Raw genomic sequence first — 144,179 nt, 5'->3', positions numbered from 1 at the left:
ACCTTGCCAGGCACTGAGGTCAGGCTGATGGGCCTGAAGTTTCCTGGGTCCTCCTCACAGCCCCTTTTGTGGATTGGTGTGACATTTGCCAGCTTCCAATCATCTGGGACCTCCCCAGTGAGCCAGGACTGTTGGTAAATGATGGAGAGCGACTTGGCTCTTCTGCCAGCTCCCTCATCACCCTAGAATGGATCCCATCTGGTCCCATAGACTTGTAAGGATCCAAGTGGCTCAGCAGGTTGCTAACTGTCTCCTGCTGGATTACAGGCAGGCTACTTGGCTTCCTGTCTCGGTCTACCAGTTCCAGAGGCCAGTTGTCTTGAGGATAACCTGTCTTACTGTTGAAAACTGAGGAAAAGAAGGTGTTAAATACCTCAACCTTATCCTCATCTTTGGTGACTATGTTCCCCCCCCAGGTCCAACAAATAATGGAGGTTTTCCTTGCCCCTCCTTTTGCTACTGATGTATTTGTAGACATGTCTCCAGGATGAAGGACCACCGCCTCCCTGAGATCGTGCTCTATGGTGAACTTACCACCAGCTGCCGCATGAGAGGAGCCCCGAAGAGAAGATACAAGGACTCCCTGAAACAACATCTCAGCCTTGGCTGTACTGATCATCATCATTGGTCTACTCTGGCCTCCAGTAGGGAGGTCTGGAGACACACCATCTATAACTCTGGTGCTTCTTTTGAGAACACACACAGGATCACTCTTGAGGAGAAAAGACAGAAAGAATCGTGTCTTGTCAATACCACCCAAGGAGTCTTCCCCCTGTGCCTTTTGCAACTGATTTTGTCTATCTCACATTGGCCTCTTTAGCCACCAGTGTGCTTGTAACAAATGTGGGTAGTGTTCTTCCCAAATCTTCATTCGCGAATCCTAGCCATGATGATGATGATTTGTAGAAGCGCTTCTTGTTATCCCTAACAGAACTGGCTAGATTGAGTTACCTTCCAGATCCCTGGTAACATCCCCTCTTTAACATGCTATTTTTATTCCTGTTATTTCATGGATTAATATCACTATAAATAAATTCCCAAAATTTACTTTAGGCTGATTCCAAAGACACTGTCAACATTAAAGATGCCAAAACCATAGATGTTCTACACATTTACATTGAGAAATGTATATGCTTTGGGAAACATTATCATTAAAACAAAATCCCTAGACACAGTGTGCTGGGCAGGCACTGGAGTCCTCAGTCAGCAAAGCCAATATCTGAAATGGAGTTAATATGCTGTAAAGTGGTACTTAATAACAAAGCAATAGGTCCACAAATGCTCAGAGTAGATAAGGAAAATTAGGAAAGCACTCAGCCAAGCTGCTTGGGGCTGTTTCTTCCTCTTTCCTTTTCCTTCAATGTTGCCTTTTACTTAGCATTCAAAATTTCTAGTTTTGCACAGAAATAAAAACTGGAGGGGGAGGTGGGGGGAGATCCCTCTCAAGTCACCAGAATAAACACCCTTCTTAATAGGAATATTTTGTTGTAAAATGTTTTAGTGTACATGGATCAATTTAAATCTGGTTCCTGGCAACTCCATATTCTACTCCCTAATGGTTTCTCCCATGCTGATCACTAAAGCATCATCTAAAAGCTGAGAGGCATAAACTAATTAACAAAGCTAACAAACAGCCAGAATGGAAAACTGCACACAACAGCTGAACAAAGATGTGTGGTCTTTTACTCCTTTTGCCTGCATTAATATCCCCAGTTTTGTTCTTTCTCAAATGTTCACATGGAGATACACCCATACATAGTTATACATACGTATATAAAAAGCATATACACGCATATGCATATATATAGAGATGCCACCACAGTTACTGAATATAGATATAGATATAGATATATGGATATAAAAATTAAAATACTGTTTTCTTCAGGGTTTTCTTTAAGCTTCTTTTTACTTAAAATGTGTCTTCTCTGTGCAGGGTGGCTGGATGCATTCCAAAATTCACTTTTATTCCTGATTACATGTGACATTTTTTTAAAGGACACTTCTGAAATAATAATTGTGAACTGCAAATGTGAGTAGGCTGGAGCCCCCAGAAGGTGTAGCAGAGTGAGCAGGCACTCTGCAGCACATGGCATTCTCCAGGCTCCCTTCGCAGTGTGCCCATTTCAAACCTTGTCAACCGTGCAGGACTGCATTAGTATCTCAGGCAACAGTAGTTTAGGAGAGCTGCAGATTCAGACTCTGAGACTATGCAGTAGGCGAGAACGTAACCTCTTCAGGAGTCATGATGAAATAAACCTGGAAGTATACTAGTTGGGATTACTTGGCATTAATATACACATAAAGATAAGGCGTAATTTTAAACTCTTCACAGTTGTCTTGAGGCCAAACAGTGAAACTTATCCACTTTTAATCACTTTTAGATTTGCTTCCTTACAAAAACCATAGACAGAATCAATAAAAAGAGTAACAAGTGAGGGATTCAAATTCTCCTCTGTATGTACACACACACACACGTATATATCTGTCCTAAGCGATCTGTGGTTGGGCCTCAGGTAAAGGAAAGTAAATCCAGGATTTAATAATCAACTTCTTCATGTAAACACTACAAATTTTATTTTTAAATCTTGAAAACAATACTTCTCTCTTATAAAGGCATCATCCAAAAGTGAGGCAGCCCACAAAAATTTCCCTACCTCAGAAGCTTGCATAAATAAATGACAGCTTCTTGTAGAAGGATGATATGAAGCTGTTCTACAGCAGTCACAGCTCAAAGGTCACTTCAAATGCTGGAAGTGACCTTGACACCAAAATTATCAAGATAAGGGCATAGTCTTCTGTTTGTGAAATATAGGAATTAATGGATTCTTTTTTATATATATTTCGTAAGAAAAGAGTGAAATTTTTTCTCTTGTCAAATTTATTTCTGCCTCCCTTTGCATATAATATTAGTTTGCTCACTGAAAAGACTGCATGTGATCAACCATATTATCTAGGTAACTTTAATGGTATTTCTGCATAGCCTGGTCAATGACTGACTCTGAATTACTGAACAAAATTCAGTAAATTTTTAAGGTCAGTTCAATTGAGAGCAAAACTTAGATATTTATTTGTCTGTAAGAGTATGTTTCAGCCCTTTTGAAAAAGTTGTACATAAACCTAGTTTTATGAAACATTCTAAAATAGGATTTTTTTTATTTAAGATCTAGTTTTTGTCTTTCATCACCGCAAAAGCAAAATAGAGTTAAATTTGAACAAAGACCAAGCTTGGACAGCAGTAGTCATAAAACCATCTGCACCAAAGGAGGTATTAGTTTCACCCCAGCTTGCCCTGTTGTTTTCCTCGTTTTATTTTTTTTCCCACTCATTTCCCCAGCTAGCTGACCTGACTGGTAGAAGAAAACATGACTTCATATATTGTCATCTTTGGGTTTTACAACAGTTTCTTACATAAACAGTGTTCAATTCCCAAATAATTGCAATGCTCTTGTGGAACACAGGCAGTTTGTATGCATCAATGCAGAGCAGTGAACAGAATCCTAAGCTAATGGCCACCTACAAGTTGGCTGAATGTAACAGCCTCATGGGAGCAAATGTTATTTGGTACCTGTTAGATAATGCATTAAGACATGATTCCAGTTAATAAAGGGCATTCAGATGCCACACAAGGGACACTGAACACCTGTACCTGTGAAATGCTCTCCCATAAAGCAGTACTCAAAGGTTTTTTTAAACATGAAACCCTGGTGCAGGAAGAATATTATTAATACTGAAGGCAGAGGAATAAGTAAAGCTTTATAAAGAAATTTCTTGCAAGGTCTACAACAGAGTTTCAGAGCCAGGGCAGGGGCAATTCTGTGATTCACCCATGGGTCACAGCACCATTATTTTGTTGCACTTCACTTTATGCCCTATAGGCAAAAGTTGTCTCAATTTATCTTCTATTTGTGCAGAACAAGCTGGATGACAGCTTTCACTGGCAGAGAGAGTCCTCATGGTTTCTGAGCACAGGAAAAGAAAGCTACTTGTCTCCAAAAATATCTTGAAAACACCAGACGTTTGAGCAGGAGATGCCATAAACAAGGACCTTGTCTACTTGGAGAGGCCACCTGAAGCAGCTCATCATAGATATGTTCTGGATGGCAGACAGAGGTACCCCTCTTCATAAAAAGTCTTTTTTCTTTTTTTCCTTTTGAAAAAGTGTTTCTAACAAGTCCTTTACTGTGACTCTTAATAAAAGACCACTTTTTTGTCTTTCTTACCAATAAATATGGTTCTGTCATGCGACACACATGACCTTTTTTGACTCTTAAAAATAATGAACCTGGAATTGAGAAATATGTTGAAAATATTTTTAGAGATGAGCCAGTTGGCAGAACACAACCATCAGAAAATATCTCAAAAAATATTTCACCTACCCACACAGACTCTCTGGGAGATTGTTCTGGGAAAGATGTTACACACTGCTCCACAGCTATTTCTGCTTGGTGATAAAAGTAGAATAGTGGTGTTCAACAGACCTTGTGGAAAGATATGTAGAGGGGGAAAAAACCCAAAAACTAAAGCGAGCTGGGTGTTTTTGTAACCATTACAACATGGTGTCTTGATTTGAGACAACTTGGAGCAGCTGAGACCTCTGACAGAAGTCTCCTCCCTTGGATTCAATACCCCCCTGGTTTCTCCAATACCAGGAGATACCAAATACACTCAGATGTAAGTGAAAAAATAACTCTTCACAAAGGAGAAATTCTAATAACATTACTGATAAAATTGGGTTAAACCAACCAGTGAGGAGAAACTTTCCAAGCCCCCCCACCAGTCCAAACCGAGATGGCAGAGGTCTTCTCTTCCCCCACATGGAAAAAACCACACGTGGCCACAGGACAGAGACAAGATGGACAGCCTTCCACGTGCTTTGCCTTGCCCATGTCTGGAAAGCTAGGCAGGAATGGTTGGAGAGCCAGCACTGGCAGGAAATGGCAGATAGTTGGGATTCAATACTGGCAGGTGCTTGCATGGCACTGAAGTGAGGCTGCAGGACTGGTACAGACAGTCAGAGCAGGGCTGTGGACCCCCCAGGAGACTGGAATGACCTGCAAGACCCCCGTTGGATCAGTGATGAGACTTGGTTGTTACAATTTCGATGTTCCTTGGTCGAAGTGGTGGTTTTACTGCTGTCAAAGTGTCAAAGTCCAGATCAGTTGAGGTGTTAATGGAAGCCCCGGTGGTGAGTGAAGCCCTGAAACTCAGTTATGTAGAGTCGGGTTCAGGTGGAAACCTCCAGTACCTCCCCTGAGATGGGGAGGTTTACACTGGATGATATAACACTGAGTCACGGTATACTTCGGGAGTCTTTTACACCTTCTAAAATCACAGAATCACACAGAATCACGTAATCAACTAGGTTGGAAAAGACCTCTGAGGTCGTTGAGTCCAACCTTTGACCTAACACCACCTTACTAGACCGCAGCACTAAGTGCCACATCCAGTCTCTTCTTAAATTCCTCCCGGGACTATGACTCCACCGTCTCCCTGGGCAGCCCATTCCATTGCCCAATCACTCTCTCTGTAAAGAACTTCTTCCTAATGTCCAACCTAAACCTCCCCTGGCACAGCTTAAGTCTGTATCTGCTTGTCCTACTGCTGGTTGCCTGGGAGAAGAGACTGACCCCCCCCTGGCTACAACATCCTTTCATGAGGTCTTCCCTGAGCCTCTTCTTCTCTAGGCTAAACAACCCCATCTCCTTCAGCCTCTCCTCATAGGACTTGTGCTCCAGTCTCTTCACCAGCCTTGTTGCTCTTCTCTGGACCTGCTTCAGCACCTCAATATCCTTCCTGAACTGAGGGGCCCAGAACTGGCCACAGTACTCGAGGTGCGACCTCACTAGTGCTGAGTACACTTCCTTAGTCCTGCTGGCCACACTATCTTGATACAAACCAGGATGTCACTGGCCTTCTGGGCCACCTAGGCACACACTGGCTCATGTTCAGCCCACTGTCAATCAGTACCCCCAGATTCCTTTCTACCTGGCTGCTGTTCAACCACTTCGTCCCCAAAATCACATCCCCAGATGCTGCAGCTGTCTCTTACATTAGTGCATCTGAGTCCATTACAGCCCATTATGGCTCATCAACAAGAGATCATCAGTCTAGGTGTGAATGTCCCGGGGAGTTATCACAGGGAGTCATCTGTGTCAGGAAAGAGAAACACTACCCCACCTCACGGGGTTTGCCTCTTTCCTTATCTTGTTTAACACTCACCTTGTAGCCTGAGGTGTCAGATGTGCCTTCAGCCCCTGGCCTAGGTGGCCACTCTGCACATTGTTAGCCAAGCACAGTGCTGGCTCAGCCATGAGCACCAACAGTCCAGTCTCTCACAGCACCTGGGCGGTCACTGCAGGTGGTCACAAGTTTGAGTCATTAATCATCAGCAGTTCAGTCTCTTTAAAGAAAGTAAAACACCAAAAGCCAAAAAAGGCATATTTGGAGAAAAGGGAAGAGAAATGGTGGATACCAGAATTTTTGTGTAACCCAGGACACATATGTCTTGTACAAAGGTAGACAGGCATGATGGAGTGACCTCAGAACAATTCTCCTTGCTCTGACTTTTACAAAATTTAGCAGTTTATTTCACCAATCTGACGTAGCTCATGAATGCAAAGATGTTGTTTAACATCTAAATTTAATATAAAATAAGATGTGATAATGTTGCTGATCACATTTGAAAAATGCATCTATCTTGGGTGCCTCTTTTTTTGTTTTCTCCAGCTTGGCTGGGGCACTGCCCTTATAGCTGAAGAAATGAGCAAGCTCTGTGGTGTCCTCACCAGTCTGTCTTTGAGATCTGAGAGGCAAACAGATCTGGCATTCAGGATATAAAGACAGGAGACAGCATCAAAAATAAAGGCCAAACTGTGAGAGTACAGTTCTTGCAAAAATCTTGTTGTAGGCTCAGAATGGTCACTATCACAAAATTGATAGTCAGATTTTCCCCCCAGAGATGTACACCTGCATGAGGAGTCTCTGGACTAGAGAAGGTGGTTGGGCTTACAAGTAGTGGCTTTCCTGCAGATGAAATTATTAATGAGTTCAGCAGAGACTTCCCTCATACTTCAGGCCAATACTATATTTCAGATATATTGTGATAAGTTTTCAGATGCTGACTCTTTTAAACCATGAAATACCAATCCCTTGTTTTTCAGTGTTAACATGTTTTCTCTAATATAATCAAGAACAAAACTAATATATGAGGTGATAAAGAAAAATAAAAGCAGATAAAACCTAAAAATTTCTCTAATTTTTTCAATATTTTTGCTAAAATAATACACAGTATTCTCATTCATTATGTTGAATGCACTTTCCATTACAGGGCTCTCCTTCTAGTTGCTAAAATTTTGTCTTTACCTGCTTAGGGTGAAATTTCCTATGAAATTTCTAAAGTTTAGTTTCAGCTCTAGAATAACCAGTCTTTTTTCTGAGAAGAGGATAACAGTAAAAGATCAATTGTTTTGTCCATGCTGAAATAAAATAAATAAATAAAATAACAGAATCCATTAGTGTGCTCAAAGACTGACATAAATGTACTGCAAAAAGAGCTGAATTCAAGTTCCCCAGGCAACCACCACTTTGACATTTTCTAACCCAGTTTCCCACTTACTTTTCCCTTAGTGCCACCATGAGACAGCAAAGCACAAAACACGTTTTGCATAAGGTATTTTTTCTTATGGTTTTCCTGAAGCAGTAGTTTATTTTTAAGTGATTGGAGGCTTGAGGGCTTGGTTTACTCACTGCTGGAGTCCTGGTTTTGGATTTGAAGACTAAATAGACTTCTAGTGCACAGTAAATCCACAGGCAAAGGCCAATTTGAAATTCATAGTTCCACCTAGGAAGGCAGTACACACAGTGTCGTGGGCAGGCTGTATCAACAGCTTCAGTTAGCATAAGGGCAGTTTTATTGGGCTTTTTTTTAATGGGTATATTGTCCCACAGCAGTGTGGGAAGGAAATGGAAGAATTCAGATTGCTATTTCTTGTTCATTACCTCTAAGGACAAAGAAAATAGCATAGAAAATCTCACATAACTACAAGCCTCAGAAATTAACCTAGTGTATATGAAGAGTACAGAGAAGAAGTGAGTTTGGTGCGATGAGGAGAAAGAATCTGTTGTTTGCAAATAAGTTTGACTTGTTCTCAGGAAAATGTGACATAAGAAAAGTGAAGGTCTTTGCACTTAACAGATGTAATCAACTTCTCAGTCCTGCGTCAGTGATAGGATTTGATCGAAGGCAATTCAGAGTAGCAGACAGATAAGGCTAGAGAAACCTTTAACCTGAATCTCTAGGTAAGCTGGATACTGGAGGCAGAGTCATACAACAGAGTGTCCTCTTAGTCACACTACTTGAATGAAACGGCCTTTATTTACTGAGCAGAGACCTTACCTGAGAAAGCATTCATCATCACTTGGTCAAGCAAATTGCTCACATGAGAGGGGGAACTGGGGTCTTAATTTTTAATTCTGCCACCCACTCATCCCTAGAGAAAAGGGGGTCAGGCCCTGAGAATTGGCTTCATAAATTGGAATCACCATGGAAGGATCTGGCCGTGGAGTGGCACCACCATTTGGCAGCACAGGTGCTGTTTGTAGCGGGGAGGCGCTGGCAGCTCCTTGGCATGCTCCTCATACTACAAGTCTGTGCATGTGCACTGGACTGTCTTTACAACTGGAGCAAGATGCTAAATCTGTCATTGTCTGTCTCTGACTTGCCTCCAACTGCTGTCTGCTGGCAAATGCTGACACACAATGCCTGAATGGGGGCTCTGTGAAGTGTGCACTTGCTATGGTCCACTCCCCCCATCTCATGTTTCAGGACTGATGAGATTTGGAACAGTCTTTCGGGAGCTATAGGTGTTAGATGAGATGATAAGTCTCATCAAGCACAGCTGGGAAATCTCCCTTTTAGGATCCATATAAGAATTATCAATCAAAATCTGTTCCAACTATCACAAAGACAGTTTGTTCGTGCTCCCCCACACAAAAATATACATATTTCCCGCTGCCTTTAGGGGTCTCCTAAGAATTGTACAAATAGGAGAAAACTTTTCACAGTGGGCTTATTGTGACTGATGTGCTACTGAAGTGTAACAGATTGAAACTGCATGGCATGTTGTGCCATAATGTCTGTATATGGATTATTCCCTGTTTCAGCAGCTATCAAATGTGGGTTTATCTTCTTTTTTTTTTTTTAGTAATTTTTGCTGAATGAAAATAATACAGTCCCTCTGAAGCTTCTGAGGCTTATAAAAAAGGTACTTCATCTTTTCATTTGTGTTCACACACTTGGGGTTCCTACAGTTTGCGCTCAATCAGTAAAACTGAATGGAAATAAAAATGAAAAATGAAAGATGCAAAGCTTAGAGATTTATTTTTATCTTGAGAACCTTCAGGAAGGAAGATTTTTCAGTCTCTAATCTTAATGATACAGCAGTTAGAAGCAGTGATTTTCTCTCTGAGCTATACATATTAATTAAGCTGTATTGTATAGTTTTAGTTGAACTAGTCCTTATTACTACCACCGCTGTGAATGTCCCCTTAAAAAAAAAATACAGATTCTAGTTGCAAAAGAATGCTTGATTTAAACAAGGTAATGAGAAGAGTCAGAAGTCTCTGGGAATAGCTGATTTTATAGTCTATTAAGAGCAAAATCTTTTATAGCAAAGATCTATGTGTTATATAAAATTAGTGTTTCGAAAGAAAGGATTCCTTTTAGATGATTTTGTGTGGGCATTCTGAATGCTCAAAAACAGCCACAGACTCACTACATAACAGCTACAGATATACAGCAAAACACAGTACAACATATCTGCATTTATTGTCCAGATTTTTTAGGTTGCCAAATAGTTTGCAAACAGTAATCAGTACATCTCTGAAACACCTCAGTACACTGAGATGACTGGTACTGCCTTTCTCCTTTTACTGTAATAACAAGGTCAAAATGTTCCACTTTGTGTGAATGCTCAATATAGGAGGACTGAAACCTCATTTCAGAAGGCACTTAGTGTTCTATAGAGCTTCATTTTGAAAGCACAGCTCAGGGATCCTCTTGCAATTTAAAGGTCTCTGTCAAGCACAAGGAACAGGTACCAATCATTTGTGAAAAATGTAATCTAGGTCCCCATGGTAAAGGCTGAATTAGCCACATCCCTGTTGCAGTGCTTCCTGTGAGAAGCTCCTTTCCCTTCCCTTTCCTCATCGTACAGCCTGTCCAGACTCTGCAGCAGAGGACATATGGCTCCTGTATTAAACAAATTTTTTAGCTACCTACTCTCTGTACACGGGCTTATCTTAACTAAAGCATTCATTTATAGTCCTACCTGCAGCTTATAATTTTTCAGCTTTTCAACTTCTGATGTGGTCTGAACAAGAGTGCAACCTAAACATCCTTTGTGTCACATGCCACTGCTTACTGCATTTTGACAGCCTGATCTTAATCCTTGTATTGAAGCACCAAAAATACACACCTGAAGAAAACATCACTTTGACAGACACACATCTGTAACTGTACCAATAGGTGATTGGTACATTGTCCATGACTCCTCTCATTCTTCTGTTATGAGCACCTTCCCCCCTCCTTCTGTCATCGTACCACTTGGCTCCACAGTGCAGCTGGATCACCTTCCTACCCTGAAGATTTCAAAATAACCATGCATTTTCATTTCACCCGTTATCCTGATCTTTTCATATTTACTACCACATACTGGCAATAAGAGGACATCAATCTTAAACTAATTTTTTTCCAAATTCTTAAAGAGCATTTGGGTTGAACTAGAAGCAGTGATATGAGGAATCACTCCACACCTCCTTAGTACAAATTCTCTTCACCCACAAAGAGGAATGTAAAAGTATTCATATAGACATTACAGGAAAGACAAGAATAAGAAAGAAGGTCTTTTATTGTTCCCATATTCAACACAGAGCTTTCCATCTTAACACCCTAAAGCAAAAGTCAGAGCCTGAATACAGTATTGTGCTTTAAGTTACTGCAAGAAAGCAGAGCATCTGATAAAAAGAAGCATCCAAAATGTCAGCAGGCAGTGGGCCACTTTGGTGCAATACCCAAAGTTATAACTATGGATGCAACCACCATTTCTTTGAAATACCTGATAGCATTTCAAAGAAATTTTCAGTATTCCTACTATTTTCCCTATAAGGGACATCTACCGCACATGCTGCCATTTTACTTATTTTGCCCTCATTGGTGTGGTGTGGTGGAACACTTCAGTAGCACTAAACCAGGAATGCTCACTGTTTTTATGAGAATTTGTAACATAGACTTTTTATTTGGGCCAATTGTTTTCTTTCTAGCTTACAGTACTGATGGGAGTTCTCTTCTCTCATGTTCCAAAGGGATAGGTCCTTCATTTCATACATGCCTGAAGCTGTGTTTACTACTGGGAAATATGCTTCCTACAAGAACAATCTTGTAGGAATGGAACAATGACAAATCAATCATTCCAGAGATTGGAAATGGATGTCGAAAGCAGAGCTGTGTAAAATTATTAATTCCAAGATAGAGCAGATAAAATCAGCCTCCAATTTATTTAGGAAGTCTTTATATCTCTGAGTCTGCACCACAATTTGAGTTCAAGCCTCCGTAGGGTTGCTGGAGCAATACCTCCATACATATCAAAAGAGCCTCAAAGTGATTTCCTCTCCTGGCATTTTTTCCTCTAAGAATGTATACGTTTTTCATTCTGATTTCAAACAAGTTTCCAACTGCATTCCAGGAAAATTAGTTGTTTATTAATGAAAGCATTGCCTTGTGATTTCTGCGCCAAGTAATGTATTATAAAGTGATACAGACCATAGACATAAGATCAGTAGCACCCACCCAACATCTGTGGAGTAACTGCGCCCAAGATAAAAATGGGGTCAGTTCATGACAGTGATGCAAAAGTGAAAGCCCATAATACAAACCAGTTACCAAAGAATAAGAAATCTTATCTCTGATTGCTATGGTGTTCAGAGCTCTTTGTTACTTCTGCTTTTCTTGTTCTTGGTGAATATGCGATTATACAAGTAGAATTCCATTTAGAAAGAGAATTATGTATAATTTTTTTCACACTAGTACCTCAATCACAATGAATCTAACTCTTCATCTACAAAATTCCAATCTTTCCTCAAGATCTATAGATATTCAATAAAAAGATAAAAGTGGAATTAGTAAGACACTAGCCAGTGTGAAGCCCTGCTCACATTACCTAGATCATTTGCTTTCCAGTTGTCCAAATCTCATTTCTCTGTTTTGGTTTCTACCATTTCAGTTACGCAAGCACACATTTTAAACACTCTGAAGAGTGCCTACCACACTAAATGCTGAAATACTGAACACCATGAATAAGCATATAGTACCTCTTGACACCAGTGTCACTCAATGCACTTGCTAAATTACTCTTAGCTTGCAAAGCAAGCAAGCGAAAAAAATCAACTCTAAAATGTCTGCAGTTAAACTAGTAATGTGGGCCCCCCACTATTTCCTATGCATTTTCAACATACACCTCCTATATCTTAAAAAAAACAATTACTTTCATCATTGAAGCAATTTAGAAAAGGTATTTGCAAAACAGTAGGACTGCAAGAAGAAATATTACACTTATTGTTAACATGAAGAAATTTACATTAGCTGATTAGCTATATTGATGGCTTCAAAACTCGTAGGATTCTATTATTGACCGTCTGAACCTTGAATTTCTGATGACTTAAAATTTACACAAGCATTTAATTTTCCTGCCTACCATTGGTAGTAATGAGTAAGCTGTAGCTAGCATAGAGCTAACAAATTAGATAATTCAGGAAAGTTACAAATTTTTCTTACATTTCAAGATAATAAATATAATAAATGCAAATTCTTGTTTAGTGTTTTACCATTTTAGTCAAAGCAGGAGAGCAATTTTCTTTACTCCTTTTTTAATAGGTAATGGGAAGGTTATTTTGAAAGCTCTGCTTTTACTGAAATCAGTGCGCAGCATCTTCACTATTTAGTCATTGCTGATTAAGTTAACTCTGCCTAAAGTATGAGTCATTCACCACTATAGAATTTTTTGTGCTCATGTGTTCCTTCAAGCAGAATAGAAAGAAGAAATTGTCCACAATACCTTTAGCAATTATGTGCAAGACATTAAACTACAATCAAGCAGAAGGAATTGACAGCAATGCTCAGAAACAAATACATTTTATAGCATGTCCCTCAGGCTGGCTTGTAACCTGTGTGCTCTTGACTCCATACAAGAGGATTTTGAACAATACTAGTAACAATGAAAGAAGAGTATGTTTTGTGAGAACCCCAAGGAACTATTACACCCAGTTCTTCTAATTTTTGGAGTATTGATAGTATCTTCTGTTATTTTTGTAAGAACAGATAAGTTAATAGCATAAGGTGTTCTTTCTGTTTCAGGTATCGATGACAGTTTCAATATACACCCTACTCCCTTTATATGACAGACCATTAAATTGACAGATCCTGTATAGAGTCTAATAATTAGGGGTGCTAAAGTTTAAACTGTGTCTGACTAAACTACATTTTCTAAACAGTCTTTCAGTATTGAGCAAGAACAGCAGGACAGGGAGTACTGGAAGAAAAACACCATTTCCTTAGACATCTTCCCCCAGTGACTCATCCCTCTCCCTCAAAGAAGACACAAATTCCCATTACTTCCTACTTTGTCTGATTTTAGGTCCCAGACATTTGCTTTTTCTTCTGGTTCATTCCAGAAAGTTGTTGTTCCGTCTTATTAAATTACTTTCCTTGATGATCTAGATGTATTAAGATAAAGGCCTCTCACACCAACACATTTCATATTACACAGTTCACCAGGTGGATTTTTGTTCTATTGTTCCTTATTCCTTAATTTCTTTTTCAAAACAACTACAGAACTGTGTACAATACACATTATTATATAACTGGACATACACTTCCCATTTTCTCCTGTTTGAGCTTACTTATTTCAGAAAAGCATCTACAGATGTTTTAGGGATGGAATCATCCACTGATAGTTTCTTCTCATTTCTTGTTGGCTGCGACATCCAGATTTATTTTGAAACAAGTTCAGCTTGGTTTTTCATTCCTCTTTTTCCTTTGGAATACAGAAATTATCTGTATTTAGACCAAATATGCTGGAATAATACAAAGTAGGGTCACTATAGCCAATTTTTACTCTTCTTACAGTCTTTCTAATCTTATAGTCTTATAATTTTTAACAACCATAAGTTTATTTATTTGCAGGTAATAAAATCCATAATGCTTCCATCAGTCTAGTGCATAATCCAATAAATCAACTAGAAATACCACTATTCAAGGTGATTTTATGAGATATCCAATATCTGACTTTGAATTTATTTAATACACACTTGATTTACTGATATTATTTTAGTGTTCTTTTAAAAATGGAATATCATTGGAATGAACACCTTCAGATAGTTATTTTGCAGCTACCTTGAGGAACCAAAACTATAATCTGACTGAACAAGACCTGTTTTTCAGAGAAAAATGTGAAACTTTTTGCATTACAGTTTTGTTTAATCAAATCCGATATCAGACCCTTCTGTTACAGCGCCTAAGGCTAAGCTTAGTTTAACAAGTTACTCATGCTATGTTTGTCTACTTCAGATATCTCTCAGAAGTGTTATAATCTTCCACATTTATTAAATATTAATGTTAGCATGAAAGACATTTTAACCAGTGGTATTAGACTGTGCAAATTGTTCAGGCTTTCTGTCTAAAGTGTTTATCTTTAAACATTGTTAATTATTATTCTCCTCAGTGAATGAGAAGGCAGTATGTCATCCTCACGGGATAGTGGCAAATCATCTAATTTATTTTCAGATACAGGGGAGAAATGGTTATGAATACTTGCCTCTTCCCTGCATCATCTTTTTAGGACCTCCATCTGTAAATGGACTTTACCATTCTTTCTCTATTTTATACAAGAAATTTTAAATATTTTACTGCTCTTGTCCTTCTTAGCACACTGATTCTAGACTCCACTAAGAATGTTCTATACCATCCTAATTTTTAAAGTTTTGTAGTAATTCATATTTTCCCTTTTTTTTAAACATTGTTTCGATTGTTTCAATTGAAAACTTTATTTCTCCACTAAGACAGAAGGCCTTCACTGAAACTGTGCTCTTCCTCAAACACATTATTGCAGGTTTTTTATTTCCCCTTAAAATGTAAGATCCAAATTTTTATTCACATTTTCCATCAGAGTTTTATTTATAGTTGTATTTATCTTTGCTGAATAAAGTTTTTTATGACTTAAAGTAAATATTTGACTGCTTGGCATCTTCCCTTTTCCTTATAATAAAAGCAAACAGATAATAATTGCTGATTTATAAACTATCGACCAAATTCCAACCCAGTCATAACATTATCTTAATCCATCAATATAGAGCTCTAAATGTGACAAACACATCCATGTAATATCATTAGAGGTAGAAAAACATCATCTGTAATTGTTAGAGACTTCAATGACTTTATACAATGACTGCTTGCACATTTCCTCCAAATTGAAATTTCATAGTAGCAAAAGAAGTCTCATTTTTATGTATTCAAAACAGTACTCTTTTCCTTTTTTCTGATTCAACAATTCTTAAGTCCAGCATTCCAGAATTTAGACCATAATATTCGAGGATCATTATTACAACTCTGTATTTTTATTGGTACATTGATCACATAAAATCAAGCAATGGTATTTCATCAGAACACCATGTCCCTTAAGTATCTCTAAACTACACTGAGTGTCCTAAGTAGAATTAGGCAACAAATTTGTCTGGCTTGTAATGTCTCAGTACTAACAAATTGCTCCAATCAGATATTAGAAAAAAATTTCTCACCAGTTGGATTTACAGCTTCCTCTTGTCTGTTATTATTGGTTTTTTATTTCTATTTTTTACATTGACTTTTTTCATTAATTGCAATTAGTTAAAATTGATTAAAAATTTATGGACAATATTTTTTTAATGAATTGAAATCTTTTTCATTCCACAAATTGGTTTGCCATCTAGTTCATGTTAGACTTGCCACCCTAGCACTCTTTCTTCTAACTAGAGCACCAGGGCTGTTTTAGGTAGTTTCCAGACACAAAACAATATCTATAAAATGCAGGCCATAACCCCAAATGTTCAAGAACACTTGTCAGATTAAATATCTAAACTCTTCACTATTTCCTACCTCCTCTCTATCTCAGAGAAGAAAATTGACCACTTTTTCCTGTGCTTTCCTTTGTAATTTCAAAACTATCTACAGACAGTAGTGTTCAACTGTCATCTAATTTATTCCCATTTACATAATCAATTGAAGACTCCATAATCTGGCCTAATTGTGCAAGTATAATTTAAGCCTTTCCTTGAAGAGAAATTCATATTCCTACTGCAATTATGTCTTCTTCTGAATTTTCAGTATTTTTAACAACAAATCATCAGGCATCTCAATAAGTTTGTTGTTTTATCAAGTATTTATTTTTCTCAAAGATATGGTGTATTTACCAGAATAAATATTCCTAGCCAAGCTGAGCAAGTTATTATTGCCATTCTTCTCTAGCCAGAAATCTCTCACCTATTTATTTAATCTTAACTATTTACAGTCATGTTAATACAATTTTGTTTCTTTCAAGCCGCCCATGGTAATCTCTCCTTAACCTTTGTTTTCTTGAATATTGCATAGCATTGGAATCTGAATTTCCAAAATAAACACGTTTTCCTGCAGCTTATGGCACAACTTGCTCTTTGCAAACCAGAGCTCTGGTCTGTCTGTGTTTCAGAACAAAGAACATCATAAAAACTTTAGGACACCCACTAGGAGCACATTAAGAGACATTTGCACGATCAGAACAGGATGAGGGAATTCAAAGGAACCTTTCTTCCCGGTGGCAAGCATCAATCAGAAAGCAAGTTTCTGCTAGAAAAGACTTCAGTTAAACAGGTTCTCTGCAAACAAAGAATTAGTAGGAAAATGTCTTCGAGATAAAGTATGAGATACCAGGTTATATACCATACAGATATCAAACACAAAGAAATAGTCCTGACCAATACCTGCTATTTAGTAGTTCACTAAAACTACTGTGAACACTTGTAAGAAAGAACAGCTATCAGTTGGGCCTGCCTTTGTTTTCCAGGGGACTATGGTGTCCAGAGCATAGCACCTTTCATCTGGACAAACAATAAGGTTGCAGGAATGGTGTCTCTGACATCAGTGAAATTCTGCCAGCTAAAAACATACTAGAACAGACAATTTGGCTCTTCTTCTTGAAAATACTCTTTTTAAGAGCAGTGAATCATTATCCTGTGCTGATTCTCAGTTTCCCAAATCCATTGGACTAATATTTATAGAAGTATGATTTGAAAATAAAACTCCCAAAAATATTACCTTCTCTAAAGCTTATTAAAAAAAAAAAAAAAAAGAAAAAGGAAAAAGAAAAAATAAAAAAAAAGGACAAAAAAGGCACAGAAAGGATACATGGGAGTACCAATATTTTGAGGTCTTTCAATTTATCTAAAACATATGGGTACCACACATCTGTAGTTATCTCTCTGCTGGATGCCTGAACCAAATATTTTCTAAATGGAGAAGGCAGTAAACATATTTCCACCTTTAAATGTGAATTTTGGGCTTCCGCATTCATTCCTTTCAAATTATTCATTTCTTAATCTTTTTGTTTTTCACCCCATAAGAGATTCAAACCTCGACATTCATTGCAGTGGCAAAACATGTTTTTAAGAGATGCCACCACAGGAAATAAAATCCTGCATATTGGGCTTCCTTTACCACAACCTGGGATCTTTCACACATGTGCAAAGTGGATGTGAAGTACTGTAATCCTCAACCAGATAGAGTGGCCACACAACTGAAAACAGACACAAGCTTGCAGCCTTTGAAAGAAGAGAACCTAGGTACCGCTGAAACTCTGCAATGGAAAGAAATATTCTTCCTCTCTGGAAGATCTCCACCCTTGGGACCATGCTGATGTTACTGCTGATCAGTGACACCCATTCTGACAACTTTAGCCTGCCAGCAGTGTTATGGTCCTCTGCCATAAAACACAGGCACACATAAAATTCTATATATCTCTAAAAAATGTTGAAAGTAGGCCATAGGTGAAATAAAATATACAAATTTTAAAAAAGATCTTTCTTTTTAGGTTGGGATGCCATGTATGTGTGTCTATAGCACTCTAATATGCACTCATGATGAAAAGACTTTTGCCTCATCCAAGATTTGAAGCAGGTAATTTCTGTGGTTCTTTATGCAAAAAAGAGTATGAAATACTTGATAAACCTCAATATGACAACAGCTGCTCTGTTTTTCTCAGAGGAATTGGTGGGCTATTAGCCAGGGAATACTGGAGCCTGTAGGTTCTTTTAGTTTACTTTGCAACTGTGACCTATGAGTTTTTAGTTTTATGTGTGTACATCCATCTCTCACAAGTCAACTTCAATTGTGAAATAGTTTTCCTCTGTGTATATGTAGATAATGAATTCTTCCTGTTGCAAAGTGACCTCTAGAGTCTGAGAACTAGTTTCATTTCAATTTGTGTCAATGAAATACTTGACAAATTGCTCTATTTAGAGTCACGTACATCCTGGATTTCAGTACTGAGCATTGCTACCGCTCTGACAAAGACAAATCAGGCTGTAAGGTTTGCCCTGCCATGGCTGCAATTACAGATGTGAGTTCAGAGTGTAGTCTCTGAACAAAGCAGGGTGCATCACAGTGACACTATTTACTTTCACAAACATAGCAGGCATCAAGCAACTTAAAGATTTTAGAAAAATTTTTAAACAGAACATGAGAAGTGTTTAAGGAAAACAAAACCACCTAACTAGGTAAGTGTATACAGATTTTCTAGGTAAGTGAATACAGAGGGGTTCTTTTCTTCTTTTTTTTTTTTCTTTAAATAAATACTAGTTAGATGCACCGTCAGCTCAGTTTAGCATTGAGGCTATTGATTTAAGACTCTTCACAGCATAAAGAGCATTTCTGGAGAGAAGCCATCTCTTGGCTTCTTTTCTGACTCTGCAGGATTCTCCTGAAGGAATCATAACACAATCTTCTTTATTAACCAAAAAAAAACCAAGGAAAATTTTGTCATGTTGATCTAAAGGCAAAGCCTTCATCACAAAGATGATGAAATCATGTGCTTATGGTTTGCCCTTCCATATGCTGCAGTGATACAAGCCAATGTTTCCTGGAGCATCTGACACTTGTTCTTTTTCTCCTTGCTCCTAAATTATTTCAGCTTCACCTGTTCTTTTCTCAAATTAGCCTCAAATCATTTTTCATTTCTAGACTTATGCCAATGATAATAACTGTGCCAACTGGTACCTAGGCCTGAGATCAGTGGGCCACTCACTTCTGAAATTGTATTCTTAATTTCTTTGAATGCAATCAAAGGTTTACAAACTTTTCCCAAGAATTCAAAAAGAATGGATTTTTTCCTGAGCAATATGCATACAAGTGTCCAAACTTACACTATCATGTATCTCAGGAATAAAGAAGTATATAATGTAAGCTGCGAGGAACTAAGCAATCAAATAAAAACACAGAAAATTGTGATTAGATTAATTAGAAATGGTCTGACTCCAAAATCCTCAGTAAGACTGAACTTAGAAAGTTGTTAATGCTGTCAAGTCCACATGCAAGTGAAAACTGGAATATTTCACTGAAAACCTTTTCTCTTTTTAACCTTGTTTATCATGTTAAGTTCTTACTGACTCTAAAACCATCTATAAACTTTACCTTGACAATATCAATTTAGGACTTATACCCAAATTATTATTTAAAATTACAGTTAAGGTTCATGTTTTATAACAATTAAATTCCTTTTTCAGTAAGAAAGAAGGCAGATACATAGTTTGCATGCTTCAAACTGAAAGGTAGAAAATAAATCTTTTATTTACTCTTCTAATATTTGTGAAGACCAGAGCATTCAGCATTTACAACATAGCTGTACTTAGTCCACTTGTGTTTTTATATTTTCAATTATATTTACTGGGAAAGTTAAAAAAAATATTTTTTTAAGTGTCTACTCTTTCTTCTCGAGATCTGTTTTCCCCACACATGGTTGTTATTTCAATTTGCAAAACACTTCTCTCCTGATCTGATCTTCAGTAATAGGAGATGGTGAGTTCTAAACCTTTCATCAATGGCTTTTAATTTAGTTCTCCTCAGTCCTTACTTACAGTTCTCATTGAACACATCTTAAAACCTGGAATAAGTCTTATTGACTGAAGGTTACAAAAATAATTCAATTTCCATCTATCATTTATGATGCAACATGACTAATAGACCAGCCACGATTCAAAGCATGTGTGACTTTAAGACAGTTCCTTATGCAAAGTCCTTAACCAGCTCCTACAAATAATTGTGAGTAGACAAGATGAATAAGAATCCCTTTTTTATTAATCCCAAGCTTTAATTTTGTAAGAGAACTGATTATTAGAATTTTTCATATGCTTCATTTTAGGGGCCAGCTAAGCTATTAGTAAAATAGGACCCCTACAGGCTCTGAAAAACTGAGAAAACCTGGTGGTGAAATCCATGTCTTTTTCTTCTAAAAGAAATGTTAGAAAAAATGCATAGCAAAACTTCAATATATTCCAACCCACCTTCTACAAGGACATTCTGAAAAATATGAGTATCGTTACAAGTAATACTGCTGGTATTACTCTGTAGGGAAAAAAATCCCCTCAAACTCCACAGAATCATGTTTTCTGCAAGCACAAGTGTTCAGCCTCCTCGTATATAGCTACAGTAAATCAAAGCAGGCTTTTATGCAGATTGTGTTAGAAAGGGAAAGAGAACTAAATTTGATGTCATGCTTACTTTTGTATTTTTAACTGCGGTTTGGACTGAAGATTTTTTAAATGATATTGAAGTAAAATTAAGAAAAGTCAAAAAGTCATATGCAGGATCACTAATGAAACACAGCCTAGATAATGTACACCATGTCTTGCTCAATGGGAAGTAATTACTATAACATTAGCTTTGCAGTGTTTAAACAACCATTTCATTATATTTTTTCCACACTGATTAAATTTTCTCAGCATTTATAATGCATCATTACATCTGCTTTGTGCACAGATAACGCACAGCATAGCTGCTTATTAAAATTTCACTGTTCTCCTTCATAATTATAAATAAATCTAATTTGAATGATTTGCACAAAGTTTTAAAAAGAATTGTTAGTTCTTTATTAACACCATATCTTAGGTGTGAAGTGACTAGACTTGCCACTTGCCAAAAGCAGGGGTTTTTTCAGTTTCAAGGCCTCAGAGAACTACACATGCCAGAGATAAATAATAGTGAGCTCTAGTCATGAATACTGGTGTACTACAATGGCCCACAGCCAAGCACGGTATGAGCATATGACCTTACTTCCATTCTCCTTGTTGCTATGGCATTTTGTCTCATGGGTGCAGTAACAGAAAAATATTAAAATGTTGGTCTTCTGGTTCATAATAATCTTCATGGATACCAAAAATACTTCAGAGAACAACTAAGAGAACAACCTGTTGAAACTGTCTCAAAGAGAATTTTATATTCTCTCCAGCAAAAAGCTACATTTACTATTAAACCAAGTGTTACACTGGCTGAAATTTTTGAGTCTTTTCTGCTGCTTTAAACTAAGACATGAAAAATCCTAGCTTATTTCTTTAAACCATTGTGAAGCAGATAAATATATTTAATTATTGACCTTGATTTCATCATTAAATGAAAGATCTTACAAAAAAAACAGAAATTCATTTCTCTTGATCATTTATGATTTTATTTCTTTTTATCTTTCCCATATGTCTTACTTTATATGTATGAATGTATCTTCTATTTGGACAACACACTTTGCTGCCGGAGATGACAGATCTGGGAGTTCTGAGGACCCTGGCTCCCAAATACACAGTTGCTGATTATTGGGAATGTGAAGCTTCCTTCCAACTCACAAAGCATCCTGAATTCTGTGGGGAAACCAAATCCTTTGTGACCAGGATGAAAGTACTTTCTGTCTGACATCAGAATAAAAAATCCATTTTCTTTTATCTCTCCAGTAGGAAGTTATAAATCTTGACAAACAAGAAGACTCAGTCAAAGCCAAGCTCTAGTTTCAGTAACATTGGTACAAATCAAAAGAATCTTCTCTTACTTTTAGGGTGTCAGTAGTATCCAAGATGGGGATTTGCCCTGACATGTTTAATATTTCTATTATTTTAATTAGAATAAACGCAAAGATGGAGTGCTGAAAAAGTGTTAAATTGACTAGTTTTCTAATACCAACTCTTTAATTATTTTACCTCTGTAGTCATCCAAAACTATCACATAATTACTGTCACATGCTTCTAAAAATTTCAGGTCAAGATACTGTATTATAGAATCCAAATTCTGAATGATATTGTCAGTATAGCCATACAAACAGGCGGTCACTCCCAAAGAATTATCTTATGTCACAAAACAGTGAATTGGACAAGTGAGGAAAATATATTTGAGACTTATTTAAAAGAGAATTATGAGTCTTTCTGCTGTGCCTTTTGCAACCAGACATGCCTGTCTCGTATCGGCCTTTTTAGCCACCAGTGCCCTTGTGACAAACGTGGGTAGAGACCTTTCCCAAATCTTTGTTCCCGAAGCCCAGCCATGGTGATGTGCAAATCAGTTATGGTTAATGATGAACATTTGCACTGGGCAATATCTTATTTCTTTCCCAAAAGCATGATGATTTTGGTTTGTGGTTTGTTTGGTTTTTTTTTTAAAGTCACCACAGCCTTCTGTGTCCAAGCTGATCTGTGCTGGACAAACTTGTTTCTGCTTGCTCTACAGGCACTTCACAACAGAGAAAGGTAAGTTATCTTCTATTCTTGCTATAGACACAGATATTTTCTCTTAGGAGAACTTAAAGATTTTATCTGCTGAGTAAAACATAATTCATCCCCTGTCTTCTCCTCAAAGAGAACATGTTTGTCTGAAAATTTATCTTTGATAGGAATTAAACAACACCAACATTTTATTAGACATACTCAGTCTATACTAACTAGATAGTAATAGCAGATTTATACTAGACATGAAAGTCCAGCATCAGTTTCAGTTTTATGGGCACGCTGCTAATAATTACTCCTCAGTAATATTTATGTCACAAAGATTGCTCCTCCATCCTCACCTATCTCTCTCTGAAGGCAGAAGTTCCCAAAGTCCTTCTCCTGTATTTATACATAACTATTTCAAAAGAAAGTACTGGCCTGTGAGCCAGTGCTTCCTCTTTCCTCCTCTTAGGGTCACACTATTTGAGGTTTGCCAAATAAGACAAATAATAAAAAAAAAATCAGAAGTCTATAAAGGAACAGCATTTCAACAGCTTAACACAACAGAATAAAACTGGGAAAAGGTAAGAAAAAGACCAGAGAATAATAGAACCATTCTGTAGTCCCACAATGACGTAAACTTTTAAGATCCATTCATTAGAAATAATTACAAGTCTCTCTCTTGAAGAGGAGAACAGCCTTCTTCAGAAAGCTTTACTCCCTGCTACCTTCAGCTGCCAGAAAATCAGAGGTAGAAAGTAAACCACAGGACTTTCATCTTTCAGATCATGAGGCCAGATCCTTCAGAGGTGAACAGCATAGCTCTCCAGACAATACTATCCTCTCTTTTTCTATAAACAAAAGGAGTAATAGTGCCCCAGGGCTCATTTAAACTCTTCAATTGAGGTAATTATTATAGTTTTCACTTTTTATTTCATTTTATTTCATTTCAGAAATAAAACCATTTTATTTCATTTCAGAACACCCACCCATCACATCAAAGAGATTAACAGGTGCTTTTCCACGCAGACTGATCCTATGACCTTCAGCAGGGCAGCAGAGGCAGGGGTGTATTTGTCTCCAAACAAGGATACATGTTCACTGTACTGCAGGTTCTTGCTTGAAACCCATCGGATTTGTAGATGAGCACTCTTTTTTTCCATTGGTAACACTAACACCTACTGCTCTCAGTAAAGCTAGGAAGTCCATACCAGTGACCAGTTCTTCTTTCTTTCTCACTTCTTTTTTTTAAATCCTCACAGAGCAAGCGGAGAGGAATAGGCAAATGACTTGGATGAAAGCTGCCTAAATAAGAAGGAAACAAAACTACAATATGAAGACATCAGTCAATAAATTAAACAGCTCTTAAATCAAACTCAATGAAAGAGATTAGGAATACGTAAATGTAGCTTTTTGGATGCTCGATTATTTTCTAACACAATTTTGGATGAAAATCATCTCTGATCAACTGCAACCAGTGTTTTACTGAAAGAATGACTAAAGGATAGTGCCTTTATTGTTCTGATCCATATCCTGAGCTGGGAAAATCTTTGCAAGATATATATATATATATATATATATATGTATATATATGTATATGTGTGTATATATATATACATATATATATATATATAATTCAGACTAAATAATTATATTCTCCCTACCTCACTACCCTTAACAGTAAAACTAAGTCAGTTACTTTTCCTGATCACGCTTTGGCCTAACTAGCTGCTAAAGATCCTTAACAGCTGGTGTATTGTATTATTTTTTATTCATTTGCAGATATCCTGCAGTTGCTACATTGACCTGCAAAACTTCAGTGATAAAAAGCAAATTGTAGATGACTGTATGGACAAATCAACAAATTCAATCTGTAAATTTGAGGCTAAATAGTAGGACATAAAGAAGGACAACAGTTGGAATGGACAAGAGCTGAAATACATAGAGTTTTATTTAAGATGCAGAGTTGATAAATCTCATAACCACCTCGGTTAAGAATTAAAAGTAGTAGAAGTTCAGTTAAAGATAAGTCTCAGTGTATTTAGCTCTGCTTTTTCTCACATACCGGTTATGTACACATTAAAGTCTTCTGATAAAGTCCTTCCTTAAAAGCAATTGCATCCACTAATCATAAAAACATCCCAAGGCCTCCTGAGCCTTTTGCCATTACAAACAAAATTCCTATTCTGTTCTACTACTCCTAGAGTGACTATTTATCACTTGCTAGCTGCCAAAAAAAAAAAAAAGCAAACCACACAACCAAACCAAAACAACAAAAAAACCTTTCTCCTCCTTTTCTACATTTGTCAATATTAGACTCCAGATATTTGACTATAAGAGATCCCTTTGCACACTATGGCCTCCTCAATAAAGGTTGCTAGCTAGATGACAGAAATAGGGACAGATTAAAGTAATAAAAGAGAGCATCTTTAGCACAAAGTTGTCTGAAAAGCTTGCCTGAAAAAAACTCTCTAGGGTAACAGTGCCTTTAGGATATACAAACCAGGAAAAAAGTACCTGATAATGACCTAATGCGTTCTCCATTAAAATGTAATTCTAATTAAATCATTACTTTGGTGCTGGAACAAAACTTTTCTTTAATGCATATAATATGGTGATATCTGATGCTAAAATTCAATGATTATCCTTATGGAAAAAAAAATTTCAGATGCAATTTATCCTATTCATTCCCTTGTGGATATAAAGTAGAACAGCATTCAACTGAAATTTATCTCCACATATCTGTTTTAGTACAAAAATACTTCTCCTTTTCCACCTATTTTCCTCATGGTTTTCATCTCGTATAATCATAACATTATTGTAATTTCTGCAACTTAAGGTAGGCCAAGAAGCTTAAACCATTTGTGCAAGAATATGAACTTTGTTTAACTGAGTAGGAGTTCAGTAGTATTTGACCCATTGGTGCTCAGAACCTTATTAAAGAGTTCAAGGGCTTTACTATGAGGATAACTGCACACTGGAACAAGTTGCCAGGAGAAGTTGTGGAGTCTCCCTCACTTGAGATGTCCAACAACCTTCTGGACACAGAACCTGTGCCATATGTTCTGGGGTGAACCTGCTTGAGCAGGTAGGTTGGGCCAGATGACCTGTTGTGGTCCATTCCAACCTGACCCATCCTGTGGTTTTGTGAAGGATGTGGGTGACCTATGCTTGATCTATCTATGGAAAGATATCTTTTGTCATTCCAAACATTTTCACTCTGCTGAAAAAAAAAAGAGTCAACAGTAATCACTCTTTGGTGTATTGAGGATAGAGACAGCTATCCTACAGAAGGGAAGTGGCCAGCTGTGGTAGCCTAGGCACCAATATAATGAGTATTGCCATGCTCATGGAGGGACATCCTCTGCTCCTTCTGTTTCCCTTTCCAGTCTGGAAGCAGCAGGAGTGTTCCCATGTGCTCTGCTCCCATCTCCTCTGTGGCCATGGCCCAGCCAGGTGCAACCCCTTTAATGCTTTGGGCATTAAAATTCAGCTCTGATTCAGCTTCAAAAAAACTAATTTCTGAGTCAAGCTTAATCAAGAAAACTGAAGATTTAATGAAATAAAAACTTGGGCTAGCCAACAGGAGACTAAGGCCAGATAAGGCTGCCTCATAGAGGATCAGGAGGTGCTGTTCTACAAAGACCTCATCTCTACTTGAAGCCTGTTCTTTGGAGTTAGGCTAGAAAATAATTCAAAAAAAATAATAAAGGAGGGGAAAAGAGTAAAATGAATGTTTTATTATTGTTCTGTTCTCCTAAGGAGAACAGAAATAAAAATAGAATTTGGGGCAGAGACAGCAGCACATTCTGGCAGCGAGCATACTCATTTCTTTCTGAAAGATAATACTATCTGTCAAGATCTAGCCCATAAAGGGTTTCATACGCTTCTATTCCACTTCCTCACATTCATGCTGAAAAGGTCAGAAATTGTTTTTCTAGGGACTCAGAGTCAGAAATCATTCTTTCTATCCAGGTTGCAGTAAGAATGAAAAAGGTTATCAAGCCTAAAAAGACAATGAAGAAAGGGTGGTATAAAGGGGAAACATTAAAAGAAATGTGGGTGAAACCTGAAAAGAAATGTGAGTAGAGGCAGTATTCACAATGCAAATTAGACACAACCTACCAAAGAACTTCAATAGGGGCAGGAAAAATTATTTCAGTATAATGAGCTGCATTCATAGCATTTCCCACAGGTAGGTGTCAAGAAATAAACAAAATTTTGCTCTGATACACCATTTTAAATATTACCACTCCAGGAGCAAGAGCCTGTGAAAATGTCCAGACAAATTTCAGGTAGTTCTGCTAAAAAAGCAATGCTACCCATGGGACAGAACTTGTATCACAATCAGCAAAGTATTCTGTCAATTAGGATTCTTCCATGCCCAGGCTCTCTCAAGTCTCTGCAGGACAAAGCAGTAATCACTGGCTTGGGCTAAGCTTGGGTGTGTGTGCTTGGTTGCAACTTAGTGCAGGCAACTTAGTCTGCAGGCATTCTGGAACATATACTAACTTCAGATGTAAGTAACACTGAACATCAGTCTTTTAGAGCTCACAAGGTGGCATCCCCAGCACTACCACAGTGCAAATACTAAGTAATAGCAGGTGGACACAAAATTCAGAATTTTGTGACACACATTTGGTACCATAGATTTTGGTGAGGATCCTTCATATCTGTTTGATATCACTTTCTTTCCCTGTGGGAAAAGGATGGTTGTATTCCTACAGTATCTCTAACCAGGAAATTACAATCATTTAGTGTTGAGCTGCTCAGAATTCCTGTATTTTAAGTAAAGACATAAAGCAGCCAGAGTTGCCTAGTAGTACAGCCATTAATAGTACTATTACTAAAAGAGAATCCTCAGGTACTTGGAAACTGCTTGGATTGGATGTTGTCTTAGATCAAAAAGACTGATACTGGAAAAACCCTTTTTCAAATAGAAAGTAACTCAATCGCTCAATTAAATTGAGCTCTATTGCCTCATTCCTGAAGTTGGACTGGAATTCACTGGAGCTTCACTGGAACAGACTAAAGTCAGGACTAAATGCTATTCAATTTCATACATTCCTCAAAATACTTGCATAAATCACTGAAGTTTTTATGTTGTGGCTTCTCCATGTTTTTAAATAAAAGAATGGTATGCAATCTTCTCTACCTGTCAGAAGCACTGAGCAAGCATATCCACGAGCATTTCAAACTCAGTTACATTCCTTTTCTATCCTTTGTACTGTCTTTAAAAGTATAGATCCTAAACCATATTTGTTAGCAAGAATGGACTGAAACCAGAATTCAAAAACATTTCAATAAAAATACCAATGGCCATATAGAATATGATAGAGTAATTTTATTACTTCCACTTATCACATTTTCAGCTTCATCTATATTTACAGAAGTTCCAGGTGTACATTCTTCTTTGAAGCCTTAGAGTATGGAGTAAGCATGAGGTTTTTTGATTGGTACTCTTTCCACAGTTAGGGCATTTGTTTTCAACAGCACATGTTACAATTTATATTCATTTCCCTTCTTCTTTCTCAATCTCATGGGAGGAGAAAAAATGCTACCTGAAATTTTAAATCTGACCACTCTGACAGCTGGTCTCAGACAGGTTTCGCAATCAAACAGAAACTACAATTTTTTCTGATTAGTGAATAAGTATAACATTATTTTTCACATTCCTTAAAGCAATGACACTCTTTATTTTAAAGGACTTTAAACTGTATGGGGGACCTGGGGGTCCTGGTCGATGGCAAGTTGAATATGAGTCAGCAGTGCCAGGACAGCCAGGGGGACCAACCATGTCCTGGGGGGCATCAGGCAAAGTCAGTGCCAGGGAGGGAATTGTCCTGCTCTGCTCTGCACTGAGGCATCCTCACCTAGAATATTGTGGTCACTGTAATATAAGAAGGATATAAAGATATTAGGAAGTGTCCAAAGGAGAGCTGTGATGATGGTGAAGGGTTTTGAGGGGAAGCCTTATGAGAAGCTGCTGAGGTCACTTGGTCTGTTCAGCCTGGAGAAAGGAGACTGAGGGGAGATCTTATTGTAGTCTACAATTCTTCACAAGGGGCAGGCACTGGTCTCTTCTCTCTAGTGACTAGTGGTAGAACACAAGGGAATGGCCCGAAGTTGTGTCAGGAGAGGCTTAGATTAGATATCAGGAAAAGATTCTTCCCCCAGAGGGTGGCTGGGCACTGGAACACACTCCCCAGAGAAGTGGTCACAGCACCAAGCCTGACAGAGTTCAAGAACTGTTTGGACAACACTCATGGGCACATGCTGTGATTTTTGGGGCTGTCCTGTGTAGAGCCAGGAGCTGGACTCAACAATCCTATGATTCTATTCTTTGGTGTGTTATATGGGAAAAAAATGAAAAGCTCAGAACAAACTACTACCAGTGTTTTAAAATCCAATATAAATTCTAATTTTGTCCAAGGGCTTGATTTTCTTTCCTACATAACATGATCTAGAGAGTATAACATTTTATCCTATTGAAATCTTTTTTTTTCTGGAGATTTTTTTACAGTCTTGTATACCTCTGTGGATTTCTCTAAAGATAATTTGTTGAGTACTTAAAGCTTAGCTGAGACATATATTTGCAGGATTAGAATCTTAAAATCCAAAATTTGAGGATACATTCTCTCTGAACAGAACTGAATGAAAAAGGAAGAAAAAAACAAAGAAAACTAAGGAAAAAAATAAATTAAAAGAATAGCAGAGTTGTTTACTCTTGGTTTTTTTAAATAGACTGTTTGAATCCAGTCTTGCCACCATGTTAGAAGTTCACATATCAACTTGCTTTACCTGTTTTTGTGTCTTTAATACAGCACCTTCCTGACCATCTGTGCTGGTTTAAAAGCTAACCAGCAGGGGGAATGAACCCAACTCAAAGGAGAGATTATAAGTCAGAATAACAATTTATTAAAATAATACAGTAAGTACAATAATACAAACAAACAATTGGTCTCAACCCACAAAAACCCAAATGTGTAACCCAGTACCCTGGGGCCTGAACAAAGTGGTGTTCCTTGGGCCCTGTTTGAGTCCAAAGTAAAGGGAGAGGGGAAGAACCTGCTGGTGGGAGAGCTGCTGCAGTCTGGCCAGAACTGGTGATCGCAGTCCAGTGGTGGTCTAAGTCTGGTTGAGAGCGATGAGATGCAGCCGTCCTCTGGATCCCACGAGTGGGTTGAAAAATGTTCCAAAACTCCAAGATTATATATCCTCCAGTTCAGGCAGGAATGCTTGGTACTCTCCTCAGGGCGGGGAGTTCACAAAGGGTGTGAGGACAGAAACATCTTCCTATCTCACAGGCCTCTTAACACCTAGTTTATAGCCTGAGGAGTCAGGCTCTATGGGCAGAAGGTGCGAATAGTCTATTGACAACAATAGTCTAGTTTCTGGGAAATGACATGGGAGGCTATAGAATACAGTTTTGGGTTACACCCACCATGCTCTATGGGCAGAGGGTGCGAATAGTCTATTGACAACAATAGTCTAGTTTCTGGGAAATGACATGGAAGGCTATAGAATACAGTTTTGGGTTACACCCACCATGATGAACTGATCTCAGCTGTCCTAACTAGGACACCATCCCCACCCCTCTTTGCTGGACTCAGCAGTGTTTCTGTCCTCAGTCCAGATCAGCATCTACCAGAAGCGAAGAACTCATTTAATTATAATAAAAGGTGGAGAAAAGGGGCAAGAAACAACCTCACTGTAAGATAAACTAGAGTGGAGGTTCTCAAAAAGTTTGGGGATTTCAACTAGATGTAGCCTTCTAGACTTCTGGTACATATCTATCACTGCCTATTGAAGTGATGATCGAAGTGTTGATGATTGCTCTAGAATTAATTGCTCTATATGCATAACTTAAACAGGGCAGAACCTCAAACTATCAAGAATCTCAGTATTGCCACAATTCAAATAATGTCACAAGCTATGGCAGGTCTCTATGGAAATTATTTGCTTCTCAAGGAGATAGCTCTGTTTATGAGCTGCAAAACGTTTGAATCTGAGGTCTGCTATTCAAATCTGCTACTTCTGGCAAGACTTTTGAAAGTTACCTCAGGGGGCAGTTCTAGACAAGTAGAGGAATTGTCCATAAAGTTTGCAAGAAGTCATTCTTTAAACATTCTTTAAACATATCCTAGGCCATATTTGATCATTTGGTAGATTTTCAGTAATGCACAACTCCTCCTCTGTGGCACTTGCTTCATAAAGCTAGAAATTTGTCAGGGCTCCATGGATTTTTTTTTTCACTTGATCTTCTCTTGCAATTTGGGACTGGGGAGTCTCAGGTATTTTGGGCAGCAGAACACAGACTCATTGGGGGTCTCCTTTTCACATTGATGGCATAGTACATAAACAAAACAAAAGTAGGTTTGCTCAATTTTATATTCATTTAGAGAACGCAACATAGAAGGAACTAACAATAACTGGGAATTCCCTTCAGTAAGCAATGAGTCAGTCACAGGTGACTCAACAGTGATCAATATGAGCAAATATCAGACTGTGCACCTCAAGGTACCCGACTCCATATGTTAGAGTGTCTTATTTCCCAAAAGTGCAAGTCTCAGCAGTAAGCAGGGACAGGCCCCAGCTCAGGAACCATCTTGTTGGTCAGGAGAAGCCTTAAAAAACCTCTGAGACAATTTAAGTGATTTGAAGCCAGTGAGTAAAGGGTGTTTTTTATCTACACAAATGTCAAAATCAAAGCTTTAGGAACATAAACAATGAGAATTTCTTCCCTGTTTACATCCCAGATTTCACAGCCATGTGATGAAGCACCTGCTATGAAATAAAATCCTGTCCTGGACAGGTTCCAGGCTCTAAAACAGGTGCTAATGACAGTAACTGAGTCACAGTGGAAATCTTAAGTCCTGCAGTGTAGCCATAAAACAGAAAATGAGGGGGAAAAAAGACATAAAATACACTAAGAAAGTATACAATTTATCAGAACTTTACCAACTTTATCAGAAAAACTACTTAAAACAGGTTCAAATAGCAACACTTAGGTCACTGACACTATATACAACTCTTGTTCTATTAGAAATTAGAGGTTAAAGTGAGGTGGTTGATTAAGCATCTTATTCTTCCTTATTCCAGTATCACAAACACTGGATCATGGCATTCTCCTGTCTCATCACAATCTGCCTTTAGGTTACAATTTTTCTTTTCTTATATCTGTCAGTGAAATACCTGAAAGTTTTGGGAGGGAGTGTAAAATCCACCAATCAGTGCCAGGAATGTAACAGGTGAACACATGAACTCAAACAGACACATTATTAGTTTTTCTGTAAATGAATTAATGCAGAAAGATTTTGCGTGTCTCTCTGTGTGTGCATGTGATTTTTCAAGGGTAAAAAGCAGAATGCTGAACCAGTACGGCAATTCACCCAGGTACCCAGGTCTTCACCCTGTACCTCCTGTCGATCAAAATTAACAGAAGTTTTGTCACTGACTTCAAGGATATGTAGGTATACTGTACTATCTGAAGCTTCACAGATGCATGCAAGGTATGCCACGGGGAAGTATCAGAAAACAAATTTAATAAGTCAGCACAACCCTCAAGTAAAATAGCTGCTCAATTATCAAATAAGTTTCAAAGCACCCTTAAAAAATCCTGATTTTGGAACAGTCTTCTTAAATTGTTCATTCCTCCCTCAGCAACCACATTCATAACTCTGCATCATCCATAAGGCTGAGGCTGATAAATATACTGAAAAGGTCATGTCATGCAGCAGTTGCTAAAGGGATACTACAAAAGGCCACAAGTAATAAGTCACACAGGAAAAATTTACTCACAAATCTTAAAACCCTTGCAGAAAGGCAAAATTGTTTGCAGGAACAGTGGATGTCCCTGTCTAGCTAATATTTTCAGTACCTTCCTTTTTCAAGTGTTCTACTCTGACATACCACTTGGTACATTAAAACTATAGAAGGAAAGAGAATGAGACTTTGCACAGTGTTATATAGGTCCATCTTAGCATGGTAATTACCTGGTTTTTCCAAATATAAGATGTGCATAAGGTATCAGTGACACAATTTCCTGTGACTCTCACAATATTCTCAGCATATAGGATATCACAAACAGCATGACTTCTGTTTTGTCAACAGTTTTAATTTACCTATTTACTATTTCACTGCAATCCTATTGCAGCACATGTAATGTCACAAAAACAACTGAAACTGTTTTTCTTCTCTGTTATTTCCCCTTATCTACTAAAAAATAAAAACAGAAATAGACCTGTGTCATGTAAGGGTTAACTCCAGAAATGAGTGCAATAAATGCTCTCAAAGCATTCTCTTGTCTCTTGCAACAAGGTATGGATATTGGAAACTCATCTAAGATACAGACTGTCTTTTTGCCATAGAAATCATATTTAGAAACAAAGTATATGGAACATCAGCTTACCTCACAAGAAAAAATGATGTGAATATTTGCTTTGGCAAAACTCACAGGGAAATGATTACTGATTTGTCGAAAATTTTTAAAGATAAAATAAGGTTTAGCTCGTCAAAAAAAAGTTAACTAAACTTCAACAGCAAGTAACCTAGGAAATCAAGTTTCTTTATTAGTATTTTTTGCTGTTGTGGCAGCTACGCAGTGGCACATAGCATTTAAAATTATAACCAGTAGTTGAGCTAAAAGAAATCTTCTCATAAAGAGCAGCTTTACCAGAAATATATTCTGCTCTATAAATTTTCAAATGCAAATGACACAAGATATGAGTATCTGGCTACAATAGTGCCCCCAGGTGACGCCCTTGTTTCACTTAGTTTTTTGTGTGCACTGAAAGGGACCGTGTCAGGAGGTTTAGGAGCAGTGCTTTGGAGCTGCAGTTCATCCTCTGGGAAGTCTGTGATACATGTACAATTTCCATCTGAGCCCCAGAAAAGAGTAGACTACAGGGCATGTAGGATTCGTCTAGATTTGTCTCCTAACCAGTACTTGAACAGGTCTTGATTGCAAAAAAATCAGCTTCTGTGTAAAGCACAGCTGATGGATGCTGCACTGAAGTTTCATCCTGCTGGGACATCAGGCATTCTGAACTAGGATAAGGGACAAGGAGGGTGGTTTTGGAGGAGACTTTTCTGGGTTTTTTTTCCCATTAGACTGGAGAGTGGAGGAAAAAGGGGATGAGCTTAGTGGAGAGGATACTTCAAAGAAAGATATACTGACAGTGAGTTTCATGAATTTGCTACACAGGTGCCGTTCTGTAGACCTTCAACAAATATTTCACATAAAAGCATTTAATCTGATACCAATATTTGCCAAGTAGAAACATACTTTACAAAAGTGTGCTGAGAAGCCAATGGGAATTTGCAAGTGAGCTAGATAAACCAGGCCACCAGGCTGAAAAACCATTCAGTAATTGAACAGTAATTTCTTCGACCTTATTCTGAGATCTTGCATTAACTGGAGAAGAGCCAGACATCTCTTTTAGCCCAAAGAAAAGTTTAATCTAGGGCTGGAGTAATATACAATGTTCCTGGCTCCACCGCTTAAAGCCAAATATGTCCACTCTTGAGCAGCGCTATCAGGAAGTAGTGCAGAAGACATAATCCCTCAGTTTCCCCACAAATCTACCCTTGAAGGTAGATTTGAATTCATATAGTATAGTGGTCTCCCAAACCTGACCTAACTATATACCTGAAGTCTAGGGAGGCCAACATGCATGTCATACATCCATGCTGTCTCTCCTGAACTGGCCTCAGGAGTCTCACTTAAATTCCATTTACATTGCTGATGGCTCAGGTGTAACCAGCATGTATCTTTCACTGTAAGACAAATGGAAATCAGGTGGGATTTAATGACTACTATTCTCCCAAATATAGACATTGTTCTCTAAAAATCATCTATAAAGAACCATGAAACTTCAATAGAAGTTCTTCTTTCAAACCACCTGTTCTGGACCACGGGTAAGTCCCAGTTAATTCCTATAGGTATCTCTAAGGACACTCACAAATAACTGAAGTCAAGACAAGCACACCCTGCTCATAACTGATGAAGAAACTTAGTGTGAAGACCACATTTACTGTGCATCCACCTCTTTGTTAGAGAACTTAAATACTCCTGTTGTCACTTCCAAGGCTATCAAAAGATGCCTGATTGAATACTACAGCTCTCCAAGTGTGCATTGCTATTGTTGCATCCATTTCAGTGGACTTATTATTCTGTACAATGAGATAGCACGGGTGTGTCAGTGGTATGCAAGTATATCAGAAAGAGGTCTTACTCCAACATATAAAAGATTTAAACACATCTTCAGGTCTATGTGCAAGTGCAGGCCTTGAAGCTGCAAGTGCTCAGAACCTTACAGGACACAAGTCCTTTACCCTAGAAGCAGTGTGATATCCTCCAGACTGGTGGAGAAGTACAGATTCGACTTCAAACAGCAGAATTTGGGTTTGTTTGGTTTGGTGTTTGGGTTTTGGTTGGGTTTTGTTTGGTTGGTTTGTTTTTGGTTTGTTCAGTTGGTTGGTTTTGGTCAGTTTGAGTTTAATACAGAATACAATTGTATTTTCACTTGCTGCAACACCTGCCTTTTTGAAAATTGTACAGTTGAAGGGTTGGCTGCTCCAAACATTTAATCAAAACTATGAATCCCCAGGAGTTGAGTTTTGATTTCTCTTTACTCGTTAACTTCTAAATTTAATAAACGTTTCAAGTCTATTTATTTATGTATAGACTAGATTGTTAGTCATGTGGAAGCTGTGTTCACTCCACTTAAACCCAACTGGCAACATTAAAATTGTTGTCATGAGGAACATTATATTCTGACTTCCTATCGTGCTATAAGTGCAACAAATTTGGACATTAGCCTCTGGGAAGAACTCAAACCAAAACGTACCAAAGAAACCAAAACCATGCTCCCTACCTTTCAAAGCTCAAAATTTATCTAGAGATTTTCAAGTCAGTCTAAAAAGAAAAGGCACAGCCATGAAATGGCAAACAAGCACCTTTTTTCCAAGCTTTGAATTCTGAATACCACTGCACAGCAATACTCAGAATTAATGCAAAGGCTGAGAGGGGTGCTTGAGGTGGTAGCATAAAAGCACACATTCATTACCACTTTTCTGGTTAGCACAGTGTTAATGAAGTACAGCCTTTTCCCTTGCAGAGAGGCAGGGTCTGCACTGGTTACAGGCTGGTTTTTGCTCTAAGTGCTGGTTTTTGCTCTAACTGCAAAGGAGTACTTCAGCTGCCACCTTCTGGATAATCAAGCCTACTGCACTGCACCAGAATTCTTTCCCATCTGCCTTCCTCAGTCTTGTAAATACAGATGAAACAAGTTCTCCTTTAAGTGTACACTTACCCTAATCCAAACAAGTATTTTATTTCCTGTATCTTTCAACAGCAGACTGACAAACAACACTGTATTTTCATCCTTGGTCTCAAGTTTGACTGTAAGAGACCAGAAAAACTAGGAACTTGGATATAACACAGAAGGAGAGTGGTGGGTCCAGTGGAGGATGGAACAGCTATTGCAGCCCCCCAATAAGATGGCAGTACTGAACTAGGGGGATCTCTGTTATACTAAGATCTCCCAAGACCTGCCAAGTCTAGCCTTCACAGGGAAAATAAAAGGAGAAATCCTTGATGATTTTATCAACGTGATAAAGTAAAACTGGTCATTAAATTAACAGCTTAAATACAGGTTTGTGGTAAGGAGGAGAAGGATATTTACATATGTATTTTTTCATTTGATTGCTATCGTGACACCAGCTTCCAGGTAAGCCAGTGTAGGTTAGTCATGAGTGATACCCTAACAATGGCAAGAATGAAGTAAAAGTCTTTGGATGACCAGTGCATTACATCAAAGAAGATGGAGCCTTTGAAATTCTGCATCTTGTTTACATGGGGCTATGACACTAAAGTAGAAGGAAAAGAAGAGGATTTTTAGCTTCTTTGAATAAGAATTTGTAAGGAGGATACATCTATCTATCTATCTGCAATGCCCAAATTGAACTGCAATGCCCAAATTGAACTACAGAGAAAATGCTTATGACAAATACGGGTGTTTCACACTGGTGACTCACTAAAATGAAGAAGTGTAGGATTCTACTTAGAAAACTGAAATAAATAGAAAAAACCACATCCTGGACCTCTTAGATATTATGTCTCAAGGCACCCTTGCACTAAAAAAGTCAACAGAAACCGAGATGATGACAACAGATCTCCCTACTCATCAGTCCCATTCGACTCTGTTGGACAAGGCCTGGGTCATAGTTGAACATTTGACCTAAAGTGTCATACTTAGTTAAAAACAGGCTCATAAAGTGTGGAAAATCACAGGTACAACTCCCCATATAACTGCAGCCATCAGTACTATCTAGTATCTCCTCAATATGAGTCTTCAGCAGCTTGGGGTATTCTGACACTGTGAAACAAACATATCACACTCTCAGGAAATGCAAGTAGCTCAGACAAGGCCATGGCTGCATCCTCTATTCGAAACCTCTGTTCATGGATGAGAAGGCCAGAGAAGCAGAGCAGCAGACTTAATCCCTGGACTTATAAAGAAGCAGCACTATTTCATTTTACCATAACGTATCACATTTACTTGCAGCCGAGCAAGACAACACTTACATAAAAACAGCACACTACAACAAAAATTGCTTGTACATTTGAAGTTTCCCTTTTACTCTCATAATCTCCCTGCAAATTTTCAGTTGTTGTGGGTTTTTCTCTTTTCTGAATTATGACTTGTCCAGTGCTCTGCATCAGTGTTTGTCTCTATGTAAAAGAGGCTGCGGATTTCTGGCCTAAAAGTGTAAAGATTGTTAAAATACTAACATTCTCTCCTTAAATTCCTAGTAACTTAGACAAAAAGGTGAGGAAATCAGAATCAACAATTAACATCAAATGGGGAAATCAATGAATCAACATGTTAAGAATCAGTAAAGTGGGTTTAGGAGATTTATCTGAGAAAATCTAATCGCTTACACTAACAGCACATGCTCTGAGGTTTATAACACTAAATATCAGCTGTTGATTTTCATCCAGTATTTTTTCCCCACTAGACCTCATTCATAGATTCCTTTCTCCCAGTCCCAATGTCAGTCTCCCAAGAACCTCCTGACTCTCCAATTCCAGCTGAGCTCTTCCCCTAGCCAGTGCCACCTTTGCACCATGATCTAATAAAAGCATTCTTGTTTATCAGCAAGTTCAAAGTAATTTTTAAAGACGGCATTACGCTCTTTTGGCCTCTGCCATGCATTGTGTAGGTTTATACATAAGCCACAGTCATTTCCAAAACACTCTGAAGCTATTCTTGATGACATGAACTGTATAAATCGTCGTGGCCAGTCTTCGCGAGTGAAGATTTGGGAAAGGTCATTACCCCTCGAGCCTGCGCAGTGGATTTTTTAGGTGAGACACAGTGTGCGCTGAACTGAGCCCACCCTTTAATCCTGAGATTCATCTGCCGGGGCCGAGCGAGCTCGGACAGTGGCAGCGAGGTCCTCAGGACGTAGGTTTGTTTAGAGTGCCCTTCTCTTAGATGGATGGCCTTACAGGGCTGACGAGCTCCATCTGCCCGCGGGAGTTCCCTGACCGGGAATCGAATCCAGGCCACGGTGGTGAGAGCGCCGCATCCTAACCACTAAACCACCAGGGGGCCCTAACTGTATAAATAATGTAATATTTATTTACAATCTGTACCGATGCTGTACCCAGATCTCACACAACGTTTCATAAGTTTAGGGAGTTGTGACAAGGTTCTTATCAATTGTAATTACTATTTGTTAAAAATTAAACAAAACAAAATAAAACAACAAACTGGTTCCCCTCAAATAATTTAATCAGTTTTTGATCAAATCTTGGAAATACAGGAAAAGCTGAACTAACCCCATTACCCACCTCTCTCTCTGCTTCACTCTGTGTTTCAGTCACTTGTCACTAAGAAGAAGCATAGTTTAAAGGGAAAAAGCTTTCCCTTCTGTCTGGGAACAAAGGGCTTCTTGAAACAGAATGCTTTTTCATTTGGGGGCTGACCTTGCTTTCATTTCCTTTCACTCTTAATCTGCACATCACTACAGCAATGTTACTATGGCAGGGAGATAAATATCATCTGGCTATTGCAGGAAATAACACCCAAGAAAGTACAAGCAATTTATACACAACTATTAGGACATGAACTTTTCAAGGATTTCCTTCTCTCCACTAGCTGCAGGAGGGATTTACAGTATCTTTCATTGCTGATCTTACCACCATCTCCTCCGCTCACAGAGAACTGTGGAATGCTTGCTCCCTTTTAGCACTCTTAACAATGCACAAATTTGACACAAAAGGACAATATTTTACTGTAGTTTCCCAAGGGCATCAATTAGTTTCCTTTCATCTACACTTCCTTAGCAGGCAGGAGTGATGCTTGGTCACACTGAAGAAGACATATCGCCATTAGGGCTCGCAAATACACAAACAGCACTGCTCTGAAGAAAACAATGCAAGGAATAAACATGAGCTTGTGCTCAAGGAAATGCAGTGTAAGACAGTTGCTGGGTTAAATATGTACACAGATTATTCTTCTGCTTCATCATCCAGATCTACAAGTAATACAGCTCAGAACTGATGTTTCATCACCTTGAGGAATTCACAGCTATGCAACATCAGTCAGAGCCAGATCAAAGATCCACTGCTAGAGGCAATAACTTTTTGGTCTCAGCTTGCCTTGTTTCAGAAATGCTGTTTCTCTGCAAAAGCTGGACTACTGAACTAGAAAATTCATCAAGCTGTTTCTTTCAATTAGTCATCATGACATGCAGAATGGGTTTTAATGCTTCTCAGCATTCTATACATGTTAGTACTGCTTTCTGAAGATCATTTTGAGGCAGCAAGGCTGGAGGGAGGATCAGGTAGGTCACTGTCATTAAAAACACTTTCACTGAATTTTGGCAAAGTGAAACTGCTGATTGTCCATTAGCACACTCATCTTTCCATACATTCAAGACTGCTTCACAACTAGACCTTGAAGCATCCATTGCCTTTGTTTTTGTAATTCTTGCTGAAAACAGAGTTAGGCAAAACACACTTATTTAGTATTCTCATTCACAATCTTTACTAGGATGAATACATGTCAGTTTTATTCCTGACTGATATGATGTCAGTAGGGGTTATGAATGCATACATATACTGTTTCAAAAACAAGGAAGCTTTGGGATACAAACAAATTACATTGCAAATCAACCTGAAAAAAAGTCAAACTAGAACTTCTGCACACAAAATAATTCAGAATACTAATACTTGAATGAAGCTCATGATTGGACAGCTCACTAGGATATAGAGCAAGGAAGTAAAAAATTATGTTTGGGTTGCCCATTTCATAACAGGGCAAAGAAGGAACAGTCGTTTGCTAGTAAAGTGAAAGCACTAAGACTTCTGATACTTAACTAGACAATTAAAAAATAAAAAATAGGCTTTAGGCTAAGCAGTATCAGCATAAGAGGCTAGAGGACGAATCTGAGGACAAATTGAATTTTGGAAAAACTCTTAAAAGACTATCATGTACATCAGCCTAGCCAAGGTGAAGTAAGGAGAAAAGAAAGTAAGTGGATGCAAACATCTGAAAGGAAGAAACATCAAAGGAAGAAGAATCAATTGCTGAAATAGAAAGCTATGTTGAACAAAGAGATGAAATTAAAATAAGGCCATTTAATACGGTTATTACAAAAAATAGCTTGTGCTAAAAAACATCAGGATATGGGATATATCATGAACAGAACTGAAACTTCATAACTATTTAGAGGAAGAAAAAAAGAAATTTTTTCTTTTAAGAATTCTGCAGCAGAAATGTGATGTTATAGAAAGTACTGAACAACAGTGATCCTATAGCACTTTAGTTGCCATGTCCTGCCAAAGCAGGACTGCCCATGTGTTGAAAAACTGCAAACATTCAAGTGCTGCATTGGTAATAAGACTAAACAGACATTTTTCTAATAACATTGGAGCCTTTTCAGGCCATTGTAATCATTGACACACTTTTCCACTTCATATATAAAACACTGGGAAATACAACATGAGAGTATTTATGCAACCTTGGAGAGTAAAAGTTTGGGCAGTTTTTTCTGTTTCAGCCCCTACAATGATACCCCAAAGGAAGAGAGTGTCCCAACATCCACAACAGGACCCTTTGGAATATACCACCACATCACACAAGGCAAACTAGTGTATCCTACATGCTTAAACAGAGCCATTTCCCAGGAGATGTCACTCCCCTGCAGCACTGTGGCAGCACAGGGACTGTACCAGAAGATACTTTTGAGAGTTTTAAATGATCCATAGCTAGTTATGTTATTCGTTTCATTATTATTAAAACAGTGACAGTCTGACAAAAACTGCATATTTGCAGACAGATCTGCAGAACTAAGTGGCATAAAGCCTGTAGTCTGGCTGTACACACAATTAAAAGGAACAGGCTACAGAGACAGATGCAGTCCTCCCTGACCTTAACAGTGTTGATGTTTACATATGAACCTTCCCACTCCACTGCAGATAAAGAATGACAGACAATATTACAAATTAGTGAAGGTCAACAGAGCAGGAGGCAGCAGTTAGTCAATTACAAAAGCAAATCTTCTGCTGAAGTACCAAGTCCTGTGTTTTCTCAGTGTAATCAACTGTCTCAGTCATGAGGTCTAATAAAATTGACCTGTTTTTCCTTTGTCTAATTGACTGATGCTTAGAATTGCATGAACTTTAGGTGTGCTAGAATTTAAGTCTTAATATCATGCAGCAAAAGACAGACATCTAATTAGTCTGTCTTCAGGTCTAATGGCTGATCCTGTGATGTGCAGTTCTATCCAACCATGAATAAATCTTTGCTTTGAAGGTGTTTACAAGACAAAAAAAATTGTTTACGAGCTATGTATGAACTCTACTGGGTGCTAGTAAAGTTGCTATAGCAAAACAGTTCTTGTGTGAAGAACAAGGATTGAATTATAGACAGAAAAAAAAAACAACACCAAAAAAACCCCAAATCCTAACACTTTACTTAGACAAAATGTGTTCTTCCTTTCGGAGATGAAGAAAATCATCACGTTAGTTTCCTTGAAATAGCAAGGTGTAAAAATTTTCCTGATTCATTCCCCAGAATAAGTAATTCAAAATCCTAAATAGCCTTACAGCTCTGGTTTTCCCCCATTATCTCTGTGGATTATCTACATAACTATTCAGACCCTTTAAAAAGCTATATATTGCTTAAAGATCTTAAAGGGTTGGGGTTTTTTCCACATATTTCCTAAATATTTTTAGCTTAACTTAAAATAGCCTTCAGAGGAAATGTCTCTTGCTCCCTAGTCATAAGTAGCTGCAACTGCTGTTGCTGCTTCTCCTTTAGCCACTTGTGTGTGTTCCTTAGCTTAGACACCACTGCTGAGCTTTAACTGAAACAAAGTTCGACACTGGTTGCAAGCACTATTTGACAGCTGGATTTTCTAAGGAATCTAGCACACCCAAATCCCACTGCAAGTGTTAGTGTCTAGCAAAATCTTAACCCAAACCAGAACATACTTCACTGTGTTTTGGCCATGTCTCAGCGAAAAAGTAGTTGGACATGAAAGGCCGAGTAGGTTTACTTTTACTTGGGGCTCTATGACTCTCTTTTCCTCCAAATAGACTCATTGAGATTAGAAATTCAAAAGTAGCTGTTAAACTCCACTATTACATCATTTTCAGTATGAGAGGAATAATTAAAAATAATGATTTTTAAAAAAGAGAGGAAAAAATTGAAACAAACTCCAAAATTGTACTTTCTGTGTACAACTCCCTGTGCATTCACAACAACCATCAGGGAGTTTCTGCTTTGGACAAAACAATTGCCTAGGGTTTCCAATTATAAATTCTGCTTGAAAATATATTAAGAATAAAGTTCCTCCAACAGGCCCTGAAAAGGGATTTTTCTAACACCAGAAAGTATAGACCAAGAGGTAGAAAAGAACTCAAAGCAAAATTTTAGCCTTCATTTATGTACAGTTTAGTGACAAAGTACATATATTCTCTGTCTCTCTCTAATCACACACAATATTTTACACAAACACAAAATTGTTTACACATTTTTACATGCGCAAATACAGCATACAATTTAGAAATTCAACTTCTAAATTAATTCAGTTTCCCACTGTTCTATTAGTACTCTCTCTCTCTCTAAACCTCTAACACATTTTTTCAATAGTTCCTTTCTTTTCCCTGGGAAATTTACTAGCTATTTTCCTTCCCTCCCAGCTGCACATTTACTGATGTCTCACTAACACATTTCCCTTGAACTGATTTTGCTTCTCAACCATCTCTATGTTCCCCAGTGTCATACTGCTATTTCTGGACTAAACAATGCATTCTATCACCACACAAGAGTCATTCCCTAAGAGGCAAATCAATTTATTTGCTATTTCTCATTCTTTTTAGCAAGGGGCTCTTATTTGAAAAATCAAAATTTGTTTTCAACATTCCTAAGAGCAGCACACCTAAAATACACACCATGAACTCAAGTTTTTTTAACAATACTTCAAGTGCTAACATACATTCAGAAGTGAGCAGCCACGGCCTCCAAAGAGTATTAAGACAATACTTCACGCTGCTGCATAAGGCTATCTAGATCTACAATAAAAGGCCAGGAAAACTGGAATTCCTTTAGTCACTGCCAGGAGCCTACTACATTCATGAACTGTCACAGAGAAACATTTTAAAAGCAGAAAAAGGAAAAATAAGTAGACTTTACATCTTGTGTTAATCAGATTTAGTACATTCTGCAGGTCCATTCAGTTTTAGACAGTTCCACAGACAGGTCTTAGAAACCTTTCAAAAGCTTTAAAGATTCTCTTGAATTAACTCTTATTTAGTTCAAGGGAATTCACAACAGGCACTGGTCTGACAACATTAGCATTGTCATGCATAGTCAACTTTTACATAAATATTTCCATTCCACTGAAAAATTACTTACAGGATAACACAAAAAAAAAACCTGAGCAAACACCAGAAGCCTGCATATCTTATACCCACGCTACAAATTAAAACAAATTAGTAGTATAAATTACTTTTAGCAGGATTAGTGCTCAAATGTATAAGATTCCCTTGAGATCTTTGAGAAATCACAGCCCAAATTTTCCTTTTAAATGAAAGATATGCTTTTGTACTAGACCACGTTAGCAAACAGTAAGGTAAATTTTTTAAAAAATACAGCTTCATTCATTACTAAACTGTGTTTAAACTCCTCAGCAAGGAAGGAATAACATCGCTTTGGTGAGACTACAGTCACTTCTGATGCAGTAAAATTGCATCTTAAAAAAAAAAGGGAATGCCTTAACATATCTTTCCTCTGGCCATCACAATCTTTGTCTCATTGTCCAAAGAGGCTTTACAAAGATACAGGAGGAAAATTAGGGGGATAGGAAAAATTAGTGTTCTCACACATCATCTGTGCCTCGTGGTAGCTGCACATGTCAGCAGGATCAAGTACATTTCCTACTGTACTGAGTGTGCTCTGCATGTGGAGCTTGTGGAGCTCAGAAAGACAATACTAGGAGGGCTTAGGCTTTCTGTGACCACACTGAATAGACACAAAAACAACCTCTGAAAAGACTTTGGTAAATATCTACACCTCTATACCTAAATTCACTGAGTGTTGTGCATACCAGTTACATCTCTACTACGGTACACTTGGGCCCCTTTAGAATGCATCAGTTTTTGTCATAATGGAAAAAGAAAAGCTTGTTTCCAGTTTATGTAGAGCTTATGTCCAAAGCTATAGCTTCCTCAAAAAGGGAAGCAGACATAAACCAAAGCCAAGGCCTATTGTGTATGAATATATAGACAACCAAGGGTAGAATTTACATAAGAAGAAAAAAGAGCACCAACATAACCTTATAAACTCATCCACAGACATCTCCTATAATACACTGCACAAATTTTGAGCTGGTTCTTGCATTTTATAGCACTTTTATAGAAGTTATGATCTGCTAAATTGTCAGTTAACATACATGAAGGCCAAAGAGGTCCCAAATAGGTACATTAGTGAGAGCTTCCTGAAAAGCAAATTCAAAACATAACATGTTATACAAAACAGATGCCATAGCAGCACCAATTCTATGTTGCAGTTTTAGTTTAAGATACAGGCATATGAACCAGAAAATGTTGTAATCTTATACTGAGATATGAGGTCTGTGGAGCAAAGAAAATGGATCTCTGAAAGGAATGTTAATAGAAATCAGTTAGCACAGTAAGGCAAATGAAAGAACTAATTTACATGCAATTAAACTCCAGAGACTCAGAGAAGCAATTCTTAAGTCTGGCCAAACAAAAACTAGACATATAAAAAATAAGAGAAAGAATCTGTTAATTTATTAGTTGGGGAAAACTGGTACTCTGTTTTGTGGCAACTTGTCAGACAGAAGCCAAAGGAAATATATTTAAACATAGGGTTTCAGAGAGGTGGGTTGACATATGCTCTACACTGGGAAGCAGACGTTTCAAGAGACACCAAGGAGGTTAGAATATAATTCCTAGCATAAAGGACATGTTGAAAATCAAGGAAAAGACAACAAAGGAATTCTAAAGGCTTGGGAAATCCAAGCAGTCCTGAAGGGATATCTGCAGTATCTCATGTTTTTTAAAGGACAAATTATGTTTCTACTTGCAATTTATGAGAATTACAATTTTGCTGTGGATAAATTGCAGCTTGAGTGAGAAACCTCTGTCAAGACTGCAGACCTGATTTCTGTTTCACAGGGAGTCAAAAGTCTATCACATGTTTTAATGGTTCTGAAATTAGCTAGTTTTACTTTTGCAGGAACAAACTTAAAGGCTGTTCCACTGAGCATTTGAGGCTAACTGGATAGCTCACTGACTTGAAAAACATAATCACAAGATTCTAACCCTGTAACCATGTTGAACATTAACTACTCTACATTGTAGCTTGTATACACATGACCAGTTACCACATCTCACCCATCAAAAAACACTACTATACCATATTACCTGAAATATTTTTGGTCATATCACTAACTAAAAATCATACTCAATCATGTACAATCATGTACACCACTAAAAGATGGTGATCTATGTCGGTTTAGCCCTTGTTTCCTGGGTTTTATTTGCAGAAGTTGACTCTGACATGCTATCTGGAATTACTATTTTTTAAATTAATTAGCTAAAAGGAAATCAAAAGCCATGGGGAGCCTGAAGTACTGACACTCTTTCTAAAGCTGTCATTACACTTCAGTGGGATCACATCCACTTTCCTGAAATGATGTCATACTGTTCCTTAAGAATCAATGACCTATGTATCACAGCATCACAAATACTGTGTCATGTTTTATTAAAACAGACTTTTGCTTCAAGGAACACTGAAACATAAACATGTCACGGCAGTTTTCTGTGTCAATATGCTCTAAGTGCCATTAAATGTAAGATCTCTGGCATTACAGAGATTCATTAAAATCCGTTTTGTCAAATTGAGTAGGTTTAATTAAAACCTATTTTACCCTAGAAGGCACACTGCAAAAAACATAGAGAGTATGCAAGAGCTATACACAATCAGTTCTAACAAATGCCGTGAAGTAGAAATTGTCATCTTGTTTAAAAACAGAGAGCTGTTAAGTCTTCAGGTGATGGGGAAAGAATGTAGAGTGGTATTTCAACCAATTACCTTAGACGTGTAGTAGAATAATGGAATTATAGAATATCTCAAGTTGGAAATGACCCTAACAGTCATCGGGTCCAAACCCCTGCTCCTCACAGGACTACCTAAAACTAAACCCTGTAACTCAGAGTGTCATCCACACACCCCATGAACTCTGATAGGCTTGGTGTCATGATGACCACTTCCCTGGGGAACATGTTCCAGTGACCAACCACGCTCTCAGTGAAGAACCTTTTTCTGAAATCCAGTTTCCAGTCAGAAAGGTCTTTTTCCTTGGGTCAGATTGACATTGGTCCTAAATTTGGGGGGTTTTTTCTTCCTCTGCAGTACTGGGTACAGACCTTCGCCAGGACATCTCTAGGGCATTTTGGGTAAGAGCCTGCCCACTGTTCTTGCAGCATAAAGACACCAGAGGTGCCCTGAATCCCCAGAGCTGCCACTTTTCAGCCATCCCTGCACTGAGTAAAGGTGCAATTTTGTCTCTGATCTGTTGTTTGTGTCACGTGTGTGCTGGTCTGGGCCTGGGAACCTTGTCCTGCAGCTGTGCTGTCAGCAGTGCATGTTCATGGTACTGGGCTTTTGTGGCAAGTTTGTGGGGGGAACAGGGGAGAGGCTTCTGTGGGAAGGTGCCAGAAGCTTCTCCCATGTCAGAGTCAGTTCCAGCCAGCTTCAAGATCGACCTGCTGCTGGCCATGGCTGAGCCTGTCAGTGGTATCGGTAAGACTCCTGGGATAACACAACTAAGAAAGGGAAAAAACTTCTGCAGATACTGCAATGAGTTTTTGAATGTCACTGCGCATTAAAACACATTTTCAGCTCTGGGATGCTGAAACAAATTCTACATGTTGCAGTGAAGTCCTTATGCCCATGCACAATGCCATGACAATGGTAAGGTGGAAGCAAAAGGAGCAGTCTCCAGCTGCACATACCTCAGAGAGGTCTTCAATAGCCACCATCACTGCAGCATTAACTCTGGCCTAACAAAACAGGTAAATAGGAATAGCACAATCAATCCATTAACTTTCCAAAATCTCATTTTAAGCATAAAGCAAACATGTTAGCAGGTTAGCAGGTTTTGGCACCACAGTGAAAATGCAGAAACTAAGAAATCTTTTAAACCCCTCAAAGTGTCTCAGATAAAAGTCATTATCCTCTGTATAACTCAAGCATCTAAAGGCTGCATTCACAACAGGGAATACTTGCACAACAAATATATTTGTTTAATAAATATGGAAATTAAAACACAAGAGTTGGTATTTACTGTGCATTTCTTATATGAGCTATCATAGATCATTTTAAAAAGATATTTCTATTCGAGCTTGCTTGTGTTGCTGCTCAGATTATTTACTCAAGGAAATTTAACTCTTCAGGAAGAGTTCCTGTTCTCTTCAGGAAGCAGAGCTACATAAAGTGGAGTACCGGTTTCTTTGCTATAATTTCCACAGCCATCTGTAAAATTTTGTCACCACACTCTTTCTTAAAAACCAGTCCAGCCTGTTTGAGAACTGGAGCGACATTAGGCAACAGTGAATCTGCATTCCATTTCATTTTAAAACATTCGTGACAGCATTTGTGACAGCTTCACAAGCGATATACATGAATCCTGTTTGGGGTTCAACCATACTGCATCCTGGTTATCCTACAGGACAAAACTTATTAATACTTAAAGATCAGCATTAAGACTATAATGCATTTTACATAGGATACTTTGGTTTCAACATGATTTCTTCATTGAGTCACTGGTCAGCAAGGCACTTGCTTCCATCTTACCTGAATTATTCATGGGGCATTTCCCTGTAGAAATCATCAACTGAACTAGAAGAATCACTCAACAGAACACTTCTGTCATATTTTATTTTTTCCTCTTTTTTAGGTTTCATTGTTAATCAAAAGCACTGCATTTCTACCCCCAAGAAAGAAACAGTGTATGAAGCATTTATTCATGGTCATCTGTTACCTGCCACATATCAGAAATAGCACCCTGGACTGAAAGGTGGGAAATCTGTTGTGCACATGGCAAAGTTCCTAAAAATAATTGAATAAATACAAAGAGGTAGATATTAAAAACATTTTGATATAAATAAAATTTAATATAAGTAACTAGTTGCCAAACATCTACTTCTAGGAGATACTAATTATCTCAAAGGCACTGATATGACTGTAACTTTAGAGGAACTTATAAAGGAAATGAAAATTACCTGTTGACATTGAATAGACACAATCTATAGAATTATTTCAGGAGGATGATGTTTCATCATGAAAGCTGAAAACATATACAGAGTGCAACTAAGTTTCCATTTTCTATGGCTGCTTCAGTAATTTTGGAGGCAGAATATACTCAGTATTTTACAGGCAAAAAATCAAAGCTAACTGTAAAACCTGAATTTAATCCAAATCACTAAAATTTAATCCAAAGCTTCACAGAGTTCCTCTAGAAAGGGCAGCAAAGTTCCTTTTTTTAAAAAAATTATTTATTTCAACAGAATATAAAGATGAAGACTGATTTAGTTCTCTGAAAGTTTATCAAATTCACATTACAATTTTTCTTCAAAGTATTGGGAAGTCAGAGCAGATGCAAACTACAGGGTCGAAAACTCTCTGATTCTGTAACTCACGCTGCTCTTTACAACCAATTCAACTTTGGTAACAACTCCCGTGCTCCTGAATTTTAGAACTATCTTTAAAAACAAAACAAAACCACAAACATCCAATTCCCTGTCCCCACACTTTGTTATCACTTTGAATTAGTATCAACTTCTCTTATACACACTGTGAAAACAACAACAAAAATAATTCAGAGGTGACTGAGGTCAACAATGCTGACTTCAGGTAAGTGAACGCTTCTCATTTGATTTTTAAATACATTTAAATTTCTCTTGATGTAAAGTCCTTAAAAACTTTAAAGAGGACATATCCTAAAGAAGAGGCTGCATCCATCCACAGATTTCCTTTTATAGCAGTCATACTCAGTATTACAGTTTTGAGCTGCACAACAGTCATGCCCCTTTCCCTCTGTCTTTGAAGTGATACATGCCTCTAGAGATAGAAAGACAAAATTGTTCTTCTATTCCCTTGAACAGAAGGGCTGCGATTTTCCTTGCATCTTGTGAAGGTCACATAAGCAAGGACCTGCTGTTATGAGCTCCTAGGTAAAGTGTAAAATCTGATCCTTAAAAGTTTGCTTTCATAATTTGTCCTTTATCATTGGACAATACCGACATTTTATTTTTTCCATTTCAGATAAACCCCTAGTAAACAGTAACTGCAACAGAAACTGGTGTGTTCTCCCTTCTCTTATCAAAAGCACATAATGCCCCAACAGTGCCACAACAGCTCTGCAAAATATCATCTGCAACTCCACAGTGACAACTGAGTCAAAAGGAAACACGACCGCTGTCTGAACAGATAGGCAAGGAGGATTTAGTTTTGCAGGTAGAGATGTAGGTTCAGCCTGCTTGGCTAAAGAGTGTGAAACTCTCACTGATCACAACATTGCAAGTGCCACGTATCCCAGAGGGGAGAACTGCTGTCTGGGGAGATAGGCGAACAGAGCCAAGGAGAACAAGAATCTCACAACTGCTTCAAGATCAGCTGAAGTGTGTATCTTGTGTACTACAAATGCCTGCTCAAAGAAGAACAGAAAGAAAAAGTCTTTAAATAAGGCAAGGGTCACAAACCACAGCTCTTCTTTTTTTTTTTTTTTTTTGGCAAATACCTGACTACCAGTACTTTCCATTACCAAATCCATTGTTGATAGATTTCAGAATGAAAGAGAATGACAAGTAAGATTCCAGTTATGTGCAATTCTATTACACCTCTATGGTAACAATCAAACAAACAAACCAGGCATAAAAACTAGTCCATGGACTTTCATTTTCAGTGAAAATTAACATAATCTTTCTAGGGAAACTTATATGAATAATCTTCTCATCTAAATCTAGTATTCCTCACAATACTGATTCCACATTTGGCATACGCCAGCACATCTAGCACTGACTGAAGACATCCTATCTAATGCCTGAAAAGAATAAGGAGCTTGATCTTGGGTAAAGTTAAATTCCTTAGAGGATTGCTTTAAATATAATAAAGCACCATAAGCTGATATATTAATATAGTACAGTGTAATTTTTTCCTCATTGCCTTCTGCTGGTAATTATGAAAAAAAATCAAAGGCAGTGTATGTGACCTCAATTCTGCAAATGCTTAATCACAACAAGTATATGACCCGTTTCTCAACATATCCACCTAAAAATGTATTTAAAAAAAGAGCACATAAAAATACCAATAGAAATTTTTATCTACACATTTTATATATGTATATATATGAGTCATTCAGCAACAAAAGGAAAACAGGTAACTAGAAGCACTGGCTTTTGTTTCATAGAAATTTAATTTTCCTTTTAAAGCTTTTTTTTTTTTTAATTGGCAATAACTTCTAATAACTTATGTATTTTATAAACACATGATCTATATTTACATGCATGTACATATAAGCAGCAAATGGTTTATATGTTATTAATTTGCCAAATATTCTGTTGCTTTCTTACACTAACACATTAAGTAGGTCTGTCTTAAGGTGCTTTAAATATTTTGTACATACTCTGATATTATCTCCTTATTGAGAGCAAATTCTAGTATTCAAGCCCAAAAGCATCTTGCATATGTAACATAAAGTTCCAGTTTCGGTTCAGCTAAAAAAGCTATAAAAGCTAAAATATGTTACCTGTCCTTATAGACACAGTAGGCCACAGCATAGCATATGGTCTGTTACAGCTACTGAGGTTTTTAATTACTACTTCCATGGGCAGAGAGAACAGTTCAAAGCCACTTCCAACTGAGCATCTGCTGCCTCTTACATCCAGGACATAAGAAGTGCAGTATGCATGGTCCAACCAGACCAAGTGGTGTATGAACATCAATTTAAGCCCTAACTGTGCTGCGAGCATCGCTGTCCCATAGGTATAGCAATCTTTTGTTGCTTAGTGATAGAAGTACCTCCTCACATAGAAAACTAGTTAGCATCTTTCAGGAAATACAAAGGGATCGAAAGAAATATTGCATGAATCTTAAACCAAAAAAACAATGCAGGTACCCTACTCCACAAGTAAGTCAAACTGTTAGGACAATCTTGGTATTAAGTGAACACGAAGCCACAGTGATGAGTACCAAGGTTTTTAGCAGACATACCCTAGCAAAAGAAACAACTTTTCCCTTAAGCCTCTGTACTTGTTTTGGCTGGGGTAAGTTAGTTTTCTTCACAGTGGTTGGTATGGGTTTGTGTTTTGGTTGATAATACAGAGAAGGTTTTGTTATTGCTGAGTAGCACTTGCACAGAGCCTTTTTTGCTTTTCATACTGCCAGGTTGGTGAGGTGATGGGGGTGTGTGGGAGGTTGGGAGAAGGCACAGCTGGGACAGGTTATCCCAGCTGACCAAAGGGATACTCCAGACTATATGGCATCATGCTCAACATATAAAGCTGGTGGAAGAAGGAAAAGAGGGATGTTCAGAGTGATGGTGTCTGCCTTCCCAAGCCACCGTTACGTGTGAGGGGCCCTGCTCTCCTGGAGAGGCTGAACACCTGCCTGCCCATGGGAAGCAGTGAATTAATTCCTGTTTCGCTTTACTTGCACATGCGGCTTTTGCTTTTCTTACTAAACTGTCTTCATCAAAACCCAGGAGTTTTCTGGCTTTCACCCTTCTGATTCTCTCCCTGATCTTGCTGGTGAGGGAGTGAACAAGCGGCTGTGTGGGGCTTGGCTCTGGCTGGGGTTAAACCATGACAGTTTCTTATTCAACTTCTTAAAACACAGACCTTTCTCTTTTTCTCTCCTCTTTACTTCCATCTGTCATATGTCCTTTCACTGCAAAAGCAGCAGCTCTCAGGGCCAGGACTTTGGAAGGTTTGCAGAATGGGATAAAAGGAACAAGCCTGGTAACCAAGGCAGTATGGAAGCTCCTAAAATGCAGGTTTCATAGCAGAAAGGTGAGGAATGGCTGCATTAAGAAAGGAAGGAGTTCTGGTTTTGTTTTTTTTTTTTTAACATGAGTGTAACAATTTGGGGAAGGAAAAACTGTGGGTGAGGTACAGAATATTCAGCTCATTACTCCTGCTAGGACACTGGCTGGAGATGCAGAGAGAGTGTAGGGAGATGTGCATGCTTTTGGGGCAGCAAACGGGAGTTAGCCACCACGGCAGAAATAAAGAAGAGAGCTCTAAAACTGAAACGCTTGAGTAAGGGCCAAAGCAATTTAGTCTTCATGGAGGTTTCAATGGATAACAAAGGAATCCTTTTCCTTCAAACAGCGTAGGCAAAGCCATCTCTCTTCATTAACTGACTGAATGGTGTTAAAAAGGCACAAAAAAAGGACTAGGCTTTGTAATACCACTTTGTATTACTGGCACATGCAAACAAATTCAGTTCTGTAGAGATGTAGTGGCACATCATCACAGTAAATTATATCTTTTACTGCTCTGAGGCAGAAACAAATATATAATTTATGTGCATTCATGTACATAGATATAAAAAACACAAACACCAAGAGAAAAGCACAAAACACTATCCCTTTTAAACCATTCAGTTTTTAATTATATTTCAAAACAAGCAGGGAAGTTGTACAAAATAATGCAGCATAAGCAATTTTTTATCTAATGGAGCAGTTGAGAAAAAATTCCTTAATCTTAAAATAATGTTTCCCCTTTTTGAAGTCAGGTTGTTTTTTATTTCAAAAAAAAACCTAATAAAATAGTAATTTATTGGTAGTATGGGGTTATGAGGCAATGAAAGTAAAATGTTGAAGAAAAATACATTTACATTTGTCCGGAGCGCCTCCTTAATACGAAAGCTTTCTAAACGAAAGAGGAGATGTGGTGTGTGTTCTTACTTGAAAAGATTTCTAGCTTTGTATTTTTTCTTAGACTGTGTCTCACAGATTATAGAAATATGGCAACTTAACAACGCCCATCTTTGAAAAATATATATACCTGTTCAAAAGCCTAATATCCATGTCACCAGTTTTCTAAAGCACAACACTGGGGCACACAGAAGGCAGTTTTCATCTTGGTAGCAATATTTGGAAGTACAAAGTGGACAAGGACAAAGGACCAAACATTAGAACCAAACACATTCCTTCTTTTTTAATCAATATCTTGTTAGACCGGTGGGTTTCATTCATTAATCTTTCGGAAAGTGAAAAATGAAACAGATCTACCATAACAGCAAAAATAAAACTGAAAATTAAATTCATTCTATTGGAATTGCTTACAAAGAGTGCTGGTTCATCACACACAACTTAGTCAAAAGAGTTTGGACTTCAGAGTACTCATTTCTTTGAGGTAATGTATTTATAGGTAAATTTTGAATCCAAGAGACCTGAAAACAAACTTTCTAAACTCTTTTTCTTATACTGTGCACATTTTTAAAATCATGAAAGTTCCACCAAAAAAAGTTTTTAAAAGTATTGTGTTTTGTGTTTAATAGCTTCAAACAAACCTAAAACTGAACTTCATGTGACTGCTCTGTTGCATCTAAATGTTCACTATATTATAGCTGAGCCAGGACACACAAAAAAAGCTCCAAAAATAAAATGCCTGGAGGTTTGCAATGAATTGGTTTTAATTTCTTCAGCAACTGCTGCATAGTGATTGATCTAGTATCGTACAACACAGGAAATTAGCAATTAAAGGCTTCCATGCATCCAGCATGAGATCCTACAAATCCTGTTATCCACGGGAGCAAAATTAAAAGAGCAAGAGGAATCAACAAAGCTAAAAAGTGCATATTGTAAGCTGTGCAGAATTTGTCCTTTGGTGAAAAACATGAAAACTCTGCACAGACTGCACACATGGGAGCATTTAATGTAGGATTATAACTCAATTAAGACAACTATTTCTCTGATCCTGTAATTCTAAGGCATTTTGCAGATGGCTCTGAATTCCAGGCTGTAATACAAATTTCTTTCTGTTTTCTATAATATAAACTCACATATTATGTAAAGACACATTTAATCTTCTGTTTAGGAAAATAATCTTCACGATGTAGGTCAAAGGATACACTACTGTTCTAGATGAATCTAAAATAAGGTAAATCAAATTAACACACACATTAAATGTGAACATCATCCATATATGCAAATATGGCATTAACAATAAAGCTTAACTGATACCCTTGTTTCCTTAAGGAGTTATTGAGCACATCCCACAGCACAGGGAAAGAAGATTCCCAGCCCAGCAGGAGTCATGCCAATCCCAGAACTGGAGGCAGCATCACACACAAGGCTGCGCAAGCAAATTGCATGAGATTGCAACTTCAGACTCCAAGTTAGCCTGGAGATTGGTGTGTTACAGGAATAAACATGCCCTTTCTCTGTTCCAATGTGAACGAAAGTGCAACTACACTATCATTAATCATATGAGACTGGTTTGCTTCAGATTTGTCAAAACTAATTCAGCTTTGCTGAATATAGCGACAGATACCGGATTTATCTAGACCGGGAGAAGAGAAAAAGGTTATATAAACTTTGCTAACATAGCCAGACAAATTATATTGTTTATCCATGCCTAAACAAAAGGTCACTATTAGCTCAGGGTTAACTAAAACTTCTTAGCTAATCTCTGACCTAATTTTGACCTCTCCTGTTAATCGCAGAAAAACTTTCAGTTAATATATTGATTAGTTGTGTTTACATCCCCCAATTCTGTAGTTTCTTGCCTTGCATCTCATAAATTAAAGACAAAACATCTTTTTTTAAGGTTAATTAGTAGCCAATTAGCTCCATGTTGTTACCTAGAGTGGGACCGACAGTAAAGACAAACATTAAGCATTTTAATCTGTTATACGAAGGAGGCATTTATGTATAAGAAGAAAGGATCAACAGACCCTTTATTTTACTCTGTTTTTTCCTCCAGATCATAGAATATTATTTCAGAAAACTTGTGAAAATACCCAATTCTTCTGCTTCCAGCAATTCCCATTAGAAAGAGGTACAGTTATCTATCACCATTAGAAGCGAAAACCTACAGAACACATGAAATCTAAGATCTGTAATCCTGTTAGTAGGCTGTAACCAGACATAATCATTTGTCATTGCATCATACTTCTTACAGAGCCATTTACATTGGACTTGTTTAATTCCTTTAGTAGCATAACCATTGTATGTCAAGATACGGGTATGATACATTCATATCTACAAGATCTCCCCATTTGCAAAAGACTAGTTTTTACTCAAGAGTGAAGCACCTCAGTTAAAATTCCAAAAATCATTTTTCTACATTGCCTTTTTTTTTTTTTTTTTTTTTTTTTTTTTTTTTTTTTTTAAGTAGGAGTTGTTCAGTTTCTGGTAAAAACATCTGCAGGCTTAATTTAAAAATTAAGTCTGAGAGAAACAAAACCTGACTGCATTGTAAAATATATGTAAATTTACAAAAAGGAGTTCTAACAATATAAGAAATAAAAATCTCAAAGTTAAAAAGAACTATCCAAATACCATGCCTTATGTTCATCTGAAACAAGTAATATAAGGAGTTACAGTTTGAAAGCCTACTGTAATTAGATACTGAAGCTAAAAAGCTCAGCAGAAATTCAATATAATTCTAAATGCTGAAGCCTTACTGTCCCATCACATTCATATTCATATTTCTTGTCTTTTTGTACTGATAAAAGCCTCCCGAAAATAAATTTATCCAGTCATTTTGAGGATCGTATTTGACACTCAAGTGATAGCGTAACTCTAAATTATGTTCAGAGTTTTCTTTCTCTTCTTTCCAGGAAGTGAGAATGATCTTCCATCATCTGAAAAAAGGCACCTGGCCTACTGCAAAAATGAAAAAGCTTGTCCATTACTGTTTGTCATGTTGGTAGATAAACTCTTTCCTATGAAGGTCTAAAAGTTGTTTTATTATAGTACAGTCAACCATTTGGATAAAATCCAGAGTCCTATTCATTTGTGAGCTGCAAATAAATTCCACTGCACAGTCAGTACAGTTTTCTTATATTTTAACATTATTCACCAAAAGCTCCATTCTTCTGAGTTTGCGTTTATTCTTTGGCATTGGCTTGTCATATAAGCCATTTTTGAGAAGATGTTCCTTGCTGTGATGGATCTGGGCACCATGCTGAAGCTGGAAAGAGCATAAAGCTTGAAGTGGATGGAGTATAGTCTGCAAAAAGATGAAGGGGTGGGGGACAAAAAACCCAGCCTTTTAGTAAGATATTTTAAAGACATCAATTATTCCATCAATTTTTGTTCAATGACTACTTAAAAATGCTGATAAAATATAATTTGGATGATAAATGCTGATAAAATATAACCTTTGGAGACACAGAAAGCACAGCTGAATAAGAGATGTACTGAAAAGAACCAGACAGCAGTCATATATTCACCTACCTGCTGCCATCCCTCACTCCTTCCTCAAATCCACTCAATCCTGACTTCAGCCCCAGCTACATTACTGTAAGTTATGGCTTTGACTTGACCTTAGTAATGGACTACAATCAATTACTGTGGCTCGGTCAACAAGCGGTAATAAAATAAGCCACAATAACTAAGCTGTTTGTGCTTGCACAAAAGTCCCTTGAGGCAGGGTTTTAGAAAGAGAGGAGGGACTCATGGTTGAGGCAGCGGGACTGCTATCCTGGACTGTATCCATGTTTCCAGCAATATTTATACCTAATGATGCCACACAAACCAATTTTATCTCAAGAGGTTCCTAACCGTAGATTCTTCATTTTCTGGTTGCCTGACTCAGTATCACACAACCTCATGTGCAGATGTGTACAACAATCACAAATGTAACTGCAGTCAGCAGGAGCTAAGATTCTAATGAGAAAAACATGACTCTTACGAGCACAGAGGAAAATCAAGTGACTTATACTAGGCATCAAACTAAGTGCCCGTTTTTAACTTCCATAGCTTTCAACTTCAATTCACCATCTTATATGCCGGGAATAGCACTCAATTCAGAGAGCTTTCATGAATGTAGCTCTTGGCTACTGCAACACTTTGAGAAACAGGTAATTTTGTCTTTGAAAAGTAGGCTGAGCCAGTTCTGACTGATAAGGATGAAGGAATACAGGTACCAGAATACCAGATGGGTAACTGTGGACATGAACTAAACCCTCAATAAGACAGAAGTCCTAATGAAGAAAAAATATGTTGTTGTAGCACAACAAAGAAAAAATAAATATAACCCCCCACATATATACACAAGTTTCTTGAAAAGCCTCTTTACACAGAGTTCCAATTTCTTGTGTGTCTACAGACTTTATCCAAGTCTAGTTTTAAATGCAATTGATTTAATGCTAAGGAAACTCTCTACTGTCACAGAGGCAGATATGGAGGTGGCACACTATACACTATGCAAGCGGTAGGAGTAGTTTTTGACCTGAGAACCTTTTATAGTAGACAGAGGTTGAGTATCAAAATATTAATTAGCTGATGCAAAGATATATGAGCAATGAAGGGTGAACAGCAGCAAGTAGTGGGTACATGGATGAGCTTTAAATCGCTTTTCACAGATCCTTCTGTACTACATCCTGAGCACACGATCAGATTGCAGACCAGGGCCTATGGTGCAAAACTACTCATAGGTGTTTTTCAGAAGGCTTTTTAAAATTATATTACTAATGTCAGCAACAAAAGATTAAGAAGGACATTATCTTAATGACCTCTTCCATCACAGACTAGTGGGATCACAACTTACAAGGAAAGGCTAACGTTGATTTAGTATTCTTTGACCTGGGATAAACTTAAACTCAAGAACTATTAAGTCCCAAATTCCTCCAATGACATATAAGAGTTGTGAGTTGGCTGCTAGGAAGACATAACCCAGTGGGTTGCATTCCATGCCTGCAGGACTGCTGGAGGTCAGTGGCCCTGTCTTACAACAGCATTTAATCTTCAAGATAGCTGTGAGTGGGTATTCAGATCATCTCTGCTGTCTAGTTTTTGCAGAGAAAACCTTACTATTTTCCATGCAGTACTATACTCAGTCTCCTGTCACAACCTGTTATCAGGTTTTTGAGAGTCAAAGACCACCTTGCTGTGCTTCAACTTCAAAGGATAATTAAAAATTATCAATCTATTAAAAATGATAATGGTTATTTGACTTCAATAAATATTCTGAGATCAACACATGCTAAAAAGGAAATTAATCCTATCTGACTGCTAACTAAATGAAACTTTTCAGTCTAGCACCAGCTACTCCAAACATCTGTCAGCTCAGTAATTTTGAATTCAGATCTTAAGTGAAGTTAACCTTAAATTTAAGGGAGTTGAACAATTTAATGTCCTATGTAAGGGAGACAGGAACTTTACTATCTTCAAATTTTCTCAAGTTTCTCCTATCTTGAAAATGCTCAGTTTTAAACAAGTTGTATCCAAAGGTATTTTACAAATTCCCAACAGCCTCATCTGGTAGTACCTGAAGTAATACTGTTCCTCACTAGTAGAATATGAAGAAATTGGGGGATATATGTGAATTTTTCTATGACAGTTTTGTTGTCAACTGAAGTAAATAAACATTTTAAAGTGTGTACACATACATATCATATCCCAACATTTATTGTAGGATGTGCAAATTAAAATTATAAACTCTCCTGACTTTAAGTGGCTTCACATTTTAGCTACCACTAGGAAAAAACACAAGAAAGTCAAAGTCACTGCTTGCCATATTGTTCAGTATCAAAGAAACATAAATCAACTAAATAATCATCATGTTTTTCTGGCTTCATGAAAATTAAGACATCGGAGTGATTTTAGACTATAACTTCTGACAAGCTTGCTAATATACTCCTTTGCTACAAATACCAATCGTACTTTAGAGCGAGCATAACTTGGGTAACATAAAGAGTTCAACACGTACATTCCACATATTAGTACAAGTGAACAGTTGTTAACAGCTACTTAACAGAGTACACAAAATAAAGTAATTTTCTATACACTATAGTTAAGAAATACCCAAAAGAAAGCTGTGTTTTTTAAAAAAATCAGTCTAGCACCTTACATTTGTACAATTTTGTATATTACACATGCCTGGTACATGGTCTATGTTTTGAAGTTTTGTACTAAAAAATGTCAAGTGAACTTAGAAAAACATCACATGAAGAGATAACTACAACACTGCATCTCCACACAACTTTCCCTGCAATATACATAGCAGTACTTCTATTTGCTTGGGTCTAAGTCTCCAGCTGCCTTCTCTACAGATTTTTATTTTGTATTGCAGCAATCACAGCATGTATTTGGCACCTTGAAATCAACTTTTTAAAGAAGTAATATATATGCGATGAGAATCTGAGTCACTCTTCTCATTATATTCAGAGGGACAGAAAGAAGTGTGGAAGAGAGTATTACAGGATAAGAAAATGTGATGGGAAAGAAGAATGAGATAGAAGGAAAGAAGGAACTGGAAGACACTACAACACTGTCATTCTCCCAGTCCCTGCATTTGCCTTTCCCGACTTGGGTGGCGTGGCTGGAGCACTTGCTGTTGAAGACTGAGGCATACAGTTGTTGAGAACATCAGCCTTCTCTTTGTCCAAAGTAGCCAGGTCTCCCATTTCCCTGTAGAGAGGGTCAACAGTATTCCTAGTCTTTCTTTTCCTTGTAATAGATCTACAGAAGTCCTTCCTGTTATCCTTGATATCACTGGCCAGACTCAATTCTAACTTGTCTTCCCTAAGTTTACCCCTAGCTTCCTGTACAATTTCCCCGTGTTCCTTCCAGGCCACCTGTCCTCATTTCCACTTTCTGAAAGCTTCTTTTTTGGTCTGAGTTTGCTCTCCATCCATGGGGGCCTCCTGGCATTTTTGCCTGATTTCCTCCAATGCTGGGATGCATCATTCAGCCAGCATTCTTGGGCCCCTCTGCCCTCCAGGGCTCCATCCCCTGGGACTCTACCAAGTAGTTCCTTGAAGAGGCCACAGGCTGCTCCTCCTGAAGTCCAGGGTAGTGAGCTTGCTGAGTGCCATTTTCACTGGCCTGAGGATCTCAAACTCCACCATCTCATGGTCCCTGCAGCCAAGGTTGCCTCAGAGCACTAAATTCCTCACCCTGTTGGTGAGCACAAGGTCCAGCATGACACCTGTCCTTGTTAGCTCCTCAATCACTTGTGTAAGGAAGTTGTCATCGACACATTCGAGGAACCTCTGGGATTGCTTGTGCCCTGCTGTGCTGTCCCTCCAACAGATATCAGGGTGGTTGAAATCCCCCATGAGAACCAGGGCTTGTGAGCCCCATGAGAACCAAGGCTGCTCCTATCTGCCTAGAGAGGGCTTCATCCACACCATCCTCCTGATCAGGTGGCCTGTAGCAGACCCCAGTATAACATCCCTTGTCCTCCCTTTAAACTTCACCCAGAAGCTCTCAGCTGGCTGCTCATCCTTCCTCAGGCAGAGTTCCATACTCTCCAGCTGGTCCTTGACAGAGAGGGCTACATCCCCTCCTTGACTGGCAGCATTGGGATAGATAGGTGCCCTCTCCTGAAAAATCTAGTTTAAAGCCCCATTCACCAGATTGGCAAGTCTCCAACCAAAGATACATTTTCCCTCCCTTGTCAGACTGACCCCACCACCTCCCCAGGAAATCAGGCTTAGGAAAGCAAGTCCCATGGTCTGAGTAAAAAATCCTGAGTAAAAAATCCATCACTTTAAACATTTGCTGACCTGTCAGATTCACCTGGCCATTTCGAGACTCTCTCCTTTGACCTGAAGGACTGATGAAAAAACTACTCGAGCTCCAGAGCCCTTTACTGACTCTGTAATTCCCCAGATTGCTGCAAGCTCTCACATGGAACACTAATAGTGGGTAATAATCAGTGGGTTTAACTAGGCTTGGCAGCTTCTCAGTGACATTCCTTATCTGGGCTCCCTGAAGGCAACACACCTCTCTTGAGAGCAGGTCAGGCCCTTAAGAGATGAGTGTCTCATAAAGCAGAGTCACCCACTACTGTCACCCACTGCCTTTTCTTGGTTGAAACAGTTGCTAATTTCTTTATTTGTGGAGCAGGTTGGGCTGCCCCAGTTAGCTCCCTCTGTGTCAGGTGTTGCCTCATTAGCCTGTAGAGCTACAAAGCTAACAAACATTCAGCTTGTACCTAACAAGTTTCCTTAGCAATCTCACAGCTATGTTGGGTAAAGAACAAGAAAACCGCAGAGCCTTTATGGACAAACATGAAGGAATCACAGTAGTCTGAACACATTGAAGAAAAATGGTTTCCATTGGTACATTCTTGTTTAGTTTCCTATTCAACAAAACCATTGCAATGTCATTAAGATTTTAACTGTCAAATATGTTACACTAATAGCAAAGTACCTTTGCTGCTCCTCTACCATTCATAGAAGAAAAACCCAGGTGTTTGAAGTTACATACCTCTTGTATGCTCTTATTCTTTTCCATGATACTAAGAGCAACAGCTGCACATTCAAGTGTAGACAGACAGGTGTTTGTTGGCTGTGTACGAATTACATATTGACTTGAATGATTGGTTTTTAACTGCACCTGAAAAATAGTAAACTCTAGTAAAATAAACAGGTCAGGATAGCAAACAGGATACCTATTCTCCACACCAAGCAAAACACATCCCCTTTCCCTTTGTGGTCACTTGCCCTTTTTTTGCTGTTTTGTCTCCCAGTAGACAATGAACTTATGCTACTGTTAAGTGTAATACCGTAACACATGTGAGTCACCATCGGAAACAAAAACTGCACATTTGTTACTGTACAAACACGTAAAGGAAATACGACTGTTTCCTACAGAAAGATTAAGTTAAATTTCAGCAACCACAGATATGCTATAACAAAAATAAAATTATTCACTCATGCTTGTTTTATTGTACACTCTAAACAGATACATAATCCCGTGTAATGTACAATGGCCATATAGTCACTAACACTATATACCTTGGCTACATATTATTTGTCAAGTTCTGGATTAAAGATTTCTAGAAACTACACTTATTCATATAATGTACTAGGTCACTGATTAGGGCTATTTGCTTACCTAAATTACGTTTGAAAATTATTTAACAGCTCTGCCTCAAGCAATAAACACTTTACACCTTGCAAGTTAAAGGTTTTTTAAAAAAAAGAAACTTAATTCAACTACTCCATGGCCTGTTTTATCAGCTTCAAAAGCTTTTACTAAGTTTATAATCAGTGGTTGAAACACCACAGAATTTACACTATTAGACTCTATGTGAAAATTCAGATATTATTCCTTTATTCCAAAGATTTCCATCTCCACAAACACCTAAAATGTAATGTGCAAAACAAGTAATGTTTTAGCAATATTCCTAACCAAAAATTCTCAGTTCCTTTTCCAAAAAAATTCTAGTACAGAACCATAAAGCCTGATGAATTATTCTAAAAGAGCAAGGGTTTTTTTTTAATCTCATCCAAAAAATTGCCTTTTGATTCTTCCTGAAAAACCGAGTGACTGATTCCCATGGCCATCATCATATTGCTCCCATTTTGTTTGCCAGAAGTCTGTCAGCATTCCTCACTTCATTCAACACTTTCCCCCTTCACTTTCTCATTTTTGTTTTTATTTGTAATGTTTCATTTTCCTTCATCTCTTTTACATGCAATTACCCATTCTCTAAAGTTCAAAGTGGCTCATTTATAAAAGGAAAACTCCAAGCTGCTGAAGAAACATGAATGAATAAGATCAAATTCCACTGCTTTACCTGATCTCAATTTAATGGAAATAAAAAATAAGAAAATAAAAAGAAAGCAACAAGACAAGAGAAAATGCACTCTGGAAAGTACAAGTAAGTTTGCTCTAAAACCTCAATATACTAAAATACAAGAAAAACCAGAAAACTTTAGCCTTTATCAACTACCTTCTTTAATTTGGTATTGAAAAACAAGAAAAGAATAAATGAATTTAGAAGACAAAATGTAGAATTTGGACATCAGTATATGTAATGAAATTAAAAAGAAAACTAAAAATTAAATTAAATTAAGATTTTCATTTGTTATTCCTCAAGGTTTTCTTTGGTTTTATGCTTCCTCTCCTGGCACCATGTATAGATCTTCATCACAACAGAGTAGGAACACTAGTTATCTGAAGTATACAGAAATCTATGCTGCTGGAAGCTTATAGTCCCTACTTAGAAACTTACAGACAGGTATCAAAAACCAGGGTGAACTCAGTCCACCATTTCTCCAACATGTAACCTGAGCAGCAAAGCAGACATATACCCACACCTTTTCTCAACAGCCACATTCTTCACAGAGTATCTCTACAGAGGTCGAAACCGCCTAATGGACTACCTGCAGCACACGGGCTTCCCCCTCCTTGGGCAGTGCCTTAAGGCACTTTTTTTGTAGAGTTTGGAAGTAGTTGTGTCTGCTGGTTTCTATACTTCATTTCTTGGGTGTCATGCTGTCTCCAGAGAAAGAAAAATTATTCATGATTGCAAGACAACTTCTACAGATAAGAAAAGCAGAAGAAAAGCTGCCTGCACTATGCCACACACTGTGGAGCTCAAAGGTCTGTAAGTTCAGCTCTCAAACAACAGACAATGTATAGAAGGGCAACTTTCTAGTTCTAATAGCAACAGCAGCAGCAACCAAATTCCTTCTTTCCTGGGAAGAATGTGAAAGGATGGAAACAAGTGGTGCCCATCCATTTTTCTGAAATATTACATATTCCCTGGGATAAGATTAAAATACCACAGACAGTGGTGGAGATAGAGGAAGAATACCCAATCAGGACAACTTTCTGCTACAGTTTGTCTCTTTGGTTTCTTTCAGTATACACTGTACCCTAGTCTTTAATCCAGAGCAGCCCAGTATCTACATAAGTGATACTTAGTCATCTGAAATACAGTCAGGGTAGCCTTTATCTATCACAAATTGCACAGATTCACCAAAGTTTCTATCTGAAACTAGGGACATTCACTGAACCAATAAAACCGACAATGCGCTGCTAACTCACAGTATAAACTGAATGCTAAGACAAAGACAAAACAATACAGAAACTAAAACAAATTAGTATAGTTAATACTTATTTCAGACATGAGATGAATATCTTCTTGAAAAAAAAAATGCCTAGATATAGGAAACATTTACTGTTCTCAAACTTGACTGGGTAGGAGGATGACTTCTGTCATTTTCAGCCAACAGGTCTAAAACTTGTCTTGTCTTTCGTGGAGTTAATAATTTCAGGTAGGGTATTGCAACAGCCTCATGCAAAGGACATATGGATTCCTTGTCTGTCACTTGCATATCTCAAATCCAGGTGAAAAAGTTTAATTCAGATTTAGAGAAATGTTCATCTCCAGTTAATTTAAACAAAATCACATTACTTACCTCTGACATTAGACTTTAAAAACTCAGAATGCGCATACATAAATATCCTATTCAAGAACATTTCAAAACAACAATCATGATATTTTACAAGCACTTCTCCATTAAATAACAAATACCACAACACAACAATTTACTTTTCTTCTTTTGCTTCAAAGAAATTTGCAAATCATATGTACACTCTGAAATAGTATTAGTTTCTAACAAAATATAGCAATGTCAAGTTGGAAAAACAGCAGCTGATTTAACACCACACATCTAAATAAACAATAACATAACACAGAAGATGGAAACTATCTCAACCAATTCAAACTAGAGTGTAATTTAGATAAACTGAATGCAATTACTTCTGGAATTTAGCCAAGACACTGAAATGAGTGTATCTATTCTCTGTAAGTTCAGGGGAGTTTGGGGACTTAAGTTTCCAAGCCATCAGAAATATGAAGCAACACATAAAATCAAATTTTATTTCTACTGTAACTCAACACCTGTGGTTTCCAAAAGCCTGAATTTCAGTAATTCTCACAAACTGTTACATTAACTTAATAAACACTGGTTTATCTGCCAGTGCACCACTCAATTAGCAAATGCTACAGACTTTGAGCATTTACAAAGGATTTGAACTACAGTAAAAACAGGGACCCTTCAGTGTTTCTCAGGGCTGAGTTTTTCTTCACGGGCCTTCTTTGGACATACCCCAGGCAAGTAACGATCCCAGCTGATCCCATTCAGCTGTTCAAAGCTGACAGAAGAAAAAGTGTTGCCTTGATGGGGTCGAAAACCCACTGCTTGAAATTTTAAAAATTTAAGCCAGTAAAAACAGGAAATTGATTGCTGCTTTTATTTTAAATAACAGAACTGGAGCTCTCACAGAAAGCTCTAAGTGCTTTTCTCAGTCCCCTCCTTAATGGCAATATACTTAACTTTCTACCTTTTCTATGCCAATTTTTTCATCATTATTCTTACTAGCTTTACTTTCCAAATAGAATCCAGCATTATCCAAAATTATATTTGGAAAACATGCATCACCAAGAACTCAAAAAGGCTACAAAGTTAGTACACCTGTCTCACAGGGCACACTAAACAATTCTTGCCTGTCCTGTTGTCTGCAGGCATCTCAAAACAGGCAGAAGCACAACATATTCTTCTGTGGCTTCTACAAAAAACCTAGTACTTAAGATTCCCTCTTTTTTACTTACATGTCTTTACAAAACCGGAATTTCTATTTGGGAATTAATCTGCTAAACTCTCCAAGAATGAAGCAAGCAAGCACCATCTGTCCTACTACATAGGCAGTAGTTATTGTTCATACGTTCTATTACTTTAATAAGTATCTTTCGGAATTTTTTTAAACAAAAGGCACAAAAAAATCCCAGAAAGAGTACAACCATATCCTGCCATCTTCCCTGTCCTTCTAGAAAATAAGAAAAAAATTGCTTTTAAGGTACTGAGGGGGAAGAGCATTTTCTGTGTTCTACAGCACAAACAAACTCAGACAGATGATGGGTGTCAGGTATGGAAAGATTTTTCACTCAGTATCCAGTTGGCACAAGCACCTTTTACCTGTAAGCTAAAACAAATTTCTCTTTTTGACGAAATTTCATACAGTTAAATAAAATTACCTTTCTGCCAGAGAAGACAGCCTGAGTAAATTGAGTCTCAGCATGCTACTGAAATTTAAATCAAGAATATAAATAAATTATTTTGTTCAAAATCTTGGCTTTAATTTAAAGTGACATCTTAAGAGCACTCTGTTTCTAAAATACTGGAGGGAATAACTGCCATGCAACTGTCACAAATGGACAGCTGGGAAAAGCATACGAAGCTGTCACAAAACCCTCTATCCACCTTACACGACTTTGATGACTGGAAAAAGAGAAATATAGACCCCATTATTAAAAAGGGGAATGCAGAAGACCTGGTGATCTACAGACCAGTCAGTCTCACCTCTGTGCCAGGCAAGATCATGGAGCGGATACTCTTGAAAACTGTGTATGACGGTGCTACAGCTCTGGTGGACTGGGGCAGAGCAACTGACATCGCCCATCTAGACTTATCCAAAGCATTTGACACTGTGCTGCTGGAGAGACATAGATTTGATGGATGGGCCAGATGGTGGATAAAGAACTGGCTGTATTGATGCACAGAAAGAGTTGTGGTCAACAGCTCTTCGTCCCTGTGGAGAACAGTGACGAGTGGTGTCCCTCAGGGGCTGGTACTGGGACCAGTACTGTTCAACACCTTTGTCAGCTTCATGGACAGTGGGATCGAGAGCACCCTCAGCAAGTTCACTGACAACTTCAAGTTGTGTGGTGCAGCTGACACCGTGGAGGGAAGGGACGCCATCCAGAGGGACCTGGTCTGTGTAAACCTCATGAAGTTCAACAAAGTGAACTGGAAGGTCCTACACCTGGGTCGTGGCAATCCCCAGACATACCTACAGGTTGGTTGGAGAAGTGATTTGAGAGCAGCCCTGTGGCAAAACATTTGGGGTTGATGGTAGATGAAAAACTCAACATGAGCTGGCAGTGTGTGCTCACAGCCCAGAAAACCAACCCTGTCCTGGGCTGCATCAAAAGGAATGTGGCCAGCAGGGCAAGGGAGGTGATTCTTCCCTTCTACTCTGCTCTTGGAGTACTGCATCCACTTCTGGTGTCCCCAACATAAGGACATGGAACTGTTGGAACAAGTCCAGAGGAGGCCACAAGGTTGATTAAGGGACTGGAGCATGTCCCCTACAAAGACAGTCTGAGAAAATTAGGGCTGTTCAGCCTGGAGAAGAGACGGTTGTGTGGAAACCTCACAGCAGCCTTTCAGTATTTGAAGGGGGCCTATAGGGAAGCTGGAAAAGGACTCTTTGTCAGGAAATTGTAGTGATAGGACAAGGAGTAATGGGTTCAAATTGAAAGAGGGGAAATTTAATTCAGATATTAGGAAGAAATTCTTTACTGTGAGGGTGGTGAGACACTGGAACAGGTTGCCCAAGAAGGTTGTGGATGCAGCAACTCTGGCAGTGTTCAAGGCCAGGCTGGATAAAGCCTTGAGCAACCTGGTCTAGTGGGAGATGTTCTTGCCCATGGGAGAGTGCGTGGGAACTAGATGATTTTTAAGGCCCCTTCCAATCCTTGACATTCTATGATTTTATGATTCTATTTTGATTGAATATTTAGGAATATCCATGTAAAATGGTGAAACAAGTCATAGATTATATGGTGACTTTCAGGTAAACCTGAAGCAATCTGTTCAATTTCTAGGAAATATTTTGCAGACTGTCTTTGACAATTTCCCAGGAACTCTTCTCTTTAGGTATCCCATAAACCCTTTCTCTCAGGCAATTTATGGTGTCAGGTTAGACTCCAGAGTCTCATTACTACAACAAGCCTCAGGATATCTCACTGCTGCTATGGTGGGATTCTGTGGTAAGTATATAATATTCTCTGTGTGGAAGAGAAGCATAATGACTTTTGCTGAACAGTGGCTGTGTGTAGGTTCTGCCTACTTACACTCCTTTCAACCTATGCAGAGTTGCCATTCAAATTAGCTCTTTTGCAGGTCAAAATAAGAAGCCTTCTTACACCCTTATAAAACACATCTCTGTAAGATCAGTGCCCAGATTTTCTTTCATCAAGTATGTTGTTCATGTATGAAAATACATTAAACCTCTATGTGCTTTCAAGAATGCCCTTTCTTTGCTTCTGGAACCAAAACAATTTAAGAACCATACTTCATTGCTGGGGGCTATTATATGATAAAGATAAATGGTCCAGAAGAAATCAGTAGAACTACTCACTGAATGACTTAATGTTCATAATCTGAATATAATCCTACACGATGTCTCTCTGTCCATGACTATGTCAAATGACAAATATTTTTAAAAAATCACCTCTAGTACTTCATTATGTCTCTTTCCTGTATAAACAAGTTCAAAATAACATAAGTATCCTGTAATTTGACATATAGAAAAATATTTGAGAACGCCACAAGTAAATCCTGGGAAAAAATCAGTTTTAGTGTTTCCAGATACTCTGACCCTTCTTAAAACATCTTTTTCAATGAGAATAACTCAGATTGCACAGAGTATTTTTCTACTGTGTTCCTTGCTTTCACTCTCAGATGCAGCTGATTGACAAGAAGATAAAGTAAATTGCAAAAGGAACGTGTCCTTCACAAACAGAGATTCTTACATCACACTCCTAAGAATTTTTATTTTTTTTAAAACAAAACAAAGCAAAAGAAGAGAAATTTTGGGGGAAAAAAACCCAAACATAAGCACATGCACTTTATCCACCCCACCGTTGCCAGGCTGAGTTTTTAGATTGCTCCTACTCTGCTTCAGCCAATTTCTTGGGCTGGGCAAGGAAGCGATGAATGTAAAAAGGAAATACTGCCTTTAAAAGTAAATCAGAATAAATACAAAGCTTTTATGATCATGTATGATATGATAACATTACATTTTCTACATGTAAAAAATTGTGGTAAATTAACCAAGACAGAAAAAACACCGATAAAAACCCATTACTAATAGGATAATTTATCTAAGGAAGACAAGTTTCTCACCTAGTAAGCTTCCTACTTTGTAATTTATTCTGTGTAAAGACCAGAAAATTTGATACATGAACATGAAACTTCCATTTATTAAACAGTTCAAAGAACTGCAGGCTAAATATTTACTAAAGTTAAAAAATGGCAACCAAAATAGATACCTCACTTTTCCAAATATATCTTTAATCTAATCTATATATCTACATTGATCATCTTTACACATGATACTATATGAAGTTAAGAGAAAATTCAGGTTCCAAAGCCCAATTCTGCTTGAAAGAGAACCTGGTAATTCAAAATACTTAGTACTATGTATGCAGACTGTTTTGACAAAGTCCAACAACTACTTAATCATTCCTTAGGCTACATAGTTCTGGTTTAAATGCACTATGAAATCAAAGGTCTAAACAAAAACACAAGATAGTTTTCAGTGACCTTCTTGGTACTTTTCTTCTACGAAACTATTTACAATGGGCCCTTCTTCTTTCTGTTTATGCAATAATTTCTGAAGTGTTTTAACCAGGAATCCCACATTAAAGTTTTTGTAAGAATTCAAATTTTTGGCATCTTCTCAAAGATGCTAAGAGAATTCAACAGTTTAGCACTTGTCACGTCTTGTAAAGTCAAATTCAATTGTCTTCTCTTTCAATTGTCAAATAAGGCAGCAGAAACACCAGCAAACTTCAGTAGTTTAGGAACATCACCAAAGTAAACAATGCTTTTGAAAGTTACTTCAGATGCTTATGCCCATCTGTATACTTTGATCCTTAACCACAGAATCGTAGAATGTTAAGGGTTGGAAGGCACCTTAAAGATCATCTAGTCCCAACCCTCCCTCCCATTAGACCAGGTTTCTCAAGGTCTTTCTGGGCTGTGAGCACACACTGCCAGCTCATGTACAGTTTTCCACCAACCACCACCCCCAAGTCTTTCTCCACAGGTCTGCTCTCAATCACTTCTCCAACCAACCCGCAGGTCTGTCTGGGATTGCCACAGGCATAGCACTTTGTTTTGTTGAACTTCATGAAGTTTACACAGGCCCATGCACACCTCTCAAGCCTATCCAGATCCCTCTGGATGGCATCCCTTCTCTCCAGTGTGTCAATTGCACCACACAACTTGAAGTTGTCACTGAACGTGCTGAGGGTGCCCTCGATCCCACTGTCCACATCACTGACAAGGGTGTTGAACAGTATCAGCCTCAGTACCAATCCCTGAGGGATACATACATTCCCCCTTGTTCCTTGTATGAATATTTCCAAGCACAAGAGGCATTTAAAAAAAAAAAAAAAAAAAAAAAACCAAACCAAACCAGCAGGCTCTACTATCCTTACAAAAAGCAAAATAGATTTGCCTTCAGTTAAAATAGCTAACTGAAATAAAGCCCAATGAAGACAAGCTGTAGTTCTAATCTAAAAGTAATAGTTCTAATTCCTGTAAGAGAAGGCAGCACAAGGCTGACTCAAATATCCTAAAAATTAACAGCTAACAGACAATGAAACTGTAAGGAGAGGAAAACCCTCACAGCTAAGGCATTACAGAAGATAGGACTGACCCAGTAATGTCTGGACTATGCATTTTGCACAAATAACTGAAATACCGTCTGATTATGGTCTCCAGTTCTGATAGTGCATGGTTTTATCTATAACTAAGGAATGAAATAATTCTATGTTATATGAAAATAATTACATTTAAGTGCAAGTCATATAGGGTATACCTGGTACTTTGTAAAATGACTATGCATTTCCAGCTAATTTGCATGTCTTGCAATTCTTTTGTACTTAAAGAAGGGAAAATCCAGAAATTATTCTGGTAATACCTCTCTTGTTCTGCTTACATTTAAAAAATTAATGTCAGCCAACAGTTTAATATTTTATGCAGCACTATTCTTTTAATAATTAATAAAACAGGAAAGTGCTGCGAGTAAATTCAGTCAGTGAACAGAGTATGGATCTAGAGAATGGGGTCATGAAATGAAGGAAGAAAAATTAATTATGTGCATTGTCACAGCCATTTAACTTTAATTACCTGCAAATATCAGAAAATTGAAAAGGAAAATTAAATACCTCAGTGTCAGAATGTAGTATCAATGCAATGACACTGTTCTTTGGAATCTACTAATTACTTTTGCTTTCTGTGATTTCTTTCTTTCTTATTATACGTGAATAGTAGTAGGCACTTTCTTGGATGGGGAAAAAGCAGTGGAAGAAGCTCCTGAGAAGAATTTTGGCAAGGGCACCAGAGGACATAAAAAGAAAGACTAAAACGAGAAAAAAGCCTTCAATTACTTAGCTATTTTAAAGCAAACTCAATCAAAATGAAACATATTTCTAGTTTACTTTTCAAAAAATGTTCATATCCCATGAGAATTTCAACATGGGTACAATGGTACACAATATGCAACTGATACTGAGTTTTTTTAGCAACTTGATATTCAGATATTTGTCAAAGAGTTTGACAGCAATTATGAAAGAAATAGCAAAAAAATAAAAGCAAAGTTTCTGCCCCAAAAAAGCATATGCTTTTGACATCTGGTAAATTACCTTTCAGTCACAAAGAAAATGTCACTGTATTGAGAGATAATAAATACATACTTACGACTAGAAAAATGTCAAAACGGACCAATGTCATTCAAATTAACCTAAATGTCAGAAGGACAGGCTGCTGTTGATTGCTCAGAATCATATCTCAACTATGAGATAGTCAATCTTGACCCAAAATAATTCCCAGTTCTCTCCATCCGATCTCAGCCTTCTCAAACAGCAATTTCTGCCAATCCTTTGTTCTCTAGAGTTCAAAATTTTTTTTTTAATGTTCAAGTTGTAATGAGACAGCAGCTAAAAACTGAACACATCAAATATTTCCCAGTATGCGACAGGTTTTAGTGATTATGTTTATTTTACAAGTCATCATAGCCACAAGAGGATGTGCGTTACTTACTCCATGAAAACAAGTTTTCTTACTACATCAAAAATTACACAATTGGAAAAAAACAACATAACTCACAAACAAAAATTTACTATCAAAGCTCACAAAGACTTCTCCACTCTAAGGATAACTGGTTTGTCCTGTGGGATTGTAAGTGAAATCACCAGTGTCACACACATATAGATAAAAACATGTTTAAAACAAGTCGGTGAAAATGGAGTATTTTTCTTCCATTAGTATGAGGATGTATGGATGAATGTATACCACTTTCTGGGACCAACTTTACTGCAGTTTTCCTGCTGCAACTATTGTGGCTTACCTTTGTTGCCTTGGGTTCTGATTTGCCTCCTGCCCACCTGCACCCCTCATTCACAACCATACTTCTTTCCCTTGCAGAATTTAACTGGGCACTGTCCATTTATTTAGGTTCTATGGCAAAAATTGGTATTCAATCTCTCTCTATCATGCAAATTGGAAATTGTAACAAATAAAAACAGAGATAGGAAAGAATATAGATAAAGAGGGACAGTAAAAAATGCATTTACTACTTGGCACTATTTAATATTTAGTCCTCATGTAATCACTTCCCCAAGTCTCATAGCTGTGGAAGATGAACAAGTGTATTTTTCTCTGCATCTCCTGAGCTCACTGAATAGGAGATTTAATAAAAATTAATTCAAAGTGCAAACATCAGAAAAAGAATAAACTAAGATACAGCCAGATGACAACAGTGATTCTTGCTATTTTGCCTTTTCTTCTGTTCTGGGTGTTTTCTGTGTGCAGATGAATGGATTTTTTATATTTATACTTTTACATTAATTGTAATCCTCTCTCAAAGTGTTCAGACAGTTGGCTATACAAGTTAAACTGTATTAAATTCTGTGTCTGTGAGCACTACATATAATAGTAGGAAGTTTTAACCTCCTCTAGAAGGAATTTATCTAAATAGTAGATTGTACTTTAGAATCACTGCTTGCCCCATCAACAAAATTCTTCTGATTTTTGGACATGCTTTCAGAAACAAACTGCTACTCATTCTTAACCCTCTAAGCTTGAAAATGGCAAATCCCCAAATAAAGTTTTATAACCTAAACGCACCAGAGGACTAGATCACAAAACCTACTTTCTGTTAAAAAGCACAATATAACTATTTACATAATTTGTGAATCATTACAGTTTGTCTACCAACTCCTTCATGACTCTACCTATCATTACCAGAAAAATAACAGAATTAAATTCAGTTTTTGCTCGATTATGCACGCTGTCAATTTTGTATTGATAATTCTGGTATTGTTTCAAGTTGAATTGCTGACAGAAGACCCTACAGCCAACCACAATTTAATGTCTTATACCTTTTGACACTTTTGCATTTTATCTCATCTGCCACAGAGTTTACCTTAAACTTAATGGTATTTTTTGACTTCCTATTTTGCATTTAATCCTTCAGGGGAAGCTCATGGGCTTCTCCTACGTAGAAACTCCAGCAGCACCACTTGAATTGAAAAGCAAGTGGATCTCTAAAGGAACAGTTTTTTTAACTTTGTTTTTCTTTTCTTTTAAATAGAGTGGCAAGAGTGTTTTGAGCAGGCTCATTTGAACAAAGATTCCTTACCTTGCTTTCCATACTCCAAGAGCATGGAAAGAGAGTTCCTTCCTTTCTTACTGACACAGTGCTCAGTGAAGTGGTGAGAATAGTTTGAGCATCCCTTCACCAGTTCCTACAGAGGAAGGATGAGTATGCCCTCCCAAAGAGTCCCTAGGATGACAGCATTTCAAGCAAGGTGCTTGATAAGACTTACTCTCAGGCATCCCATGCCATCTGTGAACCCATGCTCACCCAGCAGAGGCAACACAGAAACTACAAACATAATCCAGTAAGTGCCACTCGCTTTGCACAGCATGAAGTTTTGACATGAGCAACAAGGTAAATTGGCAACAAATTCTTAAAGCAGATGTTGATGTGACTGACTTTGGTGAAAGACCAAAACTCTGGAAACTCAGAGAGCAGTTTGTGTTGACAACTCCTCAGGCATATTACAAGATGGTCAGTGAACACTTGAAAAGAAACAGAAATGCCTAAGTGTTTCATAAATATTTAATCACACCATCTTCCAAACTGTAACAAACATGTGGACCACATTTCTCAGAAGCTGAAAAAAGCTTCCCCTGCCTGACATATTGCCAAAGTTCTCTTTCACTGACTGGAGTTCTAGATAGCAGATAACCTTGACATTTCAAATTCTAGGTCCTTTTTAGAAGACAGCATATCAACTATAAACTGGCAACAATGCTTTTAATTAACCAGTTTATGAGGTCAAAGACCAGTTTCTTGTCATCGGCAGCACCTTTGGTAAACCTTTCCTTTCTATTGAAGACAATGAAGTATTTTGAAGGGCTTTTCTGGAGTATTATGGTATTTTAACTTACTAATAAATTTTCTTAACAACCTGATTATACTGTTTGCAAATTAAAGCATGTTCAGTAGCTTGTGCCCATCCTATGCGTGGAGTGAGAATGTTACGAAAAGGTCATATAGAAGGGAGTAAATAAATAAACTTGGAAGGAATAACCCTTTGATAAATGCAGTGCTGAGTAAGAATATTCACATGATACCTTGAAACTTTGCACTTTATTGCCACAAACAAGTTCATAAGTCACCCTGAAGGTCTTGGCTCAAAACCATTATGTTTACCTGCTAATGTACAACCTATTTTAATAGCTTTATTATGATGCATTTTACCATAGGATTCCTAAGATCTTATATAAATATGAAGAACTGATAGTAAAAAAAAATTTATGAAAGAAAACATATGGCAGCATTTACCTCACCTAGCAGGTCACATTTTTTTCTAGTTCATTTCAAGTCCATCAAACTGCGTATCAAAGAACACCCAAATTCAATCAGGAAGAGAAACTGAATGTAAGGAAAGGTTTAACCACTCTGGGAAAAATTTGGCTAGGATACTTGAGCTAAAAGCCTATCACACGTGGGAAGACAAAAACTTCAGGGGTTTGGTATTTGTTTTAATTAATTTATTTGCATAGAATCATAGAATAGTTTTGTTAGAAGGGACTTTTTATGGGTCATTTAGTCCAACCCTCCCCACTTGTCCTTGCTGAACCTCATGAGGTTCCCACAGGTCCACTCCTCAAGCTTGTCAAGATCCATCTGGATGGCATCCCATCCTTCAGGAATGTGAACTGCACCCCTCAGCTTGGTGTTATCTGAAAACTTGTTAAGGGTGCATTCGATCCCTCTGTCTGTGTAATTAGTGAAGATATTAAATAACACTGGTCCCCATATGGAACCCTGAGGGCACCACTTGTCACTGATCTCCACTGGAGCACTGAGGCATTGACCACTACCCTCTGGATGTGACTGTCCAACCAATCCCTCATCCATCAAATCCATCTCTCTCCAATTTAGAGGAAGGGATGTTGTGGCAGACCCTGTTAAAAGTTTTACAGAAGTCCAGATAGATGACATCCATAGCCCTTCCCCTGTCCACTGATGTAGTCTCTCCATTGTAGCAGGGATTGGAACTAGACATCTTTTAAGGTCCCTTCCAATCCAAATCATCCTATGGTTCTACAGTTTGCAAGACAAATTTTTGTATGCACTATAGAAGACCTTGAACGATTTGCCAAGGCAGTAAAATACAAACAGGTAAGATTTGCACAGGATAAAGAGACCACTCAGCTAGAATGGACTCAGGTACAAATAAATGCTGCAGAAGGTATTACATTACATGTCACGGAAATAAGTCTAAAAAGGCTGCATGTTGAGAGTGTTGTTTGAAGTTAATCTACCATCATATTTGATTGCTACTACTAAATAGAATGTCAACTAATTGAAATCCCACTTCCAATTAACTTCAAAAGAATTTCTGCACTGGACTGACAAATACCTTTTTAATTTGTAGTAAAGAAGTGTTTCAGTTGTATTTAGTGAAAAGATTTCAAAGTAGGAAATATCTTGTTGGCAGTGGTGTTGCCTAGGGGCATGCCAATTTAACAATTCCAAATCAGGTCTTGAATTTGAAATATTGTCTTCTGGGTATGTAAAATCCAAAACATACATAGATAATGTAGTTAGATGCTTGAGTTCAGCCCCTAAATGAGACTATCTTTTTAAGTAAATGCAAGAATTACTATCAAATGCCCAAGTTCACCAGCACAAGGACTGCAAAAAAGCCACTACTTACACTTCTAAGTAGTATCTTACATGAATATTAAGTAATTGCTCAGTGGTATGAAAAAGACTATGGAATGAACTTTTAAAACTAAGGACCAAATTCTGCTATCCTTTTTTTGCATGGTAAAATAGTAAGTAAATTCAATTTAAATAAATGTAACTGATTTGTTACATGAATAAGAGAAGCAAATTCTGTTCCTAATTTCTCTTCTAACACAGTGAGACCTCACTTCAAAATTTCGCTTTTAAAAATAAAAAACACATCTAATTGTCTCCTTGACTCAATAAACCCTGAAGAACTACCACTCCTCCAGAATGGTTGAAAAGTGTCTTTATCAACAGCATGAACTTTCATTAAAAAAATGTGAAACAAAATAGTTTCTATAAAAGATTTTGGCCTCATGAACTTTCAGGTGGTGAGGTCAAAAAAAGTTTGCTTCAGCTTTCTCATAAGCTGAAGATAAATGACTTTAATAAAATAAATGGTTATTCTAAAAATAAATTGATACTGGAAGAGCTAGTGAAACTGTCTGCACTGGAGTGGAAATCTCAAATAAAAAGAGGAATGTGACCAATTACAGAATCTGGAAAATCACAGAAGTGACTTTTGAAGTCAAATACTTCGGTAGTTGGTGAAAAAAACAATAGACAGACCAAGTAGCACAAAAGACCTTTAAAAAGATTAAACAAAAAGAAAGCCTGATTTAGAAAAGTCAAAAAGTGGCTGCAGAGATAGGAATCCAAAAAAGAAATACTTCTGTTAGAAGTAATTTATACCAAAAATTTATATAGACAATGGCATATAGAATAGAGAAGATGAAAGTAAATTAGTGATTCTGCAGAAGAGAAGTAGGCACTACTGTGCAGAAAATACCACAAGAAAATAAACAAAAATAGGCAACAGGTTGTCAGTTTTAACAGGTTTTAATACTGAAGAAGGTAACAGTACTTGTATAAACATGCCAAAATTATGTGACTGGTGGCTCTTGTAAAATTTACTTCTTGTCTCTCTGTTGAGGATTGGGTTGTATCTGTTCTCACCATCAGTTGCTACTTCTTAGTTACACTGACACCACCCACTTAAGACCCCATCAGATTTCAGGGCCTGGGCATCAATCTCCTCCTGGCTCATTGTCACCTACATTATTCCACCTTTTCACCCAATTTAGTTTCACTACTTCCTCTTTTGGGGTATGGATAGAGGGATGGAGCAAGAAAATATTTATTTTGTAAAGTATGGGTTTACATCTGTCCTTAATGGGAAAAACAAAAACATAACCCGACATTAACAGCAGAAGACTATAAAAAAGTACACACAGAAGTACTTCCCCTGAATGTTTTTCTAACCTTCAAGAACCCAGGGTCTCATAGGCTGGAAGTGAGCCCCTATCATTTAACAACAATTTAATCCTTGATGGATTTTTCTTTCATGATTTTGTCCAGCTAACTTCCAAATTTCAAAAATATATGAATTCCAAATGTAAAAAATTCCAGTGCTTTTATACCTGTGCGAAGAACTTTGGGGTTTCTTCTATGCGGCCCACCTCATATTTTGATCATTTGTAGGCTTTCTCTGAACCTCTTATAGCTGTTTGTGAATTTTTGTGCAATTTTTTAATAGAAGGGCTTTGGGCCTGAAAGGGAAAGCATGCATGCATTCAAGCAAGCAGATGTACATCTAACATTAAGTAATATTTCAATGTTCTTGGGCACTGAAGTTTTGACAGAACTTGCTATTATAATCCAAAAATCTCATTGCTGATGAGTGAAGTGCCCAGTTAAGAAGTATTAAAAAAAAAAAAAAACAACAAAATTAAGATACTTTTTTTAATATGCTCTGGTTAACATTTCTCTACAGGGAATTTCCTGTGCTTTGTTAATGTCCAGTTACTAAGCTTCACAGTCTTTTACAACTCTTCACAGATGGTCCTTCTCGCTACCACTCTAAATAACTTAACATCTTGATGAAATTTTATCACTGAACTAGTAAGCCTTCAGTATTACTTCAGAATATGCTAAACAGCATGGATTCACTGCAGGTTCCACTGGTTTTTTCTCTACAAACTGTAAAATAAAATTACAACCACTCTGAAAACAGACCAGTTACTGCTGTCTTATTTAGCATTTTTTTTTATGAGACAGTGTTTCTTCTTACAACACCTAGTTTTATTGAGGGTATTCCATGAGGGCACCTGCCAAGAGTGACCTCTGCACACTGCTTCAGTAAGGTTGCTTCTGAAGGAACCACAAAGCAGGGGGGTAAAGCCTCCAGTAAACTCGTGAGATATGTTTCCTGTTTCCAACAGCTGCACTGAGCTAGCCCAGTACTGCATATATAACCCTGGATCTTCTAATTCTATTCTTTATCAGATTTTACATTAAGTTATTTGCTACAGGTATTAATGCAGTCTACCTAGATATGTGGAAAGATACACAGAAACACAGCCAATAACATGCAGCACTTGAGGAATAATCAGGGACTGTGATAATCTTAGACTGCGGAGATGTTGAGATTTCCTGGGGCTCACACTTGCCCACACTCTCCGTGTTGACAGGGTGAGACGGCAATGAGGCATGACTGTCTGCAGAAAACTGATGGACCTAGATCTGAACATAAACTTTGTGGCCAAAAGATCATTCTGGGATACTTTACCCTTATTTCAAGAATCTCCTTTGCATCAAGTGTCCTTAAAGTTTAAAGCACTGGCAGGAATGACTTTGCAGGATGCATGTCCTTACACACATATCATGCAGTCTAACACACAGGAGATTAGCACCTCTTCTGATACAGACATTTTGTGTGCCAAGTATTGATACGTGTATACATCAACAAAATGATACTAACAATTTTAAATTACATGGCCCTCATTAAAAATGCTTATATAGAGAGCCCGCTTTGCATTAGTTGAAATAATTTCTGACTATTAAAGGTTGTTTTTCTCAAGGCTTACTGCAAATAGATTACCTCAATATTGATAAAAAACTCCAGCATCCAAAATCTCTGTATAGAGATTTTCTACTGCAATAGACAGTGTTTGTCAAAACCTCTGAATTACAATCAAAGTCTGTACACATACATTCTTGTAATTTCTGGGTGCTTCTGCCTTATATTCTCAAGATGGTATTTGGAACTCTCACCTCTCTTTCAGAAGAAGAAATACACAAATCACTTTTAACTGTTTAAGCCCTAGTTACAGTAAGTCAGATTTACTGATGATTCCCTGATCTCAAAGCTACCTCTTATTTTTTAAAAGCTCTAGCAAGACTACAGGCAGATCTGATAAAAATCTTTAAAAGTCATATCCTGAGCTCTGATGAAGCTGGTTAGGAAAATAAATTCCACCTCAGGGATGGAAGGGTGAGGAGGGAGAAAGAGCAAGAGCAAGAGAGATCTCAAACATAATCTTGGATATGAAAATATCAACTTGTGTGAGGAATAGTGCTTGAAACAGTACAAGCATACACTAACAACCACTCACCACTAGTCAAGCAGATTTAAGCATACAGTGCAAGCTGAATTGAACAGTAAACCTCAAAGGTTAAAAATTTGAGAAACCAGATTTCAGCTGATGATACCAATTTTCATATAACAAAGAAAGTATAAGGAAAACAAACTAGATGTGTCAGAAATTGTGAAGGCATGATGGGAAAAAAAAATGAGGTGTTGAATACATGAATAACAGGGATACTGTGATGAATGCATAAGCAGAATGATTTGTTGGCACAATGCTGCTTACACTATTATGCCCATCAATTAGCAGAGGAGTGCCTCAACAAAGAATTATAGAGTTACAGTGAATATGAAACTACCTATAGCCTCAAACCAAGGTCACTCATCCACAAGAAGGCACAGCATTCAGATCAACAATGATTTAAGCCAGAAACAGAAAGTTACACAATCTCTGCAAATGGTAACATTACAATTGGAATTACCGCTTCATGAAAACATTCTTTAGTCTTCCAAGATGTTTACAAAGTATTTGTCACTACAAAATGTCAAGGAATTACAGATTGTTAGGTATAAATGTTATGCATAACAATATAGGAAGAAAAAGCAAAATAATTAACACTGTATGCCCCATTCCTGACTTTCTAAAATCAAATTTTTCTTGGCTGTTAGCTAAACAGATATCAGCTTAAAAACAGAAAGAAACAGAGTTTTCATACATAATTCTACATTCACTTAGAATTATTTATTGATACCTGTACATTAATTCTGCCCCACCCCCAAAATTCTCAAAATCACATCTGATTTGACTGGGGTGGTGGGAGCTACTCTAGAACCTGGGTGGGCACAGTCCCTTTGGCATCACCATGGCACAGTGCAGCTCCTGGTGCCACTGCTGCTCAGTCTTGCCTGGCACGCTGACACACCCCAAGCATTGTTTCTGATGCAAAACTACCATTATCTGGAGCTGCACCACTACTGCCTGTAGCCCTCAGGGGACAAAGAAAGTTATTCTGTTTGATAGAAGGACAAAAACAAAAGAGAAGCAAAAAGTAAGAACCCAAACTTCAAGCTTGACCAAACATTAACATGTTGTTAAGAACTCAGTCCAAATGCCTCCTAAACACAGAGGCTTGGGCTATTGATGACCTCTCAAGGAAGCCTGTTCCAGTGTTTAACCACCCTCTCAGTAAAGAAATCCTTCCTGATGTCCAGTCTGAACCTCCACTGGTGCAGCTTTGAGCCATTCCCACATGTCCTGTCACTAGACCCCAGAGAGAAGAAATCAGTACCTCCTTCTCTGCATCCTCGTCCCCAGGAAGCTGCAGAGAGTGATGAGGTCACCCCTCAGCCTCCTTTTCTCCACATTAGACAAGTCCAAAGTCTCAGCCTCTCCTCAGAGGAAATGCCTTCCAGCCCTCTCAGCAGGTTGGTTGCCCTCCTCTGGAGGCATTCAAGGACCTTCATATACTCTCCCAGTGGTGGGGCCCAGTACTGAGCAAAGCTCCAGATGAGGCTGCACCAATGCTGAACATACTGGGACAATGCCCTCTCTTGACCCAATGGCCACACTATGTTTGATGTGCCCAGGATGCAGTTTGCCCTCTCAGCTGCCTGGGAACACCACTGACTCTCCTTGAGCCTGCTGCTGACCAGCATACCCACATTGCTTTCTGCAGGGCTGCTCTGCAGCTGCTCCTCTTCCAGTTGAGACCTGTGCCAGGAGTTATTCCCTCCTAGCTGCACTGGTTCAATTTCACACACTGATGTGGGCCCAGTGCTCTAATCTATCCAGATCCCTCTGCAAAGCCTCTTGTCCTTCAAGAGAGTCAACAACACCTTCCACTTTAGTATCATCAGAAAATTTGCTAATGTGGCATTCAACTCCTGAATCCAGATCATGGATCAAAATATTGAACAGCACAGGGGTGAGGATGAAGCCCTGAGGGCACTGCTGGTGATGGCTCACCGGCCAGACGTGGTCATTCACTGGAACCCTCTGAGTCCTGCCATCCAGCTGGCTCTTCACCCAGTACACTATGAACCCATCCAGCCACAGCTGGACAACTTGTAAAGCCTCTTCTCCCAGGCAACTAGTGATTGGACAAGGGGAAACAGCCTCAAGTTGCATCAAGGGACATTCAGGTTAGATATTAGGAAAAATTTATTCACTGAAAGAATGGGGAAGGTGGCGGGGTCATCATCCCTGGAAGCGTCCAAAAAACAGGGAGATTATGGCACTTCATGATATGTTTTAGTGGGCACAGTGGTATTCAGTTGAAGACTGGACTTGATGATCTTGGAGTTCATTTGCAACTTTAATGATCTCATGGTTCTATGATGTCCCAGCAATCCTTTTCCACTCCAGACTAGCAAGTCTAGTGTGGCTGTCAGTAAGTAAATTTTTTCAATCTTTTTTTTTGGTGCTGAAGGAGTAAAAGGACAAACTGAGTTTTTTAGCCATCTGTTCCCACAGTGCTTTACTTACCTCCTCATAACCAGAGGCAGCTTCACCCACAGCAGTCTGTGATTGCTTCATACAACACACCACCACAGCAATAGTGCCTACAATGCCTGCTGTGCAAACCAGGCACTCATTCCCTCAAACTAATTGTGTCAACTCCTCCTAGTTAACTGAATACTTTCTCTGTATCACCTCTGCTAAATATTTTAGGTTCATAAATATATTTCCTCTGGGGCTTTCTGGAAGAGCTCTATTGAAAATCTTCAAATATTTTTTTCAAAGGAGAATGCTCTGCTCTAGCTATTAATTAAAAGAGTTTTTATTGAAGATCTAGAGATTTTAGTACTAGTTTGAAACAAAGTTTATTAAAATATCCTACAGTATCTTTAAAATCATTCAACATAGCAATTTTTATTACCCAAAATCAGCAAAGCTGTGAAGGAACAAAATTAAATGTTTCTTTCAATGCTTCCAATCTATTGTGTCTTTGTAGTATATCTTGCAATTAAGAATTGCTAATCTCTTCATTACTAAAATAGCTCTTTCCTACCTCCAGAATATTGATTAAAAGCTCCAATCACTATTTATTGAATAATTTTAGTTTCTTTTTAAATCACAGATAATGTCTGCAGGAATCAATCCTCTTCTCCTTGAATATCCCCTTCATTTAGCTATTGTCATGTCCATCTTATCTTCTTTCTGGGACCAAAGTTTGCCTTCTTATATTTCAAATATAATGATACTCTACTCATTTTCATCTCACAAAACTGCATTATCAAATCCAAAGTTTCAAGATATGATCAACAAAAACTCTATTGAAACAGAGAACCATTTACAAAATATTTAAATATGAACTATAATGTAGAAAACAATAAACAATAAAAAGCCAGTAAAACCCTACAGTGTTGGCCATGGCATTTAGCTCAATCAGAAAGGTGAAACTCTATCACAGGGTGAACAAAATTCAGTCTGTAAGTGTGCTGGTGTTTGCTTGAAGGCAGTTTTATTATAACCTTTTAACACCTGACTGCTAATTTTAACTACTTAGAAGTTACAGTGGATTGCACAAGTACCTCTAGTTCATTTCAGCACAAAATAACCAAACTTAGTGTAATACACAGTTGTGTACGCAGCGCATAAATGTAGTCTTTGCACTGCTCCAAGCTCAGCTGGTGCCTCTGCTGAGCACCACCTGTCTCACAGGTGCCTGCAGCACAAGTTCTGACTTAGCACAGGACAGCAGTAATAAAGCTGAAATAACAGTCAAACCACTAAGTATAATTTTTAAACTTGATCTAAGAGACTAAAGGTCACACTTCATCATAGGAAAACATTTTTTTTCCTGCAGGAAGCTATTTCTGCGTATGGGAATAATGTCACTGAAACAGCTCCATGTGATTTGAATCATAGCAAGTATCAACTAGCATATAAAAATAAAAATCAAACCAAATATTGATTTTAGCTGTCATAGATTTAGTAATAAGCCATCCATCCATCATATTTTTAAAAAATTAATACTTGTGTTAACCTAATACTTCAAGAGTCACTGTATTTTTCATTTTAACTAAGACTTTAAACCCTTTAAAACAAGAGTTGCAATGCAATTCCAATAAAAAAGAAGGGTAAGGAGAGTCAAATACTTTTTTCCTCAAAAAAAAAAAAGGACCAGATAAAAAGTACCGTGTTAATTAATAACTGCAACTGAAATAGAGAATTCAAGTATGCACAAAGAAGTAAATCTCCTAACAATGTTTCTGATATTCCTGCTCTCTGCTCATGTTTTCCTCAAGAGTTTTAAGTATGACCCTTCGCATCACTGTTTCATAAACCAATGCCTCTGAACTTTTTCAGAAAGTGAGTCTGTGACTAACCCAGTGCCAAACTATATCTGATATTTCACTTCTGCAAAGCCTTAAACCCTGTACAGAGGTTTACACTCCAGGGAGGGAAGGCACACGGTACTCTGTTAACAATTTCCATCTCCAAGACAGATTCTCATGGCTGTCTGGTAGTTACATGGTTTTATCCATGTTCATGTACAGAGATTTATAGCTTAACATTGCTACACCTCGTTTGCTCCTATAGCCATGAAATCTTGTACAAAACAGGATACAAAAAACAGTTATGGGCAAATTAAGGGTCTATAAAATCCTATGTAGATGTGATTCCTACCTAATCTTTCTGGTGTAATAAACTCCCATGGTAGGAATACATTTGTTTGAAAACAGGAAATGCTTTTTCATTTGCCATAGTAGACAAATACATTTGAATATCTTGATGAAATCTCCTGTAATAGTAAAGTAAATCTAAAGTAAAGTAATACACTGGGGTTTATGAGATTTTTAAAGTATTTATTATTTATATATTTAATAGCTGTATTAAACAAGGTTTCATGCACCATAGTTAATACTACTGCTCACTTTCCCAAGAGTTTTTGGAGTAGTGTCTTACTTTACTTCCATTACATTATTTTTATTTGTTCTATCACTTCAAAGTCTTTTTCAGTTTCATTTTGCATTAGGCAGGATTTCATAATTTTAAAATTATCATTTGTATGTAAAATGACCGATAATTTTGCTGTCCATTATTTTAATAAAATAAACATTTTAACAGCCTCAGAGATACTAATTACATTTTATACTCCACTACAAGGCCTAAAAATATTTTAGGTAGGTAAAATGCCAAAATACTAATGGTTTTAGACCACATCCCTTTGACTTTCAGTAAATGCTCAGACCACATGAGCATTTATGTAGCTAGGTTCATTCAGACAGTACTTAACAGCACTGGTTTAAGTAACCTTTTTACCAGGATCACAACAACACATACACATACACAGCACATGCTGTTACCATAACTGTTGTGCTAAGATTGATACTGAGATTTAAGTAAGAGACTAGTTTAAACCAATTGCTCCAAAACTGTCTCGAAGACATATCCATAATCAGGAAAACAGCCTTCTCAAGTGCAACACAGCTATAATTTTTAGGATCCAAGTGTCAACACTTGAAAATGGAATTAAACACTGGAGTCTCTTCAAACTTGACAGTTATCACCTTCAATATTTGACTACTATCTCATCTAGCTCTGCAATACTTCTTGTCTTTTCTCCATGGTGAAGAGAAGGCTCAGGCGGATTTCATCACAGTATTACAGTACTTTAAGGGTATCTACAAAGAGTAGAGAGAGTCTCACTTCACAAGGAGCCTCAAGGAAAGGACAAGTGGCAGTTGGCACAAGTTACACTGGTAGGAGTTTCATCGAAATATAAATTATTCTTTTACAGTGAGAACAATCAAATGCTGGAACAACCTCCTCAGAGCGGTGATGGAGTACCCATCGTTGGACAAAGTGGTGCACAATCTCATTCAGGTTTCCCTTCCCACAAAAGGGTGGAGCAGATGATCCTCTGAGATTGCTTCCAACCTGGGCCATTCTCTGGTTCTGCAGTTATGGCCCAGGAGTTCCCGTGTCAAAGAAAATACCATAGCATAAAGACAAGCAATCCTAGTCTTATGGAAATACTTAAGAAATAGACACAAAATTATTGTTCATACAACCCAGAGGGCAGTATTTGCCAACCATTTGCCAAGAGAGAAAGTTTTTAGTATGGTGGAGACCACACATTGGGGAAGAGTGTGACAGTTTTGTAAGAAGCTACAAAATTCTACTTTCAGCTTTCCTATTACTGCAATGCAAAATACTTATGCAGGGGAAAAGAAATGCTTATTTCAATCAAGAAATGTTATTTCAATCTGTATGTTCTAACATCTTAAACAACATGCTACAATTTTCTACACAAATCAGTTTTCAATTTGCAAAACAATGATCCCCTATGAAGTAAGATACACTGACTCAGAACAAATTTTAAGTGGGGAAGTGAAAACCCTCAATATTTACAATCATCTTTCTTACAGTCTTACAGATTGCTTTATATAATTGTTGAAGCTGTCATTCTATTGTCAGCTGGTTACAGCCTCAAAAAACCACTCCCTTCTGGCTGATCAAAGCAAGCAGCTACCAGACAAAATTAAATTTTTTATTTTACATTTTTTAACTCACCTGCTTGGGAAGACGGAAGAGAGAATTTTTGTAAAATATATCTTTAGCCTGGCTCCATGTTCCATCAATGATGATCATAATAGATGAACTAGGAGACATCACTGCAACTTCTTCCAAATTGGTTGCTTCAGCTCCAGGATATAAAATTAGAGTATTGGGATTCCTGCACACAGTTGCTAATTCAGGATACCTTTCACGCACAGAAACAAAAAATAATTATTGAAGGTTTTCATGACAGACACATACTTGCAGATACTCTAAGTTACTAGCTCCCACTCATTTTCCCCAAATTGTACTTAAAATGTTCCTTTCTCAGCTACCACTTTCTTTTTCCAACAACTCAGAAGCTGTTGGTTCTCTCTCCTGTGAAGAGGGAAAAAACACACAAAAGTAATCAATGAAACCTTGATAAAGCAATATATCAGGAATATTTTCCAGCACTTTAATCACTAAGTCTAACGTCCATTAGAACCAAAGATGTTTTGAATTGTTTACAAAAATTTAACATGTATCTAGCAAAATTTGTTCAAGCACTTGCCATGCTGATGGCAAACTCATTGAAGCCACCAAATTTCAAGTGGAGATTGAGAAGCTGAATTTCTAAAAAAGTACTTTTCTTCCTACAGATCAGAGGTTGACTTTTAAAGAATTTAAAATTCCGTATCAGCCAGGGCAAAAAAGAGAGAGAACATTGCCACATGAGAATTAAAAGAAGGTCTTAAACAGTCTGTTTCCCCTGAGTGACAATGTGAACTTACTTCTTAATTTAGGTACTGTACTTCAGTGTATTTCCAGACTCTGTAGGCTTTAGAATTACTTTGTTTTCAAGCTACTTCACAAACAACTTTTTTCATTCAAAGAGTGGATCACAAAGAATTTCAAATACAAAAATTGTCCTATGTTAACTTAAAAGCCATGAAGACAATCAACTAAGCACAGTCTTCATTTACTTATTATACGTATTCATGCACTATTAAAAACACTTATCAAAAGCTTCATGTCGATTTGTTATGATTAAGACTTGGAAGCCATGAATCTCTATCCTTAAGTAACAATCTCAAAAGAATATAGCAAATCTCTGATGAAATTAGGAATATACCCAATTCACTCATACATATGTAACAAGAAAAAAGATATGTAACATTCCACCCTTAGCCAAAGCAATCATTTGACTGAGCTCTTAATTGTGAGTGGGAGGGGGAAGAAGAATACAGCATGAGTTTTTCTTTCAGAAATATTATTCTCTATATAAATATATATATGTATGTATATATATGCCATATACATAAACTGAGGACCCCTGGTGGTCTAGTGGTTAGGATGCAGCACTCTCACCGCCGTGGTCCGGGTTCAATTCCCGGTCAGGGAACTCCTCCGGGCAGATGGAGCTCGTCAGCCCTGTAAGGCCATCCATCTAAGAGAAGGTCACTCTAAACAAACCTACGTCCTGAGGACCTCGCTGCCACTGTCCGAGCTTGCTCGGCCCCGGCAGATGAACCTCAGGATTAAAGTGTGGGCTCAGTTCAGCGCACGCTGTGTCTCACCTAAAAAATCCACTGCGCAGGCTCGAAGGGTTATGACCTTTCCCAAATCTTCGTTCACGAAGACTAGCCATGATACATAAACTATATAAACTACAAGAGTTTATAATAGTTTTCAGTTGATGTCATCTGAAAGGACCTGATAATGAACGTGACTTAGTTGCCTGTAAAGGCATGATTTAGGTTTCTTAATTAGTGTTAAGTGAGTACTAAGCAATACAAACCCTGAGATTAGCTCAGTTGGTTAGAGCACAGTGCTAATAATGCCAAGGTTGTGGGTTTGATTGCCACAGTGCCCACTCACTTACAAGTTGGATTCAATGGTCCTTGAGGGTCCCTTCCAACACAGAATATTCTGTGATTATGTGAAAAATAATTACTAAAATGTGATTTAAGTGATGGAAGTGACACTTGGTAGGAATTAAAAGGACTTTAAATTATATGTGCTAGATGTTAAAGAAAAAGAGCTTACTTGAAAAATATACTCAGGTAAAAGGAAGCTTTACTTTTTCTGAAGCCTGCAAGGCAGAGCAAGATTTGTTCTTTTCTCTATGTGTCTCCAGGTAAAAACTAAGGAACAAAAGATTAAAGTGGGGGCATATGAAGAATCAGATGGTTTGGATTTTTCTTTTCTAACCAAGACAACAGAATTTTAAAAACAAAAGCTATTCACAGAATTGATGGGCAATACTACAAATAAGTATGAAAGGAAAAAACAAAACAGAACACAAAATACAGCAATGCAATGAGAACTTTTTCCATATCCTGAACACTTCACTGATGTCATAAACTGTATGAAATAGAATAAGTATTAGCAAACATGAACACAGATCCAACAGGGACTCTCTAAGACACTAAAGATGGCTTTGAAAGTATAGCACAAGACTAAACGAGTACTACAAGAACCATCACACTGGTCTGCAATCCAGAGAAAGAATTAGTAATAAATAAAATTAGCAATAAGTAGAATCTCAAAAATCATATTTCACAGTCGACTTTTTCAATGGAATAATGTGGGCAACACCAGCAGCATCAACCCACAAGTCAGCTCATACATTAGAATACAGACCACCTCAAAAAGTCCTCTGTTGCAATTAAAATGCAATGTTCTTTCCAATACACACAAGAAACCCCCCCTCAAAAATTCTGCAGGAAGTCCACTAGCAAAAACAACAAGAGAGATGGAACTAACTTATTCTGCACATCCATAGAGGACAAGAAAAGAAATAATAACTGCAGCAATAAAGATGCAAACAAAACAGGAACAAAACCTCTCAGGCTTTCTAATGGTAATAAGTTAAGTTCATATGTTCAAACAGATCTACAGAGAATTCTGCAGACTCTTCTGTAAGTGCTATTAATACCAGGCCTACTTGCAGCTCATCTCACTTTCGCAGAAGAGTAACTATTGGCATCTTGATTATCTTTTTATCCCTACTTCTCCAACTATGCTGCTACATATAGCAGCATTTGATGTATATATACATCAAACATACATAGCATCAGTTTGATGATACCAAACTGAGTGGGCAAGTGGACACCTTGGAAGAGAGTGTCATCTTGCAGGAAGACCTGGACAGGCTGAAAGAGTGGGCTAACAAGAACCACATGAAGTTCAACAGAGACAACTATAAGGTCTTGGACTTAGGAAAACATAATCCATGAGTGCAGCATGGTCTGGGATCTTGCCGGCTGGGGAGAAGCTCTGTGGAATGCAACCCAGAGGTCCTGGTGGACCACAAGTTTAGTCTGAGTGAACTGTCCTGCTGTGGCAGAGAAAGCCAACACGATGTTGGCTGCATGAACAAGGACACCACTAGCATAGACAGAGAAGTAATTATCTCACTCTACTCAGCACTCGTCAGGCTACACCTGGAATACTGTGTTCAGTTTTGATTCTCACAATATAAAAAAGATGCAGACAGGCTGGAGAGAGTTCGGAGAAGGGACACAAAGAACCAGGAGGCCTGCCAGATGGGAAAAGGGTGAGAGAACTGGGTTTTTTCTGCCTTGAGAAAGAAGGCCTAGGGGAGACCCAATCACTGTGTTTCAGCATTTAAATTGTGCCTAAAAAAAGATGAACACTCTCTTCTTACAAGGAGTCACATGGAAAAGATGAGGGGTACTACATACAAGTTACATCAGGAGAGATTCCAATTGGACAAAAGAGAAAAAAAATATTGCAATAATCTCCCCAAGGAGTGGTGGATTCCCCGAAGTTGGATACTTTTAAGACTTGGCTGGGCCAAGGTGCTGGGCCATCTTGTCTAGACTGCTTTTGCCAAGAAAGTCTAGACCAGATGATCCTTGAGATCCCCTTATACCTTGGTATTCTATAATTCTATGGTACATATATAATGAATATCAATGGCCAGTGTTGCTCTTTAGCTGATCTTATTCTTAAAACACAATGATTTCAAGTAATTGAAGGAATATCTTCTATACTGACTATGCTTAAGAAATATCATCTGTTCATATATCACGACATTTCCAGTACTTTCATTAGCAGTTTGCAGACTTTAGAAAATGCTGGAATTCCCAAGAGAAATCAATTTTTATCATTTACAGTTGAAGTAATCCAGTCTGAAGATAACCACTTTCTTTCTATAAATACAGCAACACAGAATTTCTCATCTGTTAGCCATCTTTCCGTGACCAACAGTTAATGTAAATTTCAAGATGATATAATTTAAAAGACATGCCGTAATTTGCAACTATGGACTTGAACTCTTAAAAGAAATACTTGCAATACTTGCTTCTGATACAAACCACTGTTCAGCTTTGGGTTTGGTATGCAGCAGGCATTGAAAGCCTTTATAATCCATTTAGTCTGATAACAATCTCTGCTAGAGCAGAACTATTCAGATGTTTCATTCATGCCTCAATTATATCCAGCTGCTTTGTCATAGCAGATTTATACATTCTCATGATTGTACTTAAGACAAGTAGCATTTCATTATTTCTGGGATCCATGCTCTTGAGATGCGTAATTTAGACACTATCTTATCTCATAATCCCGTTTTTGTATCATAAACATTTTTATTACAATGCACAGTCAGTTGCTCTCAAACTCTCTAAGTGGTTTTAGTTCCGCAGAGATGTATTAAACTTTGCCAAGGTGAAAGGCAAGCATTCAAATTTTAAAAATCCAACACTGCCATTTGGTAGCAAACAATACAAATATTAAAGAACAGATGCTAATTTATTATCTGTAGAAAACTATCACGTTAATGGGAACTTCTCAGTTTTTGTTGTCATTTTTACTATTTCACCTTAGTCATAAGAAGGTACCTTGGCCTTTCTCAATACTCCCGTGCTTGGGAGAATGTAGGAATGCTGATTGCCATAATTCCCATAAGGTAGCAATTCCCATCAAGTAATAAAATGAATAAAAATAAAGGTAACTATCCTCTGTCATTTCCCCATTCAGAAAGATGCCCTTAGGATCAGGACTGAAGCATGAGAGATATCCAGCAAGAGATATCAACTGCTTTTTTATCTACTTTTTTATCATTTATCTACTTTTTTGTAGATAAATGACATTTACTCTCTAATACACTCTGTATTTTTGTTCTTCACTTTTAAACACGTTAATTGTATACACAAATTATCTTTGGTCAAAAGATCAAATAATGACATATATTTTTAAGGTTTTGAAACCTGTAATTTTATAACTAAATGTTTTAACATTTACTAGGGAAAGAGGTCATAAATACAGCTTATTAAATAACCCTTTTTATTCTATGAAAATATGTATATAAAAAACTTTTCTAGCAAAGGTTCTACTGAGTTCCCCTGTAAAAAAAGCATCATTACTACCACCTCCAAATAACATTCGCTTTTACAGCATAACATGGAAATAAAACAAAGGTGAGTTTGTACTGGTACCCTAGCGCTTGATATTACTGTGACAAGTGGAGCTGGCCTGCAACATTTAATAAACTACAATAAAAAGGAATAATAGGTAATAGTGGGTTGTTTTTATTGTCTTCTATTACTTCAATTTCAATTTACTTCTCCCTTCTCATATACTGTGCTAAAGCAAAAACAGAACATAAGCTAGTAATAAAAGGAAAACTATTTCCTGCCTGTACTATCAAAGTACATACTTTTCTAGAAAAAATGGTTTTCAACCAATCTCAACATGTAAAAACCTGATTATTCCAACCAGTATGTCCACAATCATCTTTGGTGACATTGGCAGATTAGTTTTGAAAATGAATGCAATGGGAAGGAGGGGAAGAGGGGAAGGAATTCCTAAAGTTACAGGTCCAGCTTGGTAGCAAATATATATATATATATATATATACACACATATACACACACACACATATATACGCACACACCTTAATTCTAGCTTGATGTATAACAAGAAAACAAAGCAGAGAATTTTACAGAGAAAAGAGTTCAGATCAAAACTTCTAAAAACAGCTAAAATATTGAAGCAAATTAGAAACCGAAGTGCAGGAAATAAACTACGTGTTTGAAACAGCAGCAGCAATTATTGTATCTAGAAATGCTATATCACTAACATAAATAGCATCCATTACTGTTTCTCTGAAAAAGCTGCATATTTTACTTCAAGGAAGTAATGCACCTGTTTCTCATCTCTAATGGCCTAGTGTAATTTATTTCACTATTAACATAAAGCATTCACAACAAATTATTTCCAAGTGAAACAAGGGGAATAAATTACTAATGCCAAGCAACTTGTCGTTTTTACTCAAGGTGAAAAAAGAAAAAAAATTCAGTGCAAATTTTGGCACTAATTCACAAAGCTGTTGCTGAAATGGGCCCAGAGGCATCATCTTGCTAAGGCAAATTTGAACCTCCACATTATCTTACACAGCTGGTAAAGCACAGTTCCTGGTTACTACATTCACTTGCACAGTTCTTTAGCTGCATAGTGCAGAGAAAGAGTGCAGCAATAGTGCACATTTGAAAACAAAAGGCCCATAATATCAAGTCTTTCTCTTCTACCTTCTATGCTTCACTGTGAAGCATAACCTTTAAGAACAGAAACATTAGGAGAACGATCACGGAATCATAGAATTCTTTACATTTGAAAAGGCCTCAAAGACAATCAAGTCTAATTGGACACACTGCCAAGTCCACCACTAAACCATATCCCCAGGTTCCACACCTGCAGGTCTTCTAAGTACCTCCAGGAATGGTGACTCAACCACTTTCCCGGGCAGCCTGTTCCAGTGCCTGACCATTCTTTTGGTGAAGAAATTTTCCTAATACCCAATCTAAAGCTCTCACGGAAGCACAGCTTGAGGCCATTTCCTCTTATTCTGTCTGTTCATTGTTACATGGGAGAAGAAACCAACACCCATCTCAGTACAACCTCTTTTCAGGAAGTTGTAGAGAGCAAGAACATCTCCCCTTATATATCATACGCTGTATTGGGTTCATGTCAAGGTTTTGGTAGAGAGTAAGCTGCAAGTGTCCCCTGTGGATATGCCTGGAAGTGAGCTGCAGCCCATAGACAGCACACAAACTAAGGTAGAGGAAAAGTATGAGGAGGAAGGAGTGGCAGAAAGCAACTGCTATGTACTGACTGCAAAGCTGAAGGTTATAGTATTCAAAGGAAAAATAGCCAGAGAGAGTGTTATCCAAATTATATGGAGGAATGTGAAATTTGATATGGTAAAGTACAGTCTCAGATGTAAAACAACACATGTTCAGTTAGCCAGCATTAATTACTCTCATACAGAGAACCAAGAGAAGCTGTGACAAGCCAATGATCTCTGGTCATTGTTGACTGGGATAAGCAGAAAAAAATGTGTAAATTTAGTTTGATAACACAACGACAGCAAAGCACATGAAAAAAAGCTTACCTGAATAAATAGCTTTAAATTTTTTGTTAAGTAGCAAGATTTGATACAGTAAGAATTTTTGATACAGTATGAATTTGATACAGTATGAATTTTTTGATACAGTAAGAATTTGATACAGTAAGAATTTTTCTTTCTCAACAAGCACTAGAAAGTGCTATACCTACTGTATGTAATTACCATAAACAACTTTATAAAATCAACAGAAATAAGTTACATTTTATTACTCCAAAACTGAAGTTACAAATTTTTCCAAGTGCTCCAATTAATTTCTGATCCAAACTACTGAACTGTGGCAGAGCTCACAACTATACTGAGATATCATAGAATCACAGGATATTTTGAGTTGGAAAGGACCCACAAGGATCGAGTCCAACTCCTGGCCCTGCACAGGACACTCCAAGAATCACACCAGGTGCTGAGAGCGTTGTCCAAACGCTTCTTGAACTCTATCAGGCTTGAGAGCCTCTTCCACTGCTCAATCACCTTCTGGGTGAAAAACTTTCTCCTGATATCCAACCCAGACCTCCCCTGACTCAACTTCATGCTGTTTCCCTGAGTCCTGTCACTGGTCACAAGAGTGAAGAGATTGGTACCTGCCCCTCCACATCCTCCTGACGATGCTGAAGACCACAATGAGGTCACCCCTCAGTCTCCTCTTCTCCAGGCTGAATACACCAAGTGACCTCAGCTGTTCCTCATATGGCTTCCCCTCAAGGCTCTTCACCATCTTCGTTGCCCCCCTTTGGACACTCTCTAATGGCTTAATGTCTTTCCTATATTGCAGTGCCCAAATTGCCACAATATTAAAGATGAGGTTGCTCCACTGCAGAGCAGAGTGGGACAATCCCCTCCATCAACTGGCTAGTGATGCTTTGCCTGATGCCCCCCAGGACACGGTTGGCCCTCCTGGCTGCCAGGGCACTGCTGACTCATATTCGACTTGCCATTGACCAGGACCCCCAGGTCCCTTTCCACAATGCTCTCCGGCCTCTCATTCCCTAGTCTATACACACAGCCAGGGCTGTCCCATCCCAGGTGCAGAATCTGACACTTGACTCCAGAGACTCCAGAGAGCAATGTAGATAAATTTGTAACTGCCCTCTTACTGTCCTAAATAATGGGGTGGAGGACACAGAGATATTTGCATCTGTTTTCCTTTAAGTGATCACCCATTAGAATGCATAATTTAATCACAGCATCTGGAATTACCAAAGTGTGAATATTTGCAAGGAGGAAAGGTCTGAGAATAAGATTACCTTTTCAGAAAAATAAACAAAATAAAATAAGGCAAAACCACTTTCATTTTTTTACTTTGTGACCAAACAGTCACAAAGTAAAAAATGAAACTCAAAAGCAATAGTGCCATGGTTGTTTATAAAACTATGATATCAAATTAAAATAATTCAAATTTTTTACATGTTAGACTTCAGAAATAGTTGCTATCACTGTTCAATATATGCCCAAAATTCCTGTTGAGTGGAACAGTATTATTATTCAAAATCAGTTGCCTACAAAATTTTATTAGTAGCCTAAAAAGAACATCATATTTTATTCATGAATATTAGACTAAAGTTGTTTTTTGCCCTAACATTTCCATAATGAATAGCAAAACTACTGCTGAAATACGCTGCCATTATGAGATACAATCCTAAGAACAATGTTAGGAAAAGGCATTAGCACACTTCTTTCCCCTGCCCTCGTTCATTCCACTTTTTTGAAATTTCTATTTATAGCAAGAATCTTAATAGACATCCTTCAAATGTAAATGCTTCTGTAACTGCAGTTTCAGAAAACCATACTGCAAGCGTCTATCCAGCAATATAAATTACCTCTTAACTCTGTATCCAGGAAAGAATAATTACCCAGACAAATTAAGACAACGAATACCCCAGCCACTCTTCTATCCTCCCCAAAACCTTTTATTAACTGCCCCTGCTCATGTATACTAACAATTACACTCCATTTTAAGTGAAGGAAAGAAAACAGCAAATATTAAGAACTCACAAAAAGGCTATTTTTACAATACCACCACTTACATTGTGTAAGTATGTCCTGGTTTTGTCTATGGTAATGTTAACTTTCCTCCCAGTGGGTGGTATGGGGCTGTATGCTGGATTTGTGCTGAACATAGGGTTGATAACATAGAGATGTTTTTGCTATTGCTGAGCAGAGCTTACATTTATATAAGCATATAAGCAGAGCTTATATGATTTTCATACTGTCGCGCTGGCAAGGAAGGTGGGAGGTTGGAAGGAGACACAGCTGGGACAGGTGATCCAAAATGATCCAATGGATATTCCAGACCATATGACATCATGCTCAGTCTATAGAGCTGGAGGGAAGAAGGAGGAAGGAGAGATCTGGAGTGATGGTGTTTGTCTTCCCAAGTAACTGTTACACATAATGGGGCCCTGCTCTCCTGGAGAGGCAGAACACCCGCCTGCCTATAGGAAGCAGTGAATCAGATCTTTGTTTTTCTTTGCTTGTGTGCACACAGCCTTTTCTTTCCCCATTAGACTGTCACTATCTCAATCCAAGAGTTTTCTGGCTTTCAGCCCCCTGATTCTCTCCCGATCCTGCTGGTGGGGGAGTAAGGGAGTGGCTGCCTGGGGCTTGGTGTTGGCTGGGGTAAACCACAGCAAAGTACTTATGCCAAACTGTTCGGTTTTAGCTTAATCATTTTGGCACATCAAAGATTCATCCAAGTATCTGATACTAATGTAATCAATACCAAAAAAAGGTCACTCTTTTCAGCACTTGGGAAAAAAAAAAATCCAATTAACCAACAGAACTGGTCTTTTATTTCAGAAAAGCCATCTGATGAGCCAAGTCACCATGCAAACATTGCATATTTTCAGTAGAATTAAAATGTCAGCTTACAGGAAGAATGGACAAGACTGGGAAAGATGACATATTAGCTCTTAAAAAATTAATCACTTCTCATCTTTACCATTTCTTTATCAATTATATCTTGAAGATATCAACTTCTGGAAAGACTTCTAAAAGTTGGTTCTTTATCTTTTCTGTAATATAGGTCAATCAAGAATAAGGTAAATTTAATCTACATAATTTGTTTATCGGCTTCAACCACAAGAAAAGGTGTACCCAAGGAGGAATTGAGTAGAGGAAATGATTAAAAAACAAGGGGGGAAAAAAAGTGCTTTATGTTTACTCTTTCATCCAAACATAAGTTTAATAAAAAATAAAATTTTGATTTTCAGTCTTACTGTCATAAACATCAGAGGTCCAAATGTTAAGCTTTCATTCAAATCATGACATTTATTCTAGAGGATGCAATTCTGTGTGGAGCTCCTCATAAAATCCCTCTGTGCTCCTCATACATTTTGGATGCTGATGACAAAGCATAGGAAAAATAACCAAGACACACTTGAAAAACAAACTTGCCTTCTCCTTCAAAAGAGGGGCACTGAAGACTAAAGAGCTGCCCAGCTGAGATGGTACGTACATTTTCCCCTGAAAGCAGCCTCCTCTGACAGCTACAGATTCACAGCAGTCAGTCTGCCAGTTGGCACACCACTGCTGGAGCTGCTGCGATGGAGACCAAAAACAATCAGCTGCTGTGTACAGCTTAGTTTCCACTCAAATCCATAATGACAATTAATTCTGTTCACAAAGGCTGCCTTGAAGTGTTTTAAGTTTACAGATCTGATGCCAAGAGCTGCTGGATCCCATGATAATACAAGTATGTGCACTACCATTCTATTCTGATAATTTACAAAAATATGGGCAACCATCAAGGTCATCACTTTCACAGGTCTGCTGCATGGTAGGGTTTCTACATGTACATGGAGAAACAATGTGTGCACCACGTTACCCCTCCACCTGCAGGCACTGCTCATATGCAAGATCAGCGCAAGCAGAGATTCTGAGTTATACTGATTTATTCCCTTCCAAACCGTGCACTTATGGTGGAAGCAGCAAATGACATAAACACTATCGCACGCTGTCAGGAAAAAAAAACAGCAAAAGTGCGGCCTTAATGTGCTTCAAAACAATGATACTTCTAAAATGTATCAACAAGCATTCTCTAATAATTTATTTCTTCAAAGTAACTAAGAACATGGGGCAAGGTTGATCAAGCTGCTTGTACAGCAGCTACCAAATTGCTTACACACAGCATGGTTTTTAAGAAATCTAGAAAACAAACAAGTCCTGTTTAGTTTAATATGTCGTAAAACCTCAGCTGGACCACTGCAATTTATGAGGTTTTAAAAATCCCATTAGCAGAGATTTTCACCCTAAGAGAAGACCAGGGACCAGGTTACAGCCCTTCCCATTTACATTAAAACATTGACATGTTTCTACCCATCTGCAGATGCCTGTTGCTTTGCTGTTATAAAGAAGGAATATTGATTAACACATCGACAGAATGTATTTATGGCTAAGAAAAAAAAGTATGTAGAAATAACACACTGCAAAGCTGGAAAATAATTTTTCACCTCTTCTCATCTTTCCTCTTTCCAAAAAGGTGATCACAAACTCAGTGACTGAGCACTCTCAATTTTTCCAGTCTCACATCGACAGAGCAAAGTAGGCATAGTGCAGATGCTTAAAGTGGAGCCATGACTGTCACCTAAGTAGTTTTAGCACTCCATCTGGGTAAGCCAAATCACCAAAATTCATATTAACCCAAGGAAAACTTTCGCTTCTTTCACCATCTCCAGTGTGTTTTTATGGAAAAAAAAATTAATAGGAACTAAGTAATTATGAATCAATTTAAACTATTTTGAGGCTGAGATGTCCTACAAGCAGTTTTGGCCTAAAGAGTTAGGCCAAACCTTTAGGTTAGAGAAATATCCCTGTATTCAAACTTTAAGAAGCTTTAATACTGTAATTGTCTCTTCTTCTTAAAAAAAAAAAAGAAAAAGGAGATTTACTAGAAGCAGACTGTACTGACAGCATTCCACCCTGCGCATATCAGTTTGAAAAGTTGCTTCATTTTCAAGTTTTAACAGGAAGACAGTATAACTTCCCTGTAGTCTGGAACTTTTCAGATAATTATTAGAGTTATTATCATAGAAGACTAAAAAAAAAAAGCAACGTATTTCTAATGTTTTCTAATTAGTATACGGGCAGCACAAACATGTGGAAGCACCATTCTGAATTATCTTCCACAACATTTTTGTTCACTGAACTCTACAGAAAGTTTTCTCCAAGGATTAAACTCAATTTTAGAATCAATTTCCTTCATGATTTCTATTTGCTTTACTGAAAATGTATGTAGTAAAATTTCACTGGCATTTGTACCAAGAATTGGTTTCTAAGACTTAGCTTCATCTAATGAAGATTAAAGATGTTACATGGGAGAGCAATATTTTCCAAGGTCTCAGAATATTAGAAGAAAAAATAATTAAAAAACCTCCAAGAGCTATACTTTCTTATAATTAATTTTAGAGAAAGAGGAAAGAATTTGAAAAAACTACATTCACTAAGAGTTTTTTACCACGGGGTTGTCGAATTCCCACACTTGAGTAAAAACTATTAGTTTTACTTCAGTGACACCAAATGGTTAGTCAGACAAAGCAAATCAAAGAAAGAACCAAACAGAATAGCAAGACAAACCTAGTACCAGGTAAGAACAGAACTGCAAACAGCCAAGAGTTTGACAGTAGCCATTCGAACCTTCAAGAACATAAAACTGAGATCATAAATACTACAACCTAGAGGAAGAATGTCAAGTGTTTCTGACTACCTTGGTAAATCAGAAGCTTGTATCAAAAGTGAATAAGCACACTTGAAATAAAAATTAGGAGCACTGTTGGTTGTTAATAAAGACATTGAAAAAATATCTCTATAGTTTACAGAGAATCAGAAAATGCACAGACAATCCTGCTCACCTGTCTTCACTAAAACGTCGACCAACCAAAATTTTACATTTGTCTGGAGGGAGACAAGCTGCTAGCAAAGGCACTGTCCTTAACACTCGACTTTCCTGTAAAAAAAGAAAATTTACTTTTGAATCAAATCAAGGAAGGCTTCTATGAATGCTTAAAGCTTTCATTTTCTATCAAATTCTTTTGACTACAGTTACAGAAAAGAACCTTACCACATAACAGGAAAAAACAATCTACAAGAAAAATACACAATCTTGATGCTACAAATTGTATTGTTTCGATGACAGCATTTAAATTTTAACTCTAGGCTAACAGTATCAAAAACAGTAACAAAACTTCTCAGACAAATAAAGAATAGGCAACAAAACAGCCTTAGCATTAATGATGTAACAGTCTGGGGAGCTAATGTCTCTATACCAGAAAATGAGGGGAGAGCTCGAATTCCACAAACAGATGCTAAAATTAAAAGCACTGGGTGCGTCAGACCAGACACTGTGAAATGCAAACATCTCCACTCCGCTGTCACTTCATTTCACAGTAATCAGGACAATGACACGTATGCTGCCATGAACCTTCCAACTTATGCCATTCAGGCTGTATTGATCAGACATCTGCCTACATCTTTGTGACACAGAGAGGAAGGTGACCACCACGCTTGAGTGGGGCACAGGGGCTCTTCAGATCTCAGAGCATTAAAGAGAGCAACGTGGAAGGAGGATTTCAGAAAGTGGAGGAGGGGTGAAGCAATAACAGCTGAAACAAACTATCTACTCGTCAAACAGAGCAATTTATTTCTGTGCTTTATTTAACACAGCTGGGAACAAACTTTTTGTCTAGACAAGAACTAATGCAAACTGAGCTTCATTTGTGGGATGTCAATTTTTGTTTTCCCATCAAGGAAATGGAAGTAACAGAAAACCAACACTAAAACACTGAATGAAAGTTTCCGTTACTTTATTTATCGTAAGATGAACAGAGGAAGGCTAATAGCTGAATCTAGCAGGGGGCAAGGCACTAGATGTCAGGTGAGGATTATGAAAGCCCTAAACCCAGTAAAAGAAAGAGTTCTTACAACACAGTGCACATCTTACAATCTGAATGTCTCATGACTCAGACCATGAAAATCCAAACATCAATCCCTAAACTATGGGATTCATTAACGAAAACCCAAGGGGCTTTTGGTCTGCCTTTTGATTTAAGAGCCTTACCTCAAAAACACAATATTTGTGAACATGTGAACATGAGGCTCTGATTAACTCACTCTGGGCAGATGTTACTTTCACAAGTATCAATGTGCAGCCATCTGCACTCTCACATTGTCTTGCTACCAAACTCCTGTTAAAACAGTTTTGTGAAAACTTTTATTACTGTTGCCTAAAACCTTTATTCATTTTGCTTTTTCTGATCCTTATCTACTGATCCTCTATAAATAAAACATCGTGGAGTTGAAGGAGTAAGCTGTTCTGCTACACCCACCACTATTTCTCATGGCAGCAGCAGCGTAATGTCTCCTAGGGACAGATGAAGATCAAAGTACCTTGGGAGTGAAGTGCCAGCAAAGGGAGGGAGAAGTATTCTTTAAATTGACATCAATTTCTTCTACCTCAGAACAGCAGAATCAGCCATCAACAGTGTCATAGTATTACTTGCTTTTATTTCATCATAATTAAATAACATTCCAATTCACTAGTCAGAAGCCTCCCTTCTCCATAAGAATGTAACAAGTGGCAATAAAGGACCTGGAAGAAAATCAATTATTTGCCTCTGATAAGCAAAACCAAAAGAGCTGTCAGCAGTCAGGAGAAAGTTATTCAACTATTCTGTCCAATGTCACATCATTACTTCAGAATTACCTTTCATTCAAATAAATACATTCTTTTACCAAAATAGAAAACTGATTTTTCCAATCTAAAAACAATATGTGCTTATAGGAAGATAGAACATAAAATGTAAAGTTCAAAGGAATTGAGAACAGAAGCTTAAGAACAGTTAAGTCAAACTAACACTAAAAAAGGTTTCATTTGTTTATAACGTTCTTCATTAAAGAATTTGTACTTAACTAGACTATAGATAACTTATTTGTTATCCTACCAACAATTTTCCACTTACTAGTTTGAAAGTGAGCAGTTACTCTCTTTGTTCTTCTCAGTGTTCTAGCACTTATTTGCAACTCTTTGCTTATTAATTATTTGACTATTAAAGTATATAAACAGAAACAGGACTGGGGGACTTATGTGGTGGGCTGACCTTGGTTGGCCTCCAGCCAAGGTGCCCACCAGCCACGCTATTACTCCCCCTTCTCAGCAGGACAGAGGGGAAAAAATAAGATGAAAATGAACTCTTGGGTAAAAAAGGCCAGGGGTGGAAGCAAAAGACAATAAAAATATTTTATTCTTATTTCCCATCAGCAGGTCAAGTCCAGCCACTTCCTCAGAAGCAGAACCTCAGCAGGTGTAGCAGTTCCTACAGAAGACAAATGCCTTAATCACAGATGCCATTCCCCACCCACCCACACCCAGCTTTTACTGTGTCATATGGTATGGAACATCCCTCTGGTCAGCTTGGGTCAGCTGTTCTGGCCATGTCCCCTCACAGTCTCTTGTCCACCCCCAGGCTACTGGCCTTTGTGGGCATTTTGGAGGGACAGCCTTGATGCTGCATGAGCACTGTTCAGCACTAGTCAAACTCTAGTGGCATGCTACTGTGGTGACTTCAACGTGGAAACTTAATTCCATTGCAGCTGGACTCAAAACAACTTACTTTTGTTGTTCTTTTTCTTTTCTGGGGATTTGTGGTAATTTTGGTTACCATAGCATTATCCATTGACAATGAATAGGACAGTTCAAACTAATAAAAACATTTATTAGAGCCAGGAGATATATATTTCTTCCATTTCTTTTTCCTGAATTGCTAGGACAAGCAGCAAGAATTTCCCCCTTACATTTGATTCCTGCTGTTCAATAAGGAATACTATATAGCAGAAGTACTATAACGAGCAAGTCAAAGCTAATTCCTGGCATTAGATCAATACATAGAATCATTAAATACGCACAATCTAAATTTTCTTCTCAGATGCTTAACACCGAAAATTCTTACTCTTACAGAAAGAAAGAAGGCAGGGAATGAAAACAACTTAAACAGACACCCTCTGCTATGCTTTAGGGGTTCTGTCCCAACTTATACTTATCATCCAGCTTTTGAAAAGCACATAATGGCCTACATTGTACTGGCAGTCACATTAAGAATGATCAAAGGCAAAAGTAAGACAAAAGTGTACAGGGGTTTATACTCTTAGCTGTGTCACTGATCAGTCCTACGGATCATAAGAGTAGGCATGAAACAGGAAAAATGACAATTTTTTTTTTTTTTTTTACTTCTACATATATATATATTTACATATAAATTTATCTATATGCAAAGAAGAAAAATAAATTACTAGGCATATAAATCTTTCACTTTTGCACTAGTCCTGATGCTGGGTTTCTTTATATTTAGTTTTTAAATTACTCTCACAACGAATAATGGTACAATAACAGTACCATCTGAAAACAAGTATTTGCCCCTTGATACGGAATGCTGAATTCCGGATTCCTTCACAAATAAAAATCTAATTAATTCATGTACCTATTATGTAAATAATTCCTCACTTGTGATCCACTGTTCTACAGAGTTCCTCTCTCTTTCACAATACGTGACACATGCACAGGTCTTTCTGGCAGCACGGTCTCTGGAAAGTATGAATGTGGAGACTTAGTCACATTAATCAGGCACCAGGAATGTTGCTCCTGACTTTCTACATTACTATCTTGCCTGAATACAAGTCTCAATAGCATCATTTAACCATAGTTGAAGGCTTACTTCACCGCACTGCAGACTTCCAAAGACAATAAATAATGAAGCACATGAAGGATGACAGCCGGGGCTGACATGCAGTAAGGGAAAAACATTCACTATCTGGTTAATTCAATGAGATATTTTTGAAACTGAGTGTACCTGCAATGAAATGGCAGACTGAAGGATCAGATGCAGATCCTTCAGTCTGAAGGATCAGAAGGCTTATCTGCATTCAAGATCGATTCTGTTTTGAGTATGAGCAACTACAAGCAAATGGAACTTACCTCTTGTCAGGTACGCCCCTGCTGTTATAGAATCAAAAGCATCACCCGTGAACACTTTCAAAGACCACTCTAAGATGTTCTTAGCTTCCCACCATTTGTTTGGATTTATCTCTGGTAAGCCAAGTGCCCTCATATAGCCAGATAGTGGTCTTCCAATACTGTGTGAATTATTATTATGCAATATATACTAACAGAAAACTTGCATCCCACTGTAACAGACAACTGTTGTGATTGCTGATTAATAAAATTGTAGACAGTCACAGACTGTCACAGGTATGGTGTATGAAATCTAAAAAAAACCTGCCAACTTTTTCTAATACCTTCCGTTATGAATAGGAAATTCAACACAATTCAAATGCCAGTTCAAAGTCTCTGACGCATTTTTAAACCCTTTTTTCCCTTCAACTTACTTTAGCATATATAGAAGTACTTCTGAAATAAGAAGTAACACAGAAGAGTATTCCTATTATAATTATGTGAATTAAAAATTACAGTTTTCCCATTTAGGGCCCAAATATGTCATGGCCTCCGTTTTGTTTCCCTGTGAGAGAATACTTTTTTTAAACTTGCTTTTTTGCATTCTGTTTAAGTTCCTTCAGGCAAAGACTCTTTGCATATTGGTCGAGTTACTGTAAAATGTCAAGCTGGACCACAAGAGAACAGCTTTCTGAACTTCACAGTCTTATCTGTAGACCCACCATCTACCCAGATATGTGTAGCTGCAGTTCAATTTCCAAAACCCTTATGATACACAGACAAGAAAAACATTAATATATATTCTCCTATTGGTAAACCAAAACATACTCTTCTGAGGCTAAATAGTTTTCCATTGGCTAAAATAGCTAAGGTCATCACTACAATGAATTGCTTAATTCATATTTTTAACAGAACACTAACATCAATAAAAGACCACTGCCATAATGAAACATATTCATCCCTATATCAACTCTAAACACCTCTCTGAGACACTGTGTTCGTAGAATCCTAGAATATGCTGAGTTGGAAGGGACCCATCAGGATCATTGAATCCAACTCCTGGCCCTGCGCAGGACACCCCAAGAATCACACCACGTGCCTTTATGTTATGTAATGTTAATTAATGTTATTAATTTTTACAATTTGTACCAATGCAAGCAGATTTCAGATTCGAATAGGACTATTCAGATAAGATGAGATGTCTTGCATGCATGGAATTGCAGAAATAAGATGTGATTTCAGAAGATAAAATAATTCAGAAGAACTGAACAAAAAATACAGTAACTCAGCTGAACTGGCATTCAATCATCAAATTTAAAAGGAAAAATCATGATATGACAGTCCTGGTTTTGGCTGGGATAGAATCCATGTTTTTCCAGTAGCTTGCACAGTGCTGTTTTGGATTCAGGATGAGAATAATGTTGATAGCAACAACCAAAACACCAGTGTGCTAAGTAGTGTTTACCCTAAGACAAAGAATTCTCAGTGTCTCACGCCCTGTCAGTGAGGAGGTGCACAAGAAATCCTGAGAGAGCATGTCCGGGTCAGATGACTTAAACTGGCCAAAAGGATATTCTATACCAAAGAATGTCATGCCCAGTATATAAACTGGGGATGGCCAGGAGCCACCAATTACTGCTAAGGGATGGGATGGGCATTGATCAGTGTGTGGTGAGCATTGTATTGTGCATCACTTGTCTTTCTTGGGTTTTATCTCTCTCTCTCTCTTCTTTTTACTGCAATTATTATTGTTATTATTATCATTAGAATTATTAGTACTATTATATTTTACTTTGTTTCAATTATTAAACTGTTCTTATCTAAACCCACAAGTTTTTACCCTATTTTCACTGATTCTCTTCCCCATCCTATCTGGCACAGGGGAAAGTAAACTTAGCTGATGGCTGGGGTTGAAGCATGACAATGATGGTAACAGCATAGCTGTTTCCTCTTGCCTACCATTTGCTGCATTAAGATTCTAGATGAACTCTCAACAGTTAGCACAGCCTTACTCACCTCTGCTGGATGCTGGATTATATACAAGCAGGTGGAGACCTTTAGCGGATGTACGGGCAGGAATGGACACAAACACACCTTCTGAGGACGGCTACATGGCAAAAGGAAGCAAAAGAACAACAAAAGCAATCAGCAATTTCTGAAAGATGATGTAAATACACTGCACAAATACACACTGCATCCCAGAAGGCACAATGAGAACTTCTTCTTACAACACTGTTCTAAACCTGATTTTTTTTTCATGGCTAGGCTTCGCGAACAAAGATTTAGGAAGGCTCTATCCACATTTGTTACAGGCACGCTGGTGGCTAATAAGGCCAATACGAGACAAGCATGTCTGATTGCAGAAGGCACAGCAGAAAGACTCCTTAGGTGGTAAATTCTACAAGACACAGTTGTTTCTGCGCTGTCTTTTCTCCTCGAGAGTGATCCTGCGTGCTTTCTCAAAGGAAGCAGCAGCGTTATAGATGGTGTGTCTCCAGATCTCTTGATTTGAGGCCAGAGTAGACCAGTTATGATGATCAATATGGCCAAGGCTGAGATGTTGTTTCAGGAAGTTCTCATATGTCCGCTTCGGGGTTCCTCTCATGCGACAGCCGGTGGCAAGTTCACCATAGAGCAAGATCTTAGGGAGGTGGTGGTCCTTCATCCTTAAGACGTGTCCTGCCCAATGCAGCTGTGTTCTCATCAACATGGCCTCAATGCTTGTGACTGCTGCTTGTTCTAGAACAGATGTATTGGTCACAAAATCTGGGATTGTACGGAGGCAGCATTGATGGAAGTGTTCTAAGAGACACAGGTAATGGCAGTAGATGACCCATGATTTGGAACCATATAAAAGAGTAGACAGCACAATGGCTCTGTAAACACTGATCTTGGTACTTTTCTTCAAGTGTTTGTTACGCCAAACTCTTTTATGGAGTTTTCCAAAAGCACCATATGCCTTTGCTAACCTGTTGTCTATCTCCCTGTCAATCTTACCATCCGAGGAGATGAGGCTGCCTAGGTAATTAAACTGCTAGAATGATGTGAGCTCTGATTCACCAATGGTGATATGGGGATGATGGAAGACTTCCTGAGATGCAGGTTGATAGAGAACCTCTGTCTTCTTTAAGCTGACTTCCAGCCCAAAGAGCTCAGCAGCATCTGCAAAGCAGGATGTTAAACACTGCAGAGCTGCTTCTGTGTGGGCCACAAGGGCAGCATCATCAGCATAAAGCAGCTCCCAGACAAGATGATTTAGGTCTTAGTGTGGCCTTTCAGTTGCCTTAGGTTGAATAGGCTTCCATCGGTACGGTATCGAATGTAGATACCATCCTGATCATCGAGGTCTGCCGTGGCCCTTTGGAGCATCATGCTGAAAAAGATTGTGAATAGGGTTGGTGCAAGAATGCAGCCTTGTTTCACACCATTGGTTATTAGAAAGGGTTCAGAAAGTGCAGCACCATATCTGACTTGGCCGTGCTGATCCTCATGGAGTGAGATGATCATTTTAAGGAACTTGGGGGACATCCTAAACGTTCCAAAATCTGCCATAGACCTTTCCTGCTCACAGTATCAAAAGCCTTGGTGAGGTCAACAAAGGTTACATAGAGACCTTTGTTCTGTTCCCTACACTTCTCTTGCAGTTGTCTGAGAACAAATACCATGTCTGTGGTGCTCCTGAAACCACATTGGCTTTCAGGTAGAATTCCTTCTGCTATAGCGGGTATTAATCTGTTCAAGAGTATTCTTGTCAGGATTTTGCCAGCAATGGAGAGCAGAGTAATACCACAGTAATTTGAATAGTCTGATTTAGTACCTTTCTTCTTATATAGGGTTCTAGTAGTTTGAATCTTGTTTTCCCCCAGAGGCTAAGAAAAATGGTAAAACCCCAAGGGGTGGAAACCCTTGGAAGTTTTGAAGTTCTGTCCAATGGGTGCTCCTGCAAAATGTAAACATACCACAAGCAAATGGAAGAGAAGAGTTGTAGTTTGGTTGTTGTTGGAGAGGTGGCCATGTTGTAGAGCCACGAGGAAGGGGCTCGGAGCCCCACAGGGGGCTTTGGCCCCCAGCCCCCAGCAGGGGGCCTGCAGGGACCTGGAACAGCATAAAGGTGGGCTAGGTGCCTGTAGTTATGCCTGGAGATGTTTTCTCCACTGTGGGTGAGCAGAGACAGCAGCGGCAGACGCAGCGTCCAGAGACTCTGGCTAAGAGCCAGGACAGATAAGAACTGAAACAAACAGCAAACGGCATGCACCGCAGAGAGGACTCCTGGAAGGAGAGCCAGGAAAAAGAGAGCCTGCAGCTGAGAGACAGAGTTTTTGGGGGTAAGAACTGAACCAGACCTCCCCCAAACTCCTTTGAGACCTCCGAGAAAGGAGGAGTAGATGGACTCCTATTTGAGAGGAGCCTTGGAGTACAGCAGCACTGGAGAGAGAGAGGAGCTGAGAAGCTCAGTCGTCCTGAGAGCTGAGCCAGGACGGTGTGGGAACTTGGTCTTGGGGGCCCTTCCTTGCTGCAAGCTACAAAGAAGCTTGCAGCCATCTTGAAGCAGGGTACCAAGGCCCTGCAAGGAGCTTGAATTTCCTGGAGATACCAGATCGTCACGAAGCCCCCTGTGCTCGTGATATGACCGTGGTGGAACGACCTTTGTCTGGGGTGAACGTAGCCCACAGAGGAAGACCCCTCGCTTGTTGGCGACGGGGCCGAGGGAGCTTGGATACCTCTCTCATGAGTGCTGGCAGAAAGTCAGCCACAGCTGCTGCATGCATGAGATGAGGAGAACCTGCGGCCTTAGAAGATACTCCTGCTTAGAGACTGGAAGGGATCCATCCTTTTTCCCTCCTGGACTTTTATTTGGAGGGGAGAAGAGATTTGATCCATTGTAAATACTATATGTCATGGTAGAGATAGTTGTGATTGTGTGTATAATGTGTTATAGCATTTATTTGTACAGTCATTGTAATATATTCCCTTTCCCCATTTGGAGTCTGGCGTGTTTTGTCTGGAAAATCCATTTCACATTAGGTTGAGATGGGGGAGGGGGCTAGGGCTAGGGAATTAGGATTTTGGAGATCTCAAACCATGACAAGGGTGATGATGACTGCATCTCGAAGGTCTGATGGTAGTTGGCCTGATGGCCTGATGGTAGTTCCCAACAGCGCACCACAAACTTGTGAAATTTAGCATGGAGTGCTTGGCCCCCATGTTTCCAGATTTTAGCTGGAATTCCATCAACCCCAGCTGCCTTGCCAATTTTCACCTGCTGTATGGCCTTAAGGGTTTCTCCCAAAGTGGGGGCAGTATCCAAATCATTCTTCACTGGTTGTTGTGGGATGGACTGAATTGTTGAGTCTTGAACTACACAACTAGTACTGAAGAGAGTCTGAAAGTGTTCGGGCCATCAATTCAGAATGGAGGTTTTATCTGTGAGAAGCATTTGACCATTTGCACTGAGTAGAGGGCTTTGGACCTGGTATACAGGCCCATATGCTGTTTTCAAGGCCTCATGGAATCCTCTGTGATCACCTGTATCTGTGCATAATTGAGTTTTCTCAGCTAGATTGATCCACCACTTATTCTGGATGTCACAAAGTTTCTGTTAGAGCTTGCTGCAGGCAAGACGAAAGGCTGTTTTTCTTACATGACAGGATGGTAGTGCAAGGTGTGCTTGATGAGCAGTTCTCTTCTTCCTCAACAATTCCTGGATCTCTTGATTGTTTTCATCAAATCAGTCCTTGTTCTTCTTGAAGGAGAACCCTAAGGATTCTTCAGAGGACTGCAGGATGCTGTTTTTAATGCGGTGCCAAATTGTTTCAGGAGAGGAATCTGTAGAATCTATGGAATGGTTTTCAAGCCTAGTTTGAAGGTTTGCCTGGAATCTGTCTCTCACCGTGGCTGATTGGAGATTGTTAACTTGGAATCTCCTCCTTGGGATATTGCCCCTTTTTGGTTTGAACTTAAGGTTGAAGTTGAGTTTACAGCGCACAAGCCGATGGTCTGTTTGGCATTCTGCACTGGGCATCACCCGGGTATGGTGGACATTGCGGACATCCCTTCGTTGCACCAGGACAAAATCGATGAGGTGTCACTGCTTGGATCTAGGATGCATCCAGGTTGTCTTCAGACTGTTTTTCCGTTGAAAGATAGTCTTAGTGATGGTGAGCTGTTGCTCCGCACAGAATTCTAGCAGAAGTCGACCATTATCGTTGCAGTTTCCAATGCCATGCTTGCCTAATACTCCTTTCCAGGTTTCAAAGTTCTTTCCTACTCTGGCATTGAAATCATGAAGGACAATTATCTTATCACCTGCAGGAACCTTTTGGATAAGGCAGCGCAGGTCAGTGTAAAATTTATCTTTTTTGGCAGGGTCAGCTTGGAGAGTTGGGGCATATACACTAAAGAGGACAACGTGTTGCTTGTTGTGAACTGGAAGACATAGGGAGATAATGCGGTCAGAATGGCCTGTTGGCAGATTTTCGAGTTTGGGAACAACAGAGTTTTTGATCATGAAGCCTACTCCCGAGAGGTGCCTTTCGGTTCTAGGTTTACCTGACCATAAACCTGATGTAATTTTGTTTGAAATTCCCTCCATTTCTAAAATTAAAGAAGCAAGGCTTTCATTGAAACATTTGAGAACAGTGCACAAACCCTCCCTGTGGGCTGGTTAGAGTTAAAGCACTCTAAAAATCCTTTTGTCATATTCAAGATGAGCAGCTTACTAGTATCTATAACCCTATCAGAGAATTCTGTTACTGCTTTCCTAACAAGTTAGTTTCAACAATTTGATATACTATTATAATAGAACAATGTCTATAATTTATATATTTATAAGATTGATTAAAATAAAACATTTCAGAATTATCCAAACATGAAACCCCAGACATACTGTATTTTAGTTTTTTATAATTCCATTTATGTTGAAATACGTAGCAGAAATATGTTTTCAATATGAAAACAGAGAAGTACTTATTAGGAACTTCTAATGTAAGTCTGAAAAAAAATATCTATAATTCTTCAGTGTACTTCATGAAGCTGTTGGAATGGCTAACTAAAGAATTGTGTCTAAAGAAATTAACTTAAATATTGCTTGATATGAAATGGATACGCTGAATGATCAAGAATAAACAGAAGCAAAGAACAAAGTTTGAAGTTATAGACTAATTGAAGTTGTTACTCCAGAAAACCACACATACGTGCACGTGCACGCACAGATATCACTCTGGTTACTTGCATATGTTATTCAAGAGCTCAGAGAAATTAAGGACTTCCTTAACAGCGAAGCTATTGCCTGTTTTCACCAACTAAAATCACACCAACCCTGCAAAAAAAGCTCTTTGAGCTTAACAAATACAAAGTCAGTATTTTCAGCACAATGATAGGGGCTTGGAGCACTCTTCCACCTGCATCCTCCTTGTAGTCTTCATTGGCAACAGTTCACGTGTTGCTCACATATCAGAGACAGTAAGCAATCAATCACTGCAGCAGATATGATTCACAGAAGTGAATTCTAAAGACAGGCTCAGATTAAATTCATGACAAGCCTGTCACTGAATGTGTTCGTCCACAAGAGCACACACTCACACAAGATGTACTAAGTATTGTTACAGCAGTCCAAGCCAGTACAACTGTTTCCTAGTCAAACAGTAATGTAGTAACAACAGGTAAGCTCCTCCTTATCAGCTGACAGGTTGTGTTAATTGAAACTCCCTATTTCTAGCTGCAGCTACTGTGGCTGAGAGACTATTCCCTTTTCCACAGGGAAAATATTTTAATAACTTTTAAAATATTTTAAATTATTAAATAAAAATAAATTATTAAATAAAAATTAAATATGTTAAAATATTTAGACTAGAAGGCCCACAGGCAAGCAATCAGTCTAATAACAAATTGGAAATTACTCTGATACACTCTGATACTGTTCCAGTGGCCCATGTTTGTCTTTTGTTCATACTCCTGGTGCTGGCAATTTCCTGTTGCTAATTCTGCATAAATTTGGCACATTCTCTTATATAAGGCCAGGCTGTGAGCCTAGAACTAAGTACTCAACAATTTTACTATTCAGTGCGCTACTCTTGGGACCTTCATCATGAATGAACTGAAACCAACCTCACTTTCAGGTCTAGTGGGTTGTTCTCCAGTGCTGTACCATTGCTTTTTCCCCAAATTTTCTCATGCGTAAGCAATTTAAACAGAAATTTCTGAAAACGGTTTTGTTAACAACTGGAAGCAGCGAGTACTGCAGAGGCTATTTGTTGCCTGTGCCCTGATTGTTAGGTAGAAGTTCATCCTCTTTTTGATCATCAGAAACTCAATTTTTTACCAACTGTGATTCCTTGGTTTCTCCCCAATAGTTGGTTTCACTAACAAAAGAAGTTTTTAAAGTTCTTCCCATTATGTCATTTTCTGCTGAGGAGGTATTAGGACATGACAAAGCTGTTCCAGTAAGCAGTTCCAACAGTAAGCTGGTGACTTCAATCCAATGAGTTGCATTGCTCATTAGGTCTTATAAGCAGACAGAGAGAGCTTCCGGTGATTTCTGACCTCAGGGTGTTTAATTACAACAAATTTCACTAAACAGAACTTATGTTCAAGTCTCCCTTTAACATATACTTTTTGTATTTTCCACAATGGTTTGGATTTTTCACAGGTAGTTTTTTAAGCTTTCTTAACCTCACCAAAAAAACAAAACAAAACAAAACAAAAAAACCAAAAAAACCCCCCACATACACACAACAAAAACCACCAAACGTAAACAAAAAGAAGGAAATTACCTGGAAAGCAAACAAATAGTTGCAGAATAAACTCTGCCTATATTCTAAGGAGCAGAGCACAGACTATGACAAATAAAATACTTTCCAATATAATTTAATTACTTACGTATGCATATATATCACCTAACTTTAAGCACCCTATTAGATTCCTAATTATGTTGAATACATAGGTTTACAACCCCATTCTGGGGCACAAGACTTATTTATTTCTGTGATTTTACTTCGGAACATAATGGTTATTGTGCCGAGACAAAAACATTATTCCTACATGAAACTGACATTACCAGCCTACATCTGCCAGACAGGAAGCACTGCAGAACAAAAGAAGTTCTGTTCCACCACCACAAAAGCTGCCTTTGCTCTGAGAAAGGCCACCTAGGCAGAAAAGGCTATTTGTCTTTTTCTTTTGTTTAAAGATTCTGTTACATTCTTGCCCTACATACAGAGCTGGTGTTACCGAAGAGCAGGGAAAGCACCAGGAACCTATTCCGCGCTGAACATCAGTTTTTTCCCATTTCTGGAAATCAAAGTAGCAATCAGCTCTAGGCAGGAACAGTAGCATTCAGAACATTAAAGAAAAAGTGTGTAGGTAGGGATTAGGATTTGAAAGAGTATAATTTTTATAGTATCATTCACCTGTATGTGATTTCAGTACAGTTCAAAGCTACTCAGTGCATTCTTAATTGTTTTTAAATACAGCATTTCTAGTTTAAAAACTTATGACAAAGTAACCTTGGCAAAGTAACAATGGCATCCAAAATAATCATTCCACATCTCACAAAGTGCTTCATATGCAAGAGACAGCCATGCACATGCACTGACTTCTCACAACTTTCTTTCCATTATTCATATCTAAATTAATGATGTTCAGAATAACATTTAGTTTATCTTCCCAGGAGAACTGAATCTGGACAGTGGATTGTGCTGCGGTGTCAGATTTAGTGTGATTACCAGTTTTTGGGCAGAGATACTCTAAAAGTGAATTTGCAGTAGTCTGGAAAATAGTGAGCTAATTCTGAAACTCTTTCCAAGTCTCTGTATTATTTTCCTGTAAATAAGTCCTCCCTTGCTTCAGAACTAAGTTTTACCTTGTTACAGGCCCAAAGAGTTTCTGAAAACAGGCATCATTCTGGGAATGCAAACAGCTGTAGCCTTACACCCATATTCAGAAAAATTCAAGGATTTAGACCAGAGTAAGCAAAGACTAACAAAGTTACAATTTTATGCTCAGCATACATAGACATTTCTACAGAAACACATAAAGAGGTCCAGTGCGCCAACCACATCTTCTAGAAACAATGTGAAGAAGCTGATGTTTTTAAACTACTAACACTTGTAGCAACATTTTCATGTTCCAGCACATATTGCCAAGGTCAGGCCCTAGACTCCATATTTTCAAAAAAACACGCCTGCCAAAATAGAAACGGCTGCTTCAAGTAAATTAGATTTCTCTACTGTTTTCGTCAAAACACCAAGGGTTTCAAGGTCAAAGCCCACCTGAGAAGTCTGGAGAAACAGCAAAGTTACCATATGTTTGCTTTATACTAATGCTTTTGTATGTGTTTTATACTGACACAAGTCCATTACACACAAGCATTAAAACAACATTCAGAAGTTTTACAAAGCTGTGTGGGAAGTTTATAAGGAGAAGCCCATACCTTTTAAAAAATTTGAGAACAAATGTTATTTTTGCTTGTTATATGTTACAGGACAAACACAAACTAAAAATTGCTTTAAGATTATATTTTGCATCCTCCACCTTAACCACTACAGCTATAGAGGTAACATAAAAAAGAATGAGTGGATTAAGTTAAACATAGATAAACAAATTTATGCATTTAGGAAGAAACAATCCTAACCCAATAATTAGAAAAAAAAACAGCGTCTATGGTTTACATGACATAAAATTCAACAGTATGAACTCACGATAAACAATTCTGTGAAAATAGCAGTTTAAAATGCCTGGCAGTTCTCAAAAACGCAGATCAGATGTTAAGTGTTACTAGTAAAGGATTAAATAATTAAACATGGAACATTATTATGACACTATATAAACCTCTGTTTTGCACTCTAAGTGCTAGAGAAGCCAGGTCAAAAACACAAGGAGTAATTCCTCATGCCATCTGCACTGTCAAGATTTCTTCTAGGCTTATTTTGAACATTCTTTGCTCAAGCAAAATTTTCAAGCCTTAGTTTTAATGGTGCTTCCTAAGAAAAATCAGGCATAGAAAAATTCCTCTGACTTCATTGTTTTCCAGTTTCCATTCTTTCCTCCAGTCTCTTTCGAAAGACTTTGGAACTCAATGGTCATGAGGTATTATAATGTAAAATTAAATTCTTACAAACTTCATTAAGAGTCAACAGTCACATAAAAACACAGTATCAGAAACACAGGTGGAGAGAGTACCAAGACCAACAGAGCACTTCCTTTTCCACTTAATAAATAGCACCAGCTTCCTGGCAAAGCAAAATCAAAAACAAGAAAAAAAAGAAGGTATATTGTGAAGTTTTGCTTCCCTCAAAAACTTTTAAATAAATAAAACAGGTGTATGGGTTTGTTTCATTTTGTTGTTTTAGTTTTTTTAATGCAGCCCCTGAATTTCACAGAATATATCCCAGTTTCCTGAGTAAAAACATACTCAGGAATGCATCTCAATGGAGAAGCATTAAATACAAATCACAGTAAAATTTTCTGTTCAAAGAAAAGACCGCACATAATACAAGAAAACTTGTTTCCATGTTACCTGACAATATAAATCAATTACTTCACAAACAAACTGCCTTTAGATGTAAAGAGGTAACCATTTTAAGAAATTTTACAGTTATCCTGCACAAAAGCTTTTATAACCTTTCCAATACAGTTAGGGACAGCAGCTTCAAGCAATCTAACACAGAAATAAAGTAACTCAACTGTTCAGAAATCTAGAATATTGTTCTAATTCATATAAAAATTTCTACCATGGTTCTCATAGTATCATGAGAGAGCTGTGGAGTCACTTGGTGTCTCTGCATTTTGCCGATCATTTTCCAATGCACAGTGAATGTGAACTGTGCTAGTGAGCTACTGGTACTGAGTTTGAATGTCAGGACTCCGTGTAACATCATATCAATATTAGCTTCCTCCTTTCCTTGCTTCAGAGTGCCAGGCAGAAAAAAAAAGCATCCTCCTACAAACATGCATTTAGGGCATTATCAGACTAGATCAACAGCAGAATGGCCTGAGTTGAAAGGGTTTCTCAAGACCATCTCATTCCATACCTCTTGCCCTGGAAAGGGACACCATCCAGGTTCTTCAAAGACCCATACTGGCCCTGAATGCTTCCAGGGATGGGTCATCCACAGCTTCTCTGGAACAACTGTTTCAGTGCCTCACCACCCTTATAGCAAGGAATTTCCTCCTAATATCTAATTTAAACCTACTTCCTAATATCTAAGATAAACCTACTCTCTTTCAATTTAAAGACATTGGCCATTTTACAATTCAAACTTGCAATGTATTCTGTTACAAGTTCCAAAACTTTTCTATCTAGTTCCAGAAAAAGCCACTGCAGCAATAAATATCAAATTCATTAAAATATAGCAGTTTAGGTTTAGCATTTTGGATCAGAAGACAATCAAGGCAGTGGCACAAATTTCCAAACCAACATGACCATAAAACTGACCAATTGAATACAGGTTACCACTGTATTCAACAAGATCATTTCCAGGAGACTTTCCTGGTTGTTGTACAGTCAACATAACATAGCTAAGTTAGCAGAGCACACTTCTTCTTGCCACAAGGCACTATCAACACAGCAAGCCAGGCCACAGTATAAAGAGGCATGATATACAGCAGAGCCATCCAAAAAGCAACACAATATTTTTAGACAAAGACTGACTTTGAACTGATCTAGTATTCCACTGAAACTATCATGGGCAAGGGCTGCAGCAATGGTAAGGGGTCAGAGATATGCCAGAGAAGAGGTATAGGAAGAGGTACAGAAAGATGTTCTGAAAGGGGAGAGGGAGACAGAGCCATCTCCCTGCCTCTCAACAAGACATACACTACTAATGAGCAGCTAAGAGATCACAGAAAAATTTCCTAGCATTCAGATACCCATGGCACCACCTCTCAGCAGTTCTCCGGCTCCTACATTCTATGGTGAGAACATACATCCCTTGTCATTTTCTTTTCTGCTCTCAGCATTATGGCCTCCTGATCAAAAACCTGATTATGTTTTCCATCATATTCACTGAAGATTTCTCCTTCCATTTGAAAACTATTGCCTTCTTGTAAATTTGAAATAATCCTGGGCCTCTGCCCAGACCACTGGACTTCAGAAAACCCAAACAAAGAATAAGGTAGTTAATTGGTAGAGGTATCAAGCAATACCAGCAGAGACCAAGTTCAAAAACAAACACTATTTACATCTGTTCCATGAATATGTATCACAGGATGGAGGGGAGGGGGGGAGAAATTCACAGCAATAAAAAGTTAATAAAACATGAAGATATGCTTTTTAGTTCAGAAAATCACAGAACCACTATTCCTATCAGCCACAAAATACCACTCTACAAGTGCCCTGTACTTATGCTGACTCCCAGGCACCTGTTGTTCATTGCTCAGCTCTTCAGCACACAAACCTTGGGTTTGTTCTAAGCATGGTTTACTGCCACAATCACTACTTAATAGAATACAAGCTGTCAGGCCATGCCAAGCAGCTCTCAGGTCTTTCAGTCTTCCTCAGTACTCTATGCATGAGTGCAGGTTTTACTGCTAGTGAACAACGATACAAACATATTGGTGAGCCACAGATCTAAAAACAAAACCAACCAAACAAAAAAACTTTAAAAAAAGGCAATACACCATTATCCAGCTCCTAGTCTCAGCAGGAGAAAATAAAGCTCGGCAAGATAAGTGTTCAAAACAAGATCATAGACTATATGTGGTCCCACTTTAACATTTACTTTCAAAGCAATCCAATACATTTCAGGGATTATGTCCTGAGCTCTTACTGGGAAAAAAAGTGACACATCTGTCTGAAAAAGCAAAACCGTAAGAAGTATCCACAACGTAAGCCTTCAAAGAAGATGTTGTATTACTGCTGATTTTCAGCTTCGAGTTTTCTGTTCTTGACAGCCAGCCACCAGAAATGGGTTTACATCTCAACTCATTTCTTTTTCAGCACCAAGCAATGATCAACTTGTAATGATTTTCAGTCAAAGTTCAGCTTTTGAACAACTGTAGCAAAACACTCGAAAAGCCTTACTTACAAAGACTACAAGATTTAATTCTTCCTAGATTTAAGACTAACATTGGACAAAGGAGGTAACACTCCAGAGGTAAGGGATGGAAAGTCACTTAGTTCATGACAAGCTCTGAGTTCTCGTTAAGGACAACCCTACTATCTTTTGGAAAATTACATCAGTTAGTGCTGTAATTAGGCAAGTAAGTAAACATACATACACATCTATTTCTCTGTATAGAAAATGTGTATTTGTAAAAATATCTAAAATTAGTGAAGAAAAAAAATCCTTCAAGTATTTGGTAGCTTATACATCATTCCAAACTATTTTGCATTACCATATTCTTCACAGTAGTTTGGAACACTACGTAAATAGTACAACAGATTTTATTACCATCATCATCAGTAATAGCAGGAGTAGCAGCAGCACACTGGTATTGTGTTGTATCTAGAAAATTACCATTTAGGGATGAAGTGGCTTTTATGGAGAAGTTGGTAACACTAAAGTGACAAGCAATTATACTAGGAGTATTTTCAATTAGTTTGGGCATTTCTTTAGAGATTGACATTATAACAAAGCAACAGGTTACCCAACAAAATTAGTAGATTCATTAGCACAGCTTCTGTATGAATGCTCCACGTGTGAGCTATCTTCAATGAATCTTCTTTCACATATTTTCATGCTGAAGGTAAACAGACAAAAATCAGTATATTTCAGAAATGTGGGCAAAAGCAGCACAGACCTTATTAAAGGATTTTAGTTGTGCAGTGTTCTCATGCGTCCATTTCCCAAGGCAAATAACCTTTTTGCCTGACCAGTTAAATCATAAATAAAGGACAAACAAGTAAGTTTGGGGATTTTTTTAGCCTGGAATGTTCATGGCAGCTTTTCAAGGTTAAACAGAACATATTCAACAAATATCTTCTAGTGCTTTAAAAGAGAAAAGGTACATAGAAGAAAGGAATAAAATATTCACTCTGTATAATCTTTTGAACTTATTACATGTAAGGAGACTTTGGCAGGCTGCTTTCCTTGTAAACAACCTAAATTAACAAATCAGTAGGAGAACACTCTTTCAACTATTTCAAATGTTTCCATTAAAGTTGGCTGTGGTTTCCACTGTAACTAAAAGGAGTAAGTTAAAAAAAACAGCATTTAGCTTATGCAGCACCGCAGTCATTACAGAAAGGCCAGGAAAGCCAAAAATTAATGAGCCTGAGATTGTTGACATTTTCATGCATCTTGGCTCTACAGTCTGGCAAAATAGCTGGCAATCTGACAAGCCTGATGCCAGACAGTTAGCAGAGCTTTAAATTTGTTGAAGAACTGAAGCAGTAATGGCATTTAAAGTGAGCCATTGAGACATTAAGAAGTTAAACTGAAGTCCTACATCGCCAGCTCTATAATTCCCAACCTGTTTCAGAAGTTTAGAGGCTATCACAAGGAAAGACAAAGCAGGAAAATTCTGTAACCAAAGTGACTTGTAGAAAAGCTCAGAATTTCCCAGGGGAGAGAGGAACCCACCAATCCAAGAACAAAAAAGAAAAATAAAGATTTCCAACAATACAGAGTCAGCATCTTGGGTCTGGTAGACTTGCTAGCCCCTTGCAAGCCTGCTCCAAGAGCCTCTCCATGGAAGACCAGAAACTGTGGCTAGCCAGTCCTTCTCCCCCTCTCCTTCTCAGTCTGGTACCTCGATGTGAGGGAATACAGGCTCTTAACACTTCTTGCGCAATAAAGGTTCATAATGAACCCTGCAGTGGGGAAAGGCAGCTGGAGAGACTGAGGGATTAAGACACCACAAGCAGGAGATGCTGACAGTACATTTCCTCTGCACTCAGTGGTTCAAACAGCAATGGAAGTAGTGTAAATGCAGCCTAAAAAATCCAAAGTTAAATTACCTAAAAGTTTCCTGAATTTTTGTTTTGTTATTGCTGGTTTCTTGATTTAAAAAAAAGCATGATTACAACTTGTCATTAAGGGTAACACTGCAAGAACCTACACAAAAATAAAAACTTCTAACACTACATTTCCATGTCCCAGTTTATATTTTTTTTTTCAGTTTTGATTTTAAGTTAGTTTAAGTTACATGCATAGAATTCTCTTGTTCCAAAAACACTGACCATGTTTCAAGAAAACCAGCCTTTTTAATTCCACAAAAGCAATAGGCCTTTTAAAATCTGAAATTTAGGTCTCCCTATGCAATTTCACCTTATTTAATATAGTAGTTTAAAGATGGAGCCTATTGACATGTATACTTTATTCATTAATAATAAAACAAGTCTGGATCCAAGTCTGAAGCAAGCAGATGAGAAAAGTGAGTTTAAAAAAAAAGCTAAATTCTGCACCAAGTGAAGTCAAGTGAATTCTTCAATTGATTTTTAATGAAAGCAGGCTCAGTACCCAGGCATCTCTCAGAAGTTAAAAGAAGAAGTTCTTGTGTTTCTCAGTCCATGCCACAATGCCATATCCTGTCACTTACAGCTATGAATTTTAGCTTTTTTTTTTCAGAAATAAAAAATAATTTTAAAAAATCAGTTAAATTAAGGTATTGCTCTAATTTATTATGGTAAAACAGAATACACAACAGAATGCTCATTCTAAATTATATTTAGCATTAACATAAAAGCAGATACCTTCTATCAGACAAAACATCTTTAAAGAGTACATACTCTTCTTAAAAGATAGATTCTCTGTAGTTTATCTTCAACTGAATGTAAGAAAAAATACAGTTAACAAAGCTTCCAGTATTTCCTAAAAACTATGAGGAAAATGGTTAAATTTTCAGTTGAAGCATTCTAGTGTATTATCAACTTCTGCCACACATGGTAGAAGAATAGAGTTGTGTTTATACATTCAGAAAACTTCAGTGTATCTTAACATTATAACACCCTATGCAAAAAGGCAGTTTGCAAACAGTGTTCTGTTCAGAAGCCTTCATGATGCTGCTTCACTGTAAGAGCACTATAAATGCTACACTACACTCTAGTGTCCTTTTTCTGAATAGCGGCACTTTTGTTGAACACACTGGTTTTTGCTCTAGCACCAATATTTTTAAAAAGCAGTCAATTGGTTTCCTGGTATAATATAACACAATAATGTATTTTAAAATATTATACCTGCTATTTAACTGTAAAAGGTTATTATATTTCATCAAAACATGTTGATTTTTACTGAATACAGAATATTTAATTTATTTAACCAGGCATCAAGTTCATTAAGCCATTCTAAAGCTTTTCGGGGATACTGGAAGATGCTGCTTATAAGGTAGGTAATCCATTAAGCACAAGTGCTTTTTAAATGCTGAATATAGCAGTCACCACATCAAACCTCAGAACCATATTGATTTGTACCACTCAAGGCACTTTGCAGGCTGCCTTGAGAATAATACCTTACAATAATGCTTGCTTTTAAATAAGAAAGCTAGAAGCCCACTGCATAGATGAAACTTTCTTATGTAACTTGAAAACACTATTTTTATAACTAATGAAGTATATTTAACAAGCATGTTTGTAAAACTTAATAAAAACAAGGTTAGACTGCACCCAAGTACCTCATTAAGAGACTGACAGGAATAAGAAGGACTGCAACAGTTAAGATTTTGCAGTGAGGAAAACAGCATTGCTTGATCTGAAAGGCCCCTGGTATTAACTTAGGCAGAACACAGCAGTACAAAGTCATAAACGGACACATAAAGTAACTCAGAATTGGACAGATTTGGACTGAAAGCAGGACTAATTTCAAAGGACTTGAACCACCTGATCTGAGCGTTCTAAGAGTAGAGGCTCACCAGGCAATGAGCATTTAACCCCTCTCACAAAGCGCGATTAATTTTTTCTGAAGCTGAAACACAGCTACACTCTCGTTAACAGACAGGATACACTTGACATCTTCTCCCACTAGGGGATGCTGCTGGTCCCTGCTCAGCCCGCTGCCCACCTTTGCTGCAGGGTGGTTCCTTCGCTGACAGCGCTGCATGGGTTCGTTCAGCCCTGGGCACGGAGCTTTCAGTCTGCTGAGTTTCCTCATGACTAAACAGATGTCAACGTCTCTCTGAGTGGCAGCGCTAACCTACAGCAGTACAGCAATTGCTCCGTCCACCTGGCTTCACCTGCTGGCTGTGTAAGTCTTCACCCTGCCAGCCTGGGCACCAGGAGCATGTTCAACAGCTTTGCACGCAGCATAAACCCCCACGAAAACCTCTCCTACTTTGAACTGTCAACTGTTTGAGGCCAACAGCCCAGGCAGCTCTCTTTGTTCGTTTTGTAGACCTATTCATCCAGTCTGTATCTTCCCAGTTTGACTACCAGGATATTGCAGAAAACTGCCAAACGTTCCCTTAGTATTCCTATCCACTCAGACAAATGTAACCACCCCTGCTCCAAAAGCTGTCATCATGGTTAGATACTGTTAAATCCATTAACCGGTCCTCTGATACTGCCCTTACTAAATTTCTCCTCTGACTCCTCTCCAAACAGCTACATAATCTGCACTTGCAAACAGGAACTGAACACGAAACCAAAGCAGTAGCTCATAGCAGAATTATATTAAAGGATAACTAACTTAACAGGGTTTGACAGATTATATCCACTGTACCATTATAAACATCAAAAATATTACTAAACCAGTTTTAAGCTTCAAGATATTTAGGTGTCTAGATCCCTTTAAAACTACTTGAGTTTAAAACACATTCACCAGCATCCCTGCTTCAGTTTTGTCAGGCATGAAGGGGCTATACATATAAGTAGGCTTGTTGTACACTGTGGGTTTTCTTTTAACCTACTTGAAGATGGCATATTCTAAAAGGCACTTAAAATCTACTTAATGTACTGCATTAGCTGCCTGCTTTCTCATATATTATGGTTGTTAAAAGAACTTAGATGTTCATGAAGAATTTGACATAGATCTCCAGGAGAATCAGCACATTTGTTATTTTAATGAAGAAATTCCCTATTAGAGGGTACAATTAACACGCTCTTCTATTAAAGATAGCAAAACACATTAAAACTCTAAGGATTTTACAGGCTTAAAACTTCATTTGATGAAAACTCTAACAAAGAGAGTTTCTAAAGTTTCTGAACCAAATTCTAATAAACACAGAGAAAAAAATTAAAGGGCTTATTCCCAAATTGCTCAAGTGTAATATTGAATTCAGAACTATAAGGAAAAATAAATTCCATACATTATAAAACTGAAGTGGACCACTACTATTGTTCCATATGCATAACAAACCATAAGAACCCCCAAATCACCTTTTTTTGAGAATTCTTCTTTATAAACTACCACCCACTTGATTTACCATTTTATAGTCATTAGAAATATGTATTAACAAAACTAGACTTATCTCTGATTAACTTTTCTGGCAGTGGATTTCCTGAGACTGTTTAGCTTCCTTAACAAGCCTATAAACTCTAGGTGCTTTTTGAGTAAGGTGTATTTTCTTTCCACTATCTGATATGAGCATCAAAATACAGAATTCTTGAATATTTCACATCCATTCCAATTTGATCCATTTATTCTCTCCCTAGTGCACAATTCACCTATTTTCAAATTCATTAAACTGGACTTCTGAAATAAACAGAAATGTTGAAGTGCTGGTACTAAACAGAAATATAGGGAAGACTGCCTATTTTATGATACCATAAGAAAAAAAAATTTTATACCCAATATTGTAAGGGTGTACAAGCAGATACTGTTAATTCATACAAGTGTGCATTTAAAGGTGATCCTTCCAAAATGTAAGAAGCATGCACACTCAATTTTATTTAACATTTCTAACCTTTTGGTTGACTGCTTAAAAAGGAAAAAAGGTCAAAAAGAACTCTCAAAAATTGTATTATCAATTATTAATATATCAACAATTAAGAAAAACATGTAGAAAGAAATAAAGATGAGCCACAGTAAGTATTCAACTACTCATTAGGTAAGAAAAATTCATGTTAATTTTACAGCATAGATAATCTACTATCTGCTACTGTTGTGTCAGAAGAGCCAGGACTTATTTGATCCATTTTTACACAGCTCAGTAAGACAAAAATGCTCAGCATTTTTATACAGCAGGGACATATTCCCCTTCATGTGACTAAGCTAATACAGGTGGACATTCATAAGGAGCTAAACTTGAGATTAAATAAAAATCACCTGTTACAGACAGTTTGCAAGTCTTCAATATTGATATGCTCAATAGATTTAGGAACTGAGGACATTAATTTAAAAAGAAATTCTTATCATAAATTTTAGCCATCATCAGTGTAACTCATAAATGCTATGTAGAAAGATGGAGGAAAAAATAGCTGAGGACTATGTCCTAGAAGCCAAAGGAGAGCTACGCAACTACTACACTGACACATCCAGGAGTCTGAAGTTGGATTATTTGTTCCAAGAAAAAAGCATTACAGACTGATGAAAAACATTTCAGCAGAGCTTTCAAAGCAAAAGTACCACTCTGGTAAAGCTATAAAAGTGCCAAGTAAAAACTGCATCCCCTGCTCAGAACACTGTTTGACTTTAAAGAAACGAGAATATGACACACAAGTACATTGCAAAGGCTAAATCTGGATGGCAGATCAGATGGTGGAATGAAATACAGTCACTATAAGGAAGAGAGAAGATTTCAACAACCACTTTCCACAGCTGAAATGGAAAACCAAAAAAATTCATAAATGAGAGACAACCAAGAAAACAGGTGGACGAAGTCAAATCACCCTGACAATTCAGCCTCAGGGTAGTCAGGAAAAAAAACAAATACCTAAGACATTCTAGGCATACAGTTTCAAGAAGGGAAGGAGGTTTGAGTGGTGCACCTGAAATCACAGGAAAGCTTGTTTCTTTTAAAAAGTGAAACTCAGACTGAGGCAAAAACAAAAGAATAAGAAAAAAAACCAGGGTAACTAAAAAGAATCTGACTGAAGACCACATTAGTCACAGGAGGTTAAGACAAGCTCTGTAGTACTTTTACATCATAAACAATGTTAAAATATGTCAGAGTTGGCTCTTCTCAAAAGGAGATAGCACTGCAGGCGAAATTCACCTATGCCAATAGATGTAAGCCTCAGAAACTACATGAAAAATCACTGGATTTGCTGCACCTAAACCAACTTTTATTTGGGTATACGGATAACAGTCTTCAGCTCTCACCTAATTTTCTAACCCCCACAGAGTGAAAAGTAAAGTTCCTTTTTTTAGGTTTTTGCTTTGTGTTATGTTTATAAAAATCAATGGCAATTCTTGTAAAGCAACCACTGGTATTTTTAGTATTCTTTATGATTAAATTGGGAAGGCTTGATCAATGTTGAAACATCTTTGGCTTCCCTTATAATACACTACCATCCCCAAGGCAAAGTTGCACTTGGTGTAATTACAGAAAAGCCAATCAAAGGTACTAGAGTTGCTTTAATTAACAAGATTACTCTCTGCTGCAGTTCTTGTCTCTGGTTGTGTTTCTATTAGCCTATAGTTGTCTATAGTCAAAACTATGTGGCCAGTCATATTCTTTTTCTTTTTTTTAATGCCAGATCAAAATGCATGCTAACCAAGTCAGCTGAGGCACAAAATAAGCGGCCTAAAAAGGTCTCTACTCATTAATCTGAACACAACATAATAAGAAATTAATAAATACCTTTGAAATTTAGCCCAACAGAAATAAGTAACATCGAAGTCACAAAATTTTTAATTCACCAAGAGTTCTGGCACCACTCATTACTGTTAATACAGGCTAAAGAAAGAGCAGCATGAGAAACTACTGCACATACAGTAACTGCTACATGCAGACCAAAATTTAACAATGTTAGCTTTATATTTATAACTCTAACCAAGAGAAAACATAGAATTTAGTGCGCAACCAACAATCATTTAAAGCAACATTAATAAAAGTATGTTAAGATTATAAGAGGCACTGAACTTCAAAACTAATGCTTGGTAGATTTTCCACTTAGCTTCTCTTCTTAAAATGTGGTACACATTATTTATATCCTGTTCATCAATTTCAAACAAGTTACATCTTAATCTTTTTTACTGCATCCAAGCTGGTTAAGAATGTATAAATCAAGTATCAAAAAAGAATACAGTCATGGGAACAGAGCCCTTCTTGCCATTTGCATTTGCTATGGGGCTGACAAAGCCCCAGAGAAGGGTCAGACATGTGATCTACACCAAGGTCTCTCTTACTTTCTCAACTGCCTATACACCTATGCTAATGAAAATGGATACATATTTACATCTCTACCCTTAGATATTAACTTATTTATATAAAAATCACCCAACAACAGGAATAAACACTTATTTTACATTCACAGTAAGATGAGAAATCTTTGCCAAATACTTCTAGTTATTTTTTGAAAAAATTCAACCTAGAGGTGAAAAGGCCCATAACTATTTTATCAGGCTTATCTGTGTTGAAAGCAACTTACATAAGCCTCATTCCAATTAAGGAATTGGGGGATGAGGGGAAATCAGTGGATGTTGTTTACCTCAGCTGCAGTAATCCTTCTGACAGTGTCAGCCTCCCATAACATCCTCCTAGACAAGCTGATCAAGTACCTCTTAGATAAACTGGCAGGGAGGAGAACTGGTTCAACAGCTGGGTGCTGCAGGCAAGACCCAGAGGGACAAAGTCCAGTTGGAGGCAAGCTGCTAGTGGAGTGTTCCAGGCATTGATATTGGGGCGAACACTACTTAACCCCTTCATTACTGACCTGGATGATGGGACAGAGTGCACCCTTAGCAGGATCACAGCCAAAAGAGTAGTGAGTTTACAGCTGTGCTGCCATCAGAGGTGCAACCAATGATAAATGAACCCTTCAAGAAAAGGTGGTTCAGGAAACAATGTAGTGTAACAGTGTTATCACAAAGGAAGATGGACTTATTTCAGTACGAAGGGGACTGGAAGAGGGACTTTGCTTTAGATAAACTGCTCTATGGGTCAACTGTTTGTCTAAATGGTCTCCCCTAAGAAAATCGATAGAGATTATTATCTCCCTAACCCAGCCAGACTAGCATGGAGAAAGTATTTATGTGGCTCAGCACAGTACAAAAGCTGAGCAAATGCCAAATGAGCTCTGAAAAGAGCAATGAGCTCAAGCTGGGTTCAACCCATGCACTCCTTTACAGTAATTTAAGAAGCACAGTGATAGCTAGCATATAGATACCAGTAATCACATTTCTATGATGATTCAATATCCTCTGTAGACTGCAACTGCCATATTGTGATTCTATTATGATTTTAGTATACTGCTAAATTAAAATTCATGTAACAGCAGATATCTTCTATTAAACTTTCAATCTTTCCCCATTGGTACATCCAGAAGAACCTTACCAGGGAATACTGGCATCTGGCAGGACGGACCTTGACAGGCTGGAAGGAATTTCATGACATTTCAGCAAAGTCCTGCATAGGAGGAAGAACAACCTCAGGCACCAATACACTCTATGGAACCACTTAATACCAAATTATGAGATAGAGTCACTCCCTCCTGAAATCCTGCAAGATTCCTTCCAGTGACACAGTGAACCCACCTCTCCCAGTGAAGGAAAACAACTACTGGTACAACCTTGGTTTTAGTTGCTGATAAATTAAGACATGAATTGTTTCATCTGTTCCACCTCATCCTTTCTGTCTCCTGATGATGCAGAAATTTAGCTCCTTCTAAACTCTGCAGAATCACCTTACTTATCCACGTAAAACATGCAGGTTTGATATGCAGATTCTCAGATACAGGCAATTGTAAACCCACTCTATGCATTTAACTACACTGGAAATGAGTAAATTCAGAAAAAATATTCCTCTGATTTAGCAATCTTTAAAAGGGCTAATAACATTTTAAAAAATTTGCACTTGATACATCACTTAAGAACCTGGAACAATAAAACTCAATCAACTGATGCCTGTCACCTAATCTTGTGCATTTTTTTTCCTTTTTTTCAATGCAAACAGAATAGGAAATACATGAAACCTTTTAGAAAAATATCCTACAGAACTATAAGTCACCTCTTACAAGTCAAAGACCCACAGGAAAATACAGTTTCAGTTACATAAGAAGTTTATTTATTTATTGATTACAAATCAATACTTTCAGGGATTGAAAAACTGCAATAAACTTAGAGCAGTGAAAATAAATGCCTTTAAAGTTTATTTCTAAGAACATAAAAGAAATCAAAGACTATGAAGCTATTTTCTTGCAACAGGCACTGCTAATGCATGCTAATTAATATTTATAATTCACGTTTGCACCTAAATACCATAGCAGTGTGCTATAAAGCAACTGCATATATTTATTGTGTTGAAAAAAGCCCACATTGCTTCTTCAGACTCAATCTTTGTATGATTTAACAGAATTATTAACAAATATGTGACACTTATGTAAGAATGCTACATTTTTCCTCAAAGTATGAAGCAGCACTCTGTCATCTTATGTCATTACCAATTTACCAATGCTATCAAGAGCCCTCAGACAGTACCCAGATTCAGCAGAATATCTGTAATATTTTAGATATAGGCAAAGGAAACATTTGTATTAAAGGATTAAAGTTATTCCTTCTCTTCCCCTCCCCTTGAAATACAAATACAGTACAGCAGCATATATCATAGAGACCCTGAGAACACACCAATTTTTATTATCCTAACTTTACAACATAACTCAGTCCTGCAAACAAAGAGGACTGTTTCCAGTGGGGATCTGTGATGGCATACAGGAGACCTAGGAATCCCCAGAGATCATAAATTGTATTCAGTTTAAAATCTTAATTTCTCCTGAAAACATTTCCCAGAAGTTCTCCTACTACAATAAAATTCTGCATATGCACAATCAAGATCTGTGGCAAGAAATCATTAAGGTTCTTGTTTAAGGCTCTTGTACTACCAAAAGGTTCTTTCCTTAACTGCACACAATGTATCTAGAAAACAGTGAAATCTGACCCACAGAAGGACACTGTTTCAAAATCAAATTGTTGTCCTACATTACTTCAGTTGTGGGGCCTGCCTCATTTTGGTTTTCAAGTTTAGAGCAACTAGGAAACTATATTCAGCATATTCTCCTATTTAAATGTTTGGGTGTGGGGCTTTAACTTCTGAAAGCAAATATTCAGCTACGAAAGCCTTAAGAAGTTATCAATTCAAAGTTTATCACCACCGACCTTTTGGTTTTGGCAGACAGAGTATGTATTAAATTGTATCCTCAAGAATAAAACAGCATAAAGTCAACTGCATATACTTCACTTGCATCAGCTGTTTGCCATCTCAAACACCAACTACAAGCTGGGTAATTTCACACCTTTTTTTTTTTGAACTGGCACTTACACACAAATACCTTCAAAATGTAAAATCTCATTATCTTATTTCACTCAAATTCTCCACCATAAGCTATTTCAAATAGTTGTATTTTCTCCACAACCATCACAGGCAATAGAAGGTCTCAAATACTTAATAGTTAGAAACATTCTGTTCCTTCAGGACACTGAAGTCACTCATATTATCCAAAATGAAAACTTATCTACTATACACCCACATTTCTATTGACATTTTGACTGCCAGAGTACTTGGTTAAAAAATTGTCAATCAGGTGTCTTGCCATATTTTTAAAAAAGTCAGAACCTGAAGTCGGTCCCCATGAGGAACCACCATAAAGAGAAGCCATTCTTCCATGCTTTTGCATTGAATTCAGATCATCATGACAACTAAGTCACAGTCATTAAGGTGCTAACAGTAAAAATCTATAGTTCAGGAAACGAGTGAGTCAGATAAACATACCTGGCCCCAGCCAACAGGATAACCTTTCTTCCCATGATGTACCCTAAGTCATAGCCTTACTCTACTCAGCAATTCTGCACTTCTACTCCAAGTCATGCCCCAGAATGTCATGCTTATTGAAAAGCATAATTTAGTTATATTCCTGAGGAAGAGAATAGAGAAGATACACTGCAAAAATACACTGTGTGCACAAATTACTCGTGCGTAGTCATCTCCACCAAAACTTCAATTAAAAAATGCCACTTCCTTTTTTTCTTAAAAAGTAAGCAACTCTGTTGTCTTTTCATCCTCCTTAGTTTTTCTGCCCCTACCTTTCCTTCAGTGTCTGTGCTCGTTGTACCCATGCTCTTCACAGCAGGTGTAATTCATTCACAGCTCTTCAGAAAGCCAACTACTACATGGTATTGAGGAGCTGAGTAAATACTTTTCATCAGATTTACCACAAAAGTCTATTCTAGAAACCATTTCTGAAGGTGACTGATCAGAGAATCTGTCCAAAATTGAAGGAACTAGGGTAGAGGTCATGAAACACAATGACAAAAAAACCTCAACAGTAATGAACAGTAATGCCAATTTCAAAATTGGCATTTTGAAAGAGCTCAAGGTTAAACACCTCCATAAGGAATGACAGTGGGTTAACTCTCATTCGGTGGTTTCTTGACGTGTCAGGACTAGAAATGGAAAGCAGAAAACAACTAAAAATAAAAATCGTCAACAAATAAAACTGTTTGTGTGAACAGAAGCTACAATTAAAAATATGGTTAGTGGACCCTTACGAAAAGTAGAAGAAGAATTGGCATGGCTTTTGCAAAAGGAAATCCTACTTTTCAAAACTATTTAAGATCTCTGAAAGAGTCAATAAATACAGTGGTGAGGGTGCTGTAGTTCTCAAAATCAACTTTGGCTTTCCAAAATACTTCCCAAAGTCCTTTACCAAAAGGTTACAAGGAAGCTAAGCAGCCATAGCATGAGGAACAGCCCTATAGCAGAACATTAGCCAAGATATAAATCTGGCTGGCTCATTCATATCTTATATACTATGTGGAGAAGAAGAAGGTAGAAATCATAACAAAAATAAATCTAAAGGTAATTCCCCCTGCTCTGGGGTTTGTAGGCCTGGGGTGTCTTCCTGCCAGCCTGATGCTGCTGACACAAAAACTTTACATGGGTTCAAGGGGGATTGGAGAAATTCACACCAAAAAAAACCAAAAAAACCCTATGTCTACTGCGGCATACAAATACACACAGCACCACATCCAGTTCAAGAAGTTATTTGAGCTACAAATCACTGGAGAAAAAAAAAAGGGCAGCAAAAAGCAAGTGTCCTGCATCTGTTCTTTGGGCTTCAACTACTGCCTATGACTACTTTTATCAACAGTGAACACTTAAAAATATTATGACTTGCATGGTACATATTTTTTTTATGACAACTTATATGCAGGAATCTTACCAAAAATAAGCTTCTGAACTCTGACACTTTGGCAAAATTACATGCCTTTCTACTTGTTTCACCAATTAACAGAAACAGAAGAAATCAGTGTAGGTGCTGGGAATCTTTTCCTTTGGCTGTTATGCACAGTGAAGGAACATCTGACATCCTGCCACTCACTCTAATAAAAGGACATATGTACAAAGACATAAAATCAGGTTATGAGATATTTCCATAACACCAGAAGTGACTGCCTGCTTTAGAGAGATACCCGAATTCACAACAAGTTATATTAACCCCTCCATGCCCCGGTGCTTGAACCGATTTCAAAATTAGCTGTAAAGTTGTTAGATAAGGGTAGTTTCTCGTTTTCTTTTCACAAAGCACCAAGGACTGCCCAGCCCTGCTGAAGTCTCTGCGTGGCACTGGGGTGACGCACCTTTCCCCTCCCACCTCAGTTTTTGCTCTTCAGGTGTGTTCGTACAGAGAAAAGGTGTAGCACTCCCTGCCGAGCCTCTATACATTCCTTGCCACACTCCGTCATTCCCCCTCCATAACAAAGTTACTTCACGTCACGATTTTGTTACACACGAGGTGCGCACATGCTCTCAGGACACGACGCCCAGTGCGCAGAAACTGATGCACAGGAAGTTCCACCTGAACATGAGAAAGAACTTCTTTGCTCTCCACTGGAACAGACTGCCCAGAGAAGCTGTGGAGTCTCCCTCACTGGGGATGTCCAAGGGCCATCTGGACACAATCCCGTGCCACGTGCTCTGGGATGACCCTGCCGGAGCGGGGAGGTGGGACCACATGCCCTCCGTGGTGCCCCCCAGCCCGGCCCATCCGTGACTGTGCGATGCCACACGCGCTGCTGGGCGGGCGGGCCCCGCTGACACCGACCCGCTCGGTGCGGGTGTCCCCGGGGGCGGCTCCGGCCCCGCCGCGACACCGACCCGCGCCCGCCCCGTGGTCTCGGCGCGGCCCCGCGCCCCCGTCACCTGCAGCGCCCGCACTCGGGCCGCCTCTCGCAGCGCTCCACCGGCAGCTCCCAAAGCCCCTCGCAGCCCTCGCCCTCCTCCTCCTCCTCCTCCTCCTCCTCTCCCGGGGCCGGGGCCGGGGCCGGGGCCGGGTCCCCCCCGCCGCTCCCCTCCATTGCCGGCCCTCCCGCGCCGCGCGGCCGCCGCCCGCTAGGGGGCTCCAGGAGGGCGCCAGAGGAAGGGGGGCGCGCGCCTCCCGCGCTCACGTGTTGGGAGGCGGCACCGCCCCTTCCCGGGGCTCGCCCAATGGGGACGCGCGGAGCTCCGTCCAATGGGGAGGCTCCGAGGGGAGCCTCGCCATGCCCGGAGCGGCCGGCAGGGGGCGCTGTGGGCGCGCGGCGCTCCCGGAGGGTGGCGATCGTTCCCGGAGAGTGGCGATCGTTCCCGGAGAGTGGCGATCCTTCCCGGAGAGTGGCGATCGTTCCCGGAGAGTGGCGATCCTTCCCGGAGAGTGGCGATCCTTCCCGGAGGGTGGCGATCGTTCCCGGAGAGTGGCGATCCTTCCCGGAGAGTGGCGATCCTTCCCGGAGGGTGGCGATCGTTCCCGGAGAGTGGCGATCCTTCCCGGAGGGTGGCGATCGTTCCCGGAGAGTGGCGATCCTTCCCGGAGAGTGGCGATCCTTCCCGGAGGGTGGCGATCGTTCCCGGAGAGTGGCGATCCTTCCCGGAGAGTGGCGATCCTTCCCGGAAACCGCCGGGAACGAGGAAGGGGGGTCTGGGATCACCACTGTCCTCACCTGCACGGGTATCGCTGCCGAGAGAGAGCGAGATATCAGCCAAGGGCTGGAGCCCCCAGCGCCCCACCAAGCGCGGATAACCAGCTTCTGGTGCTGGTGCCCCTGGAGGTGGAGATTGAAATTCTAGTAGCGTTTTTTTATTAAAAAAAACACGAACTTCTGCTCGTTAAGTGCTTATCTGACCGTTTTAATTGGTATTTTGTTCCAAGTGGTGCAGAGTAGGGGTTTGAGAGTTCCCATGCCCGTGGATCCCTTTTACCCTCCCTTGGGCTCTAGGACAGTCCCTGCAATACATGCATAAATGTAAGTTTATACTGTGATAATTAAGGTAGATCTGTTAATAAGGTGCAGGTATTGGAGTCTGTTATACAGTACAATAAAATTCAACTTCAAAGTCATTGCCGTTTACATTAGAAATCTACTGAAATACAGTAACCAGTAAATCTCCACAGGACAGATTCTCTCCTGAAATTAATAACTGCAGATGATGGCCAGTTGTGTTGTTTCCTGTGTTCTGTTCTGCATCCAAAATAAACTCTATTGCATTTATGTACTTACAATCTTCAGAGCCATTTGATGCAATTCAGGCCTCCTGGTATGAGACATATGCACAATATGTGATTTTGCTTTTAGGTTGTGTATTTTTGTACCATAGTTTTGTATTTGTAGCTCAAGCTACAAATAAATGCATTTTCTTGTATAGACATTGGAATGCATTTTACTCACCAGGTAAAAAAAAAAAAGTAAAAATCAGAGACCAGTGATTCTGAAGCTAGCTGTATATTTACATACTGTAAGTTTAAAAATAAATACATAAGGAGGTAAGGAAAAGGAAAGTTACTGCTAGAATTATAGGCTAATTTAGGACAGGGGGACTAGTGTAGGAGTGGGAGAGCTGAAACTTTCATAGTAAGCTGAAAGCCTTATCACAAGGTGAATTGTTATAACTTACAAGGAGTTTATTTAGGCTGAGTCACTTTTCTACTTCCAGTTTACTAAGAGTCCCCATGGTACTGACAGTAGCCTGGAAATGCCTTCATAGCTTTCCAAAAGTGTCTTCAAAGACTGACTTTTTATCTGGTCTGATAAGAATAATCAGCTTCAGTCATCAGTTCAGAAGAAAGTAAACCACTGTAAACAGTTCTGAACTGACCACACAGAAGAGAAAATTGATCTGCTGATAGATGCCTAAAATACATGTAACAATAACACTGCCTGAAGTAATTTTATTGTCAAGGGAATGGGTAAATGTCAAGGGAATACATAGAGGCTCAGTAGAGAGAGTGCTTTTCTCTATGTGCATACATCTGAAGTGCAAAATGAATCAGCTTAACCTGAAGGAAATTAGAAGCATGAGATCAGGTTAGGATAGACTGACCATGCCTAAAAGCTGGGCTTGAGGGTAGAGGGTTCCTGTTACTTGAATATTGCTGTTTTGGACTACAAACAATAGCAGAAAGGATTAAAAACCAGCTCAACTTTAGATTTTTTTTTTCTCTTTATGAACAGAAGTAGTGTTTGCTATGTGTCCGGTTCCAAAGCTTAACAGACCAGCAGCTTCTCACACTATAGGCCAACAAACTATAGATCTGGCACTAAATACTCATTTTAAAAAATTGGAAGCATTATTTTTAGGCCAGAAGTCTTGTTTAAACAACTGAAGGAGTTTAAGAGGAGAAATGCCTGAATATTGAAATTTGAGGCAAAAATTAAAATAAATTTTATGGCAGATCTTCATAATCTTTTGCAGGCTAAGAGATATGTATGTCCACACTATCTTTTTAATGCATGATTACCTTGAGTATTTGATGTGCATAGTTGAATCAAAATTAACACCTCCACCATTATATTAGAAAACTGAGGAATTCACAGCATCTCTTTGGACCAGTGTTTGCAATTTGTAAATTTACAGATCTAAATGATGGGCTGTCTGGGAGCTTCTTACTTGCATTTAATACATTTGATGTACTGAACTGTTTGTTCCCTTTTTCAGATCATGAATGGTCACATGTTTAGTGACTAGCTGCAGACTCACTGTGGTATGGAAAGTCCATTAAATTTTATGGAAAGTACCATTCCTCTGTACATCCAACCTCTTCTGTGTCCCTACATAAACTATTTCTCTTTTATTCTAGGATTTAATATTTATTTTATTCTAGGATTAGCCCTTACTGAGTAAGTACAAGTTAGAATTCTTGCTGTTACAAGTCACCAAAAAAGCCACCCCACCCCTGCCAAGAAATTTATTATACAAATTTATTATACAAATTTATTATACATTTATTTTAAGAGATGGGAAGAAGCTGCCAGGATGGCAGTTCTCAAAGAAGCATATTCAAATGGCAGTTTCTCAGCAGCTTTAGCCAGTTTAATTCCAAGTGCCATGTTTCAACTGCCTGGATTGACCCACATTTTCAAATACTGACATAAGTAATTTGAAATCCTGAGGAATAAATTTTTTCTTTTTTTTTTCTTTACTTTTTTTTTTTTTTTTGCGAAAGCTGTGCCCTCGTAGAGAATTGCAGCTTTCATTGCAGCTCACAAATGTTGAATTTGGGCCGTTTGTGGTTCCCGTCCATACCCATACTTGTCCATACATTCCGGTGATGTATCCAGAAGCCATCAGTTAAGCTGGAGGGACTGCCTGACCGGGCTTACTGCACAGTCACTGGTGTCAGCATGAGGTGTAGTCTGTGTAAGGGGGTTTGGAGCTGGGAACTTGGAAGACATAATGAGCTAAGCTGCTGTCTCAGAGCACCACAGGTGAGCCTGGAGAACTGACTAGGACTGAGAACTGTGAGTCAGGTGGAACGAGGCTGGAGACAGGTGAGCTTGGAAATGCTCATACAAAGGCTGTAATGAGGAAGAAGGATGTTTTTGTTGTGTGATTCTGCCTCATTGCCTCACAACAGAAGACAGTCAGACATCTTGCTATTTGTACAGCAGAGTGGGATTAACAAAGCCCCTTCTTAGCTGTCAGTGTGTGTGTGAACAGAAGGCCATGTGCAGATATGAAGCCATATATTAAATAAGGGGGGTTGAGAGTAACGTTGGTAAACACCACTACGGCTGGGAGTAGAGCTCTGTGCAGGTGAAGTCTGGAGGTGCCTGATCGCAAAACCAGGAACTGTTGAATTTTGGAGAAGAACTTGCTTTCTGTTTGACCCAAGCATGCACTGACCTGATTTGTCATAACACTTGTCTCCCAAGACAGTCCTTTTTGAGGGAAAAAGAATGGTTTAGTGAGACACAGTAGCTGGCCAGAATAATTAACTCCAACCTTCCACTAAGGACTTGCTGGAGGTGCTGTATTTTTCCACATGCTCAGAGATGCTGTGAGTTCTAAGGGCAAAAACTGTCTGTGACTGTCTCTATTCTAGAAGGTGCTCTAACTGATTTACAACAAAAAACATGGCTGTAAAACATTTAGCCATCCAGTACTGAAATCGACTGCATTGTAAGAGTCATGTAATAATGATGCACATTGCATAATGTTGTTTCCTATAATCTGTTGAACCCATGGGTTTCAGACTTTACCAATTCTATTTAAAGTCTTTGGATTCATCTGTCACTCATGATAACTCACTGCTTTGTAAATACTGATAGCAAGTGTCTTGAAAAACGCAGAGTTCATTTCAGATACTTTAGTCACTACTGGGGTGTTGGAAATGTCCTTTACATGAACTAAAGAAACAGCAGCAGCAACAGAAACATCCTGTTTGTCACTTAATCTTCATCTGCATTTTTTTTTCTGTTAACCAAAGAACTAAAATTTGTGCAATTGTGTCCAAAATGCAGCAGTGATTCTGCCTTTATTCTGTCTGATGAAAATTCTTCTGCAGAACTGACTGCTGTGCTCTTCTACACATTTGCCAAAAAAAGAGATACTTTTCTTAACATTGTTTCCTTCTCAGAATCACAGGATTTGGGCAATAATAATGTTCCTCCACTGAAACTCTTTTTTTTTCCCACAGCCTAGAGATACCCTGTAAGAAAGCACTATTAAGAACTATTTTCATGTGAGGAAGTAGCATAAAGTAACATTCCATTCCAGCCATCTAATTCTAACTCCTGTATATATACTTTTATTTTTGGCATAACTACACACATGAGTTACAGTGAAATAATAAAGATGTGACATTTCAAGGTAACTACTACATCACAAAACTATTGGTTTGCATATTTTCACATACTGTTAATACCAGGAAGTGTTCTTCCTCTTTCTCCCTTTCACTTTGGGATAATTACCAGCAATTTTAGAAAAAAATAATAGTGTAGACAATGATACATATTGAGAGTAGAGCCTTATTTCTTTACTCAGTTTTACAAAAGTGAAACCTTTTTGTGAATCTGCATTGGAACTAATTTCAACTAAGTTATATTAGGGTACTGACATTGTAATATTTTTCTTCAGAGAAGATGGGAAGTACCAGGCTAGGACAAATATCAGTACAGACTGGAACTTGTTTTTGAACTCTCACCCAGCTTAGTCTAAGTGGCTTAGATTAGCCTCACTTTCAAGAGAGAAACCATGAGGAGTCTGAATATTGGTCTGCAACTGCACACTTGTGCAGTTATCATGCATCACTTGCAAATACATTTTACCTCACACAGATATACTATCAGAGCCCTAAGCCTCTGGCATAGATACAATTATGCCAGCAGGTATTACTGAGAGGCAGCTTTTGATCATTTCAGTTGCATTTGTTACTATAAAGTGTTACTAGCTGCACAGAAAGATTGCTACTTCCAAATGAATTTAATAAATATTGCTACTGTTTGCAGTCTACCTGCACCTGGAGTTCAGCATTCTGCATTTGGTGGGCACATGCCAATGGCTCTGCAGGCATTTGTGCCTGATAAAGTAGTCACTCTTAATGGTGGATTAGCAATTCCTTCTCCTAATGGGAATTGTAAACATACATGCACGCATTGAATTTTTATGAAACAATATTCGCTTGTCCCGGCTCAGGAACTGGTGAGTGCTGGCAGGGTAACAGGTGTTAGACGATGCTGCTGCAGGCTGCCTCCAGCCAATTTCCATTAGGCTCAGATGAGCATGTTGTTCAAGCCAACATTTATTCAGCAACCTTCAGAAGTTGTAGCTTATTTCTAAATGCAACAAATAATTTGAAGGTTCGCATAAATTGTCAGAGCTGACGGAGGTGATGATCTTGCTTGTCTTCCCATCCTCCCCATCTCCCTTGGTGCTAACACGAGTCATCATGTGCCCACACAGCCACCCTGCAATGTTCTTTCTCTTTATTTATTCTCAGATAGGTCAGCTGAGTTTACCCTGTGGCAAGCCAGGCACTGGTGCTGGCATAAGCGTGCTGATGGGAGGAAAGAGGAGCAGAAAAATGTCCATCTGATCCATTCAGAACTCTAGTACCAGTAAAAAAGTAAAAGACCAGTAAAAATGTACAAATGCTGACGGAAATGGACTGTTTCCCCAGGCATGTACTGCTGCCTACAGAGGTTGGCTTCCATCCCCAGCCACTGTCTTGGTGTGGGCCAGCCCTGTGCAGAGTACAGTCATAATCTGCTGGAAGGGCGTGTGGCAACATATCCGTGTATTGCCAGCTAAAAATAACTCTTCATGTACTTATGGGGTTTTTTTCTCACCCTTCCTTTTCTGAGCTACCACTTTTCCTTTCTTCTTGTTCTACTGCTGGAGTGTTCATCTTGTCCATGCTACAGTGGGCTGTGAAACAACATGCTAGCCTGATGCTTGGGCTGTGCTCCCTGCCAGCATGCCACATCACACCGTGCCGTGCTTCTCTGATTCAGAAAACCTCTGTGTACTCAATTCTTTGTTTTGCTTTGATAGGGGTTGGTTGCAAAAGATATGAAGAGAAAAGATGTCCGGAAAAATACACCAAAGTACTACTCTGGTAGCCTAATTTGGCTCACAAGTGTGGTTGTTTTTATGCTTGTAAAAACTAACTGCCTTCTCAGCTGCTTTTGGTTTTATCTGTTGCAAGAAGATCTCACATGTTGCATTAGAAAGTCACATGGAACTTCATAAAGTTATTCTATTTGGTCACATGTAAGTGTCATCTCCTTTTTGAAACAGCTTAGAGTGAACATCCGAGGTGAGTGAAATACAGCATGTGACAGATCATTCACATTCATTCACTTCTTTCATAAGAGATGGAAACAAACATTTGTAAAGTGAAAACACATTTTCATACACAGTCATTTTGTCACTAGTTTGAAAGCTTGGTAACAAGGATTCTGATGGCACCATGGTCTCACTCATGACACTGGGCTAATAACAGAGGTAATTCCAATCACTAAACCTCTAATTGCAGCTCTAATTGTAACTCTGATGACCTGGAGCACATTATAGAAATAGGTAACTGAGAAGTAGATGCTCATTTCAAAATCCTTGCCTAAAATCAGATTCAAAAATCAAAATCTATGCGCTGTATAAAAACAAGTATAGTTAGTCGTATAACCTTGGTATGCTGTATATGTCATTTCATCACTGTAAAATACAGCTGAAAATACAAAGAGCAGGTGCAAAACAAACCAGGTGAACTTTAGGAGTGATGGTTAAAATAAGTAGCCAAGAGATAGCCTTTGAAGTGGTATCTGCTAAAATATTTTAGGTAAGGGCCACCATGTCCTCCACAGCTTTGTAGCTTAAGAGCTAAACCAGAGAGTTTCTGTTTTTAGGACTACCGAGTGGAGACTTCTGTATGTTACAAGTCTCTTGGACACTGACAAGCATGTGCAGAGAATTCACTTGTATCAGTTTGTACTGCTGATGCTGATGTGGCATGTCACAAGGAGAGAAAAGATTGTGAGTGCACTGTTTAAGGAATACTGATTAAAATCTTTAACTCTGAATTTTTATTAAAGACCTCTGAAGTCAATGTTCCAATCAGCTCTATCTTTACAAGGCACTTTGACATGTTAGAAGCATTTTCCCATTCATTTTAGAAGCTTTACATTCAGCAAGTCATTTCAAAATCGTAAGAAAATTATCACCTGAGTGTGAAGTTTCACAGTGGGGAATCCACTCAAACACCATAATTACAGTATTTTTTTTTTTAGTGTTTCCTACTCCAGTGTCAGTAATGGTATGTCCTACCCTAGGTGGTCAAAGGAGGCAGGTTCCATACGTCTGGAAACTGTTGCCTATTCTTTAACTGCCACAGTAAGTGTAGCTGAATTACTTCTGCTCTTAGCAAACAATCAAGCAAATAGCTTTAAGGATAAGTCCAAACTGTACCCGTCTTGCAATGTAACATTCAGCTTGTTCTCTGTTTCTATCAGAAGGGTACACGCAGCTAACAGAGGTGATTTATTCTTAGCTACAGGGACGCACCTCTGAAAAGGAGAATTATCCCTCTCTTTAAATCCAAGAGGTTTTGGTCATTTGGAAAACATGACAATGCAAAGGGGAGACGTCAGGGCAACTTTACTCATGCCCATGTGCTTATCAAAATCTTGTCATTTCTCATTTTTGGCAGTTTCACAGACCGGATGCACAATATAGGATCTGGTTTTGGAAATACAGTCTTCTGGACAAGCTTTCATCAAATGGAGTAAAAGCCTCAGGTTACAGCCATAGCAGAGGACATTCAGCTGAGTCTTTTTGTAAGAATAAGAAAGCAGCAATATCAGTCTGTAAAATGCAAGCATTTCATGGTTTCCTCTCTAGACTGCTTAAGAAAATTATTGACAGATGTGAAAGCATACAGTAAGCCAGAGAAACTCTCTTCTTCCAAAGCATCGTCCATGCAGCACAACTGTCCTGGATCTGTAGATCAAACACTAAATTAGTATTAAATAGTATATGTGGATATCTGCCATGCTACTCTAGGACTAGGCTGTAGTTTGAATACAGATCGTAGTAAAGTGTGAGAGGGCTAATTATGAAAACAGAAGTTCATCCTGTGTAGTGAGAGAGAAGACAATAGTATATGACATAGAAAAAAAAAGCTGTATTAGTGAGACACATATTTCCAGTAGAAGGAACTTTGAACAAAATTATGTCTTAGACAGCAAAGCACATAGCACAGCAGATTGGTTTTGCCTCTGTGCTAGAAAGTCTTGGCAAGTGCATTAAGTGGAATGATTCAGGATTGTTCCTGGTCAGGACATATTTTGGATGCTTCCAGCTCACTGTCACAGTTCTATTACTTTGCATCTAACAGAGCAGATGTTCCAAAACTGGTGCTATTACATAGTTTCTGGTCCCTATCTTACACACTGAGACACACTGCATCTATCACAGCCATATCTTTACTTTATATTTATTCTTATGGTTAAGCCTGAGTTGTTAAATGGATGCATGTAAACAATTAAGATAATTTTTAGACAGATGTTATTAGTGATGCATGACATATTAATATCCCCTTAGTTGCCTCTACATCTTGGGTTCTGGGATATTGGTTTTGCTTTGGTTCTGATCATTGTGCTAATTCTGGCAATATACTTACTAATCCTTCATCATCCCAACAATATCCTTATTAGTATCAGGCATTTAAGGACATTAAGTTGAAGTTAATGGATTTGTTTCCCCTACAAAAAGTTGTTTATATAATAAAAAGCACTGTCAGGTAAAACACATTCTTTTTTCCAGTAGCTGACAAATCAGAGGGAGTAAAAATAAACCACCTTATTCATTTTAGAAATCTTGCTATTTTTTGAACAAACAGATTCCTTTTGTAATACCCTGATTTTAATGTTTTGCTAGGCCCTGACCAAATTCTTTTCATTGGACTGGACTGATTTTTTTTTCCCCCAAGAAGTTTTAATTTCTAACAAAAGCTTTGAACGGAGTTAAATAACCCAAATACATAATTCCATGGAGTGGCCTTGCACAGTAAATAGTTGTGGTAGTGTCAGTATGTTTGTGTTACTGCAGCTCTACCATCTGCTTGATAGATAATGTTGTAGGCAAGATCAATGCCTAACATTATTATGTCAGTAGAAACCTTGATGTAATGTAGACATAATGGCCCTATAATATACTTCCTAGGGCATTCCCCAGACAAGGACATGGCATCTGTATTATCTTTCATTTGCAACCTCAGCCTGACTTCTGGCAGTCTACAAAACCCCTCTCACTTTGCAAGAAGTCACAATGGGGATTTTCTTAAAAGAATGCTGGATTGATTTCTCCCTGATGTTGTCTCTGTAAGGGCAGCAAGGTGAGTCTCTGTAAGGACAGCAGAGAAGAGGTTTGATGGCATGATGAGGTGTGCTTGCACACCTAAATGGTGCTGTGCTTATGCTGACACCAAATGTGTTCCTTCAGGCACATGGTGAGGATGATTTCAGTCATGAGACTGCATAAGAGAGATGGGGAAGACAGAAGGATGCTGTTTTATATAGTGCTGTAGGTGCCAGACTAGCAAGATGATTAAAAATAGCAGAAAGACACAGGAGGTAGGGAATGTCTTACTATTATAAGGTAGCTCACAGCTTAAGGAACACCCTGGCCATGAATTTAAGGTGTGTATTGTCTGGTAAGATGGAGCATGGTCACTTGTGATACTGGACAGACACTTCAAGAACAAGCGTATTCTCTGGAGAATCAGAACCAGCTTTGATTTCAGTGGGAGTGGTGAATCACAAAGAACCTATTGGCATCATTTGCTTTCCAAGACCAAGACCTGATTTTGTCCTGAACTAGTCTTGACACAGTCTGAAAAATCACTATCTCTCATAGCCTAAAATCCACTATGAGGTGTGCATGTGTAAAGAATAGGTATGTGTATGAGCTGAGCTGTCATAGACTCTGTCACCTGTGTATATTTTGAGAAGGTTGTCAGTGGCCCACAAGCACCACCCTCCTATTTGAATATAATACCATTAAGCTTTCCCTAATCTACCTCTGTATGCAGCCCTCCACCTCAGAGGAGTTCCACTCACTGTTCCCTAGCAGCAGTGTGATCCTCCAAGAGGACTTGTGTTTAAGGAAAGACTGGACATGGCACTTAGTGATATGGTCTAGTTGACATGGTTCATAGTTGGGTCATGGGTTGGACTTGATGATCTCAGAGGTCTTTTCCAACCTAATTGATTCTATGATTCTGTGACTTTTGAGATGAAAAAAAAAAAAAGGCTTGAAACTTACTCATAATGTTGTGAGATCCCGGGGAAAAAGCCACAAGACTTTTAACAAGCTGGATCCAAGGAGAAAGGAGACTCATAGTAGCTATTGATTTTCTTGAATATTGCTGGAGTTTTTAACAAATCAGGATGTGAGTGCAAGTAGTGAGATTTTATAGACAGTAAGCAGAATATAAGGATAAATACATTCCTAGAAAAAGCTTCTTTTGAAAAAAATGCAGATTTCACACCAGACTGCACCAGGGAGGAGAATTCTCTAATGAATTTTTTTAACTGATTAAAATAAGGATTCAAACACACTTCATCAAATTCCATGTATTTATAATAATTATACTTACTTGATATCATACCATAAGTGGAATCAAGATTACCAAGTATGGAATAGACTGATTGATACCCTTTATTGAACTTTCTAGGTGTGTTAGGTAAAATAAAGAAATTGGCTGGAAAAAAAGTGTTAGAGAGAAAAGATACAACAACTACAGTAAGTACACCGTGTTACTTGGGGGTAATCAAATACATGACATTTCTTTTGAGATATTCTTTGTGATAGAAGCAAATTAGAAAGTCACAGTATACATTGGAAAGGAGAAATAAATGGGCATGCTTGCCAATTACAATGACTGGGTCTTTTTTCCCCACAAATATTACTCTATGCTTCATTAATAGGATATAAACAGGCAAATAAATGTTGATGAGGCAGCTGATAAGATGAATACTTTGGTAAGTATTTGACAATTATATTTGAAAATGATAGGCTTTTATAGCCAAGTAATTTCTGTAGAATATCCGATCTCAGAAACAATGAGGAATAAATTTGCAGCACTCACAGCAAAACATAAGGCGTTGCAGAAATTCATTAAGTTCATCTCAGTAAGGCAGACAGGGAAGAACACACTGAGCCTCTTATTACCAGCTCAATTCAGAGATACATATCACCGATGACTTACTACTTAAGGTAATAAACTTATGTCAGTGTAAGTAGGATTCACATGAATATGTGGAGGTCACAGAGTATAACAAGCTGTAAAAGAGAGAAGAAAAATATATTAAGTATGAAACCTGTAAAAATTATTAAAGTGGACAAATACAGTTCTGGACATGCAGAAGCCAAACTCTAAAGTGTGTACGTTCCACCAAAGATGATGTCATAACGTTGTGCCATTAGGATGTAATTACACTAGCAGAGACTCTAATAAAAAATCATGCCATAGCATATCAGAAATCTGTATTTGTCAAAGATAAAATATTAAAATTGATGCAACTACCAGCAGCTCATCGTAAGTGGTCAGGATTTTAAAGAAATAGTGAAGGATTAAAGAGTTAACTGAGAAACATACATTCCCAGATACTATCCACTATACTGTTTACTGGGAAGTGCAACAATAGAAGAGCAAGCATGTTTTCCAAAGTTTAGCCTTCGACAAAGGATC

The 144,179-nt window shown here is 38.2% G+C and overlaps 1 protein-coding gene across 3 annotated transcripts; it reads right to left on the bottom strand.

The window, feature by feature from the left end:
* Positions 1 to 52,988: 52,988 nt before the first annotated feature.
* On the bottom strand, positions 52,989 to 132,048 carry DTWD2 (DTW domain containing 2). Of its 3 annotated transcripts, XM_051789463.1 has the most exons (7): positions 131,879 to 132,048; positions 127,019 to 127,090; positions 105,725 to 105,815; positions 99,618 to 99,712; positions 86,376 to 86,565; positions 61,795 to 61,923; positions 52,989 to 56,584 (listed from the first exon to the last, which is right to left on the bottom strand). In XM_051789463.1, the coding sequence occupies exons 1-7, from the start codon at positions 132,031 to 132,033 to the stop codon at positions 56,414 to 56,416; spliced, it is 903 nt and encodes a 300-aa protein (XP_051645423.1). In that variant the 5' UTR covers positions 132,034 to 132,048; the 3' UTR covers positions 52,989 to 56,413. The 3 variants fall into 3 exon arrangements, with proteins under 3 accessions (XP_051645423.1, XP_051645424.1, XP_051645426.1); XM_051789464.1 differs by lacking the exon at positions 127,019 to 127,090; XM_051789466.1 differs by lacking the exons at positions 127,019 to 127,090; positions 131,879 to 132,048 and adding an exon at positions 131,338 to 131,767 and having other exon boundaries at positions 105,725 to 105,817.
* Between the last annotated feature and the right edge of the window lie 12,131 nt (positions 132,049 to 144,179).

Source organism: Manacus candei, unplaced genomic scaffold (assembly GCF_025592945.1).
Source record: "Manacus candei isolate 608988 ecotype Guabito, Panama unplaced genomic scaffold, ASM2559294v1 h1tg000027l, whole genome shotgun sequence".
In the NCBI taxonomy this organism is placed as follows: Eukaryota; Metazoa; Chordata; class Aves; order Passeriformes; family Pipridae; genus Manacus; species Manacus candei.
This window is presented reverse-complemented; position numbering and strand designations above follow the sequence as displayed.

Bases quoted from the DNA above. Each gene is read 5' to 3' on its own strand.
- DTWD2 (XM_051789463.1), bottom strand. From the start codon at position 132,033: ATGGAGGGGAGCGGCGGGGGGGACCCGGCCCCGGCCCCGGCCCCGGCC. The intron at 86,566-99,617 runs GTGAGCAGGATT...TGTGCGTGAAAG, and splicing joins CGACGTTTTAGTGAAGACAG to GTATCCTGAATTAGCAACTG. The intron at 56,585-61,794 runs GTATGTAACTTC...ATCTTTTTGCAG, and splicing joins AGAATAAGAGCATACAAGAG to ACTATACTCCATCCACTTCA.